The 111,511-nt window shown below is 39.2% G+C and overlaps 5 protein-coding genes and 1 long non-coding RNA gene across 10 annotated transcripts; 5 read left to right on the top strand and 1 right to left on the bottom strand.

Moving 5' to 3' along the window:
* The first annotated feature begins 308 nt into the window (after positions 1–308).
* LOC119793889 (claudin-10) lies at positions 309–3,504 on the top strand. Its single transcript, XM_038301176.1, has 5 exons — positions 309–659; positions 1,418–1,579; positions 1,679–1,766; positions 1,856–1,963; positions 2,042–3,504. Exons 1-5 carry the CDS (start codon positions 428–430, stop codon positions 2,226–2,228), a joined length of 777 nt encoding a protein of 258 aa, XP_038157104.1. The 5' UTR covers positions 309–427; the 3' UTR covers positions 2,229–3,504.
* Positions 3,505–3,691: 187 nt separating this feature from the next.
* Positions 3,692–9,653, top strand: LOC119793888 (claudin-10-like). The gene is made up of 5 exons (XM_038301175.1): positions 3,692–4,066; positions 7,604–7,765; positions 7,840–7,921; positions 8,979–9,086; positions 9,183–9,653. Exons 1-5 carry the CDS (start codon positions 3,835–3,837, stop codon positions 9,379–9,381), a joined length of 783 nt encoding a protein of 260 aa, XP_038157103.1. The 5' UTR covers positions 3,692–3,834; the 3' UTR covers positions 9,382–9,653.
* A 4,566-nt stretch (positions 9,654–14,219) lies between these two features.
* Positions 14,220–16,243, top strand: LOC119793916 (myosin-2 heavy chain-like). Its single transcript, XM_038301212.1, has 2 exons — positions 14,220–15,616; positions 16,145–16,243. Exons 1-2 carry the CDS (start codon positions 14,220–14,222, stop codon positions 16,179–16,181), a joined length of 1,434 nt encoding a protein of 477 aa, XP_038157140.1. The 3' UTR covers positions 16,182–16,243.
* Positions 16,244–16,327: 84 nt separating this feature from the next.
* LOC119793892 lies at positions 16,328–17,586 on the top strand. Of its 2 annotated transcripts, none has more exons than XR_005282149.1 (4): positions 16,328–16,665; positions 16,759–16,913; positions 17,056–17,139; positions 17,279–17,586. It is a non-coding gene; the product is annotated as an uncharacterized LOC119793892 (long non-coding RNA). The 2 variants fall into 2 exon arrangements; XR_005282148.1 differs by having other exon boundaries at positions 17,056–17,198.
* A 4,952-nt stretch (positions 17,587–22,538) lies between these two features.
* dnajc3a (DnaJ (Hsp40) homolog, subfamily C, member 3a) lies at positions 22,539–42,931 on the top strand. Its single transcript, XM_038301221.1, has 12 exons — positions 22,539–22,620; positions 25,388–25,498; positions 25,596–25,720; positions 25,815–25,889; positions 30,121–30,273; positions 30,353–30,534; positions 32,974–33,093; positions 33,416–33,521; positions 33,608–33,728; positions 41,525–41,657; positions 41,920–42,068; positions 42,443–42,931. Exons 1-12 carry the CDS (start codon positions 22,539–22,541, stop codon positions 42,592–42,594), a joined length of 1,509 nt encoding a protein of 502 aa, XP_038157149.1. The 3' UTR covers positions 42,595–42,931.
* A 1,791-nt stretch (positions 42,932–44,722) lies between these two features.
* Positions 44,723–108,570, bottom strand: uggt2 (UDP-glucose glycoprotein glucosyltransferase 2). Of its 4 annotated transcripts, none has more exons than XM_038301214.1 (41): positions 108,458–108,570; positions 107,909–108,053; positions 107,093–107,175; positions 106,865–106,995; positions 105,077–105,189; positions 104,775–104,952; positions 98,601–98,697; positions 98,447–98,519; positions 96,180–96,280; positions 95,714–95,813; positions 95,203–95,263; positions 94,519–94,610; positions 94,276–94,426; positions 91,115–91,234; positions 90,922–91,007; positions 90,654–90,789; positions 90,266–90,397; positions 90,003–90,167; positions 89,628–89,751; positions 89,396–89,494; positions 87,787–87,881; positions 84,034–84,240; positions 78,692–78,823; positions 74,817–74,947; positions 74,518–74,610; positions 74,338–74,440; positions 72,790–72,869; positions 69,395–69,584; positions 69,119–69,277; positions 68,923–69,008; positions 61,285–61,369; positions 61,071–61,153; positions 60,887–60,967; positions 53,614–53,718; positions 53,446–53,530; positions 51,669–51,851; positions 51,324–51,484; positions 47,883–47,997; positions 47,666–47,782; positions 45,700–45,841; positions 44,723–45,534 (listed from the first exon to the last, which is right to left on the bottom strand). In XM_038301214.1, the coding sequence occupies exons 2-41, from the start codon at positions 108,031–108,033 to the stop codon at positions 45,512–45,514; spliced, it is 4,623 nt and encodes a 1,540-aa protein (XP_038157142.1). In that variant the 5' UTR covers positions 108,034–108,053; positions 108,458–108,570; the 3' UTR covers positions 44,723–45,511. The 4 variants fall into 4 exon arrangements, with proteins under 4 accessions (XP_038157142.1, XP_038157143.1, XP_038157145.1 ...); XM_038301215.1 differs by lacking the exon at positions 60,887–60,967 and adding an exon at positions 60,781–60,804; XM_038301217.1 differs by lacking the exon at positions 60,887–60,967.
* Between the last annotated feature and the right edge of the window lie 2,941 nt (positions 108,571–111,511).

Genomic DNA, 111,511 nt, shown 5'->3' with positions numbered 1-111,511 from the left:
AATATCAATAACTGCTTTCATGGTGAAAGTTTCTAAGCCAATAAAAGGTTTAATCACTTTCTCTTTAATATTGAACGAAATGTCAGGAAGTGTATTTTAGAAAAAACTTTGTATTTGGCTTTAGAGTTGCCCACAGCCACTCTTAAAGTTTGTCTTTCCATGAGTACAACATCTGACACTCCTCCCTTAAATGGAGTGCCTTGATGTGATGTGAAACAATCACATTTCAACATGGCATGTTCCAGAAGGTTTACTATAAACATCTTATGCAATGTCACACAGCTCTCGTCCACACTAAAAGCACAAACACACAGTCATCTTCTCCACCTTCTATCGTGACACGTGTGACCCTCCCGACTCAAATGTTGATGTGTGAGCTCAGATTCTTTTTCTGCACGCTCAATTAGCAGATTTCTTCACTTCAGCAATGAGGAAGCGTTTGATCCAAATATTTGGCTTCTTGATCTCTTCCTTGGGATGGCTGTTCGTCCTGTGCACCATGGCAATGGATTACTGGAGAATCACCCAGATAGGAGGACAAGGTGGTTCCTTTATTATCAAGGTGGCCTGGTACTGGTCCAACCTGTGGAAGGACTGTTTCACCGATTCCACTGCCGTCACCAACTGTAGAGATTATTCAGTCCTCTGGAATGTCAGCTGTGAGTTATCGTTTAATAATGAAGGTTTTGCAAAGTAGGAACTTTACAGTCTCTCAAGCTTTGTAAAGTGTGAGCATGTGCTAATGATATACTGTAAATGTTAAACTAATTCATGAGCAGAAAATACTTTAAACCAGTGTGATCAGTTAGGTGTGCAACATCTTTTGCTAAAAGCTCATACAGTCTTTAGTAAATATAATAAGATGGGGTTTTTATCAGTTTAAAAAATGCTTCTTCACATGATTAAGGCTTTTTTAAAGTAGTATAAAATATCTCCTTTCAAATATTGACTATTATGTTGATTTATCTACAAATGTCAACCCAATTTACCTCAAAACGTGAGTGAAAACAGAGGAAAAAATGTATTTCACAAGCTTTATCTAAAAACATAATTGTTTTTCCAGCTAAAAGTTCTTAAATGTAAAGTTCTTAAGTAAATTATGTTCAGACTTAAGAGCATTATTAACAATGTAATCCTTAAAGGGCAAGTGGGGTGTGCAGTATGTTTTAAATGTTTATTGTTCTGTTTATTCCTTGTCATGTTCTCTTTGTAAATGAACGTCAGCCTGCACTAACTAACTAAGAGAATTTAACAATTAATTGTTAAAAGTCATGTTTTACGACTGTGATCGAAAGCTGGAGTACCTGGTGAGAAAAATCATAAAGACAGATGGTATTAAAACCCAGAGTCTTCTTGTTCAAAGCCCACAGTGCAACCAAATAAGGTTTTCAATTTTCCATCTTTGTCTTACTAACAGATTATGTCCAGGCAGTGAGGGGGTTGATGATGTGTGGCTTGACACTCGCGTTCTTCGCAGTCGTTTGCTGCTTCGTTGGGATGGAGTGCACTTATATCGGAGGAACAGAACCAACCAAAGACAAACTGGTCTTTTCAGGAGCTGTTTTCCATTTTGTTGGTGGTGAGTGCAAGAGTTCATGGTGTGTTTTCTTATGAAAAAACAGCAAAAATGTTTTGCCTTCATTTAATTTGTTGGTTTCAACGAAACTTCTGCACACAGGTGTGTCATGTCTTGCTGCCTACTGCTTATACATCAACAGAGTCGCCAGAACAGCTTTTGCCTCCAACTTACCAAGGGGAGAATTAAGGTATAGTTTTTTATATATATAAAAATGCTGCATAAAACAGTTTTAATAAAACATGTATATCAAGATTTTGTTTTATGTTTTAATTTCAGATATGATCTAGGACCGCCCATATTTCTGGGTTTGGTGGGATGTTTTTTAATCTTTTTCGGGGCTGTGCTGTATGTTGTAACAGTCATCGGAGTAATCTTCCCCAACAGGTATCTACAGTAAATCCCTCATCAGCATCTCTGTCCAATACAATAAGCTGACCATTCAATTTATGTTTTGCTTTTTAGAAGAGTGATACAGGTTTATGGTCGACCAACATACATGCCTCCAGCCTACAAAGGAAGAAGCATGTACACTGGATACTACGAACCCTCCAGACTGTATGGGTCTTACGTCTCAGGGAGAACAAGCAGCAAGGTCTCTAGGCTGTCACAACCTTCACCAAGACTGTCAGAAAGAGATGCTTTTGTGTAGTGATAATGCCTCTGCAAGTCTTGCAAAGTTCTTCAATATGGTTCTAAATAAGTGTATGACGTTTCATTAAACTAAATAGAATGTTTATATATAATTTTCAATTGATTGCTTTGTTTTCCTTTTGAAATGAACAGTGATAAATAATCTTATGGTTACTTTTATCAATTAGCCACAGATATGTTAGGTAATTCAGTGTATATGCTGTAAATATGGTAAGGCTCAGCCCCGATTATCACCTTTTTTAAACAATGTAATGTTAACTAATTTAGTTGATTTTCCAGTATGTAAAGGCAAAGAAATTGCTGAGCCAAAAGTGAAACTGTCTATTTACACCCTATTTTTGACCCCCAAGTTAGATGACAGAAAGACAGACAGACAGGATGGAAGGATGAATGAATGGACAGACTTACTTACACACTTCACAAAATTTGGATGAGCTCCAGGAACACCTCTAAATCTAAATCTGCAAACTGATGAACTACTCTTCAAAAGTGCAAAAAGTACAGGTTTAATATAACCCTTAGCAATATTTCAGCTTAATGTTGTTTTCTTTTTTCTATCACTATATTAGCAAACCGAAATATATCACATAACCTCACTATTTATAACACTTTTTCCAAAAAAAACCTTTAAAAGACAAATAATAAAATTAATCTTATTCAAAGCGCCTTTCGACACATACAAGGGCACTACAATACAAAGGATATAAGCAACAAAACACAATATTAAAAATAGGACAGGGCAGTCAGTGGAAGTATGCAGTCAAAGGTAAAGATTAAGTTAATCACCATGATGTCAAATCTGACATTGACCAAAAAACTGTGTTAAGAGATAAACACAAATATAGACTTTTAGTATCTCAGAAACTTCTTGTCAAACATCAAAGGAAGACATTTTAACTCAACAAATAACTCTGTCTCACATATCTTTAAAAAAAATAACAAGTGAGGATTCAAATCATTTTATGCACTTTTAAATTAAATATATTTTTTAATCATGAATTTCATCATGAACTTTTTTATGTAGCAAAAATCAACTAACCCTAATATGGCAAAATTCAAACCTTTGGTTTTTGGTCATAATGTTTGTCTGTCTTTCTGTAATATAAATATTTGCTATGTTTACTCTTTTACTGTGATTCAATGAGAGCAGATAATGTGACTATGTCTTAGAAAACCTGTTATTTCTACTATGGCCAAGTTAATCTGTCACGTATTTCTCCACTGTATTTAGTAGCACTGCAGGTACATTTCAATAAATCATTACTTGCTTGATATTTATGATTCTTCTCTCTCAGTGTATATTTTGTCACATTTGAATTTTATAACCTGTCTGGGGACAGAGCTGGCAAAAACTGAATCAAGCTGGAAGGTTCTGAGGTTTACACATCAAACATATTAGCTCAAGTGCTCTTTACAAAACACAGGAAGTGCCCTTCAAGGCATAACATGTGATGATGTACACAGACCTGGCTGTGTGCGTTTGTGTGTGTTTTTCCATCTCAGAGCAAAGGGGATCGGGGAGAGTTGAACAGGTTCTAAATCGAAGTGTCTCACGGTTTCAGGAGTTTGGATTGTTAATTCTTGTCTGAACCTGGCGGGTCAAAATGGGTTACAGGACTGTGGTGATGTACTCAGAGATTGGCTGCTTTGTGGTCTGCGTGGCTGGATGGATCCTGGTCTGTTCAACGCAGCCCACAGAGATCTGGACTTGGTCTGAGGTTGGCAGTATTGTCCTAACGACAGCCAACTACTTCTCCAATCTGTGGAAGGACTGCATTTCTGACTCTACCGGTGTATCTGACTGTAAGGGAATTCCATCAATGCTGGAATTGAACTGTAAGTACAGCACAGGGCATCCTGCTAAGGTATTTACATAATATCAAGCTTATTCAGACCCACTGATCTGATCTATTCCACCTAAGTTTCAGTTGTATGTGTAGGGTCATTGTCCTGCTAAAAGGTAAACCTTTTAAGTTGCTGGCAGTATCATATTAGATCATTAGAACAATGTTTTTAGGAGGAAAAGCAGAGTTAGTTTTTTGCCATATATAGCATTTGGCACACAGAACAGGTAGTTTAACTTTAGTCTCAACTGATCAGAGGATCTTCTGTGTTTGCTCTCTCAGCTACATGAATTCTAACAAAGCTCAATATATCTTTTGCTTTTCTTCATTCAGTTTGTTTCTTGCTGTTCTTCCATAAAGGCAAGATTTGTAGAGTGCACAGGTTATCATGTCACTCTGTCCCACCTGGGAAAGGGAATGTGGAGCTCCTCCAGAGTGGACTTGTCGGTTGTTTCTCTAACTAACACTGTGCATGGTTGGGCTCTTTGGCAAAAAGCACATGTTTTAAGGGGTTTCCACCTAATTAATACTCTTAAAAGTTTAATTCTGTTTACTTACATAGTGCCTGTTCACACTACACATCATCTCAAAGCACTTTAAAAACACAATTCAAACAAATCATCCAAAGAAATTTGGTTAAAACATATCTATCTAAGGAAATACAGACAATTGCATATAGTCATTGACATCACAGGAGTTGCTTCTCTTGGATGTGCCTATAGGGAAATGACACATTCTCTTGCAATATGTTGTTGACGCTGCAGCAATCCCTCAAACCAAGCATGCATGCAGAGAGAGCGAGGAGGAAAAGCTCCCTTTTAATAGGGAGAAACCTCCAGCAGAACCAGGCTCAGTGGGAGCAGCCTTCTACCTAGGACATCCGGGGGTTTAAGAACACAAGCGGACCCACAGAAGGAACACAAAAGCCCTGATCCATAAATACATTCAATGTTATAGAGGGTTACTTTAAACTAGCTCCATACATGGCTCTGTGTGGGAAAGATGAGCTATGAGCTGGTTTCATATCTTAAGGGAGGATAAAGAGCACATAGAGTTAGTCACAGTCGAGGCTGAGCTCATAGCTATGTCTAGGAGAGAAACAGGATTAACCATTGAAAAACAAGTCTCATTCTATCGTCTATAATTGCAGTTGTTGACGGCAGCAGCCCAGCTGATGCCTCTCTCCAGGATGGTGTTACAGCTAGACAGAGAGCCAGGTCAGATGTAGCTGGAGCCTCTTGTAAACCTGCAGAATGGGAGCAGAGCGCTATTTTCTGGAACAGTCAGAGCTCTGGTATAAGACAGAGCTTTGTTATTTAGGGCCCTATAAGTGAGAGAGAGGATCGTCTTCTGAATCTAACAGAAGGTAAGCGTGGGGAAGCTAAAATAGGAGAAATATTAGCTCTCTTTTTAAAATTTAATCAGAACTCTGGCTGCTGTGCTTTTCGATCAGCTGCAGCCCACCCCTTCAACAACACTCTATAATCAGGGGACTTCCTGAAGAAGCAATTTCTAGAAACCTGTTTAACATGAAATTTACTGCAAATATTGATTAAAAAAATAACATCTCCACCCAGATGAAGTGACTGGCTGATTGGCTACAGTCTTAAGACTCTGGTCCAAAGACAATACCTTCTGTCTTTGGACATAAGCAGAAGATTTAAAGTCATTTAGCTTTTTATGTCCTCAATACATTAGTCTATGTAACGGGTAGTAGTAGAAATGTATCCCATGATATCTGATAATTCTACCAATTGCAAGAATATAATAAAGGGAATTACTCCAGCAATGATTACTGTGGTAATTCACATGTGACCCTGGAGCCTAAAGAGCAAATGATGGATTCCATCGTGTTTTTGTGAAATGTTCAAAGCCTTCCAATTTCTTCACAGCTTCATTCCTGAGTTGTCTGCTGTGTTCCTTACTGTTCCTGATGTGTTTTGTTCACTATTGTTCTCTAACAAAACTTGCAATAGTTACACTGAGCCTGGATGGCACAGAAGTGGACAATTTGCAAATTGGGTTTATCTTGAAGATAGATTTTTATCTCAGGACATCATAGCAAAGTGGGCTCGATAGAAATGCATAGCTTTTCTTTCCTTCCACTTTTTCTGTTGTGATCTACACTATATTGCCAAAAGTATTTGCTCACCCATCCAAATTATTGGAATCAGGTGTTCCAATCACTTCCATGGCCACAGGTGTATAAATTCAAGCACCTAGGCATGCAGACTGTTTTTACAAACATTTGTGAAAGAATGGGTCGCTCTCAGGAGCTCAGTGAATTCCAGCGTGGAACTGTGATAGGATGCCACCTGTGCAACAAATCCAGTCGTGAAATTTCCTCGCTCCTAAATATTCCACAGTCAACTGTCAGCTGTATTATAAGAAAATGGAAGTGTTTGGGAACGACAGCAACTCAGCCACGAAGTGGTAGGCCACGTAAACTGACGGAGCGGGGTCAGCGGATGCTGACGCGCATAGTGCGAAGAGGTCGCCAACTTTCTGCAGAGTCAATCACTACAGACCTCCAAACTTCATGTGGCCTTCAGATTAGCTCAAGAACAGTGCGCAGAGAGCTTCATGGAATGGGTTTCCATGGTCGAGCAGCTGCATCCAAGCCATACATCACCAAGTGCAATGCAAAGCGTCGGATGCGGTGGTGTAAAGCACGCCGCCACTGGACTCTAGAGCAGTGGAGACGCGTTCTCTGGAGTGACGAATCGCGCTTCTCCATCTGGCAATCTGATGGACGGGTCTGGGTTTGGCGGTTGCCAGGAGAACGGTACTTGTCTGACTGCATTGTGCCAAGTGTAAAGTTTGGTGGAGGGGGGATTATGGTGTGGGGTTGTTTTTCAGGAGCTGGGCTTGGCCCCTTAGTTCCAGTGAAAGGAACTCTGAATGCTTCAGCATCCCAAGACATTTTGGACAATTCCATGCTCCCAACTTTGTGGGAACAGTTTGGAGCTGGCCCCTTCCTCTTCCAACATGACTGTGCACCAGTGCACAAAGCAAGGTCCATAAAGACATGGATGACAGAGTCTGGTGTGGATGAACTTGACTGGCCTGCACAGAGTCCTGACCTCAACCCGATAGAACACCTTTGGGATGAATTAGAGCGGAGACTGAGAGCCAGGCCTTCTCGTCCAACATCAGTGTGCGACCTCACAAATGCGCTTCTGGAAGAATGGTCAAAAATTCCCATAAACACACTCCTAAACCTTGTGGACAGCCTTCCCAGAAGAGTTGAAGCTGTTCTAGCTGCAAAGGGTGGACCGACGTCATATTGAACCCTATGGATTAGGAACGGGATGTCACTTAAGCTCATATGTGAGTCAAGGCAGGTGAGCAAATACTTTTGGCAATATAGTGTACTTCAAGGTAGTCTGACAGGTAAAAATAAACAAATGCATAAAAATTTGTGGTTGTTATGGTAAAAATGTTCAGACTGTATGAACATTTTCCAAGAATCTGCTCCAGGAAGCTTGGTCCAAAACAAAAACATTCAAATTGTTCTGCTTTTTAACAGGGGACATTCACATGTGCCGAGCTCTCATCATCATCAGCATTATCTTGGCCTTCTTCGGATGCATTCTGGTCTTAGTGGGAATGAAGTGCACCAAGATTGGGGGCTCAGAGATTACCAATGCAAAAGTAACATTTGCTGGTGGAATGAACTACCTTATAGGAGGTAAAAGCCAGAACGATCTTATTGATGTACTCATTGTGGTTAATATTTAAAGTAATCTCCTTGTGTTGTTTCAGGCCTGTCCGCAATGACAGCGTTCTCATATTATGGAAACAAAATTCGATCAGAGTTTGACAACCCCAACTTCGTTGAACAGAAGTATGTGCAACATGTCTAATATTAAAGGAAAATTCCGGTTTTTAACACTTTTAGCCCATTTTCTGTAGTGTCCAGGATGAAATCGAATGATCGACACCAAAATTTTGACAGTTGGTCCTGTCTCTGCTATTTGGCTCATGCAGAATCCCCCCCTGGCTGCTTCAGAATGGCTTCCATAGTGCATGTCCGATAATGTCCTTAAAACAACCTTAAACGTTCTTTTTTTAAAATATACTACTCATGGGTCGTCAGCGCTGTTCAATGACGTTCCAAAAAAAGTTTCGTAAAGAATAAACGTTCCTGTAGTGTTTTATTTAGCATTTTGTAAATCCCATTGAGTTCTGTTGGAATAGTCAATATCCCTCTGCCACCTGAAACGGAAATGGGGCCTGTTTACACTTAGTTGTAGTCTTTTCGCTTCACTCTGTGTACTCTGACGTCGAGGTGCTAACGTCTCTGTTAAACACTTTAAAAAACTCTGAAAATGGAATACGAAAGGTGGATTCTTGAGGAGGACATATTGGACTTTGAGTTTGACGGTAGAGGATACCGTTTTGAACCGGAATATACTGAGGAGGAGTATATAGAGACATTGTCGCCAACTAGTGGTCTGGAGTGTGCAACGCTTCAGATTCGAACGGGAAGCGGAAGTTTATAAGCGGTTGTGATGTATCGGAAAAAATAGTTCTGGGATTTACAAAATGCTAAATAAAACAAGACAGGAACGGTTTTTCTTCACAAAACTTTTTTTGGAACGTCATTGAACAGCGCTGACGACCCGGTGAGTAGCATATTTTTAAAAAAGAACGTTTAAGGTTGTTTTAAGGACATTATCGGGCATGCACTATGGAAGCCATTCTGAAGCAGCCAGGGGGGGATTCTGCATGAGCCAAATAGCAGAGACAGGACCAATTGTCAAAATTTTGGTGTCGATCATTCGAATGCATCCTGGACACTACAGAAAATGGGCTAAAAGTGTTAAAAACTGGAATTTTCCTTTAAGTATGTATAAACAAAACAAAAGCAACACTTCAGTAGCTCTTTTGGTTGTTACCAGGTTTGAGATCGGAGTTGGAGTCTTCATCGGCTGGGGAGGCTCCACTTTACTTGTTGCTGGAGGCCTTGTGTACTGTATCTTAGCTGGGAGGGAAGCATTCGACTCAAGGTAAAAATGCTGATTCTGAATGTTTTGTTTTAACATTCAGCTTTTTCAATTGTCTCTAAAATAAAGCTGTATATTTGTCTAATTTAATCCTCACAGACCAAAGAAAGACCTCATTAACCAGTACCCTGGCTACACCTTTGTTCCGTCAAGAAAGAGCTACGCATCATCAGCTCGCACAGAGATCACAGACACCAAGAAAACAAGAAGCCAAAGAAGCTCAAGCGAAAGCAGAAACAGCAGCATCTCTACCATCTCCAGCTATACTAGACAGACGGGCAGCAATGTTTACGTCTGAATTTTATTTGTAGAAGGGAAGCAATGTGCAGTGCTATGAAAAAATATTCGCTCTCCCTACATATATTTTTCTGCTCCTTTTTCTTTCCCATATCTACATTTTTAGATCAAACAAGGCATTTTAATGTAAGACATAGATATTCTAAATTAATGCAAAATATGGTTTTCATATGATAATTGCATTAAGGGAAAATTGTTGTAAAAAAAAAAAAAATCATCCAATGTAAAATAAGTAATTTGTGTAAGCATGAATAAACTCACTATCTTGATTTTCAACCTTATTTTGAGGTGGTTCCACTAGCCAAACCTAGGGCTTACCTGCAAGGCTTACAGAATAGATATATCCTTTTATATACAGTAAAAATATGTCTGATAATATGAAGCAGATAGAAAAAATCTCCAACCAAAAGAACTGGACCAATCCCTGAAGTTAGAGCTCTGGACAACCACAGTGAGATTTGTTTTGCACACATGGAGAAAACATAAGGGAGTGGTTCAAGATTAAAGCTTTATTTCTTATTCTTGAGATACAATTTTCATTTACAGTAGTCATTAAAGGTAGAATATAACAAACACATCAAACAAAAGAAAAATACGTGCGTGTGTATGTGTCTTTGTGTGTCCTAAATGGTCAGGCAAAAAAATAACAAAGAAGTCAGAAACATTCTTTATACAATATCATGAAAAGGTTGAGGCAAAAATTAAGTTTAATTTCATAAATAAAATGAGAAAAACTTACAGAAATATGAGAACTGGACAAAAAAATCAAGAAATCAGGGCAAAGCATTTGAGACACAGGAAGGGAACCATTGGACAATGAGGCAGATGGAGAGAAGATTCCAGCCAGGAACAATTAAGGTAGGAGAGGAGAAAGAGATATAATATGAGAAGGACCAGATAGAAAAATAAAAAAACAGTGAAAAGCCAACAGAAAATATCTCAATGTATAGAATAAACTTTGAAAAATATTATGTGGTAGGATGTAAAAAGATTATAATATTATAAGAGAACCCATACACCAAGTTAACAGAGATAATAAATAAAAGTAAACATTTAAACAAAGTGGGATCATGACATATAATGAAACATGGTGGTGGTGGTATGACTGTCTGGGTCTGCTTTGCTGCTTCAGGGCCTTGATGATATACTATTACCGATGAAGTCATGAACTTACCACTTAACTCTGATCTCTTCTGGAATGTTCTGTAGAAGAATCAGTCCTTAACCTTAATACCACCTGGGTTATACTGCAGAATAGGGCTGCAAGTATTGATTAGTTCAGTAATCTATTTCTATGATTCATTTAAGGATATATATGCTTAGCACATTAACATACATCAATATAAAAGTGTTTAAATTGAAAAACAAACATTAAAGACTTCAAAATGTATATTTTATTTAAAGTTAGAAATGATCTGATTGCTAAATTGGTTGATGATTATTTCAATAATCGATTAATCTGATTGTTTTGTCCCTACAGCAGAACTGAATAACTGAACTGCAAGTCCACCTCTAGTGGCTTAAAACTACCAAATTCTAGGTTTTAAAGTAACCTAGTATGATTATGGACTTAGATCAGATTGGGAATGATAACGCTATACGATGCTTTTATGTGATCAGAAACAGGTAGTTTATAAGTAAAAAGAAATGTGTTTATATTTATGGTTAAATCTAAAAGTTTTTGCAAAGAAGAATGGAGCTGGTTTCTCTTCACTGTGATGGGAAACGATTCATGTCAGATATTACTATAAATTGACAGAGGGAAGATACGTTAAATTTAATCGGAAGTAATATTGACACAAAGTATCATTTAAAATCTACTTTGGTGATTATTCATGTTGACATGGTCTGATAATATCATCTGTTTTAAAATAAAAGGAATAACACCTGAGAGATATTCAAATATTCTTTCACAGCACTGTACAGTGTCTCCATTAAGCTAAATGCTTTCAATACAGCATCAGTTTATGCCCTCTGCTGGCTAATAGTTTTTTATTTAATAGAAAAACTTTTTATTATCTATTATTAAAAATTATTAAAATTATTAAAAATACAACCTAAAATGTTAAATTTAATCTTTAATTACATTAATAAACAAATGCAAATGTAAATGGATTTTAAACACTGCCTATGGTATGTTTTCAAAAGCAGATATTTCTCATTTATACTATAAAGTTGTTGTTTTTTATAATAACATTATTTTAATAAAAAGTTAGATGTTAATCAACCAAAATAAATTAATAAAAGTTTGGTGCGGAAATAATATTAATTCTTGTCTCATTTTGTCAAAATGTTCAAACTTTACAAAAGGGTATTTTTTGCAGTTAAGGAATAGTTGAGTTGTTTTTAGAGCAACACTGCCAAAAATTCAGCTACATTAAAACATTCATCAGGTTGGTTAAAAAATCTAACTTTAGGAAATTTTTCATAAACAAACCCAGGTGTACCTTTGTATTCATACTTTTATAAGTTGACCAGATTGTCTGGGGTCTAATGCAACATACTAAAGACCATCTCCTTTAGCCACTTTTCAAAGTGGGAAAGACAAGAGAGCATGGTGTTAGATATGTTTACTAGTCTTCATAAGACTAGCAAAAATATCTTAAGACTAGTAAACTATCTGGTGAAAACTGATCAAACTTAAACATTTGTGCTGTCAGAGTATTAGTTATTCATTTTTAATCTGTGAGAACTAAGATAAACAGGACTTAGCTACAGGTGGATTGTTAAAGAAGTTAAAAACACAAAACTCAAAGGTCCCTGTTAGAGCGGGAAAGTGGTCAGTAAGAACTGATGTTAAAGGTTTGAAATATTTACTTATTTTACCGTAGTTAGCTTTCAGTGTTGTTTTCGTCAAGAACGACAATGGCGGAATTATTTTGCTGACGCTCCTTTTTTTTTCAGGACGATAACGAACACTGACGAGCTCAACGTGGATGTTTTATGACAAAAACTTGACGACTCATGGGTGTGAGTTTTCATCAACGAGACGAGGATAAATAAAAATGAGAGCGGCTGGTCGGCCAGACATTTAAAATGCATCATTGTGCTGTAATCCGCTAAGCAATATCAGCCGTGCTGCAGCGTCTTGTTTGGTCATGCCACCCACCTGGTGTGCAGCAGTGCACATTCTGCATGACCAAAGCTCGATCATGGCAGCCGCAGCAGGGGAGAAAATAACCCAGAATGGTCCAGTACTGCTGAACTCTGACAAACTGATTGTCCAGCTGTGCTTGTGCAGAGATACGTCTTTGCACACACGTAGCTCAGAGTCTGTGCTTTACTGTATGCTCCACACTGATAGTTCGCTGTCAGTAGTATGTCTCTTCCTGCTCTTGCTACTTAATAAACTATGTGGCTGATCATCCCCTGCTAAGCATAAAAAAACCTGTGTTGAACTATCAAGATTTATTTCTTCCAGCTCACAATAGGTGATACTAAAAATGCTTTAATATCTACCAAAAGGAATCCCTAAAGTATATCCAAAGAAAATATTTCATTGCATAATGTTTATTTTTGCATAAAGGGCCAGGTGTTTACCTGTGCAAAGAAAGAAACAACGAAAGAAAAATGTCTGAGGACTTCAGTGTTGAGGAAGAGCATGAGTTCTTTGAGAGAGAAGAGAAAATATTTGAGAGAGAGTGCATGTTTTGAGTGTTAGCATTATAAGTTTTGAGTGCAAGAAGATGACATTCTTTTCTCAAATTGAAATTATGTGCTCTTGCATTATGGCAGGATAATTCTCCCATAGTCGATGCCATTACAAAAATGGACAGTGCAGAAATGTTACAGCAATGACTCAAATAATCACCTACAAAGTTAAAAAGACAAAGGGCACTATGACCATAAAAAGCTAAAATGTATAAATAAATAAAAAAATCCTAATCTCATATAATGTTTGGGGGGTGGAGCTTGAAGTGTGTGTGTGTACTTGTTTTACGGTGTGGACACTTTAATCTGTTTACACAGTCACCTCATGGTGACCTATGTCCTTATGGGGATCAAAATCCTGGTCCCAATATGGTAAAGTTCTGTTCTTTGAGTTGGGGTTGGGGTTAGGTGTATGTTGGTAATAGTTAGGGTTAGGCTAGGGATCTGGTTTAAATGAATGTAAGTAAATGAAATGTCCCCATAAGTCATGTGTGTGGGGGTGTGTGGGGGAGTGTGTATCTGTCTAGCCCTCAGAGTGAGGACCGCAATTCCATTTTCACAATCAAATTTTGCAAGTCCTCACATGCTTTTTTGCTAATGGTTAGGTTTAGGGCTAACATGTTAATTAGTTAGGGTTAGGGTGAGGTATGCATCAGTAATGTTAGGTTTAGGGTTATTTTTAGGATTAGGGCATAAAAAGGGTTTAAAATGAATAAAAATCAGTGGAAGTCAATAGGACTCAACACATGGTCCTCACTACGATGGCAGAACTAGTATGTGTGTGTGTGTGGGGGGGTGGGGGTGGGGGGTGGGGGGAGTTGTGGGCGTGTCCTATGTCAGCATTCTAAGGGACATCCCATAATTCTGTGATGTCATTGCTTTAGAACCCTGATGTCATCAGATCAGAATTCATTATTGCATTATTGCTTGCAGCACCACTGACGAGTTCAGACGTAAGCATAGCCCCCTTCTAGTCGAGATTTCAAACTTTTTACAGATTAACACAAACTTTAACAACCGTTTATTTGTGTTAAAATGCCACATCAAAGGCAACATTACCACAACGGTGGGAGCAGATATCAGCCGTATAGTTTGGAAGCTCGACAAAATCAGAAAAGCTGCATTAACAACAGGCAGCCTAATAATCCTGTCCAGGATGAAATCAAAAGGCTCAACTCTCTTTTGGAAATGGAGAAATCTAAATGGTTGGAGGAAAACCAAAAGGTATCCACCCTTGAGGAAGAGCTTGAAAAAGCAAAAAGTGAGTTAAAACGGCAGAAAAATCTCAAAGAGATGTTCATTAATAAGGGCAAAGAAACCAAGCGAGAACTGATGAGAATTCAAAAGTTTACAGATCCAGAAATTCTCAGCCCTGCCACTATCGCATCTAAGGTGAACAATGACATGAAATACAAAAAGAAAAAGATGCTGCAAGTAGACTTTGAGCATTTAAAGGTTGCTCATATTGTCCAAGAGGAAGCATTTATATCACAAATCCAAACTGAAAAAGAGAAAAATGCTGCCCTCCAACAAGAACTAGACAAAATCAAGAATTGTTACGAGGAGCTTCGCTCTACAGACGAAACTGAGAACGCTGGAGCAAACCAGCAGGTCAACTTACAGATACGTTATGAAGAAAAAATGAAGCAAGACCAAAAGCTCATCGAGAGCCTGAGAGCTAAGAATGCAGTCCTGCAGACTCAGATGGAGCAGATGAAGGTTTCATACCAAGAACTAAGTTCAAAATATAACACAGACATTTCTTTACTAATGCAAAAAGTAGAAACCTATCAGCATGACATGGTCTGTGAGAAAAATGCTAATGAGAAGAGAGCAAAGTTTGACCGCCAGCTCATCAATGAACTCATAGCGGAGAAGGAAAACCATCAGAAAATGGCTCACGAGTTTGGATTCCTGAAACAAATACCTACAGAGACGATGGAAAATCTTCAAAGTGAACTGGCGAAGGTTAAGGTCTTGTACCAGGAATTGAAAACTAGGTACGAAACAGACGTTTTTGCTCTAACACAGGAGAAAGAAGCATTTCAGCAGGAGTTTGATAAAGAAATAAAAGCTCATTCTGAAAAAATTAGGAGCTACTGTGAACTTGGGGCCGAGAAGGACGCTCTCCAAAAACAACTGATTACCCTTCAACAACAGTACTCTGAGTGTGAGGTTAGTTATAAAACAGAGCTGGAACACCTGAAAGCAGAGCTCCATGACAAAGAAGACCTTGGTCGTCCAAAACGCAAAAAGGCCAGGCGTCAGGAACCGAGACAGAAAGAAGACTCCATCCCTGTGAAGACCATTTCCGAACCTGCATCCATGGATCTTGAGACCCTGTCAGAGGACGTTATTATTACTAATGTGTCCACCATGGAGGTAGATGAGTTCATAGAGGAGATGCTGAGAGATTATGATATTCTCAAATCTGAATCAAAGAAAGAGACTGGCTGCTCTGTGGAAACCCTGTCAGAGCAACAGGAAAGTCCAGATGCTGAACCAACAGAAGCAAGTTGCTCAAAAAAAGACCCATCAGTCTGGAAAAAGATACGACATGGTCTGGGTCTCAAGAAACCAGAAAAATGGAAGAAAAGCAACACTTCTCAGAATAACAACTAGAAAAATGTGCCCAGGCCAGGAATGAAAACAACTCTTCCTAAAAAATCTTAAAAAAAGACAAAAAAAGCACAAAAAAAATAAAAAAAAATACAATAAAGCAAAGAAAAAAATAAAAATGAAGCAAGACCAAAAGTTCATCAACAGCCTTATAGCTGAGAATGCAGTCCTGCAGTTTCAGATGGAGCAGATGAAGGTTTCATACCAGGAACTAAGTTCAAAATATAACACAGACATTTCTTTATTGATGCAAAAAGTAGAAACCTATCAGCATGACATGATCTGTAAAAAGAAAATGCTAATAAGAAGAGAGCAAAGTTTGACCTCCAGCTCATCAATGAACTCATACGGAGAAGGAAAACCATCAGAAAATGGCTCACGAGTTTGGATACCTGAAACAAAAATCTACAGAGACGATGGAAAATCTTCAAAGTGAAAGACCCATCAGTTTGGAAAAAGATACGACACGGTCTGGGTCTCAAGAACCCAGAAAAATGGAAGAAAAGCAACACTTCTCAGAATAACAACTAGAAAAATGTGCCCAGGCTAAAAATGAAAGCAACTCTTCCTAAAAAATCATCAAAAAAGACAAAAAAAAGTACAAAAAAACAAACAAAAAAAAATACAATAAAGCAAAAAAAAGAAAAAAAGAAAAAAAAAAAAAAAAAGTGTGTTTGTGTGCATGCGAATGCACATAAGTGTGTGTGGAAGCGTCTCTTGCAGTAGTTCTGAGATTCAGCTGTGTGCTTGGAATTCAGCTACTGCAGCTGGCTTGTCCCTACATGTAGGGTGAAAAGAACCACGTGTCTGGTTCTTCTCCTGCCAGTACATAGCCTCTCCACCACAAAGACCCCTGCAGTGCCTCCACGTGGCCACACACGGAAACTGGGTACTTTATTGATCCAGGCCAAACTGCGGGGGATCTCGGAGCAACAGTGGGCCCCAGAGACGAAGTGCAATACCCCACAATATGTGGACATTTCTTGGCACTCGTTAACCACTGTCCCAGCTATGGGTATACAGTAGCCTCACTACCTTGTGAGTGGTGTTGACCACATTGCTTGGAAAAAGTAAGTAGTAACAATTACAACTTACTTCTCCTAAACAGAAAGTCAAGCGGACGACCCCGGACATGTTGTAGGTAGTTTGCCTCTCCGTTGGTAGCAGAGCTGGAGGAGGTGTCCATGGAGACGGAAGTCTGGGACTCTTAGCTGAGACCTCTGCCCCCAAGAAGCTGTTCCTGAATGGAGTTGAAGACGACGAGTAAGAGTGCAAATTTTAACAACATAATTTCAACCTTTTGCACCATAACAGAATGCACTGTAGAGCCCTTTGGGGTTCTTCAGCCTGATATTTGTGTTGGGGTCTGGTTCTTGGTCCTGATTCCTCCTCTATTTTTTTGCAGTTTTCAAGTCCATCCTCCAGAGGTTATCTGGGAGCATGGTCGGTTGGGCTGCTCTGCTGATTGCCTGCACCTGTTTCTCATCAGGTTAAGACTACAAGGAGTTGGCTGCCAGCACTTCAATGCCAGAATATTAATCTTAAGTGGTACTTGTGGCCCTCTTGACTTCTTGCATTGTTTTCCCTGGTTTCTCTACTCTTACCTCGTTCTCCTTTGTTCCCTTCAGGAAACTAAAGCCTTTGGATTTCGTTCACAAGCAATCTTCCTCCACCACAATTCACTACAGATTAATTGTGATCTCTTGGTACATCTACTGGCTGGAAGCTACTGACTCCTCTCCTCAGTTTACTGTGTTCAAACCTGATCCGCCTCCACCATGCTCACAAGTCTCACCTTCATCCTCTGGCCCAACACTCGGACCCCATCTCACTCCCCCGAGGCGGATTCATCTGATGTTCCAAAGTCTCCTGCCACACCTGCCCCTTGGCATCATCATTTTCAATACTTATTTTCTGTATAAATAAACTTTTAAAAGACTGCATTGTCTCCTGTGAGTGTTCTGCATGTGGGTTAGGCAAATACCTAAAACCATAACAACTTGCAGGCAATTTATTGATGGACCCACACTGGATATTACCTATAGCAAAAATAATCTCTTATTTTTATTTTACAAGAACAATGCTTCTACCATCACTGCCATTGCCCCTTTGATAATACAACTGTCTGATCTGTGCAAGTTTAAATAAAATGTTGATGCACAAGCTGTCTCAAATAGTCAAGAAGGATTAAGCTCTCATTGAGATGGGAGAAGGGATTACAAAATATGTTCAAATACCACACCACGTTGTGTTTTGTCCTGACTGCGAGGCTCACGCCATAAAAATAACAACTCAGTTTATATTTGTATTTGTGAAGAAAGAGTTTATCTCTCATTGTCTTCCATCAAAATGACCAAACTTTGCTGGTTTGTATCAACAGCCAACTAATAACCTGATGCCTTGTCTGCTTGCCACCTCCATATTTCCCACTCCAATTACAGTAGAAGTGCACAGCTACAGAAGTTAAAAATAAACAGTGAACAAATTATATTTCTGTTATTTTACTGGCCAAGATTTTTATTAACTCCTTGGTGAGCTTATTAAAAATGAACAATGTATTGGACAGAGCAATTAGGTCATTTAATGCTGTGGGACGGGATATGCATCTTCTCCCACTGCCCTAATGTTATCACTGTAGGTTTTAAGAAATCAATGAGTAGTACCGTATTTTCACCACCATAAGGCGCACCGTACTAAAAGGCGCAGTCTCAGTTATGTGTGCTATTACTGTATTTAACACACACATAAGGCGCACTGGACCATAGGGCGCGGGTTTTATATACAGGTACATGTCCTCTACTACGTTTAAATACCTCTACTGCATATTTAAAAATAGAGTGGGAGCAAAACTGAGTATGATTGTGCTTTATTCATGTATTTATTACAAAGTATTAATCAAACCTGGGAGCTGGCCGTGAGACAGATACATTGCTGATGACACAGAGCGCTGTGATCACTCCTCTGAAACAGTTTATTGACGCATAAATTAACTTAAAATGCAGAAATCTGCCGGCAGAATATGTTCGCTTTTATTATCCTGGTGCCTGCAGTTTAGATTGTACTAGTTAGTTCTGACGCGCGGCTGAAGCAGCTTTGCTGCTCTGGCTACGCGGTGCAAAAGTGTGTCTGACGCGTGTTGGGCGGAGCTATCCTATCCTTTCTTTGCCTTGCAGCTGTATTTGCTGTGATCAGTGGGAATAAAGTAGTTTTAATATGTTTTTAAGTGAGAAAGTCTACCTGAAAACGTAATCATTGCAGTCAGTTCATCCAGATTACCATCTTGCCTTCCAATATTAGTTCTGTCGGAGCCGCTCAGAACCCCACATACCAGCGGTGCGTGGTCAGTAGGAATACCATTCAACAGCAGCCTTCAGGTTTCAGAATCTTAAGTTAATTTAGGCGTCAATAAACTGTTTCAGAGGAGCGATCACAGCGCTCTGTGACATCAGCGATGTGTCTGTCTCACGGCCAGCTCCCAGATCAGCTTCTCTGATTGGTTGATGCGCCGCGTCCAGCAGCAAAACTTCATTTTTTCCATCTCGAGCAGCAGCGCATTTGCGTCGCATCAGATGCTTAAACGCTCCTGAAGTGCTGCTTCAGCTGCTCAAAACGCTCTGCGGGACCTTTTGCTGCGCCTTGACGCGCGTCAACCATTGACTTTGCATGTAAACTCGCTGCTTCTGCCGCACCTGCTGCGTCCGGTGTGAAAGCAGCATTACTTTGAACGGCCGGTTCACACCGATGTCGAGCGGTTGAAGTTCCTTTGTCAGACCTCCCGGAACAGCAAGCACAGCGTTCATTTGTTTCACCATGTTTTTCACATCAGCTGTGAGATGGGCACGCATGGAGTCACAGATTAACAGCGATGGTGATGCCTGGAAAAAACCACCTGGTCTCCTTACATACAACTTCCTCAGCCACGCTTTTATCATCTCCTCAATGAGGAGATGAGTTCTGCATAAAGCACATACCTGTTCTTTTATACACAATCCACGCCCACACTTCCCCCTTTAACGTTCTCATGGTGGTCTCAAACATCCGCAGTAACAACACACATAGGGCGTACCGAAAATATAAATAGTTAGACTACACATGTTTAGAAATTCATAAGGTCAAACTACAGAGCTGGAAAAGCTCTGAATTGAAATTGCTCTGATCTTAAAAACAAAAAACCTGTTTGCATGAGGCATAGTTGTTTTATGTATAAAGATAAAACAGCGTATCTTATTTATGAAGAAGAGATTCTTACATGATGAAAGGTAAGTATACATCAGACTGATGTTTAGTTTTAAGAAAATGGAACCTGATTTTGTTTCACCTTTGCTGGAAAGAAGAAAAAGAAAAACAAGAAAAACAAAATCATTGAGTTTGGGATTTTTGCTATAACTGTGACTTACTTTAGAAGTTGAGGACTGACAAATGTCAGAAGGTCCTGGACAAGTTTGGTGATGGCAGATTCAATCAGGATCCATATGTTTTTGAAATGGTGTTAACCTATGGAGGATCAGCTCTACCATATTGAAAGAAAAAAAAAAGAAACGCTCAATAAATAAATAGGCGTACAAAAATAATTGCTCCAAAAATTACAAGAAACAAATAAATGTAGGTAAAAATTTAATTATACAGTGAGACATAAATTTATATATCTCTTTTAATTAGCTTCTTTATTTGTAATAATTACCTTATTTATTTATTGACCGTTATAAACTTCAACTTTATTTATTAATACCTTTTTTTTTAAAGTATTTATTTATGTGCATGTTATATTCTTGTCTGTTTTATTCTTCCTTATTTCAAGATAATAATTTAATATGTCGGTTCTTTGCTTTTGTACGGAAGAGGATTAGGGCCACTGGAAAAAAAAAAGAAGTTAACTGATTTTTTTTATTTTATTTCAGTATAGTATGGGAAAAAAGTCAAAATTCTGACTTTAATGTCAGAATTCTGACTTTTTTCTCAGAATTCTAAGATTAAAGTCAGAATTCTGACTTTTTTCTCAGAATTCTAAGATTAAAGTCAGAATTCTGACTTTTTTCTCAGAATTCTGACTTTATTCTCAGAATTCTGACTTTTTTCTCAGAATTCTGAGATTAAAGTCAGAATTCTGACTTTTTTCTCAGAATTCTGACTTTAATCTCAGAATTCTGACTTTCTCAGAATTCTGAGAAAAAAGTCAGAATTCTGACTTTAATCTCAGAATTCTGACTTTTTTCCCATGTTAAACTGAAATAAAATTTAAAAATCAGTTTACTTTTTTTTTTTTTTTTCAGTGGCCCTAATCCTCTTCCGTACTTTTGTACATAACAAACCACTAGCTGTTTAAAATTACTTAATTCAGAATTTTTTGGGTTATCCATAAGTAGCTACTGAACTTTGCTGAATCGAGCCACAAAACTACTGTATAGCAGTTTCAGCTGACGCTCTTATAAGTGGCATAGTAGCACAGGCACACTCAGTAGGGTTAAACAAGCGCACCCTTTCCGAGGCTGTCGTTCTATTGGCTGGAAAGGTTGCTAGGCAACGATCCAACTGCAATCCGAGAGAGAGCAAAAAAAATCCGCAAGCAGAGCCTACGGGTTTGCGAGCGAATCTGAGGCCCCGTCCACATGAAGTCAAAACGAACACGAAACGCTAATATTTTCCAGAACGTTTGTCGTAAAGACGGAGACGTAAAATAAATGTGATCGACCACACGAATGCATGAAAACGCTGCAAAATGTATGCCAGGCCTGTAAGTGGCGCTGTGGTGCCAAAGCAAAAATAAGCGACGAAATGTTGGGCATGCGCACTAATATTTATACATGGTTGCCCTGCAGGTCCATTTTCGTGGTTCAGTCAAATTCAGGTGCTGAACTATGTCGTTGATATTGCTCTGTTCTTCCTGGAGATATTCCAGAAGAAGAAGATTCTGTTGTAAGCCCGACAGCAGGGTGAGTAGCATGAGCAGCAACCATTCAACACAGTACGGCGCCATTGTTGTTGTGATACTGTGTCGCGCATGCGTGTTTAGAGGCGACGCTATGACGCATGCGTGTAAAAAAAAAAATGCGGTTAGAGCTTAAAGATGGAAACGCGATAACGGCAATTCAAAATCTTCCCACTCTGAAGGCTGAATAAAAAAAAGATCGTTTACAGACCCCTGAAACGCCGGCTTCGTATGGATGAGAGGCTGGTTTGGTGAAAAATTTGTGCGTTTAGGCCAGGGTTCGGCTTCGTGTGGACGGGGCCTGAGACTCGTGCAGAGCGCGGTTTGTGCGCGAAGAGAAGGAGGCAAGCGAGAGGAGAAAATATCTGTGCAAGAAGCATTAAATCTGAGAGAAGAAACAAAGATTTGAGAGAGAACAGAAAATATTTGAGAGAGAGCGCATGTTTTGAGTGTGAGCATTACACTGTATAAGTTTTGAGTGCAAGAAGATGAAATTCTTTTCTCAAATTGAAATTATGTGCTCTTGCATTGTGGCAGGATAACTCTCCCATAGACCTGTACATATATTAAAAAATCCTAGAGGGAATGACAGTTTATTTTCCACAGTATTCCGTATTCTATTTTCTTTTCTTTCTTTTTGTTTTTTTTGTCTTTTAACTTAAAGTAAAAAAAATAGAAGGAAGCGCTGTGTGCGCACGTGCCCGTGCACGCGCCCTCCGCTTTGTGCTGCCGTGGCTCCTCTACGTTGAGCCAAGCAATGTAGGCGGGGCTTCACCTGCAACTCAGCCAATCAGCGGCCCCCACGACCGGACAGCGAACAATGCTGCTGCTGTGCCTTCTGTTGTGAAGAGGGAAGCTCTGCACACAGTGGAATCCAACACATGGGACTGCTGTGAGCCTAACATCTGGTAAATCATCTCCTGACAGCCTGGGATAAAGTGAGAGAAGCTTTGAATTCAGCCATGGTTTCCATCGACCATGTTACCCACAAGATACTGACTTACTTCCCATATGTTCTTGTGTTGATGGACATGCGATATGAGGGTAAGAGTTGCTTGCTTTCTGTTTTTTTCCCTCAAACATTCATGGTTACTTTTTCTCTTTGTAACGTAGAACTGTTACAGTAACCCTTTTTATGGGGTTAACTGACCTGTTTGGAGTTATGGCGGCGTTAGCTTGCTAGTCGCTAGCTGTTTGCCTCACTTAGCTAGCTCATATAGGTCTAGCTTTGCTTTAGTTTCTCTGTTTTTAGTCTGAAAACAAAAGTTATTTAGCAAAAAACGTGACACAATCTAGTCTTGCATTGTGGAAAAAGTTTGATAAAAGCTTCCCAGCTGGTGGGATATGTGGTTGTGGCTCAAGGTTTTGAAACGGACAGAAATCGTTTTTGTTGTATGTAAACAAAAGTAGTTTTTAATATTTTTTAGTGGTAGTTTGCGTTGGTTCTATGTAAAAATGAAGAGTAATGCGATTACAAACCTCTTATCTCCAACGCAATCATAAAAGCACTCTCTGCAATAAATAAAATGCAATCATAATGTTAATGTTATTTTTGACAGTTTAAGGGATTTAGGGCAGGGCTCTCCAACCTTATCAAAGACTTGTCCTATAACTCTGCTGAAACTGGTTAAAACCAAAATGATCTGGATATGTAGTTGTGATTCTTCATCCCTCAATATGTGTAATAAATAAAGTCTCTATACATAAATGGGTCAAGGGGACATATATTAACATATATTAATGTTATTGTCTAGTATGCCTGCTGTTTACTTCTGTTCTTATCAATCTGCTTACATAAGCAAAGAAAATAAAGGGGGAAAAACAGCTTGTTTTCACATGTTATTCCCAGAACTCAAAACAATTTTGAGAAATATATAAAAAAAATGTTTAAATGCACTAACCTTTTTTTTATTCTTTTAAACTAAAATCTACCTTATTTACACTTGCATGCATGGTGAAAAAGTGCCAAGTTAAAAGAGCATATATATAATTCATCTATACCAACAAACTCACACCTGGAAGCTTATTTATCAAACTTGCATACTCACAAAATGAGCTATAAAATTTCCTTATGTCAATTCCTACTTAAAGACAGTGATCTACCAAAAAAAAAAAAAAAAACTTGGCTTTGAGATGTTCGGTCTCCTAAGTCAACTCTTGCTCATGTGTATGCACATTGCAGAGGAAATGGGAAAACAGCGACACAGGCAATGAAGTGGAGAACTGAAGCTAGATTAAGTCCTTCAACACCACTTTATGTAAAACATTAATCATAGATCAATGTCATAATAATCCAGTATCGCAGTGTAATACATGCTTGCAATTTTGAAACATAATTATACATAAGGGTCATTTAATAAAGCCCTCTAAGTATCCCAAATCCTTAAACAAAGCATCTGCAATATTTAAATGTTTCCTAGCCATAATATTCCTCTCCTTAATGACCAACAAGGTGAGTCAGATGCTGTAAAATACTTGAAATATCGCTGTGAACTCCACTTTGGACATATCTGTAAGGGTGAACGTGTAAAGAAACAATGAAGAAAAGGCCACTATTAAAAGGATTGTGAGCTGAAAATGTAAACATGTGATACTCACCCATTCTGCAAACATTTCAATACCGCTGTGGCACCTGTTGGTAATTGTGTACAATAGATGCTGCTCTTCTATGGGAAAATAGGAGCATCAGGAGGGAATGCATTTACAGGGATCCCCATGATCTCCTGGCCATTAATAATGACTGGTTTACTGGACACCCTGATGCATTGCCTTTGGATCTATGCGTTGAACAGGTTTCAGTATTGAAGAGGGTGCATAGTACTAAAAGAATAATAATTAACATGCATAACCAGCATTCTATTGAATAAATGAGATTTGATATACATTTAAAACTAGCAAACAGATCATTAAACAGGGGTGAAAATGGATCTATTAAAACTCTAGGATAATCCATGTATGTATAGAGAGATAAGGAAACATCCAAGTATAATAAACTGATGTAAAGAACATGTTTTGTCCATAATAAATCTTATGCTTAGCTTGTTGGGCAGTATATCCCTTTTTTATGTTTAACAATAAATTACAGCTATTAGCTACTGTTAGATTTGTCTACTCACACCGGTGCTTTCATGGAACTGCCCCTACCTAACTCAGAGAACTTCTCACTCCACACACCTCCTTCAAAAATCTCCATTTCACCTCCACCTACTGTGTCCACGAACTAAACTCTCCACAATAGGAGATGGGGCCTTCCAGGCAGTAGCCCCATGTCTCTGTATTATTATTATTATTAAACACGGAAATACATTCATGCTGTTCTTCATTCATGGGATAATGTGGCACATAGAGGGCTTAAGTTGACTGTGGAGCTTTGTGTGCACCGGTGTGGTTTATTAAGGAAATGTGCTTGTTTTTTGTGCGCCCATGTTCTGATTATAATCTGATAAATCTGAAATCTCTTTTGCATACACCATTTTTATCTGTAGCTTGTATTTAAACTTAGAGTATTGATCTAAAGGCATCTTTGATAAAGAGACCCAAGGTCTGCAGTAGGTTCTGACCGGTGACAGTCGTTCTATTTGAAGGGATTGGACAGAAAAAACGCAATCAATAATCTTCCATTTAGATTTAGAAAGATTTAATGTCTGGACTTTCAATTTATTATTGAACAACTTCAGTCAGTCCAATGTTTGAACAAACCTTAGACTTGGATATTTCTTTAAGTTGAGTTAATCCATCAACTTTAGTAAGAAAAAATCCTTCAGCTCAAACCTGGTGTGCGTACATTGATAACGATCTTTTGTGTTTTCAGGAGTGAAATGTGGGAAGGATGGCAGTGTCGACAATCACATGGAAATGGGGAAGAAATTACTTGCTGCTGGACAGCTGGCTGATGCTCTCTCTCATTTCCACGCTGCTGTGGGTGGGTAGTAAAAGAAGCCTTTTATTTATGATGCCTTACTTAGAAAAATTATTTTCAGGAAATCTTCACTGTTTTACCATCTTTATCATTTACTCAGATGGAGATCCCAAGAACTATATGGCCTACTACAGGAGGGCTACAGTATTTCTAGCAATGGGAAAGTCAAAGTCTGCCCTGCCAGACCTGAGCAGAGTCATTGAACTCAAACCAGACTTCACATCGGTGAGTTTTTGTGTCATACTGCCATCGGCTGGTTTTGTAATTCTGTATTTTCAACAGTTCACAAAATAAGGAATGTTTTTTTTTCCTGATAAAGGCTCGTCTTCAAAGAGGAAAGCTTCTTCTGAAGCAGGGAAGGCTGGATGAAGCAGAGAGTGACTTCAAGAAGGTGGTAGGTATAGAAACATGTTTAGTTAACTGACTTGCTAAGGCAAGATTTCTCCAGCAGGGGTCAGTGTTGATCTTTTAAAGGCTCACCTTTTTAAAGTATATTTAGACATAGCCTCTTTATTGCTGTAGTGAGGTTATGTTTAAATATGGTCGCATCCATTTAGATTCTTGGGTGGCGAAGGGAACTTTATTTCCTTTATATAAAAGAAAATTTGTTAACTATTCTACTGAATAATTAGCTGTCTGCATGATTGCCTCAATATTCTACATGAAGGTTAGCAGAAGGCTGAATGTTTTTATTTTTTTTATTTTTGCAGCTTTCTGAGTGGTAGGTTTCCTATAAAATAAATTTTGTAAACCTCAGCATGGTCCTTCATTTATTGCTTTCTTTTTTTTTTTCCATATCACCTTGGGTATGTCCTTCTACGTCCTTCTTTACCACGTATTGAGACACAAAAAGCTCATCTCATTTGAATGACCAAAACATTCCAGTTTATCCAAACATTATTCTGCATTTAAAAGTTGTGGGTTTGATAAGATTATAAATGCAATAATGAAAAAGGATATTTTTCATCAAATGCTTGATACAAAGATAATGGTGCTGATGTTGTTACCCCAGCAATCTGCTGGCTTAAGATATTCAGTAAATGACCATGAAGACCATCTAATAATCAAGGTTCCTATTTATCTGTTGTGATTCTCCTATTCTTCTTCTTTTTTAAATCCTCTCTCATGCGCTATAAGTGATCTGTAGTATTTGTTTCGGAAATGGGCTAAAAGGACTGGGAATTCTGGATATTTGTGTCTGGGAAAGTCTGAAGTATTATCAGAGAGTTTGTTGGTTGAAACCGCCTCATCTTGTCTTAGCTGTTGAATGATGCTGGACTTGTAGATGATTTCCTGCAGTCTGAAATCATCTCCCCTTCCTTTGGTTGTCAGAGAGTGCTTAAATTGCATTGGGTCTCATCAGTCTTAGGGTGTAATTTCCTTTATTTTGCAGAGTACTTCCTTACCTTCACATTTGCTAGTAATAACACACAACAGGGAGGTTTCTGAGTTCAGTCCTGCTTTTCTGAATGACAGGCTGTGCAGTGAAGCTCCAGATGGCTAATCTGGAGGAGGGCAATATGCTTCAGACTAATAGACTCCTTATTGGGTGTCTACATATGCTTTTCATTTGCTTCAGCTTTGCATTTATCTTGAGCTTTCAATGATTTTCAAACTATTCAAATAATATAAAGCCGAAGCGCAATGTTTAACGATAATAGCAAAGCCAAAACATACCGGCTCAATTATATGCATTAACGTCCCCGCTTCTATCAGGTTAAATGTTACTCAACAACTTTCACCTCAGCTACACAGTTCCTAATGCCTTAAACGAGCTGATTGCTTAATGTTTGCTCAAATTTTCATACTTTTTTTGCATTGAAAATTATTTTGCAGAATTATGTTCGATGCACAGTCAAAAAATCTTCAACAAGGTTGAGGACAGATCTGGTGAAGGCCACTTTAAAAATAAAAATGTAATGCTAGAGTGCTTCAACCATTCCATCACCAGTTTTTGAAGGAGAAAGCTCCATCTCCAGAATTTATACTTTTAAGCTTGGCTGAAATGTTATAGCTGCTGACCCAGACAAGCCTTTTCAGGCAAGACAAAGATGAAGCTATGTGGTCACAATAATGACACAATGCATGCACAAAGTAGAAACACTAGCCCCACAAATAACCTTCACCCAAAATTCTTAACTAAATGGTAGAAACTTGGACAGGAATGACTGTTCAGACATTAGAATGGTTGATTGGAATGGATGTAGCATGCTAACATTTAGCTTAGAACATGGTAGGATTAGGACCAGCACATCAACATCATGGGGAATGCATGTGCTTTGTTTGAAAGCTAGGTATTTTGATATTAAATCCAATAATTTAAATGATCCTTATCCATCCTGATATGAAGAAAGACAAAACCACCTGCAAGAATTCTGCCAGAAACTTGTTTGCTACAAAACACAAGTGGTTGGTGTGCAGTTTATTTAGGAACCATTTCTTTGACCCTTTATAAGGCAAGTTACCATTTTTGATCAATGCATACCCCTTAAAAATGGAGTCCCCCGTCCCTCAGTGAAGTCTAGAAGCACAAGATCTATATCCAGCCATTCAGCAAAGATACGGCTACATGGCTATACAACTTATTTTCCATTTGACAAATTAGATGAGCCCTTGAATGATATATTACCTACTGTAAATTAAGTTGGAAAAAAGTAAAAAGAAATAAATAAATAAAAGGTAATTGAAAACTTAAAAAGTTAGTAAATGTTAACAATTATATATTGGTTTGTAAACAAAAAATGTAAGTGCCAGTATCAGCATTAATGCCTCTAATGTTATGTTGTTAAAAAAAAAAAAGAATTTCTTTTACTCTTTGGGTGTTTTTAATGAATTTATTTATTTTTTGATATTTTTCTTTGGGGAAGTTGGCGTTTCTTGTTATTACATTGAAATAAATTTTTGCCATCAAAATATCCACATGTTTTGAACGTTACAAAGGTAACAAGGATTCCAGTATCACTATTGGCTTGAAATTTTGATGTTCAAAGTATTTCACTGAGTTCCCTATAAAGGGTTAATTATAGGGCTTTATTAGAGTCTATATGTTTATTTTTTTATCCACCCTGTTTGGATCTGAAAGAGCCACCACAAACTACAGCTTGTACAAACCTGAGGGGAAAAATATTTAGAAAACTGATTCGAGGTCAAGTTAATTTTGTAGTTATGATGGACATTTTGTCGTGCTGTCGCATAAAAGTAAGCACACTATGGAAAAGAAAAAATGAGCTCATGAAACAATGAAAATATATTTTTCATTCTACAAACTGCACGTGAAATAACTTCATAAAGGATGGCTGCATGAAAGCAACGCTGATATTAAAGAGGCAAAGCTTTCCCAAACGCTACTTAAGCTGCTTTAGGCCACCGGCTCCACCTGTGGCTGAAAACTCAACATGTCTTCAGTAACCACCCCCTAGCATATTGATTGTTACTGAAGCGATCATTGTTAGCCTTTATTTCTAAGTCACAATTTTTTTTTTCTCCACATTAATGTTTTTGCACCCTTTTAAAAAGCCTTTCACTACAAGGTTATGCTCAGAGCTCTCCCTGCTGACTTTTAACCCCTTGACAGTCATCTGCAGATTTGATTGCCGCTCCAGTCATTTGTTTTTTAACCTTAAAAAAAAAGGTTAAAGGACATAACACTTGGTAGAACCAAAAAGGGAAAGGGGTAGGTCAAATAAAGCTCCATATAGGACTGGTTTATTTCCCAAAGTTAAATTTCTCACCAAGAGAAACTGAAATCAGTTTTAGAGAAGTTTTTTTAAGTTTAGGGATAAGTAGGGGCGTGGTCAGGATGATGACTGATGGATATAATTGCTCACCTGACAAAGGCTACTGATTAATGTTTATCCTGTGTCTGTTCTAGCAATGTAATAATTACTCAAAAACTTTAATAACCAGGGTGGATCAAGCTGCTGGGAAATCTAAGGGATTTTGGTCAAAGTTGTGGTGTAATCGTTCAACCCTGAAAACTGATTTGTTTCGACTGTTTATGAAGTTGCTGCAGTATTTCCTCCTCACAGACAGGGATGAGTTGCTGTCTCTCTGAAGATTTAAGGTGTTGAAACCTTTTACTGTGATAATGTCAAGTAATGTAGCAAGGGGTGGACACGATCCTGCCGTGTCAGCAGTCCACAGCTGTGGCCTGATCTAATGCATCACATTTATGCTCCTCTCTAAGCTGAGCTAGCAGGAAACCTTTTGAAAGGGTAGGTGGGTCTTTTTTTGTTGCAGCTCAGTCATTAGCAGATATTGCTCTTGTAAATATGAGGAGAATGGTTACAGCTAATGGGTTTAGACAGCTCTGCTCAGAGAAGAGGCAGTCATTGGCAGAGGAATCTACCCTGAAGCACGAAAAGTCTTGTACACATGTGGACAAAATGGTTGCTCATCGAAAGAAAAACCCACTGTGGTAACAGATATAACTTGAATTGGACAACATATATATATATATATATATATTTATTTTTTATTTTTTTTTTTTCCTAATTCTGCTGAAGCATAGTTTAAAAACAATGTCTGGCATTTATTTGTTCATTTTCATATTAGTTTTATTACTTTTTTATTACTTTTGTCCTATAGCTTGTTGTTCAATTAAGCCTTTCTCTCAAATGTTTTAGCTCAAATCCAACCACTCTGACAAGGAAGAGAAAGAAGCTACGAGCCAGCTGGCGAAGTCCGATGAGCTTCAGCGGTTGGTGGCCCAGGCACAACAGAGCTACAGCAGCAAAGACTACGCGACAGCTGCCGCCCAGCTGGATGCTATAATTGAGGTAAGATCTGACGCCCCTGCTGCTGTTGCTGCAGTGTTGAGTTTATTTTGTCAGCAAACGTTTCCATGCATATTTTCAGACCTGCGTTTGGGATGTGACCTCTCGTGAGATGCGGGCGGAGTGCTTCATTCAGATGGGTGAGATGGGGAAGGCCATCAGCGACCTCAAAGCTTTGTCCAAGCTGAAGAATGACAACACGCAGGCTTTCTACAGGCTCAGCACCATCTACTATAACCTCGGAGACCACGAGATGTCACTCAAGTAAGGGGTGTTGTTTTTCTACAGGTTTTACTTAACCTGGCTTTACTCCACTCAGCCTACTTTACGATCAGTTCCTTTACTTTTACTTTTCTGCATTGAATTGCTTTTTTGTACCTGCTCAGTAGCTGGTACGAACAGAGATGAGTAGTTGTGAGATGTGAAGTGGAAAAAATGCTGTTAGCTGATTGGCCATGGGGTAGGGCTGCAACTAACGATTATTTTAAAAATCGATGAATCGGCCGATTATTTTTTCCATTAATCGATGAATCGGACAAAAAATATTTTTTATACTAACCTCTTTATTCCAAAATAAACATTTTAGACAGAACAAACAAGCACACAAGTACAGGTTGCTCATTAACTGTACTGGTGCAATATGAAAAATAAATGTTTGTGATAAAACTACGCAAACTTACATGAGAAATGTAGCTGTACATCCACAAAATATAGGGTCCTTTGTTTCATAAAGCGCAAAAAAAGACATTTTTTTTTTTAAAAGCCCCTAAGGGGTTCAAACAACAGGCCCCCCCCAATTCATCAAATGAGTTTTTTTAGACTAGAAGAGTTCTGCCTTTTAAGACAGGAAAGTATAGCAGTTAAAGTTGCTACTTGAGAAAATACTGAACCATAGAGATAAAAATAGCCCTGTGATTCAAATTATAAATTGTATTTGGAATAAAAATGAGAGAACTAGGGGTGTTAAAAAAAACAAAGACAGATATTTACATGGGAATGTGGCATAATTAATTGACATATTACTGATCTTGCTGGATTTTATTCTGCTTTACTTCCATAAATTGCAGGATCTTGTTTACTTTATCTTTGCCAGAAGATTTAAACTTCAAAAGCCTTGCCCTCATAATTTGCAAGTTAATTTATTTATAAAGGCTATTTTAATATTTGTGATCAATTTGCGCCGTCAATCCCGGCGCATGCGCCCATCATTTGCAGTCTGGACGCTGAAACATCCTGCTTCTCTGACTGCAGCGCTGAGAGGGATTGGGATGGGGGAGGCGCCTCACAGCAGCAGCTGCTGCTGCAGGACAAGAGTAGGAACGATACCTGCTTTCACGTAAGAGTCTCCGAAAGCCGCCAGTAACACCGTAAAAAGTCGCCAGATTTGTCGCTAGTCGCTTTTAAAAAAAAAAATAGTCGCTGGAGGGGTCTGAAAAGTCGCTAAATATAGCGACAAAGTCGCTGAGCTGGCAACACTGCGCACCTGCAGCGCTGGCTCGCTCTGCCGTATTTTTTTTTCTTCCCCCGTTTCAGTCAAGTGGCAGTGATGACGGCGGCGGCGGATGACGCATTAATCGCGCGACACAACTAATCGATGATGAAATTCGTTGCCAACGCTTTTAAAAGTCGATTTTTATCGGTTTTATCGATTCGTTGTTGCAGCCCTACCATGGGGAGAAACAAGGTTTCTGTAGAGGAAGTGAAGGAATAACATAACCTTGATACCATTCATCTTTACTTATACCCTTATTTGTAAATGTTTTTCAATACTAAAGGAACGATTACTAGTATACTTTTTCCCTCTAACAGCCACTAATGATTTGCTTTGAAATACTCCAGCCTACTATGAAGCGGAACTCAACATAAAACGAAGGCAAGTCTTGCAAGAATGCAAGCCTTAACGACAATAAGACTTTAAATAAAAGACTTTTGAGAAGGAGCTATGTCGACGGTGTGGGGGTATTTTTATAAGTGACGGAAGAGGCAGTTCCTGCTTAGTGAAAGGAAAAATCCCTCAGTTAATTTAGCATCCAGAACGCCCTGTAAGCAGAGCTCTGCTGCTCTGAAAAATTCAAAAGAAAAGCTCTCTAGGCAAGCACGTTGTTAAAAGCAAAGTTTGTCCACCAAAGTGATCAAGATGAGTACTAAAAAGATCTGAGGTAAAAATCCATCGTTGTCTCCTTAACATATCCCAGAATATTATCAAAACATTTTTATTATGAATTTGGATTAGTACTCATCATCTGCAAATATTACCACAGGTACCCATACTTAAATAGCACTTTTTCAAGGCACTTTACACTACATTTAGTTATTTACCAGATTACACACACACACTGATGGTGGCAAGCTACATTGTAGCCACATCTGCTCTGATGCTTACTGATGGAAGTGATGCTGCTGTAAACAGCCACTGCCATAAAAAGTACAGTAGGCGAACCGTCTTTCCCATCAACACAACGAAAGAGACAAACAGAGCTGAGGTTTGAACTGGCAACCCTCTGCAGGATGAAGTCCTGCATCCTAAACCACTGTCTCCCCAACGGCACCAGATGCCACTCGTATTGCTAAGATTGGAGTATAAAGACTTTATAGGACACTATAATCTGTTTGCATGTGCTACAGTGATGCAGTAAGAAAGAAGTGAAAAATGTCTGCAGTGGCCATAAACAGTAAAGTAATCTCCTTTCGTTTGGTCTGCAGTGAGGTACGCGAGTGCCTGAAGCTGGATCCGGATCACAAGGAGTGTTTCAGCCACTACAAACAGGTTAAGAAGGTCAACAAACAAATCCAGTCTGCAGAGGAGCTCATCCGAGAGCAGAGGTTTGTGTTTCGGACATGTTCTCTCAGATCTTTAGGTTAGATTATAATAATAGTCATAAAATGATTCAATGGACCCAGTGCGTTTGAATCTCTGCACTACTAAGAATGGGATATTCCTGCTGAATACCAGGGGTTACATCAGCAAGTCTTTCCTTAATCATGAAGCCCTCCCACTGGTTTCACACACAGGCATGCAAATCCCATTTTAAAGTGGATGGCTGTCACATCTGTTTTGACTTAAAGAACAGTATTCATAAAACTGCATAGAGAGGCTGATGCTATTGGATCCATGCAGTGCTGACCTGTTTTCCTGCTCTTGAAGGTATGAAGATGCAGTGAGTAAATATGAGGCTGTGATCAAGACTGAGCCCAACGTTCGTCAGTTCTCCCTTCTAGCCAAGGAGAGAATCTGCCACGCACTGTCACAGGTGGGTCCACCTTACTGGGGCTACAAATCTCACTCCAAGAAGATTTACAGAACAGTGCTGTTTGTTTATTTTTTTGTTCTGAGCAGGCTCAGCAGGGGAGCAGGGCTGTCTCAGTGTGCAGCGAAGTCCTCCAGTCAGATCCGGAGAATGTAAACATGCTGAAAGACAGAGCTGAGGCCTACGTTCAAGATGAACAATATGAGGAAGGTAAAGATGTTGCCCGACCTGTGGATTTTTATCGTTTAATTTAAACTGGTGAAAACTCTTCATTCTGCTTTGATGTCCCTTACATTAATATGAATATGAATATTAGCTAATATGTATGGTAGTTAATATAGTAAGAGCTGCTAATTAAAGAGCATTCTTCGTCAGCTCTGTATTTCAGCTCTGAACGAGCTGCACACAGTCCCTTCATTGGTTCCACAGCTTTAATGCAGCAAATAAATGTCAAAATGTCTAAATTCGGGACATTTTTTCTCCGTAGTGCCTGCTGCTAGCAGGTGCTTGTGATAAATGAAAATGATTTCCATCTCCTGGCGATTAAGCAAAAGCCACATGGTCCAAAGTGTGGGGGAAAAAAGTAGCTGCTTATAGTCTGGAAACTACGGTAATAGAACAGCCTAGTCAAAGTACAGACCTAAAACCCAACATATATTCTGTTTCATACTTGTAATCTTATATAAAAAAATGCTGTCTATCAACTCGGATTATCTTGAATAACTTTTCCAAATTGAACGGACTGAAACAGCAGGTTTTGAATGAGCTCAGCCTACAGAGACATTTCTAAAGAAAACTTTCAGCAGTAAATGCAAAAGGTCTTCATACAAAGTGCTGACTCAGGCTAAATAATACAACAGAAGTTAAATAAGAAGTTGGTCTTGCTGATTTGTAATGCAAATCAAATGGTTATGAATACATTTGTTTTTATCATCTGACATTCTATACATTGTCTACCTCTTTGCCGATAATATTTCTTTAATAGGTAAGGCTACATCATGCTTTTTGTTAAATTTTTTTTTTTTTTTTTTTAACAGTGTCCTGTCTGGCAAGGTGGCAATAAGAATAATTATCTTGATGCCAAAAGGAGCCCAACAGATTTTACTTTCACAAGTGTAGCGGTATCGCAATTGCCATACTGCTCCACTTGTTTCATGTATATAAATTGCTTTATTATAATTATGCAGGGAGTTTTACAGTTCATATGGACACTGCAATGTAAGTAGAGCAGAAAAACAGAAGAAGAAGAAGGAAAAAGAAAAAAACAGGACAAAAGATGAAAGAAAGAGGAGATAGGAAGGAGACAATGACAAAACATTTTCAGTCTGCTTCAACACCTGTAATGAGATGGAGAAAAAAAAAACAAAAAAAAAAAAAACAGCACAACCAAAAAACATGGTACGAGATATACAATAAAGCAAACACCTTGAAACTATCGCTAAAGTAATATTATTAAGTCTGACATGTACTCTGTGTTACCTGAAGATATGAATGTGGGGTTTCTGTTTGGAAGTGAATCTCTAAGTACCTGAAGCTTAGCACCTGTAGTTGTTTGTGAGGGTGAACTTGTGCATGTAAAGTTGTAACCATAGAAAAAATGCTCAATAGTGGTTGTGGAGAGCCGGAGAGGCACACCCCCCAGAGCACTGAGTCCAGCGCCGGGAGACCCAAAGCCCCAGGCGCCCAAGGGGACCCCAGAAGCGAAGGCACCAAGGCGGGGCCAGCCCCGGAAACCAGACCCCACCAAGGCAGGAGGAGAGACAGCCACGAAGAAGCCCCCCAGCCACCGCCATGCCGGCGCCCCGGGGAGCCGCGGGGACGAGTCCGCGGGCCCCGCCGGCAGCCGGCCACCCCGAAGTAGGGCCGGGCACCGAACACCAGCCCCCCCACGGCGCCGACCGAAACGCCCCAGCCCCACAGAGCACCGAAACACGCCCCGCCCCCCCGCACCAAGCCCCGGCGACCGGCCGCAACACCCACCGCGACCGCACCACCCAGGAAAACACTCAGGCGGCCCCGCCCCCGGCCGGGGCCCATGCGCATCCACCGCGAACCGGCCACGAGCACCGCGGGACCCCCCCAAAACGCCCCCCCGGCCAAAAGCGCAGCCCCACCCCACCAAGACCGATGCCAACAGCGCGCAACGAAACACACCGCGCACAGAATCAGCCCGAGAGCAGAAAAGCCGCCCGGCGCAAAACCGCAAGAAGAGCAGACCGCAGCCGGCGCAACCACCCCCCCCCAGCAGCCCGAGGGGCAGCACAAAGCCAGAGCGGAGCGAACCGCACCGCCCCCCCACCGGACGAAGCCAAAGCAGCCCAGCCATGCCCGCCGCCCCCCCCGCCGCCCGCACCAGGCCCTGACACGCGGCCAGAGCAGCTCCGCCGCCCCGGCCCCCCACCACGCGCCGGCCATAGCCACTCCAGGCCCCCACCCGCCCCGCAGCCCCACCCGCCGCGATCAGCGGGAACAGAGCAGCCCCGCCATGCCTCCAGGAGGGAAAACCCACCCGAATACCCAGCCAGCGCAGCCAGCCCGCCCAGAACATAAATAAATAGGTAAATAAATAAATTAATTAATAATTACAATTTAAATAAATAGGCAAGAGGAGAAGTGCGAGCGGAAAAACCGGAGCCCAAAACAGGACCCAAGACCCGCACCCCACCATGCCGCGCAGCTCCCCCCCCCCCGAACCGATACCACAGAACCGGCATAGGAAAGAAACACCGCCCAGGAACCGGCATCGTAGCGAAGGCACCGGCACCGACCCCGAAAATCCCCGAACAACACCCAGCCCCACCCCGAAGCGGATCCAGTCCCAGGCCCCAGGGATCCGAGGCCCCAAGGGCACCCCATCCCCAGACAGGAGCCCCAGCAAAGCCCCGGCCGGCCGGGGCCAGCGGAGAGGCCAGGAATGAGCCAGCAGTCCCCCGGACGGGGGGAATGGGCTCCGCACTTAGCGGAGACTTGAGATGTATTTGGGAGAGGGTGCGGTTGAGACCCCAACCTGGGAAAGAAAAAAAAAAAAAAAAAAAAAACACACCATCTCAATCATGCCTTCCCTCCCTAGTGCCCCCACTCGTACCACAGAAAAAAAAAAAAAAGAAAAAAAAAAAATTGAATAAAATAATAATAATAATAAATAAAGAAAATAACAACGCGGACACACATTCACACATAACACTCACATTCAATAATACCAGGACCAAAAACCCGGTGACACCGGTGGTCGGTCCCGGGACTATCGGATGACCCCATAAGTGAACCTAAAATCCCGATGTGAGGGGAGGGGAGCGGCGACACCGCCACACCAACCCATCTCTTTCCTGCTTCAAGCCCGGCCCCGCACACGGACCGTACCACCCCCAGCAAGAGCCCCCCCCGGGACCGGGGCCCACCCATCCCGCGCCGGCCACCCAACCAGAACCGCCCCCCCCCCCCCCCCCCCCCCCCCCCCCCCGAAAAAAAAAAAAAAAAAAAAAAAAACCTTCAACCAGGCACTTCATGCCTCTCCATCCAACCTTCTTTGGGGAGAGCAGAGGTGACAGCCCCGCCACCAGCAGGCCACCTAGGCCCCGCAGCCAGCCCCAGCCAAAACCACGGACCAGGTGGCCCGCTCTTCCTCCAGGCCCCAGACTCCAGGCGGCAGCCGGAGAACAGGGGTGTGAGAAGACCCCGATCCTCACTGCGCCCGCTCGAATGCGGTGTTGTTGCGTGTTGCTCTCAGATGCAATTAAAACTGGGAGTACCAAGAGGGGGTGTCCGGCACACTCCACCCCCCCTCCAGGAGATAGACGGTGCCAGCACACCCCCCCCCCCCCCCCCTTCGACAACCCTCAATGTCTAGATGCGAGAGGGGATGGAGGAGGCCGACCGTGGTGAGGCCCATAAAATAAGCCCCCCCCCGGTGGCCCTGACCCCCACCCCCCGAAAATGGCCTACATAGATGTGTGTTGTGAAAATGATGTAGATGGAAGTGTCTAAAATGCAAAATAAAATTGGGGTGGGGGACGTCATCAGAAGGTGTGGCCCTCCAGTAACGACCCCCTCCCCAAAAACCTACATGTGTGGCCGAGTGATGGAGCAGGCAGAGGGAGGATTTCGGGGATGGGGAGCAAAGGACTGGGGTGCTTGCTGCACTCCCAGGGAGCCAGCTCCCCCGCTGACTCCAATAGGCACCCCCGTTCCCCGAGAGCCCCCCCAGAGAAGGGGGCCCCACCAGTTTCACCACCATAGCCCGGGGGCACGGGACCGGCAGCAGGACCCACCAGCCAGCCGGGCACGGAGCCGACACCACCACCCCCCCCCCCCCCGTCCTGTCCATCCAAAAAAATAATAATAATAATAACAAAAAATAAATAAGTAGATAAATAAATAAAAATAAATAAATAAATTAAAAGAGAAAAAAAAAATATATATATAAAAGGAAGATAAGAAAAAAATTATAATAATAAATAAATAAATGAATAAGGGGAGGGACAACCCCAGCCGGCCAGCCAACGCGCAACACGCAGAGCCCCCACCCCGGACGAAGCCCCACCAGGGGGCAGCACGGACCAGGACCAAGACAGGGAGCCAGACCCAAAGCCCTTCAAAGATCTTCTTCCCTCTATCACCACCCCCCACCCCCCCTCCGGAGATGTAATCCCTCCCCTACAATAACAATCAAGCTACTCACCACACAAGCGACAGAAGACATCCAGGCCGAGATCATACCTACTCCCCCTCCCTCCCCTTCCCCCACTTACAGAGTGCAAACCCGTGAGGGGGTAAGCACTTGCCATAGGTGTTAATGTCTATGCCCCCCCCCCAGCCCAGCAGGCCCCGAGGCACCCCGGCACACCAGAGGCCGTGGCAGCAGGGACAGACAGCCGGGCGTACACCGGCCCAGAACCCAAGCAGCACTCCCCACAGAACCCGAACCCCCACCGGGGACCCCGCCCAAGGGCAATGCGCCCCAGGGATCCCAGACCCAAGGAGCCACCCCAGACCCACCCCGCAGTAGGGCCGGGCAATGCCCAAAAACCCCCGGCACCGGCGCCAGCACCCCCACCCCGACCCCGGCCCCCGAACGACTCCCCCCCGACACCGGTCCCACAGCACCAATCCGAAGAAGAAGAAAGCCACACAACACAGCTAAGCGCAAATCCCGAGCCCCACTCCAAGCCCCGATCCCCCCGCCCACACACCCCCTCCCACACAAAAAAAATAAAAAAAAATAATAATAATTATAATATTCTCCCCCTCACCGGAGAAGAACGGCCGCAAACAAGCCAGTGCCCAACACCCACCGCCACACCACGAGGACCCCTCCACCCAGATGCTCCTCCCCAGAAAAGTCAACATGCCTGCCCTCCCAGGAGACAGGCAAGCCCGCCGAACAGGAATCCCCCCGGCAGCGCACCGCCGGCATGCGGGGGCCCGAGCAGCCCCAACAGAAACAACACCGGAAGGCCGACACGGACGAACCGACGGCACCAACCAAGCCCCCAGGCGGACTCCCCCACCCAAAAACACAACGAAACCACCCCGCCCCCACCGACCACAGCCGCAAGGCAAAGCAAAGGACAGAGCAGCCCCACCCGGCGCACGCCAGAGAGCCAGAGCAGCAAGGCCGCCCCAGCCGCCAGAAGCCGGCACAAGCAGCAAAAAGAAAGCAGCAGACGCGACCCCACCACCCCCGCCGCGCCCGGCGCGAAAGCAGCACGACCCACCCCGCTCCGGCCCCGCACCGCCCACAGGCCGCCGAGAGGAGGACGGCCACGCCGGCCACGGCCCGTCCCCCCCCTGCCGCCAAACACCGAGCAACCCTCCACTCCCAAACCGCGCACGATGCACCGCACCACGCGCCACCGGCACCCGCCCCAACAGAGCGAAGCCACACCCCGACCCGGGGGCACTCCAAGGGGAACCCCGACGCCCGCAACCAGCCCACAACAGACACACACGAACCCCGGCCACAGGCGCGGCCACCCAAAATTGTTAAAATTTTTAAACTAAAAAACACTCAGAGTATAGAACAAAGAGCTGCTGTTCTGTTTCTCCGTTCTTTTTCAAAATGTTTTACTGCTTTTAACTGTAATAACAGAGGTTTAACACAAGGGGTCCCTGTTTCCCCGTAGTTAAAGCAGTTCCAGGATCGAGTTCCCTACCAGACTTCTGCACAGTCTTAGCTTTTCTCAGAACTGTTTGCCTCTGGGTAGATTTTTTTGTCCTTCTCCCTCCTTTCTAAATGAAGGATATGATAAATGTTTACTTTTATCTGAAATGACCTTGTCTGTGGCTACGGAGTGGCTAAACACAATGAATGTAACATTCGCAGCTCATGTCCTCCACATGACTCTTAAAGCATTGGCTGCAGATTATGCCCTGTGAGTTTCCTCCAAACTCCTGACTGGGCTTTGCTTCAAACTCTTCAAGGTTTTTGGGAACATTTTACTTTTTCATTTAACTCAAATATCCCAGTTCTTTAACAAGGAGTTTGCTTATTATGATGTGTTGGGGAGCCACTGCTGCCACAGCAGCCCTTCATTGGCCATTATCCATCAACAGTTGCATTTTAAAGTTTTACTTTATTTCATTACTAAAATAATTAAACCTTTCAATTATTTTCTAATTTGAGGTGCAACTATGAACCAGCATGTGTAAAAAAAAAATGAAGAGCAACTATGTTATTCTTTGCTAGCAGGAAATAAGATGCTAAGTTTAAAATTCCTGTTGAAGTTAGACTTCAAATCGTCATTTTGGATGTTTCTTTTAATGCCAGCCAACAGACCATAGAGGCGCTAGTTGTAAAGGCCAGTATCCACATGCAGGGAAAAGTCTGTAAAACCAAACTTAAAGACATCAATTCAAGCTGTCCACTCCTTGTTTTATGTTGACAAAACATCGATTAAATCTTAACAGTAAACATAATTTCCTTCAAGTCAGCCAAGAAGTTGAATCTGTGCCTTCTTTAACCCCATGTGGGGTTTTAAACTGTCAGCACGCAGGTGTTTGATTCACCTGGGTCCTCCACGGTAAACAAGGCTCAAAGCATCCAAACAGGTGCTCACAAACAGCCTGAAGCCGACTCTGCTGCTTGCTGACTACTGTTCCATTAGTGGAGAAGAAGCTGCAGATGGAAACAATTAAATGAACACGACACCAACAAAGTTACAGCATGCAGGCCAATATTTATGAAGTGGTAGGAGCTAGAGAAGGTTTATAATGGCATATATTTAGGTCATTTCAGGTAGATGTCTCTCTGCATCTTGCAGAACATTCTAGTGTTTAATTAAAAGATTTTGACATTTCAGGCGTAGTAATCCACCTGCTGATCTCTTCAAAAACAAATCCTTTTTTTCTTTCAAGTACAAGTTCTTATAGAAAGAGAATTGTCAACCTTCCTGGCATTTCTTCAGCTTGTCTGTTGTATTTTGTAGTTTATTCAGGCGCCACCCTTTTCTGCAGCTTTTAAACCCCTGCCTTCAATATACAGTGCAAAGCCATTTGAATAGATCACTTCTCAGTCAGTAGATGCATTTAAATCAGCGCAGACCGTGGCTCCGTGTGTCAGCTTGACTATAATGTTAACTCCTTGAGGAGTGCGTATGGCTGCAGTTAACACGCATCACAGTGATTGCCTCAGCTGTGTTTTTGGAGTGATGGAGCCAGCTGGCATCGACTGCACAGAAACACAGTTTGAGGCGTCCGACTTTGATTAGGTCTTTTAATCTAATCATTCTGCTTTGGTCTAAACTATTTCATTGCAGCTTCGACTGTTTGCTGCAGCCACCAGCAGCTGTATTTATGCTGGGGTTGATTCATATATAGGTGGACTATAGATATCAGTTACACTGGGTTTGATATAAAGGGACCATGTTAAAAAACAATGCCATCTGTAAATTGTATAGTTATGCAGGATTTTGTGTTTGTATGACTTGTATAGAAAAGTTCACATCTAACTTGAGAAAATTGATGATTAAGGCTTTTAATCCTACACCTGTTTTGCTCTCTCCTTCCAGCCATTAAAGACTATGAAAACGCTGCAAAGCACAGCGAGAATGACCATCAGATCAAAGAAGGTCTGGAAAGAGCCCAGCGACTTCTTAAACAGTCACAAAGGAGGGATTATTATAAGATTCTCGGCGTAAAGAGGTGCGTGTTGATCGAAGGATCTTGAATATGATTGGAGAAATTAGAATGTTTTAATTCTAAGTTTTCCATTCATAAACAAATAGTTCTACTCACTAAAATGACAATTTTTTCAACTGTCTTTTTCAGTTTATAGTTTTGGAAAAAGTTTTCTATACAGAATGTCAACTTATTTTTTGTTGTGGCTTATTTTGACATAGAGATGTAATTAATCTTCTTAGTTTTCAAACAAAATGCACTGATAATAATCTATCCATGTTTACAGAACCGCCCAGAAGAAAGAGATTATCCGCGCCTACAGGAAGTTAGCACAGCAGTGGCACCCTGACAACTTCCAGGACCCAGAGGAGAAGAAGAAGGCAGAGAAGAAGTTCATAGACATTGCTCAGGCTAAAGAGGTTCTCACCGATCCAGGTAAGGAGCCATTTCTGCTGAGTCTGGGCAGCTATTAGAGCCCATCATGCCGTAAATGTCAGCTTCTTCTGGAGTTGCGTAACACACCTCACTGCCATTTACTTTATCCTTTAGATCACTGTTATGACACTTCCACATAGTCCAGCAGAGCCGTGTCAAACTATAGAAAGCTTTAACTTCCTGCAGTTTTTACACTTTTCAGTAAGAATTCATCACAGTGCCTTTTTTGACTAAAATAATGGATCGTCACATTTGAGTTTGTGATGCAATAAAACAATTCTGTATTTTTCCATGTCCATTTTGAATCTAACTAAATTAATCAACAATAAATTATGAATTTGGTGAAATAAACTGAAATCAATGGTGTTTTCCAGAAATGAGAACCAAGTTTGACCACGGAGAAGACCCAATGGATCCAGAGAGCCAGCAAGGTCATCATCACCCCTTTAACGGAGGTTTTCACGGATTCCAGGGTTTCAATCCATTTGGCTCCGGACCCTTTAACTTTAAATTTAACTTCAACTGAGAAGTCTCATCAACAAGCACAACTAGAACGGACTTCTGTATCTGCCTCCCTACTTGAAAGAGAGGTTGCTGACCCAGTGACTTTCATTAAAAACCATCTCAGTTGTTGAATAATGCAACTTCAGAAGCGACTGGGCTGGATTGTCTTATTTGTAATCTGCCTTGTTTGAACCGGCTTTTCTGTCATCAGTAACTCAATGCTGATGTTTGGATTGTTTCCTCATGTTGCATCCTCTGCAGTTCACATCAACCCTGATTAAATTTGTTCAAAACGACACTATTTTTATATGAATAATTTTTGCTGAACTGTAAATAAAGAAGCTATTTATGTACATGAATCTGGATTTGGTGAAATGCTGTGAAGAAAGAAGACAAACGTGCCTGAGTTATTGTCAGGAAAAGAGTGTTTTAAAAGCATATTAATGAATGTGGTTTAGTTGTGAAAATGTTGAACAGATCAACCGAGTCCTTCGATAAAAGAGATGGTAAAAAGGTTTATTCTTTCAACACCTTCACGTAATCGTAACAATTATTTCTGATTGACAAAGAATGATGAACAGCTGCAAGAGATGCTTGCCTGCACCTTTATTCAGATATGAATCTTAAAGATGTACCAAACAAAATGTTCCTGAGACCTGATCTTCTAGGAAGTCAGACAATGTTAAATAATTCACATATAAATTAAAATTATACATACTACCCATAAAAACATGACAGGAGGATTCCTTGTTTTTGGAAGGGAACCTAGGGCACCGTTTGTCAAACCCCACTCTGTAAACACTTTGGTTTTCCCTCACTGGCTGCCTTCTCTCTGAGCCCAAAGTCTCTATAAAGCACCAGTTAAAAAAACTGCACATGTAAAACTATATTGATATATATTTAGACTTTTCCGCTGCAAATATTGGCCTTTTCTCATTTTACAATGACACAAGTACAGATTTATGTCCTCGCCAAGTATGTTCTAGAGAAGAACACAGGAAAGAATATACTTGGGGAGAACGGGAGCACACGGAATAAATATGGGAACAGAAGCGTACCCGTGATGTCGCCACATATTCGGCTTGTCTGGAGCTGCATTTCACCTCCTGTTATTAATAGTCTCTAGATAATACATTCTTTTTTCATTTAGTGGGGGAATAATAAGGAAAAGTCAGATTAACACAAATCAAATGAACATTTTACCAAATAAAACAAAAAAAACTCCATCAGAGCCAGCTGTACTTTTCCCACGGCTATGCCGAGAGAGGGCTGCTGCAGACGGACTATGGTTAACCCTGGCTGCGGTTAGCTTCAGGGGTCCGCTGCTTGCCATGGTTCTCTCATTATCTGAACTTTTTTGAAATTACACTCTAAATCCATAAATGGGCCAAATACTGATGCTTAAAAGTATAATGCTCTCACCTCAAATGATCTTTAAACATACTTAGAGAGATACTTATAGAACAACGGCAAAAGAGAAGAGAACGTACTACTCTGTTTTGTGGGAGCTAACCTGGAAGCTGCTGCTGCTGCCGCGGTGCATGCTGTGAAAGCTGTCAATCCCGAGAACACTCAAGTCTGCTCTGATGCATACAGGGTGAAGAGGGAGGGGCGGGAACAACATCCGGGGTCTTTGTCCGTTCTTGATCTTGTGTTCTTGTGAATTGGAACAGTACTGGGGGTGAGGATGATGACGTTTAATAAGAACATGAGAACGCAAAAGTACACTTATTGACAAACAGCCAATGTTTTTTGAATATCGAGTCACACTATTAAATGACTAAATCAGATGTTCCAACCACCTGCATGGTTGGATGTGTAAAGGTGAGATAGGCCTCCACTGAGCGAAGGCTGCATTTCTGGGTTTCTCATGTAACCATGAACCTAACCCTTAAACCTTGTGTAAGATGCTTACAGAAGTTATTGAGGGTCCATTCCACAAGTCGATGTTGTCAACTTTTACCGCTTTTGGTAATCTAGTCTCTGTACTGGCACAATCTTTAGGAGTAAAGAAAACTGAGGAACTGGATCAGTATTTTCCATTGTGGGAAAAGGAAACTGGAATACATCTGATTTTAAAACTTGATTAATTTTTTTGCTTTTTGCTTTGATGATAACCAAAATGAACACAAATAATCACTTTGTTTTCTTATAAAGGATATCCACTCTAGCTTGAGGTTCATTAAAAGAACAAGCTAAAAAAAATCAGTCTGGAAAATGAATCATTTCTATGAACGTTGAAGCCAAGGTCAGGTGAACAGACACTTAAACCTGGCGTGAGTAACGTTGGTCAGGGACTGCTGGACAAAACAACAGACATGCAGGGTAAAATGAGTGAAGGCAGGACCTACTGCTACATTTACAGTGTTGTTAGAGATGCCATGTGAGGAGTAATCCTATATTATAGGTGGGTTGGGTTTAACAAATGGCTGACTGTCTATAATGCAGTTTGTGAAATCTATAAACCGTCTACTTTGGTTTGCCATTAAATGGGAAAGAAAAGTCTTGCTTTGCAGTTAAATTAAGAACAATATAAAAACAGCTGAGTTTATTATAATACGAAACACTGAACGATATCAAGATCAAGGCCTGAACAGGGCAACATATGCCAGATATTTCCCTTAAAGCAAACATGTATTGCTTTAAAATGCTGTTTATGATTTTCCTCTAGCAGCATACCGACAGTCTGACCATCGAGCTTCAAGCCGTGGGTTCCTGGCTGCCCTTTAACAATTAAATCCTGTGCTGAGTTTGTGAGACTTTTACTGCCTTCAGAAGCAGATATGACAGCTCTGAAAATATCACATCCTTTTCATCCGGCTGGGGATGGAACGCTCCACAGCTATGTTTAGCTGAAACTGCCTGTCTTCAAGCTTCACAGGTGGCCTGCGTGCAAAAAGGTGCTGCCAGCTTCCTCTTCACCATGCTTCTGGCAGACGCTAAAGTTCATCCCGCCGGTTCTCTGCCGCAGGAAAGAAATGCAGAAAATGAGCACTTAATACACCAGAAAAACAACCTAGATAAGGGAAAAGGTTAAAGCGTGCGGAGGAATAACAGACAAAGGTTACAGTTTGATTAATTCAACAGGAAACCACTGAGGAATGATTTCTTTTCCCTTTTTCTTTACCTTTTTTTTGTGGTGAGGGGGCAGGCGTCTGTTCCTGGACTTGCCTTAGCAGCTCCTTTATCTCCTTGTCATATTCTACCCACTCAGGCACGATCCTCGCTGCAGCCATCAGCTTGGGCTCTTTGGTCTTTGGATTATTACACTGCACCGGAAAAGCAGAACAACACATCGCTCACACATCACCCAATGGCCCTTTGTTCATACAAGCCAGCTACCCAGTCCAAGTGCAGTCTGCGACAGACATTTGCACCTAATCTGATTTCCAATTTGGTTAAAAGGACATTATACCCTGCATTGTGTCTACGTTCCCAAGTGGTGACCTACAGCGCACCGAGACGATGCTTCCTGTTTCAGTCTGCTGGAGCACGTCCAGTAATTCTCCAAATTAGTTTAGGGCACTGTAGGACTGCTCACCGCCGGCTGCCTGCTAAATGCCAAGAGCCTCATGGACATTAGAGGTTGAAAATAAACGTTTCTGTGCTTCAATTCACAAAAACATAAAAGGTATTTACAAAACTTAAAACATTGGGTTCACTCCAATAAAAGAAATGGGTCAACTATAAGAATCTAGCTGTATATTACATTTTTTTAAATTAATTTATTAACATATAAATACAGTTGTATGTAAAAATTGTACCTTGATAACACAACAAATAAAAAATGTGTTGATATAAAAATGTTAATAGTATCTCTTCAAGTTATGTATTGTGTTTTTGCAATGCTATGTTCACACCAAACGAGAATTCAGCAGCAAAGAAACACCGGCTGCTTCCTCTTTGATGCTTGTCCACATTAAGATCAGACGTAAAGTGTTTCCAGATGCTGCTGCTGCTTTTCTATTCAGTGGCAGAGAGCAGCTTTGCTATGTTTGCTGTTATAAGTGGGTAAAAAGTAGTTTTAATATATTTTTAATTGAGAAAGTCCACCTCAAAACTAGGGTTATCAAAAGTATCGATACTCAAAAAAAGTATCGATACTGAAATGTTGTATCTGGATACAATACTCATTTTCAAAAGTATCAATACAGCAATCTAAAGTGCAGAATAGTGGAAAATGCACTTTCTGAACACTGTTTAATTGAATAATTCTGTGCATTTTTCAGTTTCTGACTTTTTTTGTAACAGGTGCAGCTGCTGAGAATTATTTTTATTTAACTGGTTTGGCTAGTGTCATTGTTATGTCTGCAAAGCATAGCCAAGGAAGGAACGCTTAATTTTAATTTTGTAAGTTTTTTATCAAACTTGCTTAATATTGTGCACAGCATACAACCTCAAAATATTATTCTTATTGTTTTTTTATTTATTTCTTGTATTTTTTTAGTAATGAAAATATTTCTGTTGAATTTTAGAGTCTGTTTTTATCCTTGTGGTATCGAAAAGGGTATCGAGTATCGAATATTTTACTTATTATCGGTATCGAGTTGAAAAGTTTAGTATCGTGACAACCCTACTCAAAACATATGCGCAGTAAGTTCATCAAGATTACTATCCTGCCTTAAAATAATATTTCTTGTCAGAGCTGCTCAGACCCCACATTACGGTGATCACTGGGAATCCCCAGCTACAGCTGCCTCAGGGCGGCCAGCCACTTGCGGGATTTCATCTACTGTACATGGTGACTGGAAGTAGATGTATGTGTCAGGTATGTGGTGCAAACTGTAGACACCAGAATATTAAAAGTGAACATATTTTGCCAGCAGGTTTTCAACATTTTAAGTTAAATTGATAAACTGTTTGAGTGGAGTGATCATAGCGCTCGCAGTTCTTATTATATAAAAAAAACTTTCCTCTTATGTAAACATAGTATAGTTTTACCCCGTTTGTGTGTATATATATATGTATATATATATATATGAATAATGATGAATATAAAAGTTTCTAAAAGTATAGCAGCCCAAGCCAGAGGTCAAAAATAAGTCTAGCATTATAGGCCATGAGATCATAAGGTTTAGATCTCCAGGACTCACCAGGTCGATGGTCTTAGCTGTAACTTTAGAGGCGTCATCACACCACGTTTCACACCACAGCCACTCCTGAGGAAGAGACTTGATGGCCACCTGATGGATCATGTTGTTAGGAAGGTCCTAAAGTAGGAGAAGAGGAAATGATGAAAGGTAATATAGAGATCTACCTGGTTACACCTCATCTATGCCTTTTTATGCATTACAGGGGGAGTTTATGTACCTGGTCCAGGTTGGACAGACTGTTCGGGTCTTGGCTTAAAGCTTGGTACTGACCCCGCAATCTGTCTCCAGCTGCAATTTTACGGAACTTCTTTAAATCCACCACGTACAGAGCGCTGGATGATAGAAACAACAAAAGAGCTTCACATCTCTGCCTTTCAGGTTTCATCATAGTCGTATTTGAAATACTTCTCATTCAGTCCACATTTATGAATAAAAGATAGGCTTAAATTGTGTTTTCATCAGAAAATCCCCAGATTGAACAGAAATCAAGTCTTCAAAACATCCCTAATTTTCAATTAATCTATTTGATGTTTTATTTAGTGAATTGAAAGGAAGAATAAGAACACGCTTCATTCTAATGTAAAGAATGACACGTTTTCATTTGGTAACATCAGTGTCAATTAGAGTTAGCTTAGGTATGTTGTTTAATCAACAGTTTGTCTTCAATATTAATGCGATGTGGTATCAGTGTGTTTTTGTGTTTCTACAGCAGTTTCTTCAAGGTCATGGGGAAAAACCAGAGTTTAAGTCTGTTGCCTGGTTGGATTATCAGAATAAATTAACTTTTCAATAATATTCTAATTTTCTGAATATGACTGTGTCTCTCAAGGTGTACTGTGCCTTGAAAAATCAATAAATTCCCTTTGCATTACAATTATAATCACCAGAGTATCTTCAATTTAACGTTCTGGGATTGAAGGCAATAGGCAAACAAGAGAGGTCCATGGTAACTGGACAAAAAGTCCCTTTCTAGATATACAAAGCTGACAGACATACCACCGAAGACATGTAAATAATCTGCTTTGCTTAATGAAAATATAGGGGGGGAAAAACAGAGATACGCCATATTTATATATATGTATATGCACCAGAGACTCTGTAACAATAACAGGAAGAACCCTTTTGAAGACGCCGTATGTCATGCAGGTCTAAGTTCCAGCATCTTTAACATTCTGAATGCTTCTGCAGAGTCTCATCTACAGGAATAAGCAATTTTCCAAATTATTGCTCTGTTTATCAGTAATGCAATAAATGAAGTTGCGCTGTTATGATGCAATAAACAAAATGTAGCTCTGCCTCTGGAACCGGTAGGCATTAAACCAGCCATGTAGAAAATACATAAACATGTTTTTATGTATTTTTAATCTCCTGAGATTTTCCTTTAACACTGCTGATGCCGCAGTTTCTTCAAACAAGTATCAGAAAATACCTTGTGTCTTATATAAATAATCACAGATAATTTACTAATGAAATATGTGTAATTTGAAAAGTTTCTAAAGTGTAAATATGTTATTTAGAAGAATCAAATCTTAAATTTAGTAGCACAAATGTGCAGCTATTAAGCAGCCGTTTTTTGTCTCACTTGCTGTAGCTCTGATCCTCCTAAATATATAGGATGTAATTTCCGTATTTTGTTAATATCTCCATTTCTACAGCATCCCGCTAAGAGGTATTCTGCAGATGTGAAAGATGTCTCAAAGGAGACATCAGGCTCCTCCTTTTAATGGGAATCAGAGAATGTGGAAAGCAAACGGCATAAACACGCAGGTTGAAAACCGCTATCATGATACCGATTATCTTTGATTGGAGCTTTTGGTTCTTGTTAAACCCACCAATAGAAGAAAAAAGCATGTGTGTTGTACTCTCTCTGGTCACAGATTGCACACAGGACACATGCTGCTCTGAACTAAGAGATTTTGTCAGGAAGATGGAGAGAGATAATTGTTTTCTTTTTTATTTTCAGCCTGTAGTGAAGCAGAGAGTAAATTTGTCTCAGTTCATCTACTGGCTGCTGGCTGATTTTCCATTAAACTGAGGGAGACGTCAAAGCCACACACTGTCAAGATCTAAGAAAGACCATGACAGAGGAATCTAAGTATTATTCATACTTTTTTAGTCATTCATATTGAGCCTTTAATGCTGTATTTCAACAGCCCATATTCCAGAGAAGACTGGTTATATAAGAACAAACCTCAGTAGTTTAATAAAACATACTGTCAATTAATTGTGGATCCAGCTTTTAATTCAGACGTTTTTGGCATTGTTTAAGATCCAACATTTCTAAATAGTTTGATCCTGCTTTCTATTTTCCACAAGCAGTTATGATGTGTGTTCATGATCCCGGTTCCTTTAGAACAGCAAACTATGGCTCTGTCCCAATGTCCACCCATTTTACTATAGAGGGTACTATACAGTGATTACGCCATTTTGGATGAGTGTCCAAGCATCTAGTGGATTACTCGAAGTATTTCACATTGCAAGTTTAAAAGTAGTGATCATCCGTGGTCGCTAGACCAGCAGATATATCTCAGAATGCTTTGTGAAAACTCCTCGCAAAGCATTGTCGATAGTGGCAACAAATAACAAAGATGGCTCAGGCACCATGCGGGTAGAAGGAGTCATCCTTCTACCCGAAGTGGTGGTGATCACCTGTCCGAACGGTAAGTTAACTGAGTTCCCTATAAAGTTCCCTATGTAGTCCCCACTTTATATAGTGATAGAGGGGTTTAGGGGTAAGAGCGGAAGTTTGGGCAAAGCCTGTCTCTTGAGCTTCAAAAACCTACTCTAACATGTCATCCTTAAAAAATAACCAGGAAGAGGCCAGGATCCACCAAGGCTTCAGCCTGCCATTAAATGGTAATCAAGTCCAAGGACTTAAAAGTGTTTTTCACTCCATTAGGTCGTTCACACACTGAATCAACTGTAAACCATTTCAGCATCACTGTCCAATTAGAAAACATTAATTAAATAAGTGCAAACAAAGATTAGGCTATATGAACTCTGCACAAAGTGTAAAGCATAGAACAGCATTATGCTGTTTTGTTGTTAGGGATATCCAGGCACTGAACAGATTGAATGCTTTAGAAAAATCTTTTGACCTTGCCTCACATCAAAAGTCATATAAGTTTAAACTTGGACAAGATGTGGTCATCACACAAAACAATAATGGAAAACACACATTAAACCTGAGTCAGGATCACATTAAACTTGCTGACTGAAGAAATGATCATGAAAATGATCGGTTTTAAATGAAATCCAATTCTTACAAGGAGGATAGTCAAAATATATATATATATATATATATATATATATATATATATATATATATATATACACATATATACATATATATATATATATATATATACACATATATACCGGTATATATATATTCACCCAAATAATAGTTTGTATTAGAGCCTTTGAGTATACTTACACTGTGTAATGTTAAGAAAATGTGAATATATTAAAATACATTCACATAATTCTTACCTTACAATATCCAAATAAGTGCTGTTTTTAATACCTTAATCATAACAGAACGTATTCAAACCCAGAACAACAAAATATTCAATTAGAGCGATTATGGCTGTGAATGTAATTTTCCATCAGATGCCCAGCAGTGCTACTATTGCTCTATTTAACAGGGTTCTCTTACCTGATGTGATATTTCCTTTGTCCAAGATGTGAGGCCCAATATCCGCTCTTCCAAAAACGATACCCTTCCATTTCTTTGCGGCTGTCACAAAATGGTGTGTAGCCACAGGGAGCTCCTTCTAAGTCCAAGTCCCTCAACTCTTTTAAATCAGCCCGAACGATCTGTGTGTTCCAGAGAGAGAGAGAGAGAGAGAGTGGTAAGTAGAGAAAAGACTGATGGCAGTTCAGAGTTTCAAAATCTCATCAAATCTTCACACCATCAGAGAAACTCACACAGAACGAGTCGGACTTTAAATCACACACTGCCTTGAAACATTTTCCTAAGCTGGTTCGGTTGTACCCATACCTGATCAGCGTCCACAAAAATGATCTTGTCCACGGCTAAAGGGAACAGAACGTCAAGGAATAGGATCTTGTATCCCCAAATAATCCGCTGTTTTTCTGTCTGCTGGTGGAGCCAGCGGGGCCATTTGTACTGCACCAACTCATACTGGAAGCCATACGACTTGGCCATGTGAGAGATGGTCTCCTAAAGAGCAAAAGGAAATAAGAGGTTAACAGATTTGTGCACATGGCGCATTTTCAACGTGTAAACAACAAGGCTTGCTGAACATGTTTCTGCTCAGAATCTTTTAAAGGTTCAAAACGATTTTGTTTGAGCTAAAAACATTTACTAGTTGATTTTATCATTTAGATATTCTACAAACTGTGGAGAAGAAAAATTGTGAAATTGCCATTAGAGGGGTAAAGTGTTTTTTATTTCTTTACCATGGAGTTGTTTAATATATATACATATATATATATATATATATATATATATATATATTTACCATTTATTTCTGTCATTTCTGCTTAAAATAACAAAAGATATTTGATTTTATTTTTATTCTCAAATAAAATTCTTAAAAACAAAAGAACCTTACAAACAGGTTATTCTACACTGAAAGAGCTTGTGCCACATACTAAGACTTTACTCATTTCTACACCGATAGCTTACTCTGGTTAAATGCAAAGGCTTTCTGATTAGATCATGGCGCCCAGCTTGCTTGTTATACATTATTTCAGTGTTTTCCAATTAGTCTTTACTTGACTTACTAGAAAAATTAACAGCAATAACATTGGGAGTTCATTAAAGCTCTAGCTAAAGCGTCAAAAGCTAGCAGGTTGATGGATACATGAGTAAGTACTGCCAGCTGATGGTGATGGAGTACAACAATGTTTAAATTTACTGACCATGTCCAGTGCAAGGTTATTTTCCGGCTCAAAAAAAGTCAAGATCTTTGAGTATACTGCTTTATTTTAACATGAAAATATGAATTTTGGTGTTTCTTAAATACAGAACATTTTGTAGCTTTGATATCATCAGAGATTTTCTTTATATTTTGACTGGCTCCGTTTGTCGTTTTTCTTTTTTTATTATTTTAAAAACACACGGAAGGAAAAATGTTCTGTAAGGTTTTTTTAAAAAGGGTTTAGAATGGATCTAATACCTTTGCCTCCATCCATATTATACTGCTATAAGAGTCTAAGCAACTCATTTCTGGAAGTACTTAGTTGTTAAAAAACAGGAAAAATGTAACTAGTTCTTGGTATTTGAGCAGTGGATTATTGATCAGAGCAGATCAATGGAAACCTGGCCAATTATTAACTAACTGATTGATTGGGTCATCCCTAATTCATTTATGGGAAATCGAGCTGTTTTTAGGTAAATCATAACTAAAAGACATTTAGGACCTTGATGTAAAATCATTTTATTCTTTTAAACATAATTTAAATTGTTTAAATATGTTTCCATCTGGATTGAAAGAGAATGGAAGGAAACCCCAGATTTCTCTATGAGCGTCTTTTCCCAACAATTTTTTATTTTTTTCGATTAATAAAAAAAAAAGAAGAAAAGATTCTGGACATTTCAGTCTATAACTTTTACCTTGTTGGGTTTTATCAATTGTTGAATGCCTCAACAAAACACAGCTAACTATGAAAATGATGCATCTCAGTTCTCAAGCATTTACGTGATTTAGTAAATAAGAAATAAAACAATATTTAAATAAAAACTGGTTATTTAGAAAACAATTTTCTATTTCTCATTTTTTTCATAACATTAAGAGGGAAAAATCCAATACCTTAAAAGAAGGTGAAAGGTAGTTTTTAAGGAACCAGAACTTGACAGGTGTGTTTGTATGGCGCAGGACAGACAGCATCATTATTCTGAAAGATAAAGGATGAGACAAGATTACATTTCAGGATCCAACTAAATATAATTCACTGTGTTTAGAAGGGAAGAAACTGACCTCAGAAATCGTTCATACAGATGACCAGAGGCCACAGAAAATATGTTAAGAATATCTTCCTTTTTCTTCTCTTTTTCATCCTTCTTTGAGCCAACACCTGTGATGCTGTAAATGAAACCAGAATACATGAGGCGGATGTGTTCTGTTTCATGATAACGTCTCATATAGAGGCAACAAATCAAAACTTCCACTGCAGCAACCACGCTTTCATAAAGCCGGGGAAATTATAGTCATAAAAGACAGAATAACCAATTTTCAAACAAATCATGCAGCACTGAGCGGCTGATGTGTTTTCTTAAAATAAAATAAAAATAATGATGGTGGAAATGGTGTGGAGGTCAGCAAATCTGACATGATTGGAGACATTTCAGTTCCTGCTGATACTCATCTAGAAAGCTGAAATTATATGTTAGAGGAGTTTCTGAAAACGGATGTATTCTTTTGTTTATTTTCTTCTAAGATAATGCAAAGATGGGAACATTTTCAAAAACTGGATGGTATGGGGGTTAAACAAGTTTGTTAAACACCCTGTGCGCCATACAAGCTTTCAAATGCTCTTTTCCACACCAGGGAGAAATTGGATATGATTTTTAAAGTTCATCATCTTCCATTTTGGTTAATTGGATCAGGTGTTAATAAATCCACACCGAGCCATCAGCACCTCTCAAAACTTTCACAAGCAGTTCTCCCATCACAAAGACAGAAATAAATGTTTGTGGTTAGAAGAAAAAAAAAAGAACACAAGATAAGAAATAAGCAGTCATCTACAAAACAGGGCAAGACATGGGAGGTGTTGTATACTTAGACCAAGATTTTAATAACAAAATAAATATCAAATTTGTTGGTAACCATCTTAAAATAAATTTAAGGAGTTACAATATTTAACTGTCTTTCTATACTGACCACTCAACACACTTTACACTAAATCTGCATTCACCCAATCAATATGTCAAACGTGCATGCTTATACATCGATAAAATAATTGGCAACTTGGGGTTAAGCGCCTTACCTGGAGGCACATCAATACATGACATGACAAGAGGAAGCTGGAAGCTTCTTGAATCCTTAAGATGCAGCAGCATGCACCAAGGTTCATGGACTGTCAACAGTGTCATGAAAACCTTTTTCTTTGTATATTTCAGAACTACATCTTGGAAGGACGTGCTACAATTGATTTGAAGAGATATTTTCTCTTTTATTTATTTGGCAGTGATAGTTTTATAATTGAAACTAATGTAAAAACTAAGCTTTATAATAAGATCTAATGAGTTGTTGCCGCTTTTATTTTAAAAAGTCTGTACTGTTAGAAGAAATGATCTCAATTCTTTGCCTGCAGGAAAATTTTAGGAAATCATTTTGGCTGAATTAGGGCCGGATCTATCAAAGGTTTGCGTGTATAAAAACGTGAGCTATTTCACTGCGCACGCTAAAAAATGTACAAACTGATCTATCAACAGCGTGCTAAAAGGATTTGGTCTTTAAAACGTGCTCTTATCCGTTTAGTACTTTTTCTGCAATGAATATGCAACATGGGGCGTTTACACGCAAAAGTGCGTCTTGTGGGAGGAGAACCTGTAAATATATTCATTTAGCACTCGCAAAGTGATTTATTAAACCTGAAAGCAATTTTGCTAACGGTATCTGACTCTATATTTAACACGTTTCAAAAGAAGGTGCAAATGGTCTGTATGCGTAATTGCGCACACATGGCAGCGGTTATTGTCGCAAGAAGGAGACATCGAAATGAAGAAAGGAGACGCAGAGAACGCATTTTTTCACTCCGTGTGAATATTTTTGGAATGAACGAGGAAACGATGATCAAAACATATCGTTTATCCAGCATTGCCATTTTGGAGCTGTTGGGGGAACTCAGAATGGATTTGGAGCCAGCCACAAGGAGGACCAACGCAATACCAGATATCACAAAACTCCTTGCAACATTGCACTTTTTTGCATCTGGGATCTCCCAATCTCGTTTTTCAGAAGTGCACGCAGTCATCTTATCCACAGTGACTTCTTGTGAGCCATTTGGTATGTGCATTTTTCTACAGGCCAATACAAAACACCTGTTTCTTTGTTTTTTTTACTGCAGTGAAGTAGAAATTCAGCCACATACCACCTTAGGGAATAAGGGTTGCCAAAGTTTATATATATATATATCCATCCATCCATCCATTTTCTTTACACGCTTGTCCCGAGTGGGGTCGCGAGGGGTGCTGGTGCCTATCTCCAGCAGTCAATGGGTGAGAGGCGGGGTACACCCTGGACAGGTCACCAGTCCATCGCAGGGCTATATATATATATATATTTTTTTTTTTTTTTTTTTTTGGGGGGGGGGGGGGGGGGGGGGGGGGATTGGGTGGGGGTGTCACTGTAAGATTAAAATTTCTTAATGCACTAGTTTGTACAAACTACAAACTACTTTGCCGCAAACCACAAAACGCGCAAAACCATCATTTAAATAGGGCGTCTCCAACAGTTTTGCACCTGCCACCAGTTACGCAATCACTCTTGTTAAATCACCCGCAAACCATGGTTCAGCCCCTCGCGCAAAATTCCAGTTTGCGAGAGCAAATTACTGCACGCAAAATTGGATCTTGATAAATCTGGCCCTTAGACTGATAACCTGATGTTGCTGAGGATTTAGGAAAAAAAAAATACGGTGTGGTTAGAAAAAAAAAAAAGCGGTAAAAAGGCACAGAAAGTGTACACTAGCCCAGCACTGTGAACAAGCAGTCAGTTAATTGCCTAGCTGATGTATCAGCAAATTTTATAATTGATGGTTTAAGTCACATATTAGGCAAAAATTTGCTGCTTGCAAAATTTTAAATGTGAAGATAGACTGGAATAGAACAATTTTATGGAGTAATATCAATGTGCTCTCAATAATTAAATGCATAAAAATAAAAGGGGAAAGGCTGCCTAGAAGCACTATTTCATACAAGTGTGCAAAGAACAACCAAGACTTTTTTTTTGATAGAAAATGGGTAGAAAAAAAAAACAACCAAAAAAAACTTGCAGCTGTTGGGAGCTAAATGAGTATGCAGATTACTATTAAGTCGTAAAAATAGACTAAAAAGCGCTATGTGAGATAACAACAGACTGAACTAAAATCTAAAGGACACTCTCTAACTCATGAACACATTACTGTGTCCTTAAAGAGCAACCACTCATGATTCAAGGCACATTTAGCGGACAGAAATCAGGACTTGTGCTGGAGGCTAGATGTGTCTGCAGTCAGGCCGAGTGTCCTTGTCTGTAACAGACTGCTGATGAGGGAAGGGGTGTCTCTCCCACACTCAATCACAACCACGGCTTCAGCCCAGAGGCTCCAAGAAGACACCAGGGAGAGTGAATGGAGGGGAAGCAGTGTCCTCTAAAACCCGCTTCCTAACATTTACATTAGGAAACTTCATTCTACATAAAACTGCATAACGGAGAACGACAATGAAGGCATTTTTTTAATATTGAATATTTCTCAACAGAAACATACTTTCTCTTCTCTATAGAGGAAACTTTCTCTTCAGCTGAGCTGGTGGCTAAGCCACCAGGCACCAGTGGGGTCTTGCGATGTAAATGGCGTAAGATGAGAAAGCCAACCATTATGAAGGGGCTTCAGCCAAACAATGGGTTTCCAAAGATAAGAAGATTTAGAGGGTCAGGTGAGAGCCCGTTTGGCTGAATACTGGAGATAATCTGGACCACTGAGCTCTGAATAAATCCACGGTAGAAAACCGCAGCTGGAATCAACATAATCAATCCATAATATGTATTCATCCTTTTTATATTTACTGTGAAACTATAATTACTCACAGCAAAGTTTTGACAAGATTCTCTGCAATAAACCTTTATCTTATGACTGGAATCCCCTCAAACTTCATTAAATAGAAAATGCTATAAGCACAATGAAAGGCTGTGTTTTATAGAAAAGGTTTTGCTCATACTCGGCATGGATAAACATAATGCTTAGATAATACATTTAGAGTCATGCAAAAATAATTTATACCCATTGAAATATTTTATATTTAGGCAAGATGTAACAACAAATGGTCAATGTGTTTTATGCGCTTTCATAAGATGGAATATAATAAAATAGAAATGCATTTTTTCATCCTAAAGTGTACAAAATTCAGGTGTGTTGGTGGCAAAGCAAACAGGCAAGGAAAATGTAAAGGAACAAAAAGATGCACAACAGAACAGATTGCACTTGCTATTGCAATATCTGTGAGTGCAGTATTGTAATTGCATTGGACTGCTTAAATATAATATTTGCTTTGACACTGTAATTCCAGTATAGCCAAACATATTTTTCTATGGGAGCACTAATGATCGGTTCGGTGCCCTTGATGCTCACACCTGATGCATGCGTCTAGTAGACTAGATGTTATCTCATAGAAAGTGGTGGGGACATTGTGCCATGGTAAAGAAAGAAAAGATTCAGGACATATGAAAGTTTATAATAAAAATAATTCAGCACAGCAGCTCTCAATGGTAGTGTCCAAATTACATATTTTCCTGATAGCATGCAGGCCTAAAAGACCAAAAATAATAATAGTGATGTTAAATGAAAACAATACATGGTTTTCAAGCTTTTTTTTTTAGGAATGAAAGTATGAAAAGTGTCTTGTTCATTTGTATTCAGTCCAACTTCATTTTACAACCCCTCAAAAAATCCCATGTATCACATTGTCTTAGAGTCCATCTTTGTGTGAATTAGTCTCAGTATTAATACATCTTTTCTGGGAAGGTTTGTTACAGCCCATCAGAGACTAAGACTGAAACCGATGGACACCACAGACAGGTCAGAGATTAAGATATAGAGAAGTTTAAAGGACCAATTTGATATAATAGCCCAAGCTTTCGACCTTTTTGCTAACCATTGTTTAATCCATAATTTGAAAATGGAAAGTATACAATTCCAAGAAAAATTTAGCAGTTAACATAGACTGATGAGCCAGGTATTTTGTTTGTTCTGTTCTTATAATCAGCAGTTAATAGGGTTAATAGAGGGGGACCCTGGCCAGAAGTTGATGATTTTTGGGTGGCTACATCGTGAAAACAATGGGAACTTTTTTTTAAGGAGAAGAGACCAAGATTGAACTTTTTGGCCTCCATGCCAAACCCTATTTGACATGGGAAACAATGATCCCTATAGTGGAACTTGGAGGTGGCAACTTCATGCTGTGGCAAACATCAACACAGAAAAACTGAAACTGCTAGGGATTTAGAAAGTAGCCTTTAGTTCATTTTTAGCTGAAGGTGTTAAGGGTATATTGCCACACAGCTGAAGTAAATACTTAAGCAAATACAGCTTTATTGTTTATTTTAATAATAAAAATAAAAAGTGGTGTTCCTTTTGCATTCCTTTTAAAAATATCAACTCTGTGTAGGTCTGTCAAATAAAATTCTTATTGAAGTTGTGGCAATAATAGGGAGAAGTTTAAAATGTATAAAAACCTTTCCCCTGTGGGTCATACCTTTAAAGTAGCTGGACTTGCTTTGAGGAAGCAGCAACTATCTCATCTAAGACGCTGGACCAAAGTTTCAGTTGTTTCTTTTACAAATTTTTAATTTACAAATATTTATTTACGAGAACCTTTCCTCTCAAACCATTTAGGTTTCCTCAGGTAACAGAGTAGCTGACGCTCTCTATGCTTTGTGAAGTTGTCCTAAATTTGGGGTTTTACAGCAGAAAACATAAAAACCAGAAACCAGTACAGTTTCTCTGAATACAAAAGGCATTAAAGTAATGCTTCCTTTCAGTTTGAAAAAAAACCTGAACAAATTCCGAAAGAAAACAAATGAAGAAACTTACATTAATAATCCTGATATATGCAATAGCTTCTTTTAAGAAGAACTTATTAAGATATCATTTTATATCAATGATATTTTTAATATTATGTGATATCAACCAGTGTATAGGAAATTAGTCTGACATTCTTGTTAAAGTGAAGTTAACCGTGGAGCTAGTTGAACAAAATGATTCCCCAAATTCAGTTAATTAAATATCAATTTGTATCCTCCTAGTTTTAAGATCTTGATCATAAAACCAGTTTGATACATTAAACAATTTACATTATGCAGTATTTGACCAAAAGACGGTTCCAACTAGAGCTTCACAATGTAAAAAAAAAAAAAATGGGAACAAAAGTCAATCTTGACTAGGGAATTTTTCGGTATGCTGTTTGCAGCTTAAGAAGCACCAGAAAGCCCTTCAGGTGCTGTCAGTAGACGTATGATGAGCTGCAACATAGCCATACCCTTTCCCTGATGTATTCCTGCCCTGAATCAGTTAACTCTCAGGTTTACTAGCCCTGTCCAGTGACTAGCCAGTTGGAAACTCTAAAATCCAAGTTGAATCTGGTCAGTGAATGCACCAGAGCCAACGGGTGTTACACAACAGGCATTAAATTTTACTGTTTTACAAGGAGACATGACTACTATTTTACTCTGATATGCTTTAAAATGACCAGTATTACCCTATTGACATAAATGCCGATATATTAAGCAACACTGGTTTCATCCTTTTCAACATCTGTCGTCATAAGGCAATAGAAAACGCTTGATTTGTAAATGCTGACAACAGGGCAGAGTTACTTGACTTTGTTTTACAGGGATATCAAAACCCTGCTTTTTTCCCCCTTTCCCTCACACATGATGCAACATCACCTAAATAAAAATAGACCATTTATGACAGGTACAGCAGAAAATAGTATTGCAATGTTCTAGCTTGTAGCTCTAAAAGACAATGTAAAAATTGGTATCAACAGTTTAATTCTTGCATAAACTTGATTAACAGAAAACTTAAAAGCTTAAACTTAAATTAATCTTTTATTTCATTAAATTCTGAATCTCCAATTATTTTAGTCTAATTAGCAAAAACAAACTAACCAAATATGCTCCTTCTTAAAATTAGGCCTTCTTGCTACTGAAATCAACACATACCCACAAATATCCATAGCTTTGCTGAAAACATCTGCAGTTTCAAGCAGACTACAGTATTGATAAACTGTCGGGTAAAATATAGATCTGACTTCTGACCTAACATAACTCCAGACAATGATTAGTGGAGCTGCACATAAAAAATAAATGCAACACATAAACATGACGTGTTAATGAGTTTAACAAAGGTTTATGTGTTAAAGGGGCTTCAGCAAGACTGCCTACCTTTTTTCAAAAGTGCTCCAAACACTTCACACAGCAAGCATTTAATGAGGAAACAGGATCACACAGTTAGGAGTTGCTGGGGACACACGCAAATGCACACACATACCTACAGAAGCACATATTTTTTGCAAGACTAGATCTTACAGCATAATATTGCAGTCTTGATCCAGGGGAGGGGAAATATCTCCTATAACCATGTTGTATAATTGACAAACAAAGCTCTATGAGCAAACTATCCATCAAACTACAGTAACTGGAGTTCATCATTTTTAAGATGAGTTCAAACATACCTTACTATGGAGTCCCATATTCCTTTGCTTTCACTGGTTTCACTCAAAAGGTCTTCATTAATCTTTTCTGCTTTTTTTTGGACCTTTAAGTAAATGTTTAACAATTATGTTTAGATCATCAAGAATAGACTAGAAAAGCTCCAACACACACATTTTGTGAACAACAGCAAGGTAGAGAAACTAAATATAGTATGTATCTTAGAAATGTTCTCACCCTAACTTTGATGATCTTACTGTGGAAACTGTTTAACACAACTATAACATCCTCAGCGTCAGGTGGGGAATCAGTTCCGTCATGTCTGGAAAGAGAGAAAAAAAAATTAACCACACATATTTGTATATATTTGTAATCCAAGCTAAAATAGATCAACTGAAAAAAGTGCATCTGCGGCCTACGAGAGAAATACGGGAAAACCAGTACCAGTCACTTGGTTATTTAGTGAAAATGACAAATTACCCACTTTATAAAATATAAAGAAAGAATCCAAAGTTGCCACAGCTTATTAATCAGGACTTTGATTAATAGCATGCTATACAATTTCAATGCTGCTATGAATAACCAAAAGAAGCAACATTTCTGCAATGGACCGCAAATATAATCATACTTGAGCAGATTCTGAATCACTGCAAACACAAATATCAGTTTATTTTATTGCCTTTTGAGAAAAGATCAACTCAAAGTACTGAACAATGGTAAAGGCAAATCGGATGTTTTTTTTCCCCATCTTTCTTTAAAAAATAAATCAAACTCACTTGAACTTAAATAAAGGTTGGCTTTGAACATTTATTTTCTTTTTCCACATCTAGATTTACATTTTGTTAGGACTTTATGTCATGCTAATATGCTGTTATGCTTTGAGCTAAATTAGGAACTCATAATTCAGCCAAAGGTCCATAAATGTAGGAAATACTCATAGGAGTACTTTAAACACACACATAAACTACTCTCCATGTACAATAACCTCTCCAATGTATCACACACACATACTAAGCTCCTGTTCTGCACTAGTGGCTGCTGTTTATGCACGAGGATTCCCGTGTGAACCCGCATCTGTGAGCTCATGTCAACGTTTGTCACTTTAAGAATAAAAACCAACTTGATAATGTAACCTACCTTTTATTGGCTACTTTTCAGGAAATCCTGCCTCTTAAGGTAGTGCTGTTTTCTGACTAGTAGCTATTAGCTACCCCTGTCAGGACATATTGACGACTTTGTTTAAGTTATTAAATGATGACTTCCTTTGACCATTTTTATTCTTTTTAAGAGAATAGAGATTAGCCTAAAGATGCCTTGGTAACCTTACTAGCAACCACTAGGAAAACAACAGCACTGTCTCAAGGAGCGGGACTTCTTCAAAAGTAGCCAATCCATTACATTTACTTTTGCAGGTTGGTTTCATCATCAAAGTATCAAACAGATCGAAAGGAGAAGGAGCATGCACTCATGCTTGTGATGGGGGGCTCGTGGTATTGAATCTGCAAGCATAAAACATTCAAATTCTCGTTAGGAGTGGTTTATGTGAGAGTGTTCTAAATAAAACTGCTCGTATGAGTATTCATTACACGTGTGCACTTTTGGCATCAGCCTAGGCTGCAGGTTTAGGGTTGCTACATGGGACGGTGCTGACACCGCCATGTTTTTCACCATGGGGACATGGAGTTCAAGAGGATGCAGTGTTGGATTTCCACCACACATCTCATCTCACCAAACCTCCTCTTTCCATATGTTGTCCAATGTTTCCGACACATCTTGCTGCTAACTTAAACTGGGCTTCTCAAGTTATTTTTGTCCATCATTTTCAAAAGGTCAGTTTTATGGAGTCCAAAACACATATCTACCCTATTACAATGTTCTCCTACCTAGCAGTTGATATCTACAGGTTAAGGGTTAACCCTTGCGGTTGGCATGGCCCTCATGTCTTCTTATCTCTCTAATAATGCAATCTTTTCGTCACGTTTTTGATTAAGTGGAGGACATAGCTCTTTTACGTTTGCAATTCTGATACTCTCTTTCAACATTTGGATGATTGGTTGAACACAGCCTGCTTCTAACTTCCCCAACTTCTCCCTGACTTATCGGTTATGTTGCTTGGTATTTATGATGTTGGTTATTCCCAAATGTTTTCTAGCAAACCTCAGAGGCCCTTACAGAACAGGTAGATTAACAGAGAGACAAAACCCAAGACAGGTGGATACCCTATTTACTAATTAGCTGAATTCTCAAGGCAATTATTGATCACACTTCGTTCTATTTAATGGTATGAAAATAAGGCTAACTGATGGGGGGGTTCCTAAAAAAAAATACCGGAATGCTTTACAGAGTTTCATCTTTAAAGAAATATTTCAAATGTATATTTTATTATTTATTGCCTTTACAAGTTTTTAAAGAAGGACTAAGAAACAGTTTTATCTTACTATGTCTTCTTCTAAGTCCCTGTGATGGGATCCAAGTGTTTGTGAGACAACTGAGTAGTCTATCACCCCTCTCTCGGTAAGACTAGCTTCATGGCAGCTCAATATAAGGCCATCAGCATCAATAGCCACAAGCCTCGCACTGCACTATTCATTGGGTAAATACAGAAGGTTTATGACATGGCAGAGCCAGCAAAAGAAATAGAAATGGGAAACCTTTGTCAGAAGACGAAGGAAAAAGAAAACCACTATGAAAGAAGAGGCTATATCAACTTGTTAAAGCGGAAAAAATACATTTACTCAACAGTCAGACTTACACTTCACTAGCCTTCTTCCCATTCAACTGAAGTGCAAATTTTAAGCGAACCTTTAAAAGTAAAAAAAAAAAAAAAAAAAACTAATGTGAAAAAATGTAAATTTGTGGTGTTTCCATTTAGTTTGAAATTAATTAACCAAGCCCTCATATGTTGTTGCCCAGAGACATCTTCAGGCATGGCTGTAATAAACAGGAAGTAGAGGCTGCAATCTAGCACTGACCACAGATCAGTAATGGAGGAAAGTTTTGATGAATGTATTACAATCAGGAAAGGTTGTTCTCACATTAAAATCTCAGCTAGTAATGTCGATGTTGCTTCAGGCCATGTCTACACACAGAATAGAAACATCCAGGAAGACCCTACAGCATAAACAGCTGCATCAGAGCTGATTCAAAAAAAGTGTTTCCTTCTCCAATTTTCACATGAATCCTCTTTTGCTAAAGTCCACCTCATTTAGCGTAATAAATTTACTTTAGTCTTTTCAAATTTAGACGTTTCCATCAGAATTTTCTGATGCGATACTTCAAAATTCCAAAAAAAAGTAAAAAAAATAATCCACTGGACTTTGTTTCCGAGTTTGAAGATGTTTAGCTTCCCATCCAGGAAGCTTTTTTTAATTTGTCAGAATTTAATGTCTTGCACAGAGACTAGTGCATACTAAAGACAAAAGCCCCACACCAAACATGAGCAGAGTGGTGTATGCAGCTCAATGCAGTGAGGAATGCTCCGATCTTTATATTGGAGAAACCAAACAACCACTCCATAGACGCATGGCCCAACACAGAAGAGCGACCTCCTCCGGAGAAGACTCTGCTGTTAATCTACAACTTATGGACAAAGGACATTTTTTTGAGGACCAAAATGTTCACATTTTGGACAAAGAAGATAGGTGGTTTTAAAGGGGCAAGAAGGAAGCCATTTATGTTAACAATGAAAAAACAACTTTAAACAGAGGTAGTTGACTCAGGTTTCAGCTTTCAAAAACCTACAATGCAGCGATATAGTTGATTCCTTCCCGCTATCGTCTCAACCTCCAACCCCATACAGGGGTCCAACACATTTCTGCTTTCAGCCAGGCCAACCACTCCCCCTAATGATCCCCTTTCAGAGGCATAGACCAGTATTGTTTATTGCAGACCCCCATTCCTAAGTAGTGGACCCATTTTTCCGGTTCAATCTGCATGTTTTCTAATCAAAAACAAAGCGTTGACTTGGTCCACTCTATAAAGCCTCGAACTCAATGCTAATTCTGACATTTTGAATTGAAAAAGCTTCCTGGAAGGGAAGCGAAATGTCTTCAAATTTTGAAAAGTAGAGTGGATTGATTTTTAACTTTTTTGGGATGAATCTTCACCAGATACTTCAAAATCCACATTAGAAAAATGTAAGTTGATCTTTCACTAATCCAATTTCATCAAAGTTTCTTGTAACATTCAGAAAAGTTCAATGAGCGTGAAAACTTCTGCCAGTCAGTGTATACGATGATCAGAATAAGCTTGCCATTTTACTTTCAGCAACAATACAAACATTTTCCAAACTAAGATATTTTGCCTTCAAATATTATTGCTTTACAATATCTCAAATTCTTTGCTTTAGCTGCTTTAGCCATTGCCACAGAGAAAGAAAGAGAAGCACAATATCTGCTCTCACTATAAAGCAAGCTACAGTTGTTAATGGACAGAGTCCTAACAGTGAAAGCGCACACTTCAAAGTGGATACTGGGATAGCTGCCAGGGTCAAAAACCAGACCATATTCATTACCCTCCATCATCATTAGGACTCACCTCACCATTATTTTGCCCATCACTACTTCCCAGTAGTGCTGTATATACTAGTAGATTTAATGAGAAAGTCTGTACAGTATTGATTGTGTAACGCAGCCTTTTACTGTAATTGTTTTAGGACTGATCTGCCTAGTAGACAATGTATTTTGGCAGACCGAATCAGCAGGGTTTAATGGTGAAACACTGCAGAACAAACCTGAGGTTGAGATGAACAGTTGACTATGATGCACCGTAAGCCATTACAACCCCAAATGCTTACTAAAGGCAAAAAATCTAACCTTATCACTATGATAAATGCCCCCTGCACTGTAGACGTATGGTAAACCCCCTCCCACTTGCTCAAGCGCTGCTTGTGTTTTCCCTTTTCTGTTGTCACCAGTGCAAATCAGCCTTCAGGGCTACCGTTAGAAAGCACCAGAGATCAATCTGTATCCCTGCAATGAGAGGGGGAGAGTTGGTCATCTCATTCATCGCTGTCAAGGCAAGGCGCAGTGGCAGCACAGGCTGGAGGAGGAAAATGCACACTGTGGGACTCAGGAACACAGACGCACCCAATAGGCTCTGATCGGCTACCTAACCAGAGCAGAGTGCCGCTAACCACAAGAATAATGACCCTGCCAAGGTGAAAAATGACATCACCTCTTAGCTTCACCTGGAGGATTGGGGGATAAATCTTGGTCGTCTGATATGATTTCAGAGAAACCGAGGGCTGTATATGCCCTAAATCTTACATGGAGTTAGCCAAAGAGAATGATATCAGTGGATGTAAAGACAAACAGCCAGAGCCCACTCAAACATAGCACGGCTCAGAAGTTTAGATAAGCTCATCATAGAGATCAATGTCAGGAATTATTTTTTTCTGATTCATTTCTTATAGTAACAATGCTCCAGTAAAAAAAAAAAAAAATTTCTTTAAAGTGGATTAAACATGGTACCAAAATGATTAATGAAAGCTTAACAATTTTCGTGATATTTAATAACAATAATTTGCAAAGGATTGTGATGTCAATAACAAATAACTATCACTTCCAGGATACTTTTCCATCCACTCAACAACTTTCAGTATCTCAGCTACGAATTACACCAGTTGTTTCCATTAAAAGTAGTTACAGCTCATTATAGGCCAAATATGTCATATATACAGTAGTAGCTATTCACCCACTTCCTTCCTTAATTGGCCCTTGGCTGGTCCCCTACAATTCCTTTTTAAACATAAACCTTTGTACTAAAATATTCTGTCATGATTTGTGGTCATTAAGCTCTAAAGAGAAGCATCGTCTCCTGGTCAGACCCTGTAATTCAGTGAAAGGATGGAGTAAGAGTTAAAAAAAATGTGTTGGGTTTATAGAGGGGATTTTGCTAGGAGTTTCAGGGGAGTGGGCTGCCATTCGGCTTGCCTTTGACTGAGAATGACCATTTTTTATGGCTGCTACTGTATACAAACAGTATTACATGACTCAATATTGCATCCAAATGGTCCTTGGTTATATTCTTGGTATACAAGTGTTTTGTATTTGTTCACATACTGAAGGATGATCAACGTTTCATGATATAGAGATCAGCTCCAACTGCATTGATTGAAAAATGTCTATTTCCATAGATCCAATCATTATTAAAATAACGCTCACGTTAAGCAGTATTATCCTGTTAGAGGATCCAGAGCAGTCAGGTGTCATCATTTAGATGTTGATTATAGCAAACATTTCACAGATTCATCACATTAACATTTTTATGACACTTCCAAACTTATGTAGTGTTTAATGGTTGAAAGACAAATCCCCCTTTTTACGCTGGCTGAAAGACTGGTTTAAACCCGGGAGAAATCAGCTTTTAGAGGCAGTGGGAACAGCTCACTAACGCGTGTCTACCCGGGTCAAGTGTCTCAGCCAGCGACCTGCTTTAAAATCGTCTCGGCTCTGATCGGCATGCTGGGGGAACACCAGACCCGGGTCTACCCGCTTAATTATGTCAAACCATTGAACACAACATACGGATGTCAACACACCGTGCCAGTCTCTTCTGATCTAACAAGCTGAAACGACTCTGTTTACATTTGATAAACATGAAGCAGCTCTGGTGAGAAGGATTCAGACCGATAAAGGAGTGAAACAATAGAGGGCACTGACTACACTCTGTTGCTCTCCATTATTTACTTCCCTGATTTCCGTCGCACTGTCGACATCATCAACGTTTACCCAGCGCGATGTTGTCATCAGACACTTAGTGGTGGGAGACAGTGGCCACGCAGCTTGCCATCAAGGGATCAGAATAGGCTTCTCGGTCAAATGGGAAAAGAGCCAATAGCCGATTGTTAGCGGGTCAACCCGGTTTTGAAAAACCCGGGTTTTCAATGGGAAAGCAGCTTAAGATTGACTCCCACAAATACATCACTTACCTCATTATTAAAACTTTCTCCAGAAGCCTTTAGCTTTTTCTGTTGGGTTATATCTAATTTCCTGCATGCTTACTGGTCTTCCAGCATCCTCCATGTTTATGATTAGTTTGAGTGTTTGACGTTAGTTGGTTATCAAACATTATGAACATTTTCATCATTTGTGTTAGTAATTACAGGTAGAAGCTTGGGTTAGACAAACATAACTTTGATACAGTTGGATTTTCCAATAGAAAAATAATCTCCAAACTCTTCAAGCCACTCAGAAAAAAAGTTTTGGTTTTCCTTATTGTTGAAGGTCGAGTATCATAATTTTATAGGGGGTGTATTTATATATTTAATACAGTTTGTGTATATTTTACCGGTGATGATTAGAAAAAAATATGCCCTGAATTTAAGCTTCATATTTTCAAAATCCACTGTATATTGTTTTATTAATTAGGTCTCGAGGAAGATTAGTTTAAAAGCATTACTAGAAGCCCAGCATTGCTGACTTTCATGCAAATGATAAGTGAATAAACATATTCAGACTGGTAGTTGGAAAAACCTTACCACTTGACTAATTCTATTTAAACAAATTATCCTTTTTACTGAAAAACTTGCTGGAAACTTGCTCGGCTGCATCCTCACAAAGATAGATCTACTGTCTGAGGGGGAAGACACAAAGGTGACCAGCTGCATCGTCTCTCTAGTCTGTCTTCTCTGTAATAGCAGCCCTTTCCACCTACCTATCTCTCCCCGCCTCTATGCCGAAACGCACTCCCTGCACTCATCAAACCATTGCGTTGCTACAGTGTCAGCGGCTCACCATGTTTCCATAGCGATATGTTTCAGTAGGAAAGAGAAGGCTGCTGAAAAACATCCTTGGATGCGAGCCATGAAAACATCTGCTTTACAGTAATTGTTGCCCATTTATTTGGTTTGAAATCAAAGATTGGGATACTCACGTGACAATCTGATAGATGTCTTCTGATCTTCCTTGACGTAATCTCAGAACCCAGGCTCCTGGATTAGCCTTCAGCTGGAAATATCCCTGTAATGTTTTTTCCACATTAGTCAATGAAGTTATAGGTCAAAATTACAAGAATCATATCTATTTTAACTTTCCAAAAACATGGCGAGAAAACCGAGAAAGATGCTGACCAAATTAGCCATGACAATGGTGTCATACATGAGCGGGTCCTGACTCATGCCCAAGGTAAACTGTAATCCGCGTGGTGGCTGACCGGTTGACAGGTCAAAGCAGTGGCCCTCCAGTAAGAGATGCTCCAGCTCAAATTCTGCTGCCACAACCCCATTAACCTGTAAAGAATAATAAATTACAAAGCAACAAAACTCTCTGGGAGGAGAATAAAAGCATTTTGCATCTACCCACAAGGACAAAAATGATAAGGCAGCGATGACCAAGCATCTCCATACCTCCTGCAAGTGGATGTTGTCCAGATCATAGAGGCTGTGCTTTGCTTGCACCATCCAGCTCTCCGGTGTGATCATGTTAAGGGTAAGCAGGGGAGATTCCGGGAGATCCTCAAAGCGGGCGAATGGCCCTGGAGACGCTGTGTCGTTGGCTAAGAAAGCCACGTCGGGCTCCAAAACAAATCTGTAAAAACTATGAAGGGAAAAAATATATATCAAAGACCTCACACTGTTGTGCTACAGTTTTAATTCAATGTTTTGAACATCTCAAAGAGTATAGCACAAGTAAAAACACAACAACAGATGACCGTTTCACTTTACTGGACAAGCTTGGACAATATGTTGGCAGAAACCCCCCCCAGCCCTTAACAAAACGTGCGTCAAGTGTTAAGAATTAAGCCCGTTTTTAAAGGAAACCATGCGAAGTCCCATCTTTAGAACACAGTTACAAGAAGCATGTAGAAAACTCAACAACATGTGGAAGAAGGTGCTCTGGTCAGATGAGACAAAACAAAGAACTTTTGACTGGCATGTAAAAGCAAGACAGTGTGTCTTGAGGATCAGTTTTGAAAAACACTGTTCTACAGTGTCTTATTTGTTTAAATTACACAAGACTTGCAATGGTTGATCCCATGGTCCGAAAACTGACGTCATTATGCAGATGACCAATGTCAAGCACCAGTGGTGTTATTGATTAGCCTTTTCCTGAGCAGACACCTATCTTTCTCCTACGCTTCAATTCAATTCAGTTTATCTATATAGCGCTAATTCACACCACATATCATCTCAAGGCCCTTTAAAAAGACAATTCAACCTGACTATAAAGTCAGATTGGTTCAAAGTTTTCTATCTAAGGAAAACCAGCCAACTGTATCGATTCATTGACTCGAAAGCAATCCCTCACACCAAGCATGCTTGTAGCGACAGTGGAGAGGAAAAACTCCCCTTTAACAGGAAGAAACCTCCAGCAGAAACATTCCAGTGCCTAAAACGGGGGAATTAATCCCCCAGAAAGAGGTAAGGGGAGACAGCATTCTAAGCTCAAAAAGAAGCAATGGGGAATCGGTGTGAGAGAAACATAAACGGGAGGAGGCAGCCAGCCATGCCCCCCATCTGAGCATTAGATCAGAGGAGCTGACTGGGCAGACAGCATCAGGGCAGAGAGAGGCTGGCTATGTAATCGAAGGAGCGTGGCGAATGGTTGCGTAAGTTCATTAGGGGAAACAGAATGCTGAGGGTGGGGGAGAGGCTACTGTTGGCCGAGAGTAGCTGTACTTTTGAGAAGCCCATCAGGAAGAATGTGCAGGGAGAGGCTACAGCTAACTGAGGCTAGCCTCTAAAGGCTAACTGCTGGAGGTGGAAGGAGGATCCTGACAGGCAGCTGGTCAGTTTCTGCGCTGGAGGTAGGACAAAGAAACAATCCTTCTAGAGCTAAACTAAAACGCCTTTTTTTTAAAAGCCACCCATTAGCCTCTTAAAGCTACAGTGTGTAATAATTACAGGGATATACAGTCAGAAATGTAATATATTATACATAATTATGTTATTTATCATCATCTACGAGCTCAGCCTCATAACCTTAATATTTGCGTTGCCTTAGAATTCGTTATTTATAATTACATAGGAGCTGGTCTCGCAGCCATGGAGGCAGACATCTTTGCGCTACGGCAGCGCAGAGCCAACAAACTAGCGTTTGCGAGATTGCCCATTACGCTCGAAAGTAACTACGGCAAGTTGAGAGAGATGAACTGAGACGGTACTGAACAATAGATGGCAGTATTAGGCCTGAAAATACTATCTGTAAAATTATCTATGTAAACAAACCTCATCACTTGAGAAGGTAGGTGATGCGGACGTCGTGGAAGACATTTTGTCCTGTAACGCTCGCCGTACTGTTGGGGGGGAGATGTTCATGTTGCTGCGTTCTGCAGTCTGGACGTTAGATGTCGCTGAAAATTACACACTGTAGCTTTAAGAGCATTCCCGCCTCATCCTCTGTTAACACCATTTTCTCTTCCACTTTAATAAAAAAAAGCTAATCTCCGCTGTTGTCACTAGAGTAGTGTTCAATTCATCATCATTTCTCATCTCCTAATTTTTATATCTAATAACACAATATAGACCTACACGAGACAACAACATTGAAGGATTTATGGATTTGAAGCCGTGACCAGCAATTAGCAGATACTGGTTTTGGGGATGGGCTCCCAAAATTCTGATCAGTGCCTCTCTACATTCCAGTTTAAGTAGTGAATGTTGTCAAAGTACTTTACAACTCAAGCTATGATAATGCCGATGACCCAAAGAAACGATTGTTACCACTGTGGAACTGAACAGCGGTGAGAAAACAGTTACTGTTCAAAAAGCTTAAACCCAGCTCACAACAGGAGACATAGTTTTTATTTTACTAGCTGTGATTTAATGGTAAAGAAGTACAACAGTCATGATAATTAAACAACTGATGCATAAACAGAATTCAAGCACTCCTGCTGGAATATCCACAGGTGGACTGTAATACCTCTAAGCCTGTGGCTATGAAAACTAAGCAGCGGAATAGTAATTGGGCCCTGGTTATTACGCCCTTATTAAATGAGAATAAATGGGTACAAAAAACAGCCACAATGGCCTGTGAAAGGATATCGTATACACAAAAAGTATGGATAGGGCTCTTATCCACGGAAAGAAGTCAGTCCTCCCACGAGCTAACAGTTTCAACAGTTAATTGTGCACAAAGCAATTTGGCAGTAAGGCAGAAACTCACGGTAAGTTTCAAGGAATTTGAGAACTGTGAAATGTTGGAGAAATGCAGCGTTTACACAGCTGCTCCACTGGAGACACCCAGCTTATTTATCCCACACAAATGTATCATGTTGCAATCTGTGTCAATTACGGCCATTTCTCGCTCAGGGGGACAGGAAGTTGATGGAGGAGGGATGGTGGAGAAATGAATGGTTTGGGGTTGAAGACTTGTTTCCATCAATAAAACCTTAGCAAGAGAATTCAGTTATACCCCTTGAGATTTCTGTGGACTGGCTCTACAAATGACTCCACCTATTATAGAAAATATATATATATATCACATAATAGACACATTCACCCATGGGTCTAAGCATTGATGCAGAGATTAAAAAAAAAGTCTATGTATAATTTTCTATTTTCATATTATTTTAACTGTCTCCCCTGCATGGTTAGAACTGCATCAGTGAATGTTAGAAATTTGCTCAGAGATGCACATGGGGGCTCAAAGCAATAAGGTGGTGTTATTAAGCAGATTGCATCTGTGTAGCAGACTCTTACAAAGGGATCAAGTGCGGCTGAGATGCTAAGACTGCAGCAACAAGAGGATACACAAACAAGCCAAACAGGAAAATTTAATTACAGCTGGAGCTGGTGCTTACCTCTTGAGGGGAAACTCGGACAACTTGGCCCGGCAATTCATAAACACCTGCAGTTTCATGTTGACCACTTGACTAAGCACCTGCAGCATTCAAACAGAAACAGAGGCCTAGTCAGAAATTATAAGAAAAAAAACAAATTAAGTGTGCTGCAGAGAGACAAAAAAAATAGAACCAAATCAATGGAATTGGTCTCTAAATACGGTTAATCTAAGCTTAAAAAAACACACACGCACACAAGGGCTACCTTAAAAAGTGTGATTCCTATTAAATTAAAAGATATTTTGATGCAGTCTAAAGTATTTGTACAAGTGAACATATTTGAATAAACATACATGTAATAGCAGGTGTTTAAGCACTTAAATCAACCAAGATCAGTAGATAAGTTTAGCAGCAACAGTATTCACTAGCTTTAAGGTAATATATTTTTCCACAGCTTTCTTCTCAGTTTAAATTCTCTTCATGTTTTTGGCCCATTGCAGGTATACTCATTTTCATTAGCCAAATATTTAAAATAGTGGTGGCTCGTTATCGACGTTTATGTGTTACGTTAATATAAAAATATATAAAAATCTATATGTATATATTGCCATTACTCTATTCCCAACGTTGTTTTATTCTGGGTCTATATTAAGAAGGCTATGATGACTTTCAACTTGATATTTTAGCATGGATGTATATCTGGGGTTGAGAACAAATCAGTCTTCCAACCTGGGTAGGCCTACTGAGAAATTACCACATTGATATGATGTGCTGACATGAATGCAGCTATAAAGCCACTGGGTTTGCTTTAGGGGAAATGTATTTTTAAGAAGCTTCCTAATGCAAAATTCTACAATACAACAGCTTTTTTCAAACTTGTGCAATGCAGAATTACTTTACTGTCTCAAGTACCACCTAAATTCAAAGCATCCCCTAAGCCCCTGTCACCTTGAAGATTTAAACAGCGTATGCCTGACATAAAAAAAGAAGTTGGAGAAGTTAAGGGTATGTTTTTTATAAGTTATGAGCACACTGAAGTACGCTGGCAAGCATGCTCAAAATATCTCTACGTATGCCAGTGTAAGCTCATATGTGGGCCATAAGTTACAGGTAAGTTATTTGATCGTTGATATACATTAAGTGTAAGTTACTCATAAATCGTGGTGTCTATAATCTATGTCCACCTCTAATTTAAAATGAAGACAACAAAGAAATACAAACAATACGACAAAGTCTAAATGATCTGAAAAAGAAAAGCTTTGAAACCCAAAATATAATTTATAGGAAGAAGAAAAATGGGTCAGAAAATGATTAAATGCCCAATTAGTTTTTGTTCATGTAGTTGCTGATTAAAAACTACAACTCTACCTGTTTTAACAGCAAAGCATTAAAACTTCAAAAACAGCTCTATACTTCAGAAACTTGGTTTGATCAGCTTATGGTGATCAGTGGCCACACGGTGCAGTGTTGCAATCTACATCCTGCATACTCTGGGCCCACCTGTTGCTTCTAATGTGGGAACAAGTCTTGGCACTGAATGAAAAGGAACAAAACTGAAGCACTTCTTACAATCAGGAGTGAAGAAATCTTCTGCGCCTCTCTAGTGAGGGGATCGACGATGGCCACGACATCATAGAACACCTCATGTTCACGTGGTGAAAGATGGAGCACACTGAGAAGGACATTTTAAGTTTCCTTTTTGTTACTGTGGGAAGATGTCAGAAAAGTAACAATGATCAAAAAACATACCTTTGGGTGTCTTTAAAGCTGATATCTCTTCTAACCTCTCCTTTAGGGACTGCAGAGAGCAGGGCATCCACTTTCATGACCAAGTCACTAGCTCTAAAGAGGAAGAGGTCCATTACTCATAAAGCATATAATTTGAGAGAAATAGATCAGAGAATTTCAAAAAGAATGTACAAATAAAGATACAAGGGGTAGGTGTGAAGAAGTGCAAATGGTGAGCAAATTTCTATCAACAACACATGTGAGAAAGAAACAGTTAAACTTTCTTTCAGATGGCTAGGCTGGAATGAACACAAACATACTGCTTTGGTTTCATCCCCATCTGTTTTACTTTGGCTTTGACTTTCTCTGCTGAACCACTCAGTGTAATCCTCTCAAGCAAGTTAAAATCCTCTGCAGTGAATTCTTCATGCTCTTCAAACGGACCGAGGATCTAACACAGAGAAAATAATGCAGTCAGAACATAACTTTTCAAATTCTTATCTCAGTATACATCACCTTAAGCTTTCCCAGGGGGTTTCACATGTAATGTGGGATGACAGAGTATTATTCCCTTAAAGTTGTGTTATTCAACAATGCTGTCTTCTTTTACAGTTTTCCAATCTGGGAGCAGCCCCACCAGAGCCATGGAGAAATGTAAGGTTTTATTAATTACCGGTGCCACCTCAGAGGCTGGCCTCCTCATCCCTGGCTGTCAGTGCTGCTACCGCTGAGACATCAGTCATCAGCTTTGTACACAAACACGCAAAATACAATAAAGGCCACCTGTGACCTTTAAAAAACAGACATCCGTCGATATGACAGCACCCAGAGAAGACACCAAGTACCTTCAGGGAAGATCTTCCAAAGGCAAAGTATAATAACTGATATTGCTATGTGTCAAATGGTTTAGTAAAATATACCCAGAGCCTGTTTACTCCTTGCATTAAATGACCTTTTTCGAAATCATAAAATAGAAAAAAATGTACATGGCACACAGTAAACAGCCATAGAGACCAATTGGTTGTGCATTATTGCAAAAGCTTACCTCTTTTTGCTATTCAGTCAATTATTTTTCTAGTTAAATCGATCAAATAAACCAAGTTAATGAACATATAAACATTTTAAATGTTAACTGTTTCGGCTCCAATATGAATACATTTCACATAAACTACAGTACCATGATATAAAGAAAATCCTGGCCTAATATTGCTGTTTTAATGCTCGAAAGCCTTTCACAATTCTGCAGAGCTGCAAGATGATATAGAGTGACATAAAAGACTCACTGTAGGTTATTGCAAACATTTGATGGCAGTTGTTGCTGCCAAGGGACAAAGAGGTTTTGTTAGGCTTAAGGGGTAATAACTTTTACCATAGGACCAGGTTGGTTGCATTGTCACATGCACAGCAAAACAGCATCCCCTTTCGAAGAAACATGTCGTGTGAAAAAGTAACTAATAACTTAATGATGCAAAAATTCAAATTTTGGTCAATGATCATCTTCAAATAAAAATTTCAATCCCTTGGATCCCTTCATTGCAATCCTTTTTTTGGAAGCATTTATTAGGCAGGGAGGGGGTAAGGTCTTTTCATATCGGCGTGCATGCATGTGTGGCCAGCAAAACTTGTAAACAGGAGTCTTGAGAGCAACACGGGAAAATGGCATATGACGATACATCATATTCCATCTAAAAATATACCTTTAGTTCTTCAGATTACTATTTTTCTTCTTTCTACCTGAAATAATTATTCCTTCCTTATTCCCCCTTTAAAGCTACAGTGTGTAATTTTCAGCGACATCTAACGTCCAGACTGCAGACCGCAGCAACATGAACATCCCCCCCCCACCGCTTCTCCCCCCCAACAGTACGGCGAGCGTTACGGGACAAAATGTCTTCCACGACGTCCGCATCACCTACTGTACCTTCTCAAGTGATGAGGTTTGTTTACATAGATAATTTTACAGGTAGTATTTCATTAGTCTGTGTAGGGTATAGATTTCATGCAGACTTAAACAACTTGCCGTAGTTACTTTCGAGCGTAATGGGCGATCTCGCAATCGCTAGTTTGTTGGCTCTGCGCTGCCGTAGCGCAAAGATGTCTGCCTCCATGGCTGCGAGAACCGCTCCTATGTAATTATAAATAACGAATTCTAAGGCAACGCAAATATTAAGGTTAAGAGGCTGAGCTTGTAGATGATGATAAATAACATAGTTATGTATAATATATTACATTTCTGACTGTATATCCCTGTAATTATTACACACTGTAGCTTTAAACCTGATGGCTAACTAAGCTAAAACGTTTTTTGAGAGGGAAGAAAACAGATCCGACACCTGCAAAACTTTTTTTTTTGCTCTGATTTAAAGTGGAAATTAAACTGTCAACCAAACTAACTTAATTCACATGATTGCATCTTAGCATCAACAATTATATAAAAAATGTGAGAGAAAAAATACCCAACAACCTGGCATTGCATATATTTTTTCTGGCAGGGGCACCCCCATGCTGTAGTATTCTAAGCAGCGATGTCACTGGGTTGGTTAGTTCTGCAGCTGTCAGTTAAATACATTGGTAATACCAGCAATACCTCACAACCATAAAACACAGAAGAAATTTGGATACCCAAGTGTCCAAATCCCATCAAAACCAGGTAGCATTGTAAATCCATTCTGTTCCAAACACATGTACTGTACGGGTGTCAGATCTTCCTATCATAGTGCATCCAGACAGTGTTATCTATCTGCAACTTGTGACGTCCTATGAGTCTGCGCATGCGCATTGCCACAATGTAGGGCGGATCGTTGGGTAGCACGGATATTCAGATTCACATGGCAAATGGGCTCAAAAGCATAAGCTTTGGGATTTAGATGCTGGATTGTCCTTTCAGTTTCGGCTTCTATCATACCAATTTCTTTTGTGTTTTACGGTTGTGAGATATAGCTGCTATTACAACCCAAAAACCAACATACATGATACCACCTCTGACTTGTGCATTCCCCGTACTGTCCTGCCTATGTTAAGTTAGGCTGTGGTCTAGGCAGCTGTTGTATTGAGAACAGCAGAGAGGATCATCGGGGCTTCTCCTCCCTCCATTAAAGACATTTCATCCCAGTGCTGCGTGTCCCAAACCCGTAACATTATCAATGACCCCTTACACCCCCACCCTGGACTGTTCTCCCTGCTGCCCTCTGGGAAGAGGCTTCGCAGCATTGAATGCCTATTGGCTGAATGTTGTGCATCTGTGGGGTATTACACAGACACCTCCAGTAGATACTCCTGTTACTTTTCCATTTATGTTGGATTTTAGCTTATAAAACTCTCCCAGAGGTGCTGGAGTGAGTCTATTCAAAACCTTTAAATAATGATAACTGCAATATAATTTGCCAGGTCTTTGGTCCTCTGGGCTGGTGAACACATAAATATTGTATTGCAAGAATTCAGCTTAAAGGAAAAGTTAGTACAGTAGTTCCCAAACTTTTCTCACTGGATCCCTCTCTGGGTTCATTAAAAAAGTTTTCATACCCCTCTCAATTTCCCCACCCCATCCCCCCAACCTGTTCAACAGGTATATATAGAAAAATCTACCACAGTAGATTAAATATTGGAATAAATGAACTTCAATTTTTCCTTTAAAGCACAAAACTACTACTTTGAAAGAATTACCTTAATTCTACCTGAATATAACATTATCATCAACATTCATTTCCGCCATACCCTCCCTGTAATTACACTTTCTATCAATATAAACATTTTATATCAAAAGACATTTGTCTTGACATCATAATCAACATATCTGACATTGACTAAATGGAAAGCTATTAAGTGATTGAAACAGACTTTTACGGAACATTCGTAGGAGGGTTTGTGCAATCTGATGAGATCAGTCCATTTATCTCAAAGCAATGAAAAAAAAGAAAAATAAATTCTATTTCCTTGAAAGTTTTAATGCAGATTTTCCTTTTTTTATGGAAGACACTGATTGTCGGTTTTAATGTCCAAATAGCTATTTTAATGTTTAACAATATAATAATGTTTAAGTGAAGCAAATATTCATTAATGGCACATTATTGAGTAAACCCGTAATTAAAATCAGTTCAACTATTATTTTATACGAGTTATAAAGTAATACGATTTATGACAGTTTTAGAGAGACATGTTCACATTTCTAACTATTCCCACAGCATGGAATGCTCACCCTTCCATTGCTGATAACTGCCCGCTGTCCAGGACGAAGCTTCAGGACATCTTGACAGAACATCTGCTGACTGCGGATAAAATCCAATTCAAGTGTGTTGAACTTCTTCTCAAAGGCATCTAGGTCCATTCCCTGGAGAAGAATAACACAACTTTGTTTGAGATCACACATAGACTGCTTAGTCTTTGAATGTCTAAAGATTTGCAAGGCAAAGGAATATATGTGATGCCACTGAAAAAAATCAATAGAGTAGCTTTAGAACATTTCTTTTCCATTCCAACTTGTCAACAAAATACCATTCTGAGTGATGCATTGGTATAAATGTAAGATGTGAGGAAAAAAATAATTATAATTTCATCCATTATTGATGACCGGCATCTGTTCAATTACTGGATTTTCAAGCAGGCTCTGACAAAAAAATAAAACATTTTAAACATGGCTGTCAGAAATGAAAGAAAGAAAATAGATAAATCAATTTGTAATTAATAGAACAAACTCTTAATTAAACCTCAGTCATATTTGTACATAATAAATTGAATGTGGGAGTGTAGAGGGTGGGTTGTAGAGTCAGGTTATTAGTTTCTCCAACATTTCTGTCCTCCGGAGATCAGGTGAAATACCAATAATGTCAGCGCAATTCAGTCAGCAAGTCTGTCTGGCAGCCAATAATAAACTTGTATCCCTTGGCTTTAGGTCTCAGGTCACAAAGCTGCTTCCTACCCATCTTTCCATTGCTATTTTCAGCCCATTCTCTCCTTATTGTTTAAGGCTTGTGTAATTGAAAGAAAGTTTGCTACAGTGGTCCCAGCTGAAGCATGTGCTGTATGACTTGCTCCTGACGGGAAAGGGGGAAGCTCCAGTGTCAACGCATTTGTTGATTGGACTTGCCTCTGTGTACTGCTGTGTGGGTGGATCCTACACACTGCAGTATTTGGTTGTAGCCTGCTTATAACAGCAGAGTGATGGTCAGGCTTGGCTGAACATATGTAGCTCACAAAAGGTTGAGAAGGAGCTTGGCTATTCATCAGCCCCTGGACACCATGTATACACCAGCACTTTTTATTATAGATGCACCATGTGGAGCCTGCCTTTTGATGGCCCTGTGACACTTCAAGTTGAACTGACGACACTTGTCTAGCTATCTAAAGGCTGTGGAGTGTCAGAAGAGGCCTTCAAGGTATTCTGCCAGCTGATGTTAGGTGAAATGATTGGCTCTTCAATCATATATTTTTCAAACTTTGAACATAATTTAAGAAGAAAAAAGCTGAATCCGACAAATCTTAGCATGTGGTTTTACCCAACCATTGCATTTGTTTGTCTGTTTTTACCTTTGAACACCTGCAAGACTGATGATAAAACACACAACAAAGTAAAATCGATTGCATATTCTCAAATGCATACAATCATATCTTTGTTGATTAATGATTTAATGATTGATGACTTTGATGATTTAGCTGCTAAATATCACAAGACAGTGTGCATTATCAAAGATAATTATAATTTCAGATACTAAGATTTAAAAAAAAAGAACATAGTACTACAAAGAGAAAGGGTCAGTAAGAAAAAACTTTTATGCGTTTTTTGTACCGAACATTTCTCTCATAGAGTCTTTAAAAGAAAGTAAAACCAAACTGGTAACAAAAGCTAAAAATCTAACAGGCTAAAGATTGACCTTAAACAGAAAAAAAAGCATCAGCATTAAAGTTTAGATTGAGTGCTTAATTAAAAGAAGTATCTGTTTTATGTTACAGTAGAATTAGAAAAGATTAATTAGGGCAGTTTAAGCCTCCCTAATTATACTGTACATTTCAATTGCAGTAACCAGGGTGTTTTTGGGGCCAATTATTAATCATTTCTACAAATCAATTACACTACAAGGTCAGAAAATTAGTGGAAAAAAATGCTTGTTTTTATCCACTATAACAAAAGGGAGCTTCCTTGTGGACTGCAAAGTGGAACAGTTTGTAATACTGCTGCATGTCAGCGAGAAGGTATTGGGTTCGATTCCCAGCCTAAAGTCTTCCTGCATGAAGTTTGTTGGTTCTCTCCGGGTGCTCTGGTTATCTCCCACACTCCAAAAACTTGGCTGTAAGGTTTATTGGCAATTTTTCCTTATGTGTGGGTGTGTGTGCATGGTTTTCATTCATAGCATTCTTTTCATTGTCTCACTATGGGATACGCCCCATACCGTATTCCTCAGAAGCATTTATCTCATTAGGCCAACCCTGATTGGCTGGTAATGGTGACGTCTGCATTACTTATCCTATAAGTAGCTTGCACCACGAAGCAGCGCAATTCAAAAATCTCTTCTCGCTTTGAGGCTTATCTCACACCAGACTAGCTAAACTGTCCTCAGACGGTGACATTTTTTTATAGCTAACTCTCCGTTGTCAGGCACTAGCTGCTACTTCTGTCTTCATCATAGTCTGGAGCTATTACTGCCCATATTAGCACATTGGCTTATACTAGCTGTTTTGGGCAGTCACTCCAGTCAGCTCAGCTTTTTATTCTCCAAGTTAGGCTATCTAAATGGCTACCAGAATGGACCCTGCTTCCCCTAACACCAGAGGAGATAGCAGCTCTGAGGCTGGCCTTTGTGGGTACGGGATCAAAGCCGGCTGCCCTATCGGCTCACTGGGAAGGCGAGCGGGGTGCTACAGCTTACACTGTCATGCATGGACATGCAGACAGTTTGCAAAGGTGCTGCATCCAGGCTCAATATCCCCTGGCCCTAAGTTGCAGCAGAGACCACTAGATCACGCTGCTAAGGGATGAAATTGCCCAAGACCATTAAGGTGGCCAAACAGCTGCTTTCTGTTTTCCAGGAGCTCTTTGACAAGGTAGCGGTATCCTGGAAGAACCCCCATTTAGTGGGAAAAATCGGATTCAGGGAGCCTCTTTCCTTAACTGCAAGGATATGGAAAAACTGGGCATCAATCGCATGGCCACATTGGTGACACTACAGCTGCCCGCAACATCCTCGAAAGAACCTAATACTGCCATCCAAGGCAGACAGTTTCCATTCCACTTTGATGGAGAGAGCTTAGAAAAGCAGCAGCAGTTGCTGTGAGAGTTCTGAAAGTGTCCATTATGCTCTCTGCATACCAAGCAGAGCTGTGTGAGAACATAGCCACCAAGTCGGACCCAGACTTGTTGGAAGAAACCCTGTGATAACTGACATTAGCCACGTGTGCAACGCTGCAAAGTCCAGGTCACGGGAAAATCTATGTTGACAATGGATTTACAGAAAAGAGCGAGGTGGCTCAACCTCACAAACCTCTCAGACCGTGATAGGGATGACATTTTGGACATGCCAATTGTGCCGCAAGGCATCTTCAGGCACGGGGAGAATTTTCTAGCACATATGGGTTGATGTATGGATGTTAATTAATTGAATCAGTTAAACACAATCATTCAATTCAATTGTCACCTTAGCCTCCATGCAAAAGCTCCGCTTCCTTCTACCCAGGAAGACAGGTAGTATCAGGTGGCAGCAACGCAGTCATTCCAAAAATTGCCCAGTCGGCCAAAAGCCCAGCCCCATCCGGGAGCAGATGAAAATATTAAAAAAGAAAATAAATGGGTAAATCACATCCACTGAAGGAGGGGATGAACACTCCTGGCAGACAGCAGATTGGGTTTGACTAAAAACGTTATCTCCCTGCGCAGTACCGTCAATCGGTTGCAACTCTGCCCTACTGCCAGGGGGCCCCATGTGCCATCTTTTGAGGATGAGGGGAGACTCCTTAGGGGCGTCACTCTCCGCCAAGGATACGTCATCGCTTAATTCTGGAATAATTATAATCGCTTCTGGCATAATTCCCACTCAGGCCAAGAGAGAATCTGCTTGCGCTGCAGGAGGAAATCTCTGCATTGCTGAGGAAAGAAGCAATTAGGCCTGAGCAAAGTCATAGCGGCTTCTATGGCAAGTATTTTCCGATTCCAAAACGGGGAGGGAGAGGAATTCGCCGATATAGGATCTCAGTGCCCTTAACAGTTGTCTCAGAAGTACACATTCATCAGGATTTGCTTAATGAGATAAGTACTTCTGAGGAATACGGCAAGGGGTGTACCCCATAGTGAGACATCTCACCCATGCTACTCTGAGAGCAGCGGTTACGCAAAAACTGAAATAGCTGCACTAAAACATGCAAAGGTATTTGTTGCAGCAACTTTTAGAGAATCTGGAATTTTCTGTATTAACAGATATATTAAGGTTATCAATTTTGATCCGGGTTATGTAAAACTCTGATAAGTAGAGTGTTTAAGGTGCAGGTAAAGGTCCATACCTGCTAAAGCATCAGCTGCTGCATTCAAGAAAATGGCTGTTATGTTATTTTGAAGCTAAGCTAACACTGCACTGCTTCATAAAATCTCTTTTTCCTCTCTTGGATGTAAACACATTAGCAGGTGATATGCAGTAACCCTCCAAACAGGATTTGAAAGAGCAGACCGGTTTCTTTTCAGTATTTCTTGAAATATAAGACCATTCCTTTATTCCTAATATGTTGACCTAACTGCTTTTTTGTAAGATAAAATTCTTGTGGTCAGTCAGTGTTTTGAAAAGGAAGGACAAACAGATTTTATCCCCTCAGTTCTACTGATTTAGTGTAGCAACAAATAAATAGGTTTTTATTTTATAACCAGGATCCATTACAAGAAAAAATATATGTCCTGCGTGTTTGTGTTGTGCAACTTGATTGTTTTCTAGATGTACAAAAAATATTTCCCTTTGGGGGTATTTATGAAAACATGTTCACTGTCCGTAAGGAGGCAAATCAAACATGATGGAAAACCAATATACAGCAAATGTGTCAAATCCTAATTAAAGGGAGTTGCTGACAAAGAGTTTTTGAAATGGCTCATATCAGACCCCTTGAGTAATGTCAACTCCCAACACCTGCTGTTGGTTTGTGCTTGTGATTGTATCTGCATCGTGTTAACCATCAACCTGAGGAGCGACATCGTGCACAGTAGGGCTGGGGGATATGAAGAAAATCAAATGTTACAATATATTTGGGCTATAATCATGAAACACGATATATATATTATGATCATTTTTAATTAATGAGTGCATAAAATTGCATTGATATACTCATTCAAACTTTTGGCTTCAAACTTAAAACATTTTATTTTAACCATCTCAGAGCTTTTCACTAATAATACTGCCAAATTATGTCTTTTGGTATCAGTATTAAACCTTTAACAAGACCCCAACAAACAAACTAAGCGAAAACAGTAGGAACATTTTTGCCTTTTGCTTGTTACAACTGCCAGTTTTATTTGGAGAGTGAATACAAGGGACCTAGCTTAAATGTTCAATAGGTAAATCTAAACCTTACCTGCATAACCAAGTCCTTGATCTTAGTCTCCTGGTGAAGGAGCTGGCTGCTCTCTTCTTTTAGGAGTTTCTGTGCAAACTCTGATGCAGCCTTATTCTTCTGGGTGAGGAGAGAGGCCCAGACAGCTCTGTACACCACAGTGTTATCTTCGCTGAGCTTTCCACTGGGGTTATTTATCACCCCTACACGCAGGCCTGGACTGGACTTCTGCACGCACAAACACACACACACACAAGTATACAGCAGTGATATAATTCACACTAATTTCACAGATTCTCATCTCTCCAGAGACAGACAGATCACTGACAAAGCACCAACAAGAGAGGGAGGTTATTTTTTTATTTAGTGATCTTTTCATGTTTTGTCAGGATTACCGTATTTTCACGACCATAAGGCGCACCGTACTAAAAGGCGCAGTCTCAGTTATGTGTCCCATTTCTGTATTTAACACACACATAAGGCGCACCGGACTATAGGGCGCGTTTTTTATACACAGGTACATGTCCTCTACTACCTTTAAAGCTACAGTGTGTAATAATTACAGGCATATAAAGTCAGAAATTTAATATATTATACATAACTATGTTATTTATCATCACCTATGAGCTCAGCCTTTTAACCATAATATTTGCGTTGCCTTAGAATTCGTTATTTATAATTACATAGGAGCGGGTCTCGCAGCCATGGAGGCTGACATCTTTGAGCTACGGCAAGCGCAGAGGCAACAAACTAGCGATTGCGAGATCTCCCATGACGCTCAAAAATAACTACGGCAAGTTGAGAGAGATTAACTGAGACGGTACTGAACAGTAGATGGCAGTATTATGCCTGAGAAGCGTTTAGTCTGCCTGAAACCAAAGAAGAAGAAGAAGCAGGTATACTGCGCCTCAGTAACAAGAAAGGTGAACAAGGCGGCAGGCGTGAGTGACTTTGCAAACTGTTTGGCACTGTGTGGCCAAACATCAGACGAATGGAGGATCATGCCTACTCTGTATCACAACGAAAAGCGGCGGACACCGAACCCCCGTCATCTAAGAAGCGGAAACACGACGAGAATAAACGCAAGCGTGACAAGAAACGGCAAAAAACACGGATCAACATTGGCACGGCATTTACACGATGGAAGTCACTGATGGAGGAAAAAGGTTTTCAAAGTGACGCTCAAGTTGCCAGTTTTCTCTTGGACAGGTAATTAATCCTACACACACAATTGTCTAATATCACTGCAGTTTTTGGAGTACAGGATGCTCAGACCTGTCTAAAACAATAACATGCTGCGTGATGATGCTGTTACTCTCCAGTATACTTATTCAGCAACGTCCCTGACGTTTCACAGGTAATGATTCAGTAATTTTCTGTAAAATAATTTTCTGGATATATACCTCGGTTACTTCTCTCCGGCTCCTTTGGAGATCTTCAAGCCTTTCCTCCTCTGCTCTCACCCCGCTGGCTCCCCTCTCTCGCCTGGCCCTAGCTGCACGGCCTCCCTGCCTTCGCCCTCGTCCTCTCCCTCTCCCTCTCCCTCGCGTTGTAACCCCCGTGCCACCAAAATGACTTGGACTCTGTAAACGGGGGATATATATTCTTCCAGCGAACACAATCTCGCTGTTAAACTAATGACTACATTACTTCGTCTGTTTATATCACCATGCAAAGCAGCTCACCAAGACGTCACAACGATGTAGAAAAAATAACGGGTATATTTATTATCTTAAGTCTACATGAAATCTATACCCTACACAGACTAATGAAATACTATCTGTAAAATTATCTATGTAAACAAACCTCATCACTTGAGAGGGTAGGTGATGTGGACGTCGTAGAAGAAATTTTGTCCCGTAACGCTCGCCGTACTGTTGGGGGGGAGAAGCGGTGGGGGGGAGATGTTCATGTTGCTGCGGTCTGTAGTCTGACCGCTAGATGTCGCTGAAAATTACACACTGTAGCTTTAAATAGCTCTACTGCGTATTTAAAAATACAGCGGGCCCAAAACTGAGTATGACTGTGCTTTATTCATGTATTTATTACAAAGTATTAATCAAACTTGCGAGCTGGCCATTAGACAGACACATCGCAGATGACATAGCGCTGTGATTACTCCTAAATTAACTTAAAATCCTGAAACCTGCCGACGGAATATGTTCGCTTTTATTGCCGGTATCCTGGTGCCTGCAGCTTAAATTATTTAGATGAAAAACACCTGCCAGCCGCTGTGGTGAGGCTGCTGTAGAAGGGATTTCTACTGTCGGTGCACCGCTGGTATGTGGGGGTCTGAGCGCCTCCGACAGAAATAGATAATCTGGATGAACTGACTGCAATTATTAAGTTTGGATTAAGGTGGCCTTTCTCACTTAAAAACATATTAAAACTACTTTATTCCCACTGATCACAGCAAATATAGCTGCAAGATTTAGATTATTTAGATGAAAAAACACCTGCCAGCCGCCGCGGTGAAGAGGAGGAGACGCGCCGGGGCTGCTGTTGAATTAAGTTTTCAGGGAGAAAAATAGAGCGGGAGCAAAACTGAGTATGATTGTGCTTTATTCATGTATTTATTACAAAGTATTAATCAAACCCATCAAAGTCATCATCATCTGTTTCTGAATTAAACAGCTGCGCTAAATCAGACATGCCAATTTCCCCTTCTTCGCTGTCAGAGTCACTTTCCGTGCAGCGCGGCTCCTCAGAAATAATGCCGGCTTTTGCGAAAGCTTGAACAACAGAGCCAGCAGACACGTTAGTCCAAGCATCTACAATCCATCCGCTAACGGTGGCGTAGCTTGCCCGGCGCTGCCTTCGACTTATCCTGAAACTGTGGTCTCCGTCTGTCATCTATCGCTCCCACGCCGCTCACAGCATTACTCTGAACGGCCGCTTCACACCGATGTCGAGCGGTTGAAATTCCTTTGTCAGACCCCCGGGATAACGGCGAGCACAGCGTTCATTTGATTCACCTTTTTTTTTTCTCACATCGGCTGTGAGATGGGCACGCAGCGATGGTGATGCGTGGAAAAAAGCACCTGGTCTCCTCACATACACCTGCCTTTCATCATCTCCTCATCCATCCAGCCTTTTTCATTTGCGTTAATGTCATCAGAGCGCTGTGTCTGTCTCGCTGTCAGCTCCCAGATCAGCTTCTCTGATTGGTTGATGCGGCGCATCCAGCAGCAAAACTTCAATTTTTCCATCTCGAGCAGCAGCAGCGCGTTGGCGGTGCGTCAGATACTTAAACGCTCCCGAGGCGCTGCACCTGCTGCTCAAAACGCGCTGCGGGACCTTTTGCTGCACCTATACGCGCGTCAACCATTGACTTTGCATGTAAACTCGCTGCTTCTGCTGCACCTGCTGGGTCCGGTTCACACCGATGTTGAGCGGTTGAACAGCGAGCACAGCGTTAATTTGTTTCCCCATGTTTTTCACATCAGCTGTGAGATGGGCACGCATGGAGTTACAGATTAACAGCGATGGTGATGAGTGGAAAAAAAACACCTGGTCTCTTACATTCAGCCACTCTTTCATCATCTCCTCAATGAGGTGGTCTCAAAAGTCGCAGTTACAACACACATAAGGCGCACCGCACCAAAGGGCGCACCGCACATTTTGAGGGAAAAAAAAGACGTTTAAGTGCGCCTTATAGTCGTGAAAATACGGTAAATGTTAATGTACCCAATATGTCTATTATAGTCTGTATCTAAACTGGCACATCATGTCTTCGAGTTTGCATGCAAAGTGTTGTGGCTGAATGATACTCACCACATGTTTTAAAGCATTAAGCAACAGCTTTCGCCCTGAAACCTTCTCAAAATCTGCGACTACCCACATGGTCACAGCAGTCATCCCATCCTTATCTGAATTAAAGGAATCAAATAAAATCATCATTCCTAAAATACTTAGCCCCACATGAAGCCTAAGAACTATGCTTTAACAACCTCTAACCAAACAGCAGACTATTTGGTGGGCTTAATGGTTTCATATAAATGGTACAAAAGTATTCTACGATAATGTAATATCTATTTCCATTTGAAGCAGCCTTGAGTTTTATTTATTTCCTTTTTTAAATTTCAAGACTCAGGTGGGGTCTAAAGTAATCAGAGTGCTACATATTTTATAATCATATTTGTCATATAGTCATCATATAATGATGACCAGCTTTACTCATAGACACCATTTAGTTTGAGGCTATGCTTTTTTTTAAAATAAATGCCTGAAATTTTTTTTTAAGCCCCAGAGAAACTCATCCATGTTTACATAAACAATGAGTTTATCTTTAGTGTGAATTACAGATTTAAAGTTAAACCTAGTTACATGTTTCATTTTCAGAGATGCAATGCCCAGAACTGGACAGAGTTGAGCCATTTCTGACTACTGAGCCACCTATTAGTGGTACAGTATGTGGTCAACATACTGTACCTGTTAGAGGTACAGTATGTGGACCCAAGCTGAGCAGTCAGAAAGTACATGCCACATAATTAGAAAGGCAATCAACTTCCACACCCTCACTGAAGCGAAAATCTAAGCCAGAACAGCAGAAGCAGCTCTGAGGACCAATTAAGGCAGCTGACTGACTGCCATTTAAAAGAGCCAGTAGTGACTCTGCAGCAGGAGAAAGTTTCCTATTTCAGTAGAACAGTTTTTCCTACACCCTGAGAGCAAAGTACATTTTTTTTTAAAGATTTGCCATATCAGTCTTGTAGATAGTTAACTAACCTAAGTTCATCTACTTCAGCTCTTCGTTATGTAGCATTACCTAAGAAAACCATTATGACATAAAGTGTCCTAGGCCTATGTAAGGATTTCTTTCCAAGTATAATAGCAACAATCTAAGAGGGCCCTAAAAGCACTAGTTTCATCCAAACAGAAAGGTACAGATTAGGGATGTCCTAATACAAGCTTTTAATTTCCAATATGATGCAGATCTTGCAGCGTTAACTATTGACCAACATCAACATTGAACCAATACTATATTAGCATGAATCATACATACATTTATTATTCATCTGTAGTGTGGAAAAGGCTTAGTGAAGTGATGTTACTCAAAAAGAGAACAAGAGTTACTAACAACGGGCATGAGAACTACTTTATTATTAACCAAAAGGTTACATAAACTAAATAGAAACTGAGTTTCTCATTCAACCTGGTTATATTATGGCTTTCAGTTGCACGCTCTTATCTTCAGATGTTAAATATTTGGCTGATATTGGATGGGGACATCCCTAGTACAGATGCTTAATCACTTCTGCATTGGAATGCTTAGCTTGTATAATGCAAACTTTGGGTACAGTTGAAGGTAACTACATTCGTCTAAAAGAGATGGTGTCAATCCAGAAAAGTGATAGCAAAGAAAAATAATCCCACTTCTTACCACTATTAGTGAAATACTTCAGTCTTTTAGCCATCACAGCTGTTTTGTCCTTAGAGTCCAAGTATGAAAACATAGTTGTATCCTCCCAATCATCTACAACTGTAGAAGAAAAAAAATATGACATGATTGGAATCTAGATAGCGAGTCAGTACATACAGCTATCAATGTCTACAGAAACTCACTGGAAAAAAAAAAGCAGTTACAACAACGTTTGTTTTACATGACAGTTTACCTGGTGTCCCGGTCAGGTCCAGGTATTTTCGGTCACTGCTCAAAATGAGTGGGTTCATCCTGGGAACCACATTCGCTTGATCCATTATGTAGTCCACCACATTGGAGCCCTCTGTTAACTGACCCTGGGGAGATTTAAATACACCAATGGAAGTTTTCACAACAGTGGAGGTGAAGTTTAAAGGTTTATCTGTCTGAATATTGCCAAGATAAGTCATTGAATGGTCTTAAAACACAGGATGTTTTTAAATAAGTCAAGATATTTCAATAGACAAACAAATGTACATTTTTCTATCTGGGTTTACTCGTTACTCTAAAGGATCTACCTCGTCATATGAAAAGGTTTTATATACTGAGTATGAAGAATGAAACATACCATAAAGGCGGCTCTCTGAAAGGTAGCAGTCGTGTCCATTATGCGCTGCAGGATTATGGTCTCCAGCTCTTCTGGGTCCATCTCATCTGGGTTCAGAGGAACCCCATTAAATAAAGCCAGAGGCAAGGCACCTAGGCCACTCTTCCTGTAGAAAAGAGCTCCTTCCTGAGGGCAAAGAATATGGACTGAATTCCCAACTTTTGCAATTCATTTAATATGCATTGAAACTATGACTGTTTTATCAAATAAAATTAGTATCCTACCTTTCTTTTATAGTCATATTCTGAATCGACTCCCAAAATCCTTTCTTCATCAGCTTTTGGGTATTTTTTCTTCAGGTAAGCAGAAATTGTGTCGGTAGATAATGTTTCCCCAGCTTTTACTGTCTTGTAGAGCTGCAAAAGGCGGTAAAGCAGCTCAGACTTCAATATCGGTGTGCTTGAATATCTGCCACTGTTAATATTTTCTTACACTCCCTAAAAATGCTAATGGCTGAGGTAAAATGTGGATTAGTTATCTAGCCAAAAATGCTTCAAAGGTGTAAGATAAGAGAAAGGACAATAAAACACAAAATCCTCACAGGAACAAGAAGATATGAGCTGACAGGAAACACTTGCTAAAACAAGAGATTTATATGTTTGATATACTTACTGAGACTATAGACATCACAGCCTGGGATAAATCATACTCGTCTGTGATGTAATTCAGTAGCCGGTAAAATCCAACTCCTGCGTCTGAGAAGCCATCAATCTCATCTTTGGTGTTGACAACAAACACAAATCCAATTCTATAGGCACAGGGGACAAAACAAGTATTCAATTTGCAGGTGAGATGAGAATCACTACCTAGTAAAGATTATAAAATGCTAAGAGCAGGCCACATAAACATGTAGAGGTCTGTGAGAAGTAGCACCTCTAACCTCAGGGGGATTTTATGCTTGAAGAAAAGCTCGGCTAGTTTCACCAACTCAACAGTTTCTTCCTGTAGTGGATCTAAAAACAAGACCTACAAAAACATAGAAATTGATAGAAACAATGGAGTTAAGTGCTATATAATAAAAATAAATATTCCAAGAAATAAATAAATTCAGGCAGTTTTCAACTCATCCATACCAGGTTAAAGAAATTACGTCTGATCTGTCGGATGACGCCTGGAAAGGTGGCTCTAAGGAGCTCCTGCACACTTGCTGGCCAGCTTCGGTACATCTGGTCATTTTCAATATCATTCATCCACTGGAAGATAGATAACCAATATCATTGGGTATTCAAGCAGGCTTTGGATCAGGTCATCATTCAACCAAATAATACACCATTCCCTACCCACAAGGTGCAACTCCGTCCAATTTATGTCGATTACCTACCCACACACAACTATTTTACACCATACTTGAATATTTAGCTAGATAATAGTAATCGGGAGGATAAAAGTTATGGAAAATGTATAACAAACATTTAAATATTTGTTGATTTAATTCACTGTAACAATAATATATTGGACAAACTGATATGTGGTCAATGCTACAAAAAAGGTTAGCTCATGGGGGAATATGTTCTCATTTGCAGTCACAAAACTAAATTTCCTTTATTTTAGCAAAAATTAGATTACAGGAATTCCAGTTAAATCATCATAAACACCCCCAATATGTAACAGTTTTTGGCAAAGAATAATATGAACAACAGTGTCGACCTCTTTAGATAGATCGATAAAAAGTGCAGCACAGTAGTGATTTGTATACAAGGTGTTCAATTATATAATTCACAACTTTTGTAGCTGCTGTGACTCTCCTGTTAATTAATGAAATGATGAAATATTAACCGTCTCCAAATATTTTCTAAGCTAAGAATGATTTTTTTTTTTATGAAACAAACTTAAAATACAAAGCTTTGAAATAGGATTATCGTTGATTAGCAGAGCAGCACAGCATTACCAATTTTAATAGGAGCAGAATAGAAGCAGCCTTCCACATGTCTGGGATGATGTTTGCAAAGAAAAATCAAAAATGCAGGAAACTAATTCAGCTTGATATATCCTGCTAAACACAAGAAATACCGACACCCATGAAAATTAGAAGGTGTTTCGGTTAAGTGGGTGATTACTGGAGGAAGAGGGAGGTTGACCATCAGAGACGGCATAAAATACTAAAACAGAGGCAACAAAATGTCTTATCTGATACCACAGAAGACTGTAGAGTTAATAAAGGGGGGGAATATGAGAAATTATGGCTGTCTCTTAACAGTTTGCCAAAATTACTTCAGATACTCAAACATTTTGTAGTCTAAGCTTAATAATAATCCTATTTTACGGTTATCTTGAAAGCTTAAGCCATACAAACATTGAGCAAGTAATAAAAAAGTATCATTAATAGCAAAAGGAGGTCAGTAACAAACAACAACAGTCAAAAATTAGTCAAACCCTAAAACTAAAACTTAAAACTGTCCAAGAACAGATTTAGAAAGTAGGATCTGAGCTTGAATTCACCATCTAACAAATGGAACAAAAACTACTTTTCCTGAATAGTCTGTACAATTGATAGCGTTTAGGTAGAGTTGAACATGAACAAAATCATACATTTCTTTGCCTTTGAACTAAACATATTAACTGTGAAGCTTAACTATCTTATGAGGGATGTGTCCGCAACGACACATCTGCATATGCTTAATTTCTTCTCACCAGCAACAAAAGTAATTATATCATTTGTTTTTAAGAGCAAACTGGTTGCTCTTTCTCAAAGGATTGGTATCATTAAGGTAGAGGACGTCCGTCTAGAAACTCTGCTGTCCAATCACAGACAAGAATTCAGTCTAATAACCAGCTGTGCATCACAGCGCACATCAGCAGAGTTGGGGAGAGTCACTGCACGGTAGCTGTTTACATGCACTTGGAGTGTTTTAGTTCTGAGTTGGTTCTGATTTAGTTGATAATGATATTAAGGAAGTCTGGATGTTTACATAAGTCTCCTCGAAGGCTGAATGACGAGGACGACCTTGAGTTGGACAGAGAATGAGCAAAAAAGGAGGGTTTCCTTCCTTCTGTTGCTGAGCAGTCCTGAGCAAGGTTTGTTTTATAAAAAGAACTAATATGAAAAGGTCTAAATCTCTAAATTATTAATATTATGGATCTAAAAGGGCTCATTTTTCTAAAACAAGTGATTGAAAACTTTTTGTTTCTTCTGTTTGTCAATAGCCTTGAAAACTGCAGAAAGTAATGATCGACAACTCCTACAGAATAAGCACTGCAGATTTCAACTGCTTCAATTAAAGGCAGTTTGTGATTCATCATGACTCCTGTGGAAGTATTTAGTGAAATAAAAAAATAGTCAGTTTTGTATACAAACACTAAAAATTCGCACAAAGAACTTGGTTTTGCTGCTCCTGGGGAAATCCTCATAATTAACAGAACAATGAATTTTGCTTTCTAGTCCAGAATGCAACAGGAAATAAAATACTTATAGGTTTAAGAAAGACTGTGAATCAAAGCATACATCTGAATGGTAAAAAAAAAAGGTAGGTTTTGCAGTGACTTAATAATTTAAACATAAATCTGGTTAAACCTTGCCATAACCAAAGTGGCCATTTTTGAAACCTCCTGATTGCTCAGTTAAAACAGTTTTGCAAAGAAAAGTGGACAAAAGTTAATCTACAGGAACATAAATGTCTCACTGCCAGTTACCACAAACAAAAAATACTTTTTTTAGCTGGGTAAATTTGTAGCTATTGCTTCAAATTTTACATAAGGCCATAACTCGGCCGTATATTTTCCTGCCCTTAAAGACGGAGACATATTAACTGACTATCTTGGCAAAACATTTAACATTCAAAAAATCATTCAAAAATGTAGCATTTTATTACATATCTTTCAATATAGAACCTTGGTAATGATGCAACCCTTACTTATAAAATATAAGTTTTGAGTCTTTATCCCTCTGAAATACCAAACCCCCAACTCGTAACACTGTCCAGCATTTCAGTGAAAACACCACAAGCTCACAAACCAACAAAAAATAAAATTAACGTGGAGAGGCTTTATTTTACTTTCAAATCACTAGTTGCTATGGTATATAGGAGACAGAAGAAACAAATAAAAAAAATGCAATTTATTTTTGAGAGGTTTCCTTGGTTTCGTTTCTAGTAAAAAAAAAAGCTCAGGCAGCCTTTGAGCTGAAGTATTCTCATGACAAATCCAACTCACACCCACGGAAAAAAAGAGCACCCACAGAGTTGATCTGACAAGACATTTGATGGGCCGAGGAGTTCTTAGATTGGACAGGACTCACCATTATAGCTGGATGTCGGATATCCAAGGCGTAGCTGTCATCCACGGCGTTCACAGGTAACCTAAGCAGCTTGCCCTGATGCTCTCCCTTAACGCCTAAGTTATGAAGCCCCTCTAAGACCTTTGCCTCTCCTCTGAGGATATCTAAAAGGCTGGAAGTAATACAAAAAATTTTTAGCTGTTGTGTTGTTTTTTTTACATAGTTCAAGGTTGTAGAGTTTGACTGTGTCCAACAAGTTTCTACCTAAAAGGGTTATGAACGTCCAGATCAATGTGCAATCCGTTTATAAACAGCTCCCCGTCTCCTGGCTGAATCCCCATTGCCTCACCAAGACGCTGGAAAATAAAGATAATTTGTCAGTCAAATGACCAAACCCTTTTAATTAGGCTCCCTTCACAGTGGCGTAGAAATGCTATCGTCTCCTGCAAGACCCGGAAACACAGCTGTCACAGTCCTGACCAAAAAAATTTAAACCGCTGCTTTTGTGGCACAGGAGGTTTCTTTACCTCCACCATCAGTTTCGAATCTTGAGGAAAAAAGACCATTAGAACGAGACACTGGATGGTAATAAGTATCAAGGTGATCTCACCAAGGATGCATTCAGAAGACCTGTCGCAGACTCTGCACAAAACATCCACTTAATGGTGGATTTTCACTATTGTGGTGCAGTCTAAGACCAGTGTGAAGGGAGTTTAAGTGATTGACACCATTGTCTGATCTTATAACAAGAAACATGCAGAAGGGTAAGAATACAAATAAAAACTAGAGGAAGAAGTATAACCAATGACAATAAAGACAATAGCAGAGAAAAGTTCAACTATAGATCAGAAGCTTGCTCAATGAAGAAACCAGAACTGTATACAAGGAGCAGATGTTATCAAAGATACCACCTTCACCCATGCACAAACACTGCTTATGATTTCACACCTGTTGGTTCTCCTCAATTTCTTTTCTCATTTCCTGTTTTACGGCCACTCTTGTCAGTGATCTGTGGGAACAGTAAAACATGTACAGTCACCATCAGCTTTTAACACATCCCCAGCCAGCTGTAAAATGCCAGTTTTAATCTCCAAAAGCCTGCAGGCCCTCTACTTGGTACCTTTGAAGCCCACTGCCTGTAATCACCCAACCCTTACTCAGCACTTTCTTTTGTTTTTACAAGTTGCCTGAGCCAAAACACGCATACATCAACAAAAGCTGAGTATATCTCAGTATAAGAGAAGAATGTATATTTATATGTCCCAAGCAGGAGACTGAAAGTCATGATGACCAAATAAAAAGGGGCTATACTTGAAATATTTCATGTACACTTTAACAAGCATTGATTGTGCTTAGATTTGCAAACAGAGGGCGACGAGATGATATGGATTTTGGAACGGCACCAATGCCCCAGTCCCTTAAACAGATGAAGAAAAGAAACAAAGCAATTTTTTTTTACCTTGCCTTGCTTGGAAAGTTTTGACTGAGGTCTCGCATGACCTTTAAGGCATCAAACTTCGGCACAGACATGATTTTCTCAGCGGCCTGGAAACTTAAATCTGGATAAAATGACAAAAGAAAAAGACATTATACTAAACTCACAAATACACATTAAATTGCTTATCACAGCTGTAATAATAGAAAATATTATTTCAGCAACACCAGGAATAAAATCGGAAGAGTTTTAATTTCCAATTTTCACACATAAACAAAGATGGATCAAATATGAAGATATATTAATCTATGTTTATATACAAGATTTATCAGGGTCTGTTTGGGTCAGAAAAATTGGTGTTTGTATGTTTTGATGAAATCTGTCACTAAGCAATACTAATTCAGACTACTTTATGATACTTTAAGGTTGTTTGAATTTGTATGACCTTTAAGTGTTAATAGTCTACAATAATAACATATCAGTTTATCACCTTGCATTTCCCACACTTTGAGAGGGGCCAGGTCATTAGCACTTTCCAGGAGATGCTTCCGAAATTCAACAAGTTGCTCCTGGAGCTCTGGATGAGACTTTCTGAGAATCAGGGCAGAGGAAATTAAGCTAAACTTACTTCTCTTATTTAAACAACAGCTGCAAAAATAAACATTCACCTCACATCAAAAGACACTGAAGTGACGTTAATAACATAGGATTAAATTTTGAAAAATTAAAAAAAATCATCACTGTGAAATCAAAAGTTGGCTCAGTTTCGCATCAGTAGAAAACGTTTTTATAAGATGATCATAAGTAGATTGCTTAAGTAAGGCGTTCAGTGATTTGAGGAGCATTCTTATATTCAAATGCTTCTAGTTCAGTGAGGTTTATGGCTCTCCTGATGCAATCAGATTACTTTCATCCCATAAAGAATTTTAATCGGTTTTAAACCTGGTAAAAAAGAAGACCACTCAGGATGTTTTAAGCCTTTTTTCAGCCATACCACGGCTTATTTCAAGGTGTCCTTTGGACCATGACTTTGCTGGAAATTCATGTCTAAGGCAAATAAGAGATCATTACAGAATTTCCAATTGCTTTAACAAAAACTGGAAAACATAAAACCTATAAAGAATGATAATGATTTGTATTTGAAATAAGATTTATTTTTACATCAAACTTTGCTTTCGTCAAAGAATCCTCCATTTGCAGCAATTACAGCATTGCAGACCATTGGCATTCTAGCTGTTAACTTGTTGAGGTAATCCGGAGAAATTGCATTCCACGCTTCTAGAAGCAGCTCCCACAAGATGGATTGGTTGGATGGGCACTTCTTACGTACCATACGGTCAAGCTGCTCCCACAACAGCTCAATGGGGTTCAGATCTGGTTACTGTACTTGCCACTCCATTACCGATAGAATACCAGCTGCCTGCTTCTGCTCTAAATAGTTCTTGCACAATTTGGAGGTGTGTTTAGGGTCATTGTCCTGTTGTAGGATGAAATTGGCTCCAATCAAGCACTGTCCACTGGGTATGGCATGGCGTTGCAAAATGGAGTGATAGCCTTCCTTATTCAGAATCCCTTTTACCCTGTACAAATCTCCCACCTTACCAGCACCAAAGCAACCCCAGATCATCACATTACCTCCACCATGCTTAACAGATGGCGTCAGGCATTCTTACAGCATCTTTTCATTTGTTCTGCGTCTCCAAACGTTCTTCTTTGTGATCCAAACACCTCAAACTTGGATTCATCCGTCCACAACACTTTTTTCCAGTCTTCCTCTGTCCAATGTCTGTGTTCTTTTGCCCATCTTAATCTTTTTCTTTTATTGGCCAGTCTCAGATATGGCTTTTTCTTTGCCACTCTGCCCTGTAGCCCAGAATCCCGCAGCCGCCTCTTCACTGTAGATGTTGACACTGGTGTTTTGCGGGTACAATTTAATGAAGATGCCAGTTGGGGACCTGTGAGGCGTCTGTTTCTCAAAGACTCTAATGTACTTATCTTCCTGCTCAGTTGTGCAACGCGGCCTCCCATTTCTTTTTCTACTCTGGTTAGAGCCTGTTTGTGCTGTCCTCTGAAGGGAGTAGGACACACCGTGGTAGAAAATCTTTAATTTCTTAGCAATTTCCCGCATGGAATAGCCTTCATTTCTAAGAACAAGAATAGACTGTAGAGTTTAAGATGAAAGTTCTCTTTTTCTGGCCATTTTGAGCGTTTAATTAACCCCACAAATGTGATGCTCCAGAAACTCAATCTGCTCAAAGGAAGGTCAGTTTTGTAGCTTCTTTAACGAGCTAAACTGTTTTCAGATGTATGAACATGATTGCACAAGGGTTATCTAATCATCAATTAGCCTTCTGAGCCAATGAGCAAACACATTGTGCAATTAGAACACTGGATTGATAGTTGCTGGAAATGGGCCTCTATACACCTATGTAGATATTACACCAAAAACCAGACATTTGCAGCTAGAATAGTCATTTACCACATTAGCAATGTATAGAGTGTATTTCTTTAAAGTTAAGACTAGTTTAAAGTTATCTTCCTTGAAAAGTACAGTGCTTTTCCTTCAAAAATAAGGACAGTTCAATGTGACCCCAAACTTTTGAACGGTAGTGTATATCGCAATAAATGGAGGGTGTAAATTTCTGATCGCAACATTAGTTTAAAGAAAATGAAATATCCGACAGAATCAATATAGGATTAAAGCAGAATAAACAAGATTTAGCATTTAATATTATTATAATAGAAAAGGCAACCCACTTTAATGTGCCAAAAAAGAATCCTTGCACTTCTTCATTCTTGTCATCCTCAGCATTTATAACCGTCTTTGAATCTATAAAGAAACAAATATATCCTAAATTAGCACAGACACAGCAAGTTCACGCACACTCTGTTCAATCAACAACTAACTCACCTTTAACTTTGGTGTCATCCACAGCTTTGTATTCTGTGCTTTTAATGGCCAACTCAACACCGTATCCTGATAAAAGCACGTTTTGAGGCTTTATTTTCTGCAGGGATTAAAGCAAGGGATCATATCAGTGAATATATTAATTGTTTTGCAAACGAGTTATAAAGAAGATGTAAGAACCTGTGCATCATCTCATGTGTCCCTCCTCATGTTGATTCAGTCTTCTTTTACACATACAGGTGCTGGTCATAAAATTAGAATATCATGAAAAAGTAGATTGATTTCAGTAATTCCATTTAAAAAGTGAAACTTGTATATTATATTCATACATTACATACAAACTCATATATTTCAGATGTTTATTTTGTTTAATTTTGATGATTACAAATGACAACAAATGAAAATCTCAAATTCATCATATCAGAAAATTAGAATATTACTGAAGACCAATAAAAACAAAGGATTTATAGAAATGTTGGCCAACTGAAAAGTATGAACATGAAAAGTATGAGCATGTACAGCACTCAGTATTTAGTTGGGCCTCCTTTGGCCTGTATTACTGCGGCAATGCGGCGTGGCATGGAGTCGATCAGTCTGTGGCACTGCTCAGGTGTTATGATAGCCCAGGTTGCTCTAATAGTGGCTTTTAGCTCTTCTGAATTGTTGGGTCTGGTGTATTGCATCTTCTTCTTCACAATACCCCATAGATTTTCTATGGGGTTAAGGTCAGGAGAGTTTGCTGGCCAATTAAGAACAGGGATACCATGGTCCTTCAACCAGGTACTGGTAGCTTTGGCACTGTGTGCAGGTGCCAAGTCCTGTTGGAAAATGAAATCTGCATCTCCAAAAAGTTGGTCAGCTGCAGGAAGCATGAAGTGCTCTAAAACTTTCTGGTATGTGGCTGCGTTGACCCTGGACCTCAGAAAACACAATGGACCAACACCAGCAGATGACATGGCACCCCAAACCATCACTGACTGTGGAAACTTTACACTGGACTTCAAGCAACGTGGATGAAGTGCCTCTCTTCTTTTCCTCCAGACTCTGGGACCTTGATTTCCAAAGGAAATGCAAAATTTACTTTCATCAGAGAACATGACTTTGGACCACTCACCAGCAGTCCAGTCCTGTTTCTCTTTAGCCCAGGCAAGACGCTTCTGACGCTGTCTGTGGTTCAAGAGTGGCTTGACACAAGGAATGCGACAGCAGAAACCCATGTCTTTCATACGTCTGTGTGTGGTGGTTCTTGAAGCACTCACTCCAGCTGCAGTCCACTCTTTGTGAATCTCCCCCACATTTTTGAATGGGTTTTGTTTCACAATCCTCTCCAGGGTGCGGTTATCTCTCTTGCTTGTACACTTTTTTCGACCACATCTTTTCCTTCCCTTCGCCTCTCTATTAATGTGCTTGGACACTGAGCTCTGTGAACAGCCAGCCTCTTTAGCGATGACCTTTTGTGTCTTGCCCTCCTTGTGCAAGGTGTCGATGGTCGTCTTTTGGACAACTGTCAAGTCAGCAGTCTTCCCCATGATTGTGTAGCCTATAGAACTAGACTGAAAGACCATTTAAAGGCTTTTACAGGTGGTTTGAGTTAATTAGCTGATTAGAGTGTGGCACCAGGGGCCATCAATTTTGAACCTTTTCACAATATTCTGATTTTCTGATATGATGAATTTGAGATTTTCATTTGTTGTCATTTGTAATCATCAAAATTAAACAAAATAAACATCTGAAATATATGAGTTTGTATGTAATGTATGAATATAATATACAAGTTTCACTTTTTAAATGGAATTACTGAAATCAATCTACTTTTTCATGATATTCTAATTTTATGACCAGCACCTGTATAAGTGGCTGTTTGCAGCCGGCTTCGGATATTATAATCCCAATAAATGATCGTTATAAGCGGCTAGCGGTCCAATAGAACCGTTTCAGATTGTGCCAGTAGGCTCATTAGGTTATCATTGAGTGAATCCTAATCTTAACCCTAAAGTAATTCCTGCTCCCCCGTGGAATTAATGAATCCATTTATGCGTAATCTGAAAATAATTTCAGTAGTTATTCATGTACTGTAAATTACTAAATAAAAATAAAATGATCTGCATCTCGCTCATAATAAACAAACAAAAAAAATTAATCTCATGTGCTGTCAACTGAGTGGTAGAACCCCCTACCTATACATTTTTCATTCTCTGTGAATTAAAGGAATAGTACACCCAAAACATGATTAGCCTTCATTTTCTACTCACCCCCATGCTGAACAACACTCTGGAGTACTTTTTTGATATCTCAAATGCATCTGGAGATCTGGGAGGCTTCTTGCTGTCTGCTGACATTCAAATAATGGAGGTCTATGGCGCCCGAGGCAGAAAGGTCCATAAAAATCCACAGAAAACGTGTCAATATTCCTCCATACTGCTCGTCCAATGTATTCCAAGTGTCCTGAGTGGGTAGCATCCAGAATTTACTCGAAACGAAGTCATTTAGAATGTTTTTAGAGCATAAACAGTAGTGTATAGGATTTCCTGAAAGCGCGCACATGCGCGTTCACGACGCTACAGAAGCCGGCAGACCAAACCAGATGAAAGTGCGCATTCAGCGTCTGCTCTGCCGATAATGCAAGCGTAGAAGAAGAAATGTGCTGTTTACCTGTGCAAAGAAAGAAACAACGAAAGAAAAATGTCTGAGGACTTCAGTGTTGAGGAAGAGCATGAGTTCTTTGCCGAGCTGAATGCGCTGGTTTGGTCTGCCGGCTTCCGTAGCGTCGTGAGCGCGCATGTGCGCGCTTTCAGGAAATCCTATACACTACTGTTTATGCTCTAAAAACATTCTAAATGACTTCGTTTCGAGTAAATTCTGGATGCTACCCACTCAGGACACTTGGAATACATTGGACGAGCAGTATGGAGGAATATTGACACGTTTTCTGTGGATTTTTATGGACCTTTCTGCCTCGGGCGCCATAGACCTCCATTATTTGAATGTCAGCAGGCAGCAAGAAGCCTCCCAGATCTCCAGATGCATTTGAGATATCAAAAAAGTACTCCAGAGTGTTGTTCAGCATGGGGGTGAGAAGAAAATGAAGGCTAATCATGTTTTGGGTGTACTATTCCTTTAATGCTGATAATTCTTTAAGATCCTGGTCGAAGGCAAGGCAAGGCAGCTTTATTTGTATAGCACATTTCAGCAACAGGGCAATTCAAAGTGCTTTACATAAAATCAGTTAAAAAAATAAACGGACATGCACAAAACTACGACAAAAATCTGCTTAAATCAGTAAATTAAAACAATGTGACTGGCTGTAAGGAGAGTGGAGATGAAAACCTGCTACCGACCAGGTTAGCTCTGGTGAGAATGTTACTATGGTGACTGAAACAGAGGTTGAGGAAATTATCTTTGTGAAACTAAAAAGTTACAATTTCCCAGTTTTCAGGTTTATACTACTTAAGAGTTTTGGGTAAACCTGCTTAGTGAAACGGACCAGTTGTTTTCTTTGCAAGTTGATTTATTTTAAAAAGCAATCTTGTTTTTTCTTCAAAAAGCAGTGGTTTAAAAAAAATGTTTCTTTTAAAAAGCAAGTTTTCTTTACAAGAGCAAATTGTTTTCTTTCGTTTTCTTCAATTTCGTCATCGTTGATGAAAACAACACTAACCAACACCAAGTTTGTTGAATACTTTATTCTTTAACTTCATCTTAGATGTATCTATAAGTATCAAACTGTAGAAATGGTACCAAAGTGTAGCAGTGTGTAATTGGCAATGTTTGAAAAGACAAAGATAAAGATCTTTGAGGGTTTTTCTTATGTGTAAATGAATAAGGCTGAACAATATATACTGAATATATACAGGTGCTGGTCATAAAATTAGAATATCATGAAAAAGTAGATTGATTTCAGTAATTCCATTTAAAAAGTGAAACTTGTATATTATATTCATACATTACATACAAACTCATATATTTCAGATGTTTATTTTGTTTAATTTTGATGATTACAAATGACAACAAATGAAAATCTCAAATTCATCATATCAGAAAATCAGAATATTGTGAAAAGGTTCAAAATTGATGGCCCCTGGTGCCACACTCTAATCAGCTAATTAACTCAAACCACCTGCAAAAGCCTTTAAATGGTCTTTCAGTCTAGTTCTATAGGCTACACAATCATGGGGAAGACTGCTGACTTGACTGTTGTCCAAAAGACGACCATCGACACCTTGCACAAGGAGGGCAAGACACAAAAGGTCATCGCTAAAGAGGCTGGCTGTTCACAGAGCTCAGTGTCCAAGCACATTAATAGAGAGGCGAAGGGAAGGAAAAGATGTGGTCGAAAAAAGTGTACAAGCAAGAGAGATAACCGCACCCTGGAGAGGATTGTGAAACAAAACCCATTCAAAAATGTGGGGGAGATTCACAAAGAGTGGACTGCAGCTGGAGTGAGTGCTTCAAGAACCACCACACACAGACGTATGAAAGACATGGGTTTCTGCTGTCGCATTCCTTGTGTCAAGCCACTCTTGAACCACAGACAGCGTCAGAAGCGTCTTGCCTGGGCTAAAGAGAAACAGGACTGGACTGCTGGTGAGTGGTCCAAAGTCATGTTCTCTGATGAAAGTAAATTTTGCATTTCCTTTGGAAATCAAGGTCCCAGAGTCTGGAGGAAAAGAAGAGAGGCACTTCATCCACGTTGCTTGAAGTCCAGTGTAAAGTTTCCACAGTCAGTGATGGTTTGGGGTGCCATGTCATCTGCTGGTGTTGGTCCATTGTGTTTTCTGAGGTCCAGGGTCAACGCAGCCACATACCAGGAAGTTTTAGAGCACTTCATGCTTCCTGCAGCTGACCAACTTTTTGGAGATGCAGATTTCATTTTCCAACAGGACTTGGCACCTGCACACAGTGCCAAAGCTACCAGTACCTGGTTGAAGGACCATGGTATCCCTGTTCTTAATTGGCCAGCAAACTCTCCTGACCTTAACCCCATAGAAAATCTATGGGGTATTGTGAAGAAGAAGATGCAATACACCAGACCCAACAATTCAGAAGAGCTAAAAGCCACTATTAGAGCAACCTGGGCTATCATAACACCTGAGCAGTGCCACAGACTGATCGACTCCATGCCACGCCGCATTGCTGCAGTAATACAGGCCAAAGGAGGCCCAACTAAATACTGAGTGCTGTACATGCTCATACTTTTCATGTTCATACTTTTCAGTTGGCCAACATTTCTATAAATCCTTTGTTTTTATTGGTCTTCAGTAATATTCTAATTTTCTGATATGATGAATTTGAGATTTTCATTTGTTGTCATTTGTAATCATCAAAATTAAACAAAATAAACATCTGAAATATATGAGTTTGTATGTAATGTATGAATATAATATACAAGTTTCACTTTTTAAATGGAATTACTGAAATCAATCTACTTTTTCATGATATTCTAATTTTATGACCAGCACCTGTACAATTATTGTAGAATTAGTGTGAGTATTAGCAATACTGTAAATGCATTAATCACTGCATTCCCTGACAACAGATAATATTATTTATGATTTTGAATGGCACTAAGTGCAATCAGCTGGCACTGATAAGTGTGACGAAAAAATCTGAGAGAATGGATTTATCATTACTAAAATTGTTTTAATATACATCAATAGTACTGCAATGAATCTTTGTCTTGTAGAAAAAGAAATGGAATAAATAGTATGAAACAAAAAAATCTTTTTGGAAATCATATTGCAAACAACAAAGTTAAATATTGGTGATATGACCTCGCATAACCATTATGGTACTTCTGAAATAACACAAATGTGGTGGAGATATAAAATAACTTCCAGCATTTTTCACTATTATTTCAGTTTTTTCTCACAGTATCTCTATATAGTGTAGAAATTGAGCATTTATTTAAAATTAAATACACAATAAAAATAAATAAATTGCAGGAAAATTCATTATTAGCCTTTTAAAAAACCTTTGCGTAAAGTGAAAAGATCTACAATAGATGGTTCTATCGTAACATGCAGATTTTTTGAATGGGAAAGTTAACTTTTTCTTTTTTTTGTTTCTTTTTTTACAGCTTAAGATAAATTGTAAAGGCCAAGTTTGGCGCACAAACGAGGAATATGAATATGACACCTATATCAAATAAAGAAAAATAGAAAAACATATCTAGCTACTCACCAGGACAAAATGCCGCAGAACATAAACCAGTGTGCCTTCCTCTGCTTTCTCTGACAGCACCTTATGAAACGAGTTGAACTTCTTGGTTCCAATTTCAGCATAGAGAATCACAACAGGCACATCAGTTTTATTGACTCCTGGATATGTGTGATCATTCTTGTATAAGTATGGCTTTTGCCTGGAAACATTTCAGAAAGTTGATACATTTCTGAGTCAGTGGATCCCTCGGGAAACTAAAATGTAACTTTTCTGTTCTCTCCTTGGTTCAGATGAACATCAGAAATGGCTACACTCTACTTTACCTGCCTGCTGCTGCCTTAAGGAGCTTCTTGATGTCCTTGGTGCTGCAGCTGCGCTGACCGTGGACAGAAACAAAGGCAGGACAGCCTTCAGGTGGAGGCTCATCACTGGCTATCTGTTCAAAGCACAACAAAGATCAGCCTACAAAAACCCAAATCAAATCAAGACAAGAAATACAAAAATATCCAAATGTATAATCCAAGCAGTGAAATAAATCTTCTCCTTCAACAATAACTCAAAAACATCTTAAAAGGTATAAAGATTTCTTCTATTCCACTTTAAATTTTATATGAAACAACTTACCACAGTATTAATAAACATAGTAATACAGACTTAGTAATAACGATACAGAGGAGCTAAACTTTAGAATGACTTTTACCAATAAGCAAAAGGCAGGCGTTAAACTAACCTGTAAAAAAAAAAAAAATTCTTCATGCAATCAAAGAGCTATTATTTACAACTGGTTTTTTTGGTATTCAAATTTGCTTTGTTTTGTGTTTGTTTTGTGTTATCCTTTTATTAAAATGTATGTTAAAAAACTACAATAATCTGAATAAAGATAATACTGATGACCTTTATATATATATATATATATATATATATATATATATATATATATATATATATATATATATATATATATATATATATATATATATATATATATATATATATATGTATATATATATGCATGTATTTTTTCTGTACTTAATTGAGTATATAAACTGAAGCTAAACTAAATTATTAAAGCTGCTTTTTCCTAATATTGTCCTGCATTATTATTAAATAAAAAAAATAAATAAAAAGCTTAACAACTGTCTTCAAGGCACTCTCTCTATCTTTTATACATATTTCCACACAGTTACCCTCAGGGTAAAGCCAGATGCTAACTTTGTTTTAAGCTACATCAACTCTGAAAACAAAACAGCAGTTACAATGCATTTTTTCTATGCATGTAAATTTCAAAACATACTTTTTTTTTTAAAGCTTTGTGCGTCAGCAACAATCATCTTGTTCCACATAAATAATAAATAATAAATGAAAGACACTAATACAGTTTCTTGCTGCAAAAACACCAACAATCCATCTGAAGTTTGCTGCTTGAAGCATCATTTGAAGGATTAGGACTCCATGTTTCTTTTCCCTTCTCACTCTTCATCTAACCATTAGAAACCATGAGGATTTTTAAATGACATAAATTTTGTGAGTTGTCTGCTGCCTTGGACACGCAGATATGGCTATTATTACAGTTTGGTTTAAACTGTTTTCTGTAGCGTCACTTTAAATATATCACCATACCCATAAGCTACGACAGTCTTCTTTCCAAAGTGCTCAGAGGGTTCTTCTGCGTTTCAGCATAATAGTTACTCTCTATTTAAAGTAATTACAGCATGGAGATAAATATGTGGGTGTCCTAATCAACCAAAACCTGTTTTTTTATATATTTTTTTTCCTTTCAGAAAGTTTAAACACCTTTTTGTTCAAGTTGAACCTTACAAAGTGTCCTTAAATTTGCTCAGCACTGTAATTGTTTGAAAATTACTGTCAATTTAAGGCTGAAGTTAAATGCAGTTTTCATCGTAACTTGCAATTGGATCTTATTTTCCGGCCTCATCAATTTGGGAAAAATTCAATAAAAGTTGAAAAAATAACTAATTGTATTTGTTGTTAATTGAAAAAAAATTGTCAAAACAAGCATTGTTTGAAATTACAAATACCACATCATAAAAATATTCATTCTGAAACGGTCACCAATAACATTGTTCAAAAAATAAAACATGAATCCTTACCTGTTGGGAAGCATGGACAGCGGGTGAGTAGGACCGCATAGCCAGAGCAAATCGGAGCAGATTCACCTGAAGATGTGACAGGAACTGAGCTGCCTTTTTGATAATCAAGTTGTAATATGAGCGCACAGATTCTGAAAGATCAATGAAAGCCATTTAGAAGTGTGAGAGGTGGCTAACCCATAAATTTGTTGCGAAAATGCAGACTCTAAAGGAGGAACAAAAACAAACCTCCTTGCTTGTAAACAGTCAGTTCCTTAACAGTGTCCACAAAGTGCCAGAATTTTTCATTCCCATCTTCTGCAATAAACTCACTGCATGGAAAAATAAATAAATCACTCATGACTAATAATTACCACATTTTCTAATAACACAAAACGGTCCATCTCAGGAATAAAAGTCATCTGCTTTCCTTTTTTAAAACTACAAGCTGATGCTCTGTCTTGCAGCTAAGACACCAATGTCCAGGCGCAACATTGTTTCTTATCGGTTCCGCTATCGGGATAGAACCAATAATGGTTACAGTGAGCGGTTCGGTAAATATAAAACAATTATTGTCAATTATTTTAATGTTTGATATGAATTTCAAAAATATAATCCAATTTATGGTGTGGTAACAATTTTAAGACCTATGAAAGACTGATTTAAGACACTTTAATACCAATTAAGGCCTTGATTTTATATTGAAAAATTAATTGCCTTTTAAGACTTTTTAAGGATCTGTAGGAACCTTGTAATATATATATATATTGTATTTCAATTTTAAAAAAAAATTTTCAAATAATAATGATGAATTTTGAAAAAAAGAAAAATAGCCAAAACAAATAGAAATGCCTCCTTGCCATGTAGGGAAAGAGAAATTCAACTAAATCAAATCTTCCTTTAACCTCTTGAGAGCTCGGGTAATAAATATTAGTATCTGTGAACTTAAAGGGGAACCTTAAAAGCAACAAATACGTTATATTTAATAATTCAGCGTGGATTTGGTCTTGTTTATCACAAATCAATAACAATTTCATGATTTGTTCCCAGTGATCACTAATGTACCTGGCCTCCAGGAGGAAGGGTGTCATGCTCCACCTGGCTTTCAGGCTGGCCGTGACGCCTTTGGGAGCTGCTGTAGCCTGATGCATGTTCAATAACAGAAGGGACAGGAGTAAAACCTTCTCCATTGTCACGGAGGAACGGGAACCTGAAGGGGGCAAACACAGCGCCGTTAGCTCAGCTCGTCTGTCGTTCAAGAAGTGTATCAGTGCCACGTAGGTACTGTAAACTATTTGCCGACAAAGAAAACAAAACGTGACTGAAACTGAGGAATACAGAGTCCTACTAATTCATAGCACGGTACGAGTTAGCAACAAACGAGCAGTTATATTGCATGTATCGAGTTATAGTTTTATATATAAAATAACGGCTACACATTCAACACATTAACTGAGTTAACTAAGGTTAACTCAGCTGCAGAGTCGAAAGGATGGGTGCTACTATAAAATAAATATATATATAAAAATAATGACAATTATCGCTCTTTATAGCAGGGTGTTATAAATTATCGCTGTTACTATCGTTATCGACTATAAACATACTAGGTCTTACTTCACTGGTGATACTGACCGCTTCCATACAAATCCAAGGGGGCTTCAGGTTGGAGCAGCTAGCCGCAGCTAGCGAGTAACTAGGGGTTCGTGTGGTATGGTACTCACAGAAACCGTTATTCTCGTTTGGACTAAAGTAAAAAAAAAAAGTGAATGAATATCAAGATAATTTTTATTTAAGAGGAAAATGTTACTTAACGGCATCCCAAAGATAGAAAATGTATGATTTAAAAAAAAAAAGATTTTCTTTCTGGCACGGCGATAGACAGCTACTTTAAGTACTAAGGATTATTCCTATACAGTTTTTCCCAAAACACCAGAGGATATCGCGTTTTACCCAAGTAAGCGAAGTGGACATGTATTTGGTGTATTATTATACTTAAAAACACTTAATACAGTGCCGAAATTTTGTGAATGTAAACATGAATATACACATTAATAAAATACAGCAAAACAAATGTAAAATAAAAAAAATACCAGTTTCTTTAGGAATATGCTTTAATGTGCTTAATATGCTTAAAAATATGTGTGATATCGCCTGTTTTAAATTCTTCCATGTTCTAACTTTTCTTTTTTCAAAATTGAGTTGCTACTTTTATGAATTTAACAAGTACATTGTCTCTTTCAACAACAGAAAAAAGAAGTAATTCTACTACCTTTAATAATACTATTAATAGCAATAATAATCATAAGAAGAATTATCTTGAATCCTGTTCTGAAATTGTTTTAAATATATACCACTAGGCCACTTTTTATGTACTTTAAATATAAGACATCAATGGTTACTGATGTTGACAAAGGCGATCCAGTGTACAGATGACATGTCTTAGATTTAGTTCTGAAGAGATGCCTATTAAATGCTGCAGTTATAAAGACTTGACTTATTGTTTGCATTTGACTTCGCTCTGAGCACCTGTTTGGTGTCTTTATGCTGCATTATTACACTCATCAGTGTCTTTCTTCAAATATATTACAGCCTTTGTATCTTTTTGGTTTTGTTTCCTTTTCTACCCTGTCATCATCCAAGCTTCTGATGCATAGCCACCAAGTTTAATTCTAGTTCAACTCCTCATGTTTGTTACTTGTTTATTTTTATCCCCATTAGCTTTTGCAAAGCAGCAGTTATTCTTCATGGGGTCTTCACCATTGACAGTTAACAATACAAACAATATCTCTCAAGATAATTTGATAACACAATAAGCATTTGTTGATCATGCATTGTTGGCATTGATTTTAAATCAAGATTTGGTGAAATTCCTTGCTTCCTTTCAAATGGGCAGAACCTATATAAACATTTTCATAAAACTTTGCTCGCATGAGACAATGTTATACATTGATATGTGGGAAAGTACTGACAAATGCATTAAAATAATGTTCACCCCTTTGGTATTTTTATGTTTTGCTGTATCACAACATAGTATTTAAATGGATTGTTCAAGAGTTTGTATCTTTCATTGACAGAAAGCACTTCCTCCTTAAATGTCTTTGTTTTCTGGTGAAGCAAACAATTTGCCCAAAACTGTCTTTGATAATTAGAAAAAAATTATACTTGGCAGGTTGATGTAAAAGCAAGTACTTGATAAAGTTAGTCTTGCTATTATATTTTCCGGTGTTGATTCCTTTCAGCAGCATCATCAATAAAGTCCATGGATCATTGACTAAGTTTGTCCAAAATTGTGCAGCCAGGATCTCAACTTGCACAAACGTACATCTCTTTTTTCTTAATTTACCCAATTATTTCAGAATTGCTTTTAAACATATTCCAAATTCTGCAGGTCCTTCAACCAAAAAGTAGGTACCTTGAGGAAATCCCTCTTTCCAAACTGTCACCTCAGCACTGGAAGGATTCCTTTGTTTCTACATTTTCTACATTGTCTTTAGTCATTCGAAAGTAGCTCAAGCCATTTTTATTCAAATGTGTTTCTTATCAAAATCATAATTTCATTCTTTTTTTCTTACCATTTAGATTAAGTATTTTACTTAATATCTTTTTTCAGGTTTAAATTCAATTTAATTGTGTTACATACATCGAAAGGAAGCACTGTGCACCCTATATCAACCTTATTGAAAATATATCTTAAGGGCTGGATTTTACCAGGAGCTACTAAATATTCATACATACTTATGTCAGAAGCTTCTTGATGTCTACCAAAAAAAAGTAAAAACGATAAAAAACAGCAATCAAAGCAAAGCTATGGTTGGTAAAAAAAAAAAAATAATAATAATAAAAGTGGATCATTGGTTTATGGATCTCCACAATTTTAATCTTGCTCTTATCTTATCAGAATGTCCCAGAACATTTTTCTAATTTATCTAATATTCTGTCAGACCACCCTGATGTTTCCAGCTGCAAAGTTGCCTTTTAGCATGGTCATTGGGGCAATGTGCACAAGTGGCTCTCCCTTTAAACACTGTGTGTCTCCTAATATTTCACTGACTTCCTCAGAGATTCTGAAGCTCTAAAAAGCTTTAGCATATCTTTTCTTCAGCAGTGGAGTCTTGCACTGTGACTGGGAGTAAAAGCCTTTGCAATTAAATGCATTCCTTATGCATGAGAAACATGTTTTTCTAAAACTGTAACTAACGATTCAAACCCCTTCTGTGATTATCTATTTGGTACTTCTGTCAAAAACATTAAATAAAAGCAACACATGGCTGTGGCTGGTTTCATGTAAATTCATTTTCACCTCTCGATTATTATTTAATGAGATATTAAGGCATTTAGATATGAACTACAGGAATTAGTATGTTTTACCAACAGTAAGACGTTTTTTGTAAATATTTCTATACAACTGTACTCCTTAATTACCTTTTTCATTGAAATGTTTGACCATATATGATCTAATTTGGTTATATCTCTTTGTGGCGTATTTTGTCATTGATATTTTTCTTTTTTTTCCCATATTTTTTGTTGTCATTGCACTGCTACAAGTAAAGAGCAATGAAATGAACTGTCTGCATTTAACCCATCCCCTTGGGGAACAGTGGGCTGCCATTGTGGGGCGCCCAGGGAGCAGTGTGGGGTGGTTATATGATCTGTGGTTTCTATTTTATT

Source organism: Cyprinodon tularosa, unplaced genomic scaffold, assembly GCF_016077235.1.
Source record: "Cyprinodon tularosa strain WSP-4 unplaced genomic scaffold, ASM1607723v1 ctg463, whole genome shotgun sequence".
Taxonomy (NCBI): domain Eukaryota; kingdom Metazoa; phylum Chordata; class Actinopteri; order Cyprinodontiformes; family Cyprinodontidae; genus Cyprinodon; species Cyprinodon tularosa.
The sequence above is the reverse complement of the archived record's forward strand: the minus strand, read 5'-3'. Positions and strand labels throughout refer to the sequence as shown.

Bases quoted from the DNA above. Each gene is read 5' to 3' on its own strand.
- LOC119793889 (XM_038301176.1), top strand. From the start codon at position 428: ATGAGGAAGCGTTTGATCCAAATATTTGGCTTCTTGATCTCTTCCTTG. The intron at 1,580-1,678 runs GTGAGTGCAAGA...TTCTGCACACAG, and splicing joins TGTTTTCCATTTTGTTGGTG to GTGTGTCATGTCTTGCTGCC. The intron at 1,964-2,041 runs GTATCTACAGTA...TTTGCTTTTTAG, and splicing joins GGAGTAATCTTCCCCAACAG to AAGAGTGATACAGGTTTATG.
- LOC119793888 (XM_038301175.1), top strand. From the start codon at position 3,835: ATGGGTTACAGGACTGTGGTGATGTACTCAGAGATTGGCTGCTTTGTG. The intron at 4,067-7,603 runs GTAAGTACAGCA...GCTTTTTAACAG, and splicing joins ATCAATGCTGGAATTGAACT to GGGACATTCACATGTGCCGA. The intron at 9,087-9,182 runs GTAAAAATGCTG...TAATCCTCACAG, and splicing joins AGGGAAGCATTCGACTCAAG to ACCAAAGAAAGACCTCATTA.
- LOC119793916 (XM_038301212.1), top strand. From the start codon at position 14,220: ATGGAGAAATCTAAATGGTTGGAGGAAAACCAAAAGGTATCCACCCTT. The intron at 15,617-16,144 runs ATGGAAGAAAAG...GAACCCAGAAAA, and splicing joins GGTCTCAAGAAACCAGAAAA to ATGGAAGAAAAGCAACACTT.
- dnajc3a (XM_038301221.1), top strand. From the start codon at position 22,539: ATGGTTTCCATCGACCATGTTACCCACAAGATACTGACTTACTTCCCA. The intron at 25,721-25,814 runs GTGAGTTTTTGT...TTCCTGATAAAG, and splicing joins TCAAACCAGACTTCACATCG to GCTCGTCTTCAAAGAGGAAA. The intron at 33,094-33,415 runs GTTTGTGTTTCG...CTGCTCTTGAAG, and splicing joins GAGCTCATCCGAGAGCAGAG to GTATGAAGATGCAGTGAGTA.
- uggt2 (XM_038301214.1), bottom strand. From the start codon at position 108,033: ATGGAGAAGGTTTTACTCCTGTCCCTTCTGTTATTGAACATGCATCAG. The intron at 94,611-95,202 runs GTGTGAAATCAT...TTTATTTTCCAG, and splicing joins AAATTGAGGAGAACCAACAG to CGTCTTGGTGAGGCAATGGG. The intron at 61,154-61,284 runs GTGAGAACATTT...ATTTACTTAAAG, and splicing joins GTAAGATCATCAAAGTTAGG to GTCCAAAAAAAAGCAGAAAA.